The sequence below is a fragment of the Gracilinanus agilis genome, chromosome 4, assembly GCF_016433145.1.
Source record: "Gracilinanus agilis isolate LMUSP501 chromosome 4, AgileGrace, whole genome shotgun sequence".
NCBI classification, from domain to species: Eukaryota; Metazoa; Chordata; class Mammalia; order Didelphimorphia; family Didelphidae; genus Gracilinanus; species Gracilinanus agilis.
Window position 1 is genome coordinate 60,818,742 of NC_058133.1, and position 141,977 is coordinate 60,960,718.

The 141,977-nt window shown below is 36.8% G+C and overlaps 1 protein-coding gene across 1 annotated transcript; it reads left to right on the forward strand.

Annotated features, from left to right (window-relative positions):
- Positions 1-3,266: 3,266 nt before the first annotated feature.
- On the forward strand, positions 3,267-118,725 carry POU2F1 (POU class 2 homeobox 1). The gene is made up of 16 exons (XM_044676367.1): positions 3,267-3,294; positions 7,134-7,199; positions 42,296-42,396; positions 61,518-61,571; positions 64,150-64,269; positions 65,997-66,176; positions 68,162-68,288; positions 78,905-78,999; positions 86,429-86,602; positions 91,243-91,384; positions 94,438-94,583; positions 98,304-98,483; positions 101,302-101,407; positions 112,227-112,569; positions 113,525-113,613; positions 118,052-118,725. Exons 1-16 carry the CDS (start codon positions 3,267-3,269, stop codon positions 118,363-118,365), a joined length of 2,265 nt encoding a protein of 754 aa, XP_044532302.1. The 3' UTR covers positions 118,366-118,725.
- Positions 118,726-141,977: the final 23,252 nt, after the last annotated feature.

The window sequence follows — 141,977 nt, forward strand, 5'->3', positions numbered from 1 at the left end:
GGGGCTGCATTCTGAACTTATCCATCATGGTTCCTCTCTTTTCAGCTTCCTTCTAAATATTGTCTTCTTCCATTAAAATGAGGGCAGGAACTATTTCTTTTTGGCTTTACTTGTATTCCTAATGTTTAGCACTGTGTCTGGCACATAGTTATAGTAACAACTTAATATGTTTGTTGACTGACATATAGTAAATGCTATTAAATATTTGCTTGCCTGCTTGATTATAACTTGGATAGTCTTTCTACAGATAGTGACTACTTTACAAAAATTCATTTAAAGATGTTTAAGTCTCTAAAGCAGGGGTTGGCAACGTATGGCTCTTTCTTCAGGAGCCATAAAGTCAATTTTTTTTTCAGGCACTGTTACAGAAGCGCACACTGTGAGCACTGTATGGCTCTCACGAAAGACATTCAAGACAATATAGGCAAAGCACCACACTTAAAAATTAGGAGGCTTCAGTTCTGTTGTCAGAGCACTGATTTAGAATGTTGTACAAGTTCTCTGTCTTTCCTTCACTTTTACCCTTCTTGGTTTCCTAGTACAGAGCATGGGCTCTTATTATTGATTGCCTGACTTTTCTTTTGGGGGCTATTGAGATCAAATATAAAATTATACTGCCATATGTGAAAAATCTTGAAAATTTGATAGTAAGTAAAGTCAGTATTGTATGGGGAAAATATCATATTCTTAAGATCGTGATAAGGCTCTTGTCATTTTCTCCCTCTCTCCATCTCCTCAAACTTTCTTTATTTTCAACTTTTCACTCTTGCTTCAAACTTGGATAAGGCCAAGCTCATTCATACTTTCCATGCATATTTACAATCTTTTTCCACCTCTCACACACATACCTACCCTGTTATATATGGAGCATGTATGTACACATTCTCTCTCTCTCTCTCTCTCTCTCTCTCTCCTTCAAATTCTACATGAAGTTGTCTCTATATTATAAAAACAGCCCTCACTACTTTAGGCCTTGATCTTTCTTCTCCAAATACAAAGAAATAACATTTATAATTTATTACCTACTCTTTTACATTTTATGTCATCTTCTTTGCTATTTCATGTCTCATTTTCTCCTTATCTGAACTGTAAAGTTCTTATGGACAAGAAACTCTGTACTTTACTACTTCCATATCTATCCTTGCTAGCAGAATATACTATAGGTGCTCCATAAACATTTGGTAATTTGTATTAAGTAATTGGGGGAGAAAAATTTATATTTTATGGAAAGAGCATAGACATTTAGTTTAGTAAAACAGCTGACCATTTCTTATTGTTAATCATTTGGTGATGTGGTATAAAGTGTGCTTGTGAATGGCAGACATATCAAGCTGAAATTCTTGGTTTCCTTGACATACAGTAAATGAGATTTTATTGTGAGAGGACATTTCCAAGGATTGTTTATCCTTACATTTAATTGAATCTATGTACCATGGAAGTGATCTATGTAAAACACTGTCAGCCTTAAAATGCTATATAAATGAAATCTCTTTTTGTATTCTTTTGCCTTTCTCAAGAACAAACTTATCTCTGTAGGAGTATGAAAGACAGTTTTGTTTTCAGGAAAATCTTTTTATTTTAGCAGTAATAATCTCCTTGGTGACAGAGAAAGTGAGATACCAGGTGGTAAATATTTTGATTATAGCCAAAACCTGTTTTCAAAAAGAAGATTAGTTTTTTTCTCTCAGATTTATAGGTAAAGATTTAATGACTAGGACAGTTAGATGGGCTCAGTGGATTGAAAGGCAAACCTAGAGAAAGGAGGTCCTGAGTTCAAATTTGACCTCATATATGTCTTACCTATGTGACCCTAGACAAATCAGTTAATTCCCATTGCATAGCCCTTACGATTCTTATGCCTTAATATTAATTATAAAATATATTTTAATACTAATAAATATAAATAATAATAAAATATAAAACAATATTAATGGAAGGTAAGGGTTTCAAGAAAAAATTCAGAGACCATCTATTTTGTATCAATAATCCCTAAACAATTATGATATGGATTTATAGCTTTTAACTCAAAATTGGTGTGACCTACCTAGTTAAGTATTTTTATATAAATTCATGTTCTCTTAATGAAGATGATCGGAAAATGTTAGATGGCTCTGCAGTTGGCATTTCCTGATTTTTTTTTTATTATTTGCTAGAGTCTTACCTATTAAACTTTTCCAATCTACATATCAGTGGGATTGATTTTTTTTTTTTAAATAGCGAATAATAGTTAGTACTCCCTTGCTGTTAACCTGGTAGTATGAGGAGATTAAGCGATAATGAAGTGCCAGGAACATGTAGATAATTTTTATGGGACCTGGTCTGCTTCCAAGTTCCTAATGTTGCCCTGCTCTTAAGTGGAACCGCTCCTGACAGTTCATGTTAACATTTAGGAAATTCCGTAGAGATGGGCTAGTACTATCCTGACAGCCCATGGTTCCACATCTACCTTCCTAATTGTTTCCTTGGGATTATGTGGATGGTTTAGAAAGCTTTTGGCAAATCCCCTTTATTATTGAAGTCATTGTTGCCAGCCAGAATAAGATTAAAGGTGCTTAAGTCTGTAGAGTTGTTTCTAATTTGTACGTGTCATTTCAGTGGCATTTTAACAGAATTCTGTCTTTTCCCCCTCCTTCTCCCCTTGGTACTGTGCTGAGGTAGGTCTGAAAAGCCAAGCCATTGGAAGAAATCTCATTTTGTTCTCCTAATTATTATGCTGGCACTCAGGAGATAATTTTTCCCTTCTTGCACTGCCAATTAATATGCAAATGAGCTGATAAATATTTATGCGGTGATTTAAATTATGCAGGGAGTGCTTTCAGTGTACTCTGCAAATGAATTGTTCCTGGACTTCAAAGTGCTGGCTGCTGTGCTAACGAGAGGAGATTTGCATAAGGCCCTAATCATGCGCATACTGATTAAGCTTCATTATGGAAACTGCCAGCTGCAATCTTTGTTTCTATTTTATTACAAAAAGGGGAACTTTTCATGCTTCAGTTGCCTTGACAATGTCAGTCCTAGCTAGTAGGAGAGCCTAAAACTCCCCAGAGCAACTGAAGTTTCCTTATTCAGTTGAAGATTGCTATGGTGTAACTGAAGTTGTGTATTTTGCTTCTCCCTGTCCCCTTTCCACCCCTAACCCCCATCCCTTTCTCATTCTGTTTTAGAGTTGTAGTATAGATTTGTGAATACTATCCATCCTTTTCCCCAACTTCTTTGCTTTTTCTTCCTTCCTTTGGATTTTCTAACCTGTAGAGGATTTCTGAGCAATGCTGGACTGCAATGACTATGTTCTAGGTGGGTACCCACTCACTTCTTTTTTTTTTTTTATAAGCTTAATATGGAAATGGAGGGGGGTTGACTTATGCATAAATACTTAATCACATATGCAATCACTTTTGAGGGGGGGAATAGAAGAAGGGGGAAGGAAAGCTTTTGCAAAGCTAAAGCTTATTCATATCTGTAGCTAGGTCCCTTTCTGAGAATTACTCCCCCCCCCCCCCTTTTTGGTTCAGAGGACATTTTCAAGAAATATCTTGCATTTTTGTATAAGATTTCTGCTTTGTGATTTTTCCCCCCCTGAAATTGACTTACCATGGAAACTTGTCTCACCTTACCAAGTCTCTTGGTTTTTAGAAACATACTCCAAACCCTATGTAGACTATCATAAACATTTTGAAAATGTGATCTACATAACAATCAAAAATAAAGTGGATAATTGTTTCCTCTGATGCTACAATGCAAGCTGTGATTGCACTTTTTTTTAAAAGTCAATTTGTATTTACTTTCCTTTGTACCAAATAATTATATGTAGTTCTTGAAAACGATTTTTTTTAGAGCTCTGAAGCCTTATTTTTAGGATCTGCAAAGTACAACTTATTGTGGAAAGCTGGAACATTTCTTTGGGGGTTTTGGCTTTGCACATTTGAATGGTCAATATTTTACTGCGAATACCTAAGACACTTTGGTTTTCAGATATACTGTCATTTTCATAATAACAGAGAAAACTATTAATGAACTGTTGGAGAACTATTTTATGGATAGTGTGATTTGTCATCATAGTCATAGGCTTTAAAGTTCATAGGATCAGGCTAGTCAGTAAGCATTTATTATGGATCAAAAGTTGGAAGGAACCTCAGAGATCCTAGTTGTAATAATGGCAATGACAAGCCCTTAACTTTTTTATACCTGTTTCTTCATTATAATTATGTGTCCTCCTCAAAGGAGTGTTGACAAAATGAAAGGTTTGTTAGAAAAAAGTCATTTTAGTCCTTGTAGAAAAGGAGCGTTTTATAAACCTGAAGTGTTGATTAAATTGTATAATAAAACTCCTAACATCTGGAACTTAACTTAGATGCCTTTTTAGAGGAAAAAGAGGATTTTAAAAGATCATATGAGACATTTATTAAAAATAGCAACTTTTAGGTTATGCCTTGGGCATAGCCCCGCTATCATTTCCAATTCTTTGATTCTCTGTCTTCAATATTACATACTGAGAAATTATTCTTAGAACAATGTCTTAGGGACCCTATAAATTCCTTAACCCTCAAAAGAAAGTATTGTATTTACTCAGAAACTAAAAATAATATAATTTAGAGTAATTTTAAATAATAAAGGTCAAAACCAAAAAGGGTTTTCTTTAGAATCCTCAGGAAGTTAGAATAAATTAATCAAAATTCCCCAAAACTTCTTTCCTAATTACTCAGTCTCCCTCTGGATTTCCAGGATATTTTCAGGAGATCCCTATTGGCTACTTGTAACATAAATTAAAGATTGTCATTGTTATCTAGGATGATATTTCACAGTTAATATTTAGATGCTACTGCTTCCTAATCCAAGCTTATTGGTTGCCCAGATCATTCTACTCCTACTTGTGAAGTCTTTTTTTCATTTGAACTATTTTCAAACTTTAATGCTAGTTCATCATCTTTCCAATTATTCTTCCAAATTTATTCTGTACATGACGCTGAGCAGTAGCTGTTTACCCTTCCTATTGCATTTGTTTTTCTACATTGTCTCATAAAAGTTTAGTTAAGAATTATACAGAAAGCCAGATTTTAGTCAGAGGGTCAAGCACCTGCTGCTTTCAGTCCTAACACTTCATGCTTTCAGTTAATATTTAGTGTCATTTTCTGAAAAGATTTTGCTTTAATGTCAAGTGACTTGAGGGATAGAAGGCCATCCCTTCCAACTAATCAGGTGTTGTCCTCTTAAGTTTCCAAAGAGAATGATACTATGTGACTTCTTATATGTACGAGATAATAGCTTGTGTCACAGAAATCACTATTATTTTTTTTCATTGGAAATGGAATTTATATTTGAAAAATCTTTGCTATTCTTATCATTCATACTTGGAATTAAAAGTTTCCTGATAATGAGGATGACAGATGTCCCAGCAACTAGGGACAGATATATTAGAATCATAGGATTAGACAGGTCATTTAGTCTCAGCCCTTTATTTTACTGATGAGGAAACTGATGTCTGGAGAAGTGAAGAAACTTGCCTAAAATTATGCAACTGCTATGCCCCAGAGCTGGGAATTTAAGATGAACTGCCCTGACTGAAATCCAGTGCCTAAGCTTTGCTACAATATTTAAATTTTCATTACCTGTCAGAGCCCTTCATTAGGTACTATGCACCCAATGAGTATTTATCAATTTATCAATTTGATTTCCTAGTTGGATGTTTTGACAAATAGGTTAAAAACACTTAAAATTTTCTATTTTCACAAAACATTGTCTATTGATAATTACTAACTAGTTATTCTTAGTAGGAAAAGGGCAACTTGTTTGAGAATGAGTGTGCTGAGTTTCCAGTAGACATATAGAATAAAGATTCTTTTTGCTTCTTGACACTTTAGAAGATAGAAATAGGAGAATATTCTCACATTGTATTACAATAGGCCTATTACTTCTATCACTTCTTTAAAAAATCCTCTGGAACAATATTAATTTTAAATATATATGCCTAAGTTAATGAGTTTATCAAAAATTCATTAAGGGCATATAACAGAATTTTGTTATCACTGCAGATCAAAAATTTGTTCATTTTTGAAATTATCCCAACTAAAATAAAATTTCCTAATGATACCAGTATTTGTGTAATTCGACATTTCTTTTCAAAACAGAAGGAAAGGTTGTTATTTGAAGTGGTCACTGGAGGTAGCTTTGGTTCCTTTACATTTTATCTTTTGAGATTAATGTGTATCCATATTTGTCCTGACTCTGAAATAAGCTTTTGTATGCCAGTGTTAGCATATTGGCCCTTAATTTTCTATATTTGGTTAAATTGATGTCCTGTCTCAATTAGAGAGACATTTACCGATGTACTCCTTTTCTGGTGAATGAATATCAAGCTATGTTGGGAGCATCTTTTACTCACAGAGGTCAATTGTCACCACAAGTTTATTTCTTTTAGCAAAGTATCATGGTTCATAATAGAAATTTTATTCCTAATACATGTCATTCCTCTAGCCTCACAATAGACATTTGATTTGTATTTATTAAGTTTCCCTTGCTCACTTTGTCCAACATGGTTTTGGTATACGTATTTTTTAACTTGTGAAACATCAAAGGGTAAAGACTAGCATAGAAATTCTTCATTATAAATTGTTTCCCTTAACAAATAAATTTCCTATTTTCTCTCTACCATCACTGTTTATTTAGTTGACTTTTCTCTGTACAATACAACATAATATAATATACATTTATTAAGTAACTACAGTATGCCAGACACTGTATTAAGTGCTGAGCATAAAAAATGAGAAAAGGAGAGAGATTCCCTGCCCTCAAGGAGCTTACACACAAAAGGAAGCTAACAGCTGGAGGGATGAAGAAAGGTACACTGTGTGAGGAGCATGTTGATGATTGGTGGAGTTGAATCCAAAGAGTGCAGCTGATAGGAAATGAAGTAGAAAACACAACACACAGAAATATCTTTGTTTGCCTCAGTTTCCTCAACTATAAAATAAGGATAATAGCACCTTTCTTTCAGGGTTGTGAGGATTAAGCAAAGTAACATTCATTCACACACACACACACACACACACACACACACACGCTACCTGGTACATAGTAAGTGTTCATTAAATGGTTATTTCCTTCTCTCCTTTAACTTCATCTCTGTTTTAATGTAGACTCAAGAATGAACAATCCGTCAGAAACGAGTAAACCATCAATGGAAAGTGGAGATGCCAATACAGGTAAGAGAAATGTCTTCAGATCTAGCTTTCCTATCAGATTGAGAAAGAAAAGGGAATTTGTCACTTAAATGTAGCCTTGCTATGCCAAATATTTTGCATATCAAAAAACTGTTAGTAGCATTGAGTTATCTTAAATATTATGAGCATAATTTGGAACTGTGCAGGACAGAATTGAGAGCTATCAGAAGTTGCATTGACAGATTTCAGTGGATTCAAGAAAATTCCCAACACCTATTTAAAGTGAAATGGACTTCCCCAGGCAAATTAGGTATTCTTCATTGCTGTTGATATTCAGAGAACAAATGACCACTTTTGGTCAGTTGTTTCAGGTACTGGTTGAACTAGAAAACTTCTAAGCTTCCATCTAACTCTGAGATTCTGTGATTCTGTGTAATTATTTGGGCTTGGGGGAGCTATGTTTGTTATTGTGGGCATATACAGAGAGTTACCCTCTACCAATGTTACTTTTTATCCTCGTCCACATATTCTTAACAAGACTTAAAACCTTCTAACAGCATTCAAGTTACTATTATCCATTAATAACCTTATGACAAAAAAATGCCTCTTAAAATGTGTGTAGGTTCTTCCACTTGATTATGCAGGCCTCATTTTCTTATGTAAAATGAACTTAGGAGGTTAGTGTATGATTCTAGCCCCCTTTTTAATCTCATGTTACTTCTGAATTTGAGACAAATCAACCATTCTTCTGCTGATAAGTCTGCTCAGAGGGTAAGGGAAGACCTAATCTTTCCAAAATCTTACTTGACCACAGACTTACCATACTGTAATCATAACCCCTATTTTCACTTCACTAGCACTTTCTATAAGTCTCCTTCCTTCTCATTCAATCCCTAATTGATAAAGAAATTTTATTTATCTTTGATTTGACTCCCAAGGATAGATAGAGCCCATTGTCTTTTTGTCACCTACTTCTGTGGGAGGAGGGAAAAAGAAATGTTTTGTACACGCATATGTACAATTTAAGTATATACTTTCAGATGTGTTCAGGTGCAGAAATTAACTCTGTAACTGACCAAAGAAATAGAACATAGGAAGAATATTTGTATAAAGATCAAAGGAAAACTTGTTGAGCTACATTTCTTTTAGAAATAAAATTTCCAAAATTTTCAAAGTGTAGGGGGACTTAAGATGAAGTAAGCATTTTCTTTAGGAAAAAATTAGAAAAATCAAAATATAATTTCGTGCTCAAGTAACTTAAAATGTTGTAGCATGTATATTATGTATGACTGCTCATAAAATTATGATTGTAATATTAAGGGCAAAATGGTGGACTAGTAGGTAATTTGTTTAATCAACTTTAGAAACTTTAAAAAAATATATCTTTTCCAGCAATACACTTCTTTAACTTAAAATTAAAACTTGACAAGAAAAAAAACATCAACTTTATAGGAAAAGAAATGCATATGTTTCTGGAACTAATGCCTTTCACAAAAGAGTTTTCCATTTGTTAAGATTTTTTTTCCCCCCCAGAAAATTTTGTATTTTTACATTTCTATAAAAATCTTGAATGAAATCCTTAGATAAATGTTCCATATGTGACTACTTGGCTTCAGCACATATAAGAAAAATGTTTAAAACTTCATAGTGTATAAATTGTTTTAGTATAAATTCATACATGTAAAATGAGCTGGAGAAGGGGATGACAAAACACTTTCTTTGCCAAGATAAACCCAAATGGTGTCATGAGGAATTGGACATGACTAAAAATGACTGAACACAGTAACACAAATTTACAATTATTACATCTGAATGAAGGTACTTTTGTTAGAAATCCCTTACTGCTTTAGTCATTCAACAAATATTTACTAAATATTAGGTGTTCTTGGAAATAAAAAGATAAATAAGGAACATAGTATTTGCCATCAGGCAACTTTCAGTTTTGTAGAGAGATGAGAAAAGTTCACAAATAACTCTAACAACAAGACAAAATATATTAAGTAACAGCTGAAGCATAAACATAATGGGATGGGAGAGAGGAGCTATTTAGGAAAAAAAAAAACTTAACTAGAAATAAGGAGGCTTGGGTAGAACTTCAGAAAATAACTTGGGAATTGCAACTATGAAAATCATTAGAATTTGAGCAAATAGATATGGATAAGCGAAGGGTATCCAAGGAGAAGAACATGGAATGGTCAATCAATAAACAATATTTTATTAAGCACCTACTATGCCAGGCACTCTGCCAAGTGGTGGGGACCCAGAGAAAGGTAAAGACAATCTTTTCTCTCAAGGAGCATCACAGTCTTATGAGGAAGACAGCTTGCAGACAAATACATATAAATAAGATAGATACAGGATAAATTGATATTAAGGAGAATCAGGAAACAATTCTTATAAAAGGAATGATTTTAGCTGGGATTTGAAGGAAGCCAGGAGATAGCAATGAAGGAGGACAGAATTCCAGGCATGAAAATGCATAGACTCAGGAGTAGGAAGGAGAAAGGTTATGAAGGTCTTTGAACATAGAACAGAGTATTTTATATTTGATCCTTGAGGTAATAAAGGATCTCTGGAGCTTATTGAGTAGAGGTGTGGGGGAAGATAGGGCATAGTCAGACCTGTTCTTGGAAAAAAGTCATTTTGATAGCTGAATGGAGAGAAACTCAAGGCAGAGTCTTGTAACTCAAGCATGAGGGAAGAAGGCCTGGACTGGAATGGTATATGACACTATTAGAGAAAGAAGAGTATCAGAGAAGTGTTAGAAAGAAAAACTCAATAAGCCTTGGCAACAAATTGGATGGGAGAGAAAGGAAATGATGGAATAGAATTAGAAAATGAAGGTGACAGTCTAGGTTTCATGCCTGAGTTAGCAGTGTCAGAAGCTTTGTTAGAGCCAAGGTGGATGAACACAGAAAAAAGCTATTCTTAGATGACTAAAGTCATTAGAAACATTAAAAGAAGCCATTGTATTATAATTTCGGTATTTGAGAGTCTACTTACCAAGGTACACAGAGGAACTATATTACAGCAGCTATAAAACACCTATAGAAATAAGGACATCTAAGTAGTTGGAGAAATATTAATTTCTCATAGATATGTTGAACCAATATAATAAAAATGGCAATAGCACCCAAATTCAGTTATTCAGTGCCATGCAAATCAAAGTACCAAAGGATATCAGGAAGGTATGTAACCATGTATGTCTTTATACACCCACCTCCCCCAAATATTTATAATCCCACTTTTTGTAGTAGCAAAGGAGGAACAAAGTACATGATTATTGATTGGAGCATGGCTAATGTAATACAATTTTACTTGCCCTAAAAAACAATGAACATGAAGAATATGGAAAAGGATAAAAAAGTATTAATTGATGCAAAGTATGTAGAACCAGTAAATAATATATACACTGGTTACAACAATTTATATCAGGCCCTGATTACTGTGAATAATGACTAGTAAAGTGGTTGTACTATTCAGGGTGATGATAATATACTCAAAGTTTGGTCTTTGGTTCTAGCCCAATAAATGTGCAGTGTGAAGTTGAGTTTGAGAGAAATTCATTACTAATTATTTATACTATTTGGAACCAGGCTATGAATGGAAACTGAAGGCTTTTAAAACTATAATGAGCAAGCTTGTGCTAAAAAAATACATAAAGATGAATCTAGAAGATGTATCTTTCTCCCTTCTTTGCAGATACAGGGAACCATATATGTTGAGCATTAAAGGTTAATTTGGCTAAAATGGGGTTTTTTACCTCTTTTTTGGTACTCTTTATCATAAGGGAGAAAGATACAGAATAAGACATACGTTTTGGGACTTCTAAACATGGCCAATGTGGGAATTTGTTTTTGTATATTTGTGATAAAGTTTTATTTTTTCTCTTTTCAAGTTGGAGGTAGGTGTGACAAAAAAAAAAAAGCATTTGGGGATAAGATAGCCAAAATAAAAAGAAAGATTACAAAAAGAACAAAACAAGATCATTGAAGCATTTGTTTAAAAAGTCATAAAAGAAAACAGAAAGAATGCCAAAATCACACACCAAGGCAACTTTGGAACTTAATTGTATTCACTATATAATTTATAGGGAAAGCCAGCTATAGGCAATAAAAGTTAGCCACCTCATGTAGTCTTTCATTTTGTATATTGAAATACTAATTTTATTTGGCTTTAAGTTCAGAATTTTTTAAAAGTAAGGGAACAAATATTTAATTGAAGGTTGATAGAGCCAGGAGATAATTATTAATGGAAAAAGTGGCTGAGAGGGAAATCAAGAGTAAAGTGGGGGAGGACATTTGAAAAGGAAGAGCAACATATCTTAATTCAGAAAAGGGGATGAAAGAAAAGAGCATATGGAACAGGTTCAGTAGGAATGAAGAAGTAGGAGCAATAAAAGGTAAAGAAAAGGGACTTTGAGAATTCGTTTTACAGGTAATAGATTTTTGAATAATTGGATGCAAGGTATGGCACTATGGTTGGGTCACTGTAGTTAATTTTGAAAGGAAGAACTGTGAGACCAGAGAGTTCACTATTGATGACTTACCTTGAGTCATGGAGAATAGAAATAAGAGATGAGAGAAAGGAAAATAATGAATACTATTGAAAGTCATTGATAGAAGTGGGAGAGTGCCCTGGGGAAGAGGTTGTTGATGGTAAAGATAGGAAGAAGAGTATAATCAGATATCATGGAGTTTAGGCAGAAATTATAAGCTGTGGAATCAAAAATGGAAGAGACCTTTTGTGACCATAAACTCCCAGCCTCTTAATTTTACAAGTGGTAAAAATAAAGTCCAAAAAAGTTAAATGATCTACTCAGATCCTTACATCTAGTTGGTGGCATAGGTGGGACCATGGATCTGTGATAATGGTTTGGGAACAACATTTGGGAGCTAGGAACATTCTGTTCCATTGGAGGGAAAAATGGAATAGTAAGAAACAGTATTATCAATCTATTGGTAAGGTCTTTTTGACTCTAATATCCTATGAGAATATTTTGAAATCGTGAGGGGGTAGTCATATTCCATCACTGTCATATACTACAGTTTGTTCAGCCATTTCCCAATCGAGGGACACCTCCTCATTTTTCCAATTTTTTGCCACCACTAAGAGTGTGGCTATAAATATTTTTGTACAAACTTTTTTTTAAATCTCTTTTGGGTACAAACATAGTAGTGGTATTGCTGGATTAAAGGGCATACATTCTTTTAAAGGCCTTTGAACATAATTCCAAATTAAGGCTACTACTTTCACCATATTTACAAGGCAGATGATTTCTTTAGTACTTAATTTTTTAAAGGTACTTAAAATGTTATGGAATATAAAGTATATTTGGGTATTTGATTTATGAATATAAACTGAAATTCAACCAAATGTAGCCCTCTTATGGCCTATTACTTTTGTTTCTTGCCTAGTTTGGATACTTTAATTTTCTATAATACATAAAAGAAATGAGTTTATATTAGGAAATATATTAATATATTATATCAACAAATAAATTAAAATGCAGATTGAGTGAAGGAAAATAACCTTAAGGTCATTTAATCCAATTAATTCATTTAATGGTTGAGAAAACCAAGGCCTCCAGAAAAGTTAAATGAAATCATTTAACACAAGAGTACATAGGTGGTAGGTGGCATAGCCAAGATGTAAACCAAAAAGCCTAGGTCTTAATAGTTGCTTGACTTACCCTAGCAATAATTCTATCCTTCAAAAGTTGGAGGAACCAAATAAGGAGAAGTTCTCTTTTGGATGTCATTTTTACTAATGGGAAAGAATTGGTTACTGGAGTGTAAGTGATAGGAACCTTAGAGAAAATATGTCCATTCACTCCTGGAGTCAGAATTCAGTTATTGGAGAGGATCCAGTTATCTGAAATGTATGCGAAAAATTTTTGGAAAAGCAAATTTCAAAGGGTTCAGAGTCAAGTTTTAGGTATGAGTCTAATGACTAAAATTGCCCAGAAGGGATGGAAGATGTTTTAGAATAAAGTATTGACAACAGAAAGGGAAACAGTTTTAGTCAGGAGGAAAATGAGATTTGTCTGAAGAGACTGATATAGATGGTCAAATCACAAAACTACTTATATTGAAGAGAAATGTACAAAAGATGGAAGCAAGATCAAATAGCAGAGAATGTATGTCATGGTATGGTACACTACTGTAAAAAAATGTATCAGGAATGCTAACTCTGGCATGAGCTAAAGCTGGTAAGGAAGCTAAAGACAAAAGGGGAGGGGATTTGTTGGGGTGTTTTTTCTTCTATGTTGGGAGTAAAAGAAGATGGGATAGTACCTTTGCTTGGTGTCAATGGGAGACTGCTAACTGACAACGAAGAGAAATCAGAACTGCTCGGTTTATAAGTTGCTTCTTTTTACTCAACCAGGGAAAACAAACTTTAGGAGGAGTTGACAGAACCACAATGATTAACAAAGGGTTGATATCCAAAATCAGTAAAAAGATAGTAAGAATATCTGGCTTCTCTTGATCAGTCAGTCAATACACATTTATTAATGCTACTATGTGCCAGGCACTGTTCTAAGCACTGAGGATGTAGAGAAAGGCAAAGGAGATCTTCTGCTCTCAAAAAGCTGACCACATGCAAATGACAACATACAAACTATGGATAAATTGGAAATAATCTACAATAAGGAAAGGATAAAATTATGAAGGACTAGGAAAGGTTTTCTATAGAAAGTGTTATTTTAGATAGGTCTTGAAAGTCAGAGAAGTCAAGAGGAGCAAGAAAATGCCAGACATGGATGACAGTCCATGAAAATTCCAGGTACCAGGTGATGAAGTGCCTTGTTTGAGAAACAACAAGAAAGACTACAGAGTTGGGGAATCTAAGAGTATGAAGGACTGAGGAGGGAGGTGGAAAGTGAATTATTTATGGAAAAGTAGAAACATTGCTTTATCAGTGAGGACTTTATTGAGGTTATGTGGCATAAATTTGTAATGGACCCAGTCAGCATGGGGTCATGATTTTTTCCAGCTTCTTTTAGCAGCATATGTTTAGGAAAGATTGGTAGGAATGATCCAAGCCTGAGGCTTGCCAAGGTAAAATGACAATAAGAGGGCAGGGACTCAGGGGCAAAGGGACAGTGTAGAATTGAATTGGTCTCTCTAGGGGTCAGGATAAAGAGGTGGTAGATAGGGAGATGAGATTGTCTGTTCATGTTTGTTATCCTTTGTTCTCAAAGAGAACCAGTGACTTCAGGAGGTGATGTCTTGATTTGCATATGAATTGGATTCAAGTGAGGCAGAGTTGCACAAAGTCATCAGCCTCACTCTTCCAGTCATCAAAGTCTAGTGGCCAGACAAAAATCAGTATGACTGGTGATGATTTGGGATACAGTGGATGGCCATGACATCTTTGATGTCTGACTAAGCTCTAAATGCTCAACAACACCTGCTTGAGCTGCCTTCATGGTTGTTGGAATAAATTGTTCTTATCCACCTATTCTACCTGGGGAAGACTTCAAGTGGTTTAGGTGGACATTCCCTCCTGACAGATTTGAGGCCTTTTAATTACTCTCAACCTGATGTAGCCCATTTTCTGAGATAGTTTTACTGGGGTGTGACTATTGCACATGCCATAACGTCTTAGAGCCACAGGTGGGAGTTAGGTGAGATATGGACATCAAAAGTGGATGAGCAGCGCTGAAAAAGGGACTGAAAAGCCCTTGTACCACAGGAGATGGCTATGGGGAACAAAAAGTATTCCATCTCCCCCCACCTAATGAAAACAAGTATAGCCATTGTTGGGAAAGGAAGGCCAAGAAGGCTGTTCATCAGAAGGGAGCCAGGCCTCGGCAATAGCCAAACGATGGAAGGAGTAGGAAAGAAAAAGATTTAAGATGAAAGGAAGTTTTTTACCTGAAACAGACTTTCTAGAAAGCATATTGGAAGAGTTGTGTAGATTTAAAGAAGCTGGATTGAGATAAAGTAGGTAAGTTGAAGCAAATGGCAACAAGGGATTGGGTACTAGGGGACCAAGATTGGAGTTTGAATATTTCCAGGAGATTCATAATTACTAGAATGAGGAAGGTTTGACCAGAGGAGGTTTATTAATCATCAAGGAATGAATTCAAGCAGATTTTCATTCTGTATGGGGATTTGGTCTCAATTTGGAGTTCTCTCAGGGTCCTATATGCTAGTTGCTGAAGAAATTGTATTATTTCCTCCCACGCCCCCCCCCCCCCCCAATACCCCAAAACAGACCATTCTCCTTTTGGATAACTCGAACTGTTAGAAAGTTTTTCATTATATCAATTTTACATTTACATCTTTATATCTGCACATGTTGATCCTAGTTTAAGATCTGTAAACTTTTTTAATGTTCTTCATGAAAACCTTTACTTTTGTAGACAAATATCTCCAGTTGCTTCTGTTTTTCTTCACATAGCATAAATTCCAGACCTTTTATTCTCAGATCACTGTCTTCTAGGCACATTCTAACTTGTCAGTTTGGTCCAGGCTTATAATATTGTCAATATTGGGAATTGCCAATGTGAAAACTCCCTCTATCAGTGAAGGTTGGCATCTTTGTAAAGAATCAACTGAGGTATTGATAGACCAAATCCCTTTCCTGTGGTCACATAAGCTAAAGGGTGTCAGTGGCAGGCCCGCGAGCCAGGCCTTCCTAACTAGAAGGCAGGCATTCTCTCTATCTATGTTAAATTGCCATTTACTTTATCCGTATCCTTCCTAAAATATGACACTTAGATTATTTCATATGTGATCTTAATAATATATAGTCAGACTCCATAGAAAAATTAATTCTATCAATCCAGACAGTGTAATTATAGAATGATATGATTATCATTTTGCTGGAGTTGGAAGGGGCTTTAGAGGTCATCTAGTCCTCCCGTTCTTTCCCCCACCCATGCCTACACCTAGTGTTCCTACACCAGAAGCATGAATTCTATCTACTACTCTGATAGGTGGTTGTCATCTTCTATAGAATGTAAATTCATTTCCTGCAGGTCCTAGTTCATTTTTATCTTTGTATGCTAGCACCTCACATATAGTAGGCATTTGATAAAACATTTGCTGATTGATTGATCCAGCTTTTGTATAAAGACCTCTAATTATGGGGAATTTACTGCCTCCCAGGGAAGGCCATTCTGCTTTTGTGTAGTCTTTTCATTTCCCACCCACTGGGACTTCTTTTGGACTTTACCATCCTGCCCCAGGAATCTCCTTAGCCTACAAAAATCCTGTGGGTTTTGCTACTCATTCCTTTCTTTTCAACACCCTTGGCCCTTGAGGCTCCTTTCCCTCTGATTGGAGAGTACAGACTTCTCTCCCCAGAATCTCCATTTAGGGGAGGGATCAGCCATCTCTTAATTTCCTATCCTGCTGTATTCCTGTCTCCACTTCTCTAATTCTTAGTATGTTGGTTTCCCATCTTGGGCTGTGAGCTTCCTGAAGGTAGGCACTGTTTTTGCCTTTCTTTGGATTTCCAGTGCTTAGCACAGTCCCTGGCACATAGTAGGTGCTTAATATATGCTTATTAACAGACAAATGTTTAAGAAGTTCTTTTATTGAGTTTATACCTGCCTTTACTTTCTATCCATCTATTAATATTACTTGAGATATTATTAGGGTTGGGTTTTTTTTTTTCATCATAACACCACACCATTGGTTTGCTTTAAATTGATTTTGTGGTCAACTTAACCCTCTTAGGTCTTTTTCACTTGAATTTCTGTCAAGCTATCTCTCCCTAGTCCCTCATCCTTTATTTGTATGATAGATTTTCCAGCAGAAACTTTTCAGCAAAATCCACATTAAAATTTTTTCAGGCAAAAAGACCAATGAGAATTGATGCATGTAGTCTATTCTAAATTCATGAAAAAACATTTCAGCAACATTATCAATGGAATTTCCTAACTTAAAATGCTGTGGAGAACAAGATCATAGGAAACTTCTGTATCAAGAGATCATACTAGTAGAATATTCCATTCAAAATCAGTTTCTCTAGGTTGGTTGTGAAAGATCTTAAGCATACAGTATGCTTCTTAATTAAGAAGTTTTATGTCTTAAATTTGAAAAACAGAGTAAAATATCATTCTTATCAAAAGAACCTTAAGAAAGCCATAGCAGATGAATTAACTTCCATTGGTAAAATACATGTTAAATGAGTAAAACATCAAACCAGAGTAGAACAATTATAGTTCTGGTTTAGGAAAAAGGAACCAGTTATTTTTTTTCCTTTGAACTATTGTTTAACTATAACTGTTTCAAAGAACCTTATTGCTATTCACTTTTTTTTTTTAAACCCTTGTACTTTGGTGTATTGTCTCATAGGTGGAAGATTGGTAAGGGTGGGCAATGGGGGTCAAGTGACTTGCCCAGGGTCACACAGCTGGGAAGTGGCTGAGGCCGGGTTTGAACCTAGGACCTCCTGTCTCTAGGCCTGACTCTCACTCCACTGAGCTACCCAGCTGCCCTTGCTATTCACTTTTAATACTATTACACATTTAATTTATATAATTTATACTGTCTCTTAGTGATATTAAGAAATTTCACACATGGTACTAGACAGAATTACTTCTTCTATAACAAAAGTAATAATCACTATCAAAATTGCTTATGATATATTCACAATTAAGATTCAATTGCTCAGAGCTACCACTGCATCATTAAAATTGGTCAAGTCCCTTCCTTGGTAACATGAAACATGACTGAGTGACTGATGCTTTTTGGGTCTATTATAAATGAAAAGGAAAAAAATTTAAAAGACTGTACTTAAAGTATTTGTTTGGCAACGGTGGTCGAATATAAATCTTTCAGTATTCTGATCACTCTAATGAATTTGCTTGCCTTGTTGCAAATTGTTTTTTGTCTTAAAGCTGGAGTTTTCTTTAAAACATTCTGAATATAGGAATTTCTCACCTTACTTTAGAGCTAATGCTAATAAAGTTATTGAAATGAGAATCCTTTTATGTCTCCACAGTAATCAGTGAGTGCACACCTCCCATTTATTAAGCACCAACTGTGTTCCAAACACTATGCCCTAGGAATACAAAAAAAAGTAAAACAGTTCCTGCTAAAGTAATAGTGGAGGAAGTAACTCGGCAACTAGATAAAGAACTGGCATGTGTTAGGAAGACTGAAGTGACGCTGGAAAAGTCACCCAAGCCACATTAGAAGGTTGCAGAACAGTCACAGATGTCTTGATAGTGGAGATTTCCTACCTCAGAGTCATCCCTAGCCTCAACAAAAATGATAAGGATCAAAACATATTCATGCAGGACTGTCTTGAATAAGCTTAGAGAATTTATTGCTATAAGGCTGTTGCATTAAATTGGGATAAGAACTATATGATCAGAGATTTTCTATACTCCACCTTAGAAGACATTTGACAGTTCTTTGTGATTTGGACTCTTGTAACTGGAGAGGAAGGAGATTTTCTTCACTGTTTTAGAGAATGGTCCTTTCCATCCATGAGTATTCATACCACTTTGTTTGAATTAGATTTCACCACTCTTCATTTGAAATTATAGTACAGCCTCAGGAAGAAAAGGGCAGGTAAGAATTTCTCCATCATTAGGAGGAGGTTTCTTACTGGGAATCTGTATATTAATGAAATAACTGGTCTTAACCAGATTTTCATAGAGAATTTCAGCTTCATTTATGAATCCTTTCCTCTCTCCAACAAATATAAAAAGAAGTGAAATTATTTTTTTTGTTTTATTGATTTATTTTAAAAAATTTTAAACATTTTATTTATTTTTAAATGTTTTCCCATGGTTCCATGATTCATGTTTTCTCTCTCCCCTCTTCCCTCCCTCCTCCCAGAGCTGACAAGCAATTCCACTGGGTTATACATGTATTATCATTCAATACCTATTTATATATTATTCATTTTTATAATAGAGTAATCTTTTAAAAACAAAATTTTCTTGGTTTTATAGTTAAGTTATTTATTCCACTCTATGTCTAGAATGAATAACAAGTCATTTTTTTTTTAAACCCTTGTACTTCGGTGTATTGTCTCATAGGTGGAAGATTGGTACGGGTAGGCAATGGGGGTCAAGTGACTTGCCCAGGGTCACACAGCTGGGAAGTGGCTAAGGCCGGGTTTGAACCTAGGACCTCCTGTCTCTAGGCCTGACTCTCACTCCACTGAGCTACCCAGCTGCCCCCTATAACAAGTCATTTTTAAAGTACTTGCTATGTGCCAAGCACAATAAGTGCTGGGGATACACAGAAAGGCAGAAACATGGCCCCTGCCCTCAGTGAGATCATATTCTAATGGTGGAGACAACAAGAAAACCACTCTATAGATAAAGGATATATACAGATTAAGTGAAATTTAATCTTAAGGAAGACACTAGCAGTATTGAGAACAAGAGGGAGGTAGGATAGAATGGAAGGAGAAGAGACAACAGAAAAGGCCTCCTGAAGAAAGAGATTTTTGAGCTGTATCTTTGAAGGAAGCCAAAGACAGAGGGGAAGAGAAGAACCTTTCAAGGCTGGGGCACAGCCATTGAAAAAGCTTGGAGTGAAAAGATGGAGTGTCTTAGGAGAACAGAAAGAAAGGCAGATGTTGCTGCATTGTAAAGTATGTGGAATGTAGAAGACTAGAAATATAAGAAGGATCAAAGGTGTTAAATGTCACTCAGCACTTAGCACAATTCCTAACACATTGTTACTTAACAAATACTTAAGTCTTTCCTCTCCCGTTGATGACCTTGGTGAGAGCAGTTTCAGTCAAATGATGAAATGAAAGCCAGATTGTAGAGGGTTTAGAAGAGAGTGAGAAGAGAGGAAGGAGGCAGCCAATGCTAATGACTTCCTCCAGGAGTTGGGCTAAGGACAAAAGGAGAGATAAAAGACAATTGCCAACTGAAATGTTAGGCTTTACTGAGGGTTTGTTAAGGATTTGGGTAGATGTGGGCATGTTTGTAGGCTACAGGAAAAAGCTTCCAATAGTTAAGGAGAGATTGAACATGGGAGAGGGCAATACAGGAGTCAGTCTACTGGAGAAGGTGATATAGGATCATGGGAAACAGTGTGGGAAGATGTCTGAGTATGTTAGATAATAAGAGAGACAAGGGCCATTCAGTGAATGGCCTGAATTTTTTCAGTGAAATATAAGGTAAGACCCTTCATTCAGAGTGCTTTGGCTGTGAAGAAAGGGAAGAATAGGATTGCCTAATGACAGTTGAAAGCCATTTGTACAACATAAATTTGTAAGACACGCAGAATGGTTGTATGGTTTTCTCTACCTTCATTTATCAGCAAATGTGTAGGAGCAAAGGTGATAGATGATAGATGTCATCCAGGGCTGAGGCTTGGCAGAGCACAATCAGAATATCAGGGAGCTAGCTAGGGACTCAAGAAGATACCAGAGCTAAACTGGTTTGTCAAGGGATCAAGTTAGAGAAAAGAGGAAATAGTGATTATTGCAGAAATGATACCCTGGGAAAGAACTGAAGAGTCAGTGTAGTAGATAGAGATCATGATGTAGATAAAGAATAGGGTTTGATATGAAAAGGCACAGGGAAAGATGGAATGCCAATAGATTGTGGTTAGGTAGGGAAACCTAGGAGTCATGAGGAGAACTACTAAAGCCAAGCACTGAGCTCACTGAGTATAGTCAGGAAGCAAGAGCCAGAAGTTTATGGTCTTTAAAACCTTCAAAATTTAGATTTAATTATTTAGAGCCACCTCTGGTTGTTAAAATTGGTCAGATCTCTTATTCATTAACATAAAAATGGCTAAGGGGATGACTGTGTCCTTAGTGATATTTTATTTTTTTTCCTAGTGATGTTTTTTTTAAACATTTATTAATATTCATTTTTAACATGGTTACATGATTCATGCCCCTACTTTCCCCTTCACCCCCCGTTCTTCTCCCACCCATGGCCGACACACATTTCCACTGGTTGTAACGTGTGTCCTTGTTCAGGGCCTATTTCCATATTGTTGTTAGTTGCATTGGTGTGGTAGTTTCAAGTCCACATCCCCAATCATGTCTGCCTCAACCCATGCATTCAAGCAATTGTTTATCTTCTATGTTTCCTCTCCTGCAGATCTTCCTCTGAATGTGGGTAGCGTCTTTACCATAAATCCCTCAGAGGTGTCCTGGGTCATTGCATTGCTGCTGGTGCAGAAGTCCATTACATTCGATTTTACCATAATATATCCGTCTCTGTGTACAATATTCTTCTGGCTCTGCTCCTTTCGCTCTGCATCAGTTCCCGGAGGTCTCTCCAGTTCGCCTGGAACTCCTCCAGTTTATTATTCCTTTTAGCACAATAGTATTCCATCACCCATATATACCACAGTTTGTTCAGCCATTCCCCAATTGAAGGGCATCCCCTCCTTTTCCAGTTTGTTGCCACCACAAAAAGCGCAGCTAAAATTATTTTTGTACAAGTCTTTTTATCTATGATCTCTTTGGGGTACAAACCCAACAATGGTATGGCTGGATCGAAGGGCAGGCATTCTTTTATAGCCCTTTGAGCATGATTCCAAATTGCCACCCAGAATGGCTGGATCAGTTCACAACTCCACCAGCAATGCATTAATGTCCCAATTTTGCCACATCCCCTCCAGCATTCATTACTCTCCCCTTCTTTTATTTTAGCCAATCTGCTAGGTGTGAGGTGATACCTCAGAGTTGTTTTGATTTGCATTTCTCTAATTATTAGAGATTTGGAACACTTTGTCATGTGTTTATTGATACTTTTGATTTCTTTACCTGAGAATTGCCTATTCATGTATCTTGCCCATTTTTCAATTGGGGAATGGCTTGATTTTTTATACAATTGCTTTAACTCCTTGTATATTTGAGTAATTAGACCCCTGTCAGAGTTTTTCGTTATAAAGATTTTTTCCCAATATGTTGTTTCCCTTCTGATTTTGACTACATTGTTTTTGTTTGTACAAAAGCTTTTTAGTTTAATATAATCAAAACCATTTAATTTACATTTTGTAATTTTCTCTAACTCTTGCTTGGTTTTAAAGTCTTTCCTTTCCCAGAGATCTGACAGATATACTATTTTGTGTTCACTTAACTTATTTATAGTTTCCCTCTTTATATTCAAGTCGTTCACCCATTCTGAATTTATCTTGGTGTCGGGTGTGAGATGTAGATCTAGACCTAATCTCTCCCATATTGTTTTCCAAATTTCCCAGCAGTTTTTGTCAAATAGTGGATTCATGTCCCAAAAGTTGGGCTCTTTGGGTTTATCATACACTGTCTTGCTGACGTCGTTAACCCCAAGTCTATTCCACTGATCCTCCCTTCTATCTCTTAGCCAGTACCATATTGCTTTTGATGGCAGCTGTGGAACTTAAGTTCAAAGTAACTACTATTATTCCAGCATACATCTTTCTCAGATTAGAAATTAAGATATACACTAAAATCATATGTATGAATTAATGAAAAGGCTGAATTTGGTATTAAAGTAAAGCAATTTTATTGTTTTCAGGTACTCTACATATTAGATGTTAAGTTTATTAGGAGAGAAAAAAACTTGTATGATTGGCACCTAGTACTTTGTAATGTATAGTGAACATAAAAGCCCACGGTCATGCCACTAATTTTAAACTTATGACATTTAAATTATCATAAATTCCAGATTAGTGAAATCCTATTCTAGTTAGCTTTACACTTGGTATATGAGTGGATCTAATTAGTATTCATTAATTTGGGAACATGACCAACTGGAGAACTTTTAATATTAAAGTAAGACTTTTGGGGTTCTTTTACTCCATGGGCTACCCTTTGAAATACAGAAATACAAAAATATATTAACACACGAGTCTTGTCAATGACCACTGGTTGATTCATTTCATCAATGAATGATTCTAGGCCTTCTTGGCCTAGAAGTTTCATGGGAATTCAGTTTAGTTAAGTGCCTTCCATATACTAGCCACAAAGACCAAAAGAGGGAAAAAAAATCTTGCTCTCAAGGCACTTACATCCTACAAGGGGATTACAACATTTATCCATGTAAGTAAATACAAAAATTATGCAAAGTAACTTGAGGCTGCAAAGGAGACCAGTCATGTCTGGGCTGGCCTCTTGTAGGAGATAGCACATGCAATTAGAATCAGTAAGTTGGGAAGATTTAAAGGGAATACTTGGGAGAACACAATAGCTTTCTCCCGTTAAGTATTTGTGAAAGAGGAATTAAATTAATTATGTTAAACCTCACAGATCAGAAGAGTCAGATTTAGTCTTGGTGTTAGCAAAAGTTTCCTCACAATCAGAACTGTCTAAAAGTGGAATGGGCTGCTTTGGGAGGCACTGAGCACCCTCTTTGAGGGTTCTGTCTTCAAAAAAAGGCTGGATAACTTTTTGGGAGTTTGCTATATAGAGGATTCTTGTTCAGAATTCTTGTTCTATGATTTGGACTAGATGGTCTGTGAATTTCCTTCTAAAGCTGCAGCTCTCAGATTGAATCAAGCTGGTTTTATAGATCAGATAGAGGAGAAAGAGAAGTAGAATAGGGGACTCTGGCCAGGAGATCTGCAGCAAAATGTCAGAATCTGAGTGAGAGAAGCAGCAGAGAAAGAGAGCTTGCTGTTGAATGAACAATTTTCCTTTTTCATTGTTTCCTATGAAGGCAGAGCGGCTTCCAACTTTGGTTTGGTTCTCAGCTAAATAGAACTATTTGACTATGATAGGGAATGCAAGAGTCAATCATGATAGTGTCTGACAAACACATTTGCCAAGTTCTTTTTTAGTAATGTCTAATGTGACTTGAGAGCAAAAGCTTACTATAGGTATTTTTGTTTTCAGAATAGTCTCCTATAAATAGAATTTTCAAACAGTATGAAGTTGTTTTTATCTCTGGGTAGGAAGAGATATGCCATCATTCTCATTATTCAAGAGTAAGATAAATAAAAATCCATTTTTATATCATCTCCATGCCAGAGGATTTAATAATTTTATAAAAACCAACTATAGAAATCAGGTCATGCACCACTGAGATTTAGTCATCTACATATTGAAGTATATAAGCACACATGTACACATATGTACATACATGTATTTAAGGAATAAAGCATAAATAACTCAGGAAGTGGAAAGTATTCAGGTTAATAGAAGTGGAAAGTTTTAGCAGTTACAAAAAATCATGACCAGCCTTACAAGTGAGGTCTGTCATCAATTTTTTCTATTTATTTCTAAATTCCACATCTTCTTGATAGCTATGAATGATCTTAACTCCAGATTTGTTGTTTTATCCATAATTACAATAACCTGAGACACTTCATGGTATATTGTCTATTATGAAAGTAAGGCCCTACTGAAAAATTGTGGAGTTTTGGAACAATAGTAAATTATACTTATTTCTATGCTTGCTGATGAAGTTAATTATGTTTTATTTTGTAAATTACCAGTTAACAAGCATTTATTTTCTCTATCCACCTATTTCCCAGTTGTGGGTGGGGCAGGTAAACACTTGTAACAAATATGTATAAACTGTCAAAATAGATTCCCACATTAGCCATGTCCAAAAAAATGTTTTATCCTACATCATATATCCATCACCTTCCTGTCGAGAAGTGGGTCAAATTATTCATTATCAAACTTCTAGAATTGTGATTGGTACTTCATTGATCAGAGTTCTTAAATCTTTTGAAGTTGTTTGCCTTTATCTTGTTGTTGTTATAACTTAGTCTCCTTGTTCTGCTCTCTTCAGTATGCATCAGTTCATCTAGGTCTTTCCAAGTTTATCTGTAACTATCCCTTATGTCTTTTTTTATAAATGCTATAATAGTATTCCTTTACATTCTTATACTATAATTTGTTCAGCCTTTTCTTCTTAGTTGCCATTTCTTTGCTGCTAGCAAAAATTTTCCCCATATATATGGATCTTTTTTTCCTTCTCTGATCACTTTAGGAAATAAATATTTAGTAGTAATATCTGTGGGACAAACAGTTTAATAACTTTATAGGCCTGGTTCCAAGTTGCTTTCCAGAATAGCCATACCAGGTTGGCACTCCCCTCCTAATTTCTTTAGAATGCTTGTTGTCTTGCAACTTCTCCAATCTAACATTTTCCATTGCCATCACAATGGAGGTATTTTAATTTGCATTTCTCTAATAATGATTTGAAGCATTTTTATAAGGCTATTGATAGCTTGAATTTCTTCCTTTTAAATCTTCCTCTTCCTATTCTTTTACTATTTACTAATTGAAAAATGGAATTTATTGCAATAAATTTGAATCAGTTCTTTATATATCTATTTATATATCTATTAGAGAAACTAGCTGCAAATATTCTTTTCACAGTTAACTTTCCCTTTCAATTTTAGCCTTATTGGATTTGTTTATGTTATATAATCAATTGTGCATTTTGTCTTCTCTATCATCCTCTCTATTCTTTATTTGGTAATGGACTTTTCCACTATTCATAAATCTGAAAGGCAATTTCTACATTGCCCTTTTAATTTCCTTTTGGTATGATCTTTTGTATATGAACCATATATCTAGTTGGAGCTCATCTAATAATATAAATATTTCTTCCTCATCAAGGAGATTAGGGGCATGGCTCCATCACATTCTAGAAAACCTGTGTAACTTTTCTAGCTTGAATCTTTTTTTCTTTTATAGAGTATTTATTATACCTTATTATAAAATTTGGGTTAAATATTTGGTCATACCAAATATTTTGCTGAAATATTTGGTCATACCAAATATTTTGCTGAAGTTGGTAATTGTTTCAGTTAATTTTTAGATAAGCAACTGTTTTCTTTCTATGCTTATTACTGCAATTTCTTTATGAAATTGCTAGTATTTCTAACACTGTTAATAAATGTTAGTATGTGTATATACACATACATACTCTTGTGTTTAGATAGATTTTACTTATATTTAGAAAAAAATTGTTCCTATGTATTTTGAGTATGCTTAAAAATTTAATTAATTAAATTAATTAATTTAGAATATTTTCCCATGGTTATATGATTTATGTTCTTTCACCAGTGAGCAATTCTACTAGGCTTTACATGTATCTTTGTTCAGACTCTATTTCCATATTATTACTATTTGCAATACTGTGATCATTTAGAGTCTACATCCCCAGTCATATCCTCATTGAACCATGTGATCAAGAAAATGTTTTTCTTCTGTGCTTCTACTCCTACAGTTCTTCCTGTGAAATGTGGATAGCATTCTTTCTCATAAGTCCCTCAGAATTGTCCTGGATCATTGCATTGCTGCTAGTAGAGAAGTCCATTACATTTGATTGTGCCACAGTGTATCTATCTCTGTGTACAGTGTTCTCCTGGTTCTGCTCCTTTCACTCTGCATCACTTCCTGGAGGTCATTCCATTTCACATGGAATTCCTCCAGTTCATTATTCCTTTCAGCACAATAGTATTCCATCACCATCAGATAACACAATTTGTTCAGCCATTCCCCAATCGGTGGACACCTCCTCATTTTCCAATTTTTTGCCACCACAAAGAGCATAGCTATAAATATTTTTGTATACATATTTTTCCTTATTATCTCTTTGGGGTACAAACCCAGCAGTGGTATGGCTGGATCACAGGGTAGGCAGCCTTTTAAAGCCTTTTGGGCAAAGTTCCAAATTGCCTTCCAGAATGGTTGGATCAATTTACAACTCCACCAGCAATGCATTAGTGTCTCAATTTTGCCACATTCCCTCCAACATTTATTACTTTCCTTTGCGTAGAACACTTACCCCAAATCTATTCCATTGATTCTTCCTTCTGTCTCTTAGACAGTACCATATTGTTTTCAAGACCATTGCTTTATATAGTACAGTTTTAAGATCTGGTATTGCTAGGCCCCCATCCTTCATATTTTTTTTTAGTTCCTTTGAAATTCTTGATCTTTTATTCTTCCAAATAAACTTTGTTATAATTTTTTCTAATTCAATAAAAACGTTTCTTGGTAGTTTGATAGGTATGGCACTGAATAAGTAAATTACTTTGTGTAGGATTGTCATTTTTATTATATTAGCTCATCCTACCCAGGAGCAATTAATGTTTTTCCAATTGTTTAGATCTAGTTTTAATCGTGTGAAATGTATTTTGTAGTTGTATTCATATAATTCCTGTGTTTGTCTTTGCAAATAGAGTGTTACATATTTTATATTGTGTAAGGTGATTTTAAATGGAATTTCTCTTAAGTCTTGCTGCTGGGATGCGTTGGAAATATATAGAAATGCTGATGATTTATGTGGGTTTATTTTGTATCCTGCAACTTTGCTAAAGTTGTTGATTATTTCCGCTAGCATTTTGGTTGATTCTCTAGGATTCTTTAAGTAAACCATCATATCATCTGCAAAGAGTGATAGTTTAGTCTCCTCATTGTCTATTTTAATCCCTTTAATTTCTTTTTCTTCTCTAATTGCTATTGCAAGTGTTTCTAGTACCATATTAAATAATAGAGGTGATAAATGGGCATCCTTGTTTCACGCCTGATCTTATTGGGAAGGCTTCTAACTTATCCCTATTACAGATAATATTTGCAATAATAATAATAATAATAATAATAATGCTTATTATACATTCCTATACTTTCTAATGTTTTCAATAGGTATGAGTGTTGTATTTTGTCTGCATCTATTGAGATAATCATGTGATTTCTGTTGGTTTGGTTGCCAATATGTTCAATTATATGAATGGTTTTCCTAAAGTTAAACCATGCTTGCATTCCTGGTATAAATCCCACCTGATCATAGTGAATAATCCTCATGAACACTTGCCTAGAGTCTTTTTGCTATTATTCTATTTAATTTTTTTGCATCTGTTTTCATTAGGGAGATTGTTTGGTAGTTTTCTTTCTCTGTTTTTGGTCTGCCTGGCTTTGGAATCAGTAACATATTTGTGTCATATAAGGAATTTGGTAAAACTCCTTTTTTGCTTATTTTGTCAAATGGTTTATATAGTCTTGAGATGAATTGTTCTTTAAATGTTTGATAGAATTCACTTGTGAATCCATCTGGCCCTAGGGATTTTTTTCCTTAAGACCTCCTTGATGGCTTGTTCAATTTTGTTTTCTGAGATGGGATTGTTTATGTATTCTATTTCCTCTTTTGCTAATCTAAGCAATTTATATTTTTGTAAATATTCACCCATTTCACCTAGACTGTCATGTTAAGTGGATATAATTGGGCAAAATAGTTGTTAATAATTACTGTAATTTCCTTATCATTAGAGATGAGATCACCCCTTTCTTCTTTGATACTGTTAATAATTCAATAGTTTTTTTACTTTCAATTTTATTAATTTCTCCTTTGATTTTTTTGCATTTCCTATTCAGTTTTTATCTGGGGATTTTTAATTTGTTCTCTTTCTAGTTTTTTTAAGTTGTATGCCCACTTCTATGACCTCTTCCTTCTCTGCTATATGTTGTACTCAGGGATATAAATTTTCCCCTGAGTACTGTTTTTCGCTGTCTCCCATAGATTTTGATATGTTGTTTCCCCATTGTCATTTTGTTCAATGAAATCATGAATTGTTTCTATGATTTGTTCTTTAACCAAACAATTTTGGAGAATATATTTAATTTACAATTAATTTTTTATTTGACTCTCCATGTGCCCTTACTAATTATTATTTTTTATTGCATTGTGATCTGAATAAGTTGTATTTAATATTTCTGCTTTTTTGGATTTGTTTGCACTATTTTTTATGCCCTAATACATTGGTTCCCAAACTTTTGGCCTCCTGCCCCCTTTCCAGAAAAAATATTACTTAGTCCCCTGGATATTAGTTTTTTTAAATTTTAATAGCGATTAATAGGAAAGATAAATACACCTGTGGCCATCACCACCGCCCCCTTGGATCGCTGCAGCACCCACCAGGGGAAGATAGTGCCTACTTTGGGAATCACTGCCCTAATACATGGTCAATCTTTGTGAATGTACTATGTGCTGCTGAGGAGAAGGTATGTTCCATTTTGTCCCTATTTATTTTTCTCCATATGTCTATTAATTCTGTTTTTTTTTTTTTGTTTGTTTGTTTTAACCCTTGCCTTCTGACTTAGAATCAATACTGGGTATAGAGACCTCCTGTCTCTAAGCCTGGCTCTCAATCTAGTTACCCAGCCTCCCCCATTAGCTCTATTTTTTTCTAAGATTTCATTCATACTTTGTCTTTATCAGATATCATGATTGTGATTCCTGCTTTCTTTTTCTCAGTTGATGCCTGATAGATTTTGCTCCAGCTTTTTACCTTTACCCCTTGTGTATCTACCTGCCTCATGTGTGTTTTTTGTAGACAGCATATGGTAGGATTTTGGTTTCTAATCCACTCTGCTATCTGCTTCCATTTTATGGGTAAGATCATCCTATTCACATTCAGAGTTATGATTGCCACCTATGTATTCCTCATCATTTTGATTTTCTCTTTTAGTCCAGCCTTTTCTTCTTTCGCTATTTCCTTCTACATGAGTGCTTTGCTTTTAATCAGTCCTCCTAATCCCACCCTTATTTTACTTTGCTTCCCACCTCCTCTCTTCTTATTCTCCTCTCATTTAATTGCACCCCCTTCTCCCTTTTAATATTTCCCCACTTCAGTCCTCCCTTTGTTTTTACCTCTCAACTTCCCTGTAGAGTAAGACAGAATACCCCAATAGATTTGCTCTTTCCTCTCAGAACTAATTCCACTGAGAGTAAGGTTTATGTATTATCTATTACCACTCTCTTCCTCTCCTTCTTATAATACTATTCTTCTCCGCCCCGCCCCTCCATGTACTTCTTTATGTGGTATAATATAATTTATTCTATTTTTCTTCTTCCTTCAAGTTTCTCTTAGTGCCATCCTCTATCCCCCCACCAACACTTTTTCTTACATATCATCTTAAACAACTTAATATCACAACCTCTGCCTATGAATAATTCTTCTATCTACTATGATAATAAAAATAATTTTAACAGTTATAGATATCATTTTTCCATGTAAAAATATAATCAATTTAACCTTATTGAAGCCCTTCAAATTTTCTACCATTCTTTCATGTTTACCTTTTTATAGTTCTTTTGAATTTTGTATTTGGACATCAAATTTCCCATTTAGTTCTGGTCTTTTCTTTACGAATGCTTGGAAATCTTCTATTTTGTTAAATGTCCATATGTTCCCCTTAAAGTATGTAGTCATTTTTGATGGATTGGTGACTTTTGCTTGTAGACCTAATTCTCTTGCCTTCCTGAATATTATGAATTGTCTCTCTGGCTGGTTGCAATATTTTCTCCTTGACTTGGAAACTCTTGAATTTGGCTATTATATTCCTCGGGGTTGTCTCGAGTATTTAATGTACAGGGTGATCTATGGACTCTTTCAGTGTCTTATTTTGCCCTCTTGTTCAAGAATATCAGGATAGTTTCTTGTAATATGATGTCAAGGCTTTTATTTTTTTCCAGGCTTTCAGGTCGACCAATAATTTTCATAGTGTGTCTCCTAGATCTTTTTTCTAGGTCAGTTATCTTTTCAATGAGATAGTTCATGTTTCTTTCTATTTTTTCATTCTTTTGGCTTTGCTGTATTAATTCTTCCTATATCATGAGATCATTAGCTTCTGTTTGCTCAATTCTAGTCTTTAAAGCCTGGTTTTCAGCTATGATCTTATAATTTTCCTTTTCAGTTTGATCCTTCTTTTCATGGCTTCCAGCAGGTCAATTCTGGTCTCCAATTTGCTTATAACTTCATTTGATTTCTGTGCCTCTTTTTCCATTTGGGCAATTTTGTTTTTTAAGATGTTGTTTTTCTTTTTGAATTATTTTCATTTCTTTTCCCCACTTTTCTTCCCTTTTTCTTCTATCTTTCTTACTTGGTTCTTGAAATTTTTAAGTTCCTTGAGAGCTTATTACCAATTTCCATTTTGGGGGGGGGTAGTTTAGATGTATTTGCATTTTTGTCAGTCTCCGTTACTGCCTCTGAGTTTTGTACTTTTTCTCCATAGAAATTATCCAGGATCAAAACCTTCCCCCCCCCCCCCCCCCCACTAGTGAATTTAAGATCCTTCATGTTGACGCATTGCTTTCTTAGCTTCTGTGTCATGGGGCTTTGCCTTAGTAGTATATTCCAGGCAGTTCTTTGTGTAGTGTACTTTACAGTGTTTTGCCCTGAGGCTATTTTTCTAATCCCTGCTGCCAATGCTCTGGCCCAGGCCCACTTCTGCCGAATTTCAGGGTTTTTGCTGTCCAGGGTCTGTGCTCTTTAGCCTCAGTCTTAGGTCTTGCACTGCCCACAGGGGTTATTCTCAGCCAGTTTCAGTGAATTTAGAGATTGCTGGAACCTCACTCTGACTCTGGCATGATAGAGGTGGTGTGGGGGAGGGGCAATCAGTTCACACTTTGATAAGTATAGTTCCCTCCCCACCCCTCAATATAGTGTGGAAATTTCCAAACACTGTCTACCTTTAAGACTTCATCCCATGGGAGAACCCCTTTACTTGTCTGATTATGATTTCTGACCTTTTGAGAAGCTTTGTATTGCTCAGTTGGAAGGAGATTCAGAAAGTTTCAGCTACTCCATAGCTATCTTAGCTCTGCCCTTCCTATTTGAGTATTTTTTAACAGAAATAGATATTTTAAGCATTTTCTATATATGTTTGCATACCCTTGTTTTTTTTTTTTTTGTTCTTGTTATTAAGGTTTTTTAGTTCGTTAAAATAACTACTCAAAGTTTTAAACATATATGTAGTTATTTATTCTCTATAGCATTTTTAAAATATAAGATCATTTTTGGTAAATCTTACCATAACCGTATATATTAAGCTAACTTCAGAAGTTTGACTTTGATGGACTTTAAAACTTGCAGATTTTCTCTCACCAATCTCAGGGGGTAGTACTGTTTGAAATAGCATGTCTAGGATGAAACATTTGCTGTAGTGTAGTGTAGACACTCTGTTGTGGAGGTCTATAGGCCAAAACAACAGAACTCCGGCACAGAGCATCTAGTTCTACAACTTCTGGGCCGTGAGAGGACCTTTGACCTCACTTCTGGCCAGTGGAACAGGGAGCAGAGGAATGCTGTGGGGGATGCCTGTCTGGGGGCCCTGTGATTGCCATTGCCAGTAACCACATAACCACAGCAACTATCATCCAGTCTACTGTTCTGGGGTTTCGTGGATTTCTAATTGACCATCATTACTGAGATAAGTGAGGGGGAGGCTGGGAGACGCGAGGGCCTGTGCAATGGGTGCGATTTCCCACTGTTAGAAATAGTGGCAGCCATCTTAATTTACATAAGGAATGCCATCTTACAGCATAGTGCAGACTCCATTTCATCACTATTACTGTTGTGCATCTTTATTAACCCTGCCCTTTCCTAAAAGACAGTTACATGTGCCATCTTGTGGTCAGTTAGCCTAGTTAACCCCTAATTGCCTTCAGGGCTAACAGGCAATTTATAATTCTATCTTCTATCACTGCCTCCCTGATGGAGAACCCCCAAAATAAAAAAAAAAACCAAGGTTAAATAAAGGAAGTGGTAGTAACAGTAGCTGACCTTTTCAAGAGACATGGACTGAGACGTATGGCATTATAGAAAAAAATGGCAGATCATTTTGCATTCTACATACTGAAATGGTAGTAAGCAGAACATGGAATATAAATAGACATTTTGAAACTAATCATTCCCAGCTCTTGAAAAAAAAAAAGGAAGGATGAAAGGAAGGAATACATTTCCAGGCAGCAACACTTTTATAAGAGCCAATCTAATTCCATCCTTAAATTTGTAAAAGGTTCTACAAATTTAACATCTGCATGTTTGAGCATTGCTTACTCCATAGCTCAGCATGGAAAAGCACTCAGTGAGGGAAAATTTATTAAAGAAACTCTCCTAAGATGTGCACCAGTTTTTATTTCACAATATGCAGAATAAAGATGCAGTTATTAAGAGAATATCTGAGTTACCACTCAGTAGAAATATCATAAAAGACCAAATGAAACTAAACACAAATGTACAACATCAATTAAAGAGAGACATAAGTAATTGTAAATATTTTTCGATCTTTCTTGATAAAACTACTGATGTTACATCACATGCTCAGTTAGCCATTATTGGTCTATATTCTGATGGTCTCCCAAGGAGAGAAGAGTTGATAAAGTTAGTATCAGTGCCAACAAGTACATCAGGAAGCGAAATATGTAAAGTTGTTATACAAACATTCTGTGACTTAAGCATTGATATCTCTACAGTTGTGACAGTGAAGACAGATGGGGCACCAAACATGTTGGGGAAAAAAATTGAATTTGTCATAGTGTTTACAGAAGTTATGGGACATCTAATTGTGCCTTTTCATTATATTATCCATCAGGAGGCTTTATGTGCCAAGGCAAGAGTCACCGACTTAAATGACTTAATGTCAGTTGTTACAAAAATATTTAATTTAATAGCTGCTTGCCCCCTCCACAAGTGAGAATTTTTTGCACTTTTACTGGAGGTTGATTCCACTTACAGTGGACCGCTGATGTACAATAATGTAAGATGGTTGAGACAAGACAAAGTTCTTGAGCGCTTTGTGGAGTGCTTTGAAAAAATTAAGGTATTTCTTGAGGATAAGGATCTGGGAAACTTTCCTCAGCTCAATGATGATAACTGGGTCAACACCCTGATGTTTTTTTTACAGATTTCTCTGTTCATATTAATAAACCGAATTTAAAGTTACAAGGTTTTGGCAAAACTATTGATGTTATGTTTGGATACTTTTGAAAGTAAACTTAAAATTTTTAAGCAAGATGTAAAAACTAAAACTTAAAAGTATTTTCCTCAAGTAACAAAGTATTTTGAGAAAGCCAGTGCAACTGTACAAAATGAAATGGAACCCTTGCATATAAAATACCAGCATGTTTTAGACTAGTTACTTGACCAGTTCAGTGATGGATTTAATCAATTTAGAAGCCTAGAACAGACCATGAAAATAATTTATGTTTCCCGATATAGTAGTCTACAGTAGTTTGGAATTAAATGGTTTCCAATGGATGCAAATTGATGATTTGGAGATGGAATTTGCAGAATTTCAAGACAGCATCTAGACTCAGGTGTTTGTTGACTTGAGATCAGAGCTTAAGAATCTGGAAAGGTGCCTCTTGGAGAATCAAGAGGAGTGCCACTACAAACAGGAAATTTGGAATGCCTGTAACTGATTACCAGACACTTTTTGTACCCTGAAAAATATAGCAATGACTTTACTCACAATTTTTCTCTCTACATACTTTTGTGAGACCTTATTCTCAGTGTTAATATCAAAACCAACAAATGAAACATATTGACAGATGAAGTTAGTAGTGCTTGCTTTGGCTTGAAGTGTACAAAATACCAACCTTCAATTGAAGATTTAGAGGCTAAATGAATTTTCATTAGCCAATGAAATTCAGCAACAAAAAAGTCACTAAAAGGCAGGTTAGTTAAAGATTTCCCCCTCCCCTTCCCTTATCTTAGTTCTCTGCACCCCACACAAGTTAAATAATATCAAGACCAACAAAAGAAACTGACTGACAAATGAACAAAGAAGTCACTAAGCAGGTAAGTTAAATAATTAATTTTTGGTTTATTAAATACAGTTATATAATACAATTATACATTTTTGTTGTTTATAAATATTGCAAAATTATCGTGTTTTTTTCTCAAAGTGACACACCACCCGAGTTATGCTTGGTTTTTTGGTGAATTTTGACACACCAAGCTCAAAAGGTTACCCATCACTGCCATTTTTTTATGATATGGTCTTTAATATTCAGATTGTATATCCATTTTGATTTTATTGTGTACTATAGAGAGAGGATGTTGGTCTTTCTAAGTCCATTTCTTACTCTAACACTATTTCTTATATGTTCTCTTAAAAGTTCAAAATCTATCTGCCTTAGTTTCCATAGTTTAAAATTTTCCTGACATTTATTGCTTTTCATCCAAAGTCTAGCCAGATAGGAACTCATTAATCTTACTGGTGGAAATACATTGTGAAACACTTATTATTCTGGCTAGTTGATATGGCCAGATTTGTTTGTTATTTATAAGGTTCTTTTAAATTTTTTTGGATGTCAATGTGAATAGTATTTAAACCCCAGTATTATAAAATCAAGGTAGCCTGATACGAAAGTAATCATAAAGTGATAAGAGAGTGACCCAAGATCACAGCCAGTATAGTACAATACATGGTTTATGTATCTTAAGCTTTATGAATTATATAGCTTTTGAGTTAATTTGCATTTAACACCTACCTCACAGAGTTGTGAGCATCAAATGAGGCAATAATTGCAACATAATTAGCACATTATAACTGAACACTTTATTGTCATTATTGTTATCATGTATATGTTTTATGTATGTTATTAGTCAATCAACAAACATTTATTAGGAGTCTTCTCTGTGCCAGAATCTCGGGACCCAAAGATAAAAATATTTTATTCTCAGAGTTCTTATATTTGTTTTGGGAAAATAACATGTACACCTGTAAAGAAAATACAGATGAAGGGAGACACTAGCATTTGGACAGATAAGGAAATTCCTCATGTAAGATGTGATAGTTGAGCTAAGTGTTGAAAGAATCTAGGGTTTCTGAGACATATAAGTGATGGGCTCTCATGCCTTCAAAGCATAAAGATCAGGTTGGGAAGGAGAAAAAAGATAGGAAATTTAATGTTTTGGATGTGTTTTATTTTTCTTCAGTGACTTTCACTAATGAACAACTCATGCTTTGTTGATTTTAGGCAAATGCAATTTTCATAGTTCAATTCATTAATTAAGCATTCATTACATACAAGATGTGCACCTGCCATGACTTAAATGATTCTCCATCTGTACAGTCTGTCTCAGATATACCTACTTTGTATAGGCTCGAGTAGACAGTTCATAGAAATGTATGATAAAATTCTTCATCCATTTGGTTTTACCTGAATGGATGGAAAAGACAAATTCCTTTGAGTGATTAGAGATCTTAGGAGGTTCTATAGTGTCCCAAGGCTTAAAACAATCAACACAATGACTTCTACAAAGAGGAACATCTGGAGGGCTTTACAATATATCCTTTCTCAACTAAGTATAGATTGCAAAGCAGAAGAGCAGTAATGCCTGGGGAATTGGAGTTAGCTGTCCTATAACTATGTCTGAGGCCAGATTCAAACCCAGGACCTCTCATCTCTAGGCCTGGCTTTATATCCACTGAACTGCCTACCTACTTTTCCATTCAGACTTTTCTTCTCTTCAGTGGATTTTTGTGCTTCATTTACTAACTGACCTATTGTTGTTTTTTTTTTTAAATTTTCTTCAGTACTTTTTCTATGCGTCATTTACCAAGTTGTCATTTTTTTTCCCACAGTTTGCCAGTATCGCTCTCATTTCTTTTCATAATTTTTCTTCTCTTTCATGTGATTTTTAAAATCCTTTGTGAGCTCCTCCAGTAATTCTTTTTGGGCTTGAGACCAATTTATATTTTTCTTGGTGGCTTTAGTTTTTTTGTTTATTTGTTTTCCTTGCTATTTGCTCATTTCTAACCTTTTTCTCATTTTTTAACTTAAAAGCTATTGCTACTTTTTTGAAAATCATTATTTGAGTGATTTTTTTTATACCTTTCCTAACCCCCCCTCCCTTTTAATTCTCTACTTTGATGAGTTTTATCTCCAAAATTCTTATAGAAAAGTACATAATTCAGGGGCCTTGAACTATGCTGCAGTTTTGTCAGTTACTTGGATAAGGACATAAATGGAAGGCTTATCAGTTTGTAGATGAAACAAAATCCAAGAAAGCTAGGTAACAATACACGTGGATGACAGGATATACATAAGTTTCAAAATCCTGGCATTGAGCCATAAAAAATGAATTTAGTTAGGACAAACTTAAATTCTTACATGTGGGTTCAAAAAAATTAATTTCACAATGGACAGATCTTCTGCAAAAGATCGGGGCAGGATGGAGAGGTGTTGTAGTAGACCAAGAAGCTTGCTATAAGTCTACAACAAGATCTGACAGACAGAAAAACTGATACAATTTTAAGCTACATTAAGAGAGATATTATGAACAATCTACCCTACTCAGTTCAAGATACCACAGTTTAGGAAGCAAATAAGCATCATCCAGAAGAGAGATAGTTATGAAGAACCATGAGGTCCTGTCATATACCAGATGACATAAGATCTATAAAGCACTGAGCACTACTACCTGGTGGTGGTGCTAAGAAGAAGTAGATCTTCCCTTCCATATAATGAGCAGTTAAAAGGAAGGGAGGATGTTTACTTTTGAAAAGAGAAGACTTTTGAGAGGGACAGACTAGAAGGGAGAAACATGGTAGCTGTCTTTTAAGTGTCTGTATGTAAGGTAGACTGGTTCTTCTTGGCTGCAAAGGACAGAACTGGAAACACCAGTGTGAATTTAGATTTACTGGAAGGGGAAATATCTTAATACCTCCAAAAAGGAATGGGTCCCCTTCAGGTTAATACCAGATGCCCACTTACTGGTAATGTGATAGGAGATTCCCTTATTCAAGTAGAGAGACATGAGATCAGAGCACAAGTAACCTTTGGCAGAAAATATCACTTTTTCCATTATTAAGAGGTTTTCTCAGCATCAAGTCATTGCATAAATAGCAAACATTGGAACAACATAGGGAAATACAGTCAGAGGACTCTGTGCTGGTGAGTGGTATATTTTAGGGCTCAAGAATTTAAATGGAAATGCTTGTTTTCATAGTGGAAAGAATATTAGAATTTTCTCCCAAGCTAGATTTGAAATTTTTAAAATTAAGTTGTAACCAATTAGAAAATTGTGATGATAGTAAATTCTTGATGTTTTTTTCAGATGTTAATTTTCAGATGTCCAGTTAAAAATCTTCTGGATAAACTAAATGTCAAGTATGATAGGACTAGAGTTTTCAGTAACAATGCTTTGTCTTCTAAGACCACTGTTCTTCTCTCCTGATTTTAAGTTTTCTGATCATCTTCCCCTACTCTTGGAAAAATCATGGTCCCTATGGTATCAGATGCACATATATAAACTTCCTGACTCAAGCTGAAAATCCCATTGGAGTCCCCTTAAATAATATGTGTTTGTATCCTTCCACTCCCACATGCACCCAATTCTTCCCCACTGATATCAAGTCAGCTACTGAGTATTTCTGGAAGCCTCCTCCTTTATTCTATTCCCACAGCCGTAGACATGCTAACTGAATGATACCTAGGGACAGTAATAGCACCTATCTCGCAGGGATGTTGTGAGAATAAAAATGAGAAAATATTTGTAAACTGCTTTGCAAACCTTGAAGTATCGTGTAAAAAATACCATGTGTTATTATTGGCAATAAAAATTATTACAAGGAATAACTGCTTAGAGTAGAAGGGAAATAGAAATGTGTACATATATGTTTGTGTGCAAATTTGAGTAATATAACAAATAAAAATAAGATTAAAAAAAACACAGAGATAAACTGGTCCTGAAATGGGATTTTGAGTTGTAAACACATTAGGAAGAATTAGCAATCTAAAACTGTCTCCCTAGATTGGTCAGCTGCTAGCGTCCTGCCCGCCTAGGGAAAGATGATGAACACCAACCCCCTGGCAAGTGTCTAACACATGACAATAATATTCACTCCCAAACATTGTTCCAGTTACATCACCAACTTCTTAGCCTGTTGTGGATCCTAGTTAATTCTTTGTAACAGATTTAAAGCCACAAAAGTAATTTTGCATCCACATCCTTTTAATTGTTGAAGTCGTCCACCGACTCCACGAAGATTCCTAGTGGGTTGGACACTCAGAAAGGGGAACCAAGGACTGAGTGAAAATGGGTTACGGGTTAAGGACTAATGGAAAGAGAACATAAGGCGAGAACAAAGACACGCAGACACAGAAAGTTTTGGCTGTAATGTTCTACAACCTTCTCTTAATAGCCTCTTCAGGTCTTTAAACTTATGATGATTCTCTTCTTTGGCGCATTCTGAAATATCATAGATTGCCATTCACTTCACAAGTACATAAAGTTAAAATTAATTTTTATGTATTTGTTTCTGTTCTGTTTTTATCTTGTTTATCTTAGTTCTTCTTTAAAAACTGAAATAAAGCACCCATGTTCTTCCTAAACTCATGCTCATACTATAGTTATTGCATTGAATCTTACTGATAAATATCTCATACTTCATTGATTTTAGGCAGCTTTTAGAGCTCACTTTGAAGACTACAGTATAAATCTTCTTTCTCATCTCTTCTTTACCCTGCAGTCTGATATCTATTCTTATATCCCACGGGATTCTGTCTTCAGACCTCTTCTCCCTCTGCATTATTTCACTTGGTGATCTCACTAGCTCCCATGCAGTCAGTTATCATCTTAATGCTAAAGACTCTCAAATCTACCTATGCAGCCCTAAATGTCGATCTCCATTTTTTTACATCTCCAACTGCCAATATTTCGAACTAAATTTCCTATATTCCTATACTTGATCTAGATTTCTTTAGACTCAACACTGAACTCATATTCTTTCCCTTCAATACTTCTTCCCTTCCAAACATCCATATTGCTGTCAAGAGCAAGTAACTGCCTTAGGGACAGAATACTAGGCTTGGAGTCAGAAAGACCCGAGTTCAAATCTAGCCTTGGGTACTTCCTAGCTATAGGACCCTGGGCAATTCATTTAACCCTCAGTTTAATTGCCTCAGTTTCCCCATCTATGAAATGGGGATGCTATTAATAATACCTACTTTCCACAGTTGTGAGGATCAAAGGTGTGGGGCCAAACACTCTCTCTCTCTCTCTTTCTCTTCCCCACCTCCCGCCCTCCCCCTGTTCTTCTGACTTCCTGATTTGGCTTAGCATAATTTAGCTAGGTGAACCAGATACTAAAAGGATCAAGGAAAGACCAGAAAAATGACCTGGAAGCTGCTCTGGCATAGATTACTTAAATGAGTAAATCTTAAGAGAGAAACTAATGAATGATTGATCCTCTTTTGAGTAAAATAAGGGATCCTTCAACTTCATTGCTCTTTTGGTGAGAATTTTTTCCCTAGCATTCAAAACAAACTTAATTAAAAGGTATACTGCTGCATTTTCAGAGTTACAAGGATTTTCATAGTTTAAATTCTATTCCCCCACATCTTTTTTTTTTTTTTTAAGCCACAATATAGAGGGGGAAAGAACGGAAAAGCAAGGTACCCAGTTTAATGAGATTGTACTCTTTTCTTTTATTTTTTAAATGGATATTTTATTTTATTTTTTACTACTTTTAATTTTTATTTTTTAGAAAATTTTTTCATGGTTACATGATTCATGTTCTTAATCTCTCCTCCACCCCCTACCCTCCTCCACCCCCTCACCCCCATGTAGCCAACGTGCATTTCCACTGGTTTCTTCATATGTCATCGATCAAGACCTTTTTCATATTATTGATAATTGTTCTAGGGTGTGGATGTTTAGAGTCTACATCCCAGATCATGTCCGCATCAACCCATGTGTTCAAGCAGTTCTTCCTCTGAATGTGGGTAGTATTCTTTTCCATAAATCCCTCAGAATTGTCCTGGGTCGTTGCATTGCTGCTAGTACAGAAGTCCGTTACTTTCAATTTTACCACAGTTTTTCCCTCTCTGTGTATAATGTTCTCCTGGTTCTGCTCCTTTCACTTTACATCAGTTCCTGGAGGACATTCCAGTTCACATGGAATTCCTCCAATTTATTATTCCTTTGAGCACAATAATATTCCATCACCAGCATATGTCACAGTTTGTTCAGCCATTCCCCAATTGACCCTCATTTTCCAGTTTTTTGACACCACAAAGAGCAGGCTATAAATATTTTTATACATGTCTTTTTCCCTATGATCTCTTTGGGGTACAAACCCAGCAATGGAATGGCTGGATCAAAGGGCAGGCAGTCTTTTAGACTTTAGTCTAAAGTCTAAAGTCTAGACTTAGTCTTTGGGCATAGTTCCAAATTGCCATCCAGAATAGTTGGATCAATTCACAACTCCACCAGCAGTGCATTAATGTCCCAATTTTGCCCTATCCCCTCCAACATTCATTACTCTCCCTTGCTATCATTTTAGCCAATCTGCTGGGTGAGAGGTGATACCTCAGAGTTGTTTTGATTTGCATTTCTCTAATTATTAGAGATTTAGTCTGTATTGCTTAATGTGCCCTGAGGCTAAAACCTCAAGAGGAAAAAAAAGAAGTCAGGGGACAAGATGGAGTTTTTTCCGCTGAGCTGTCCAGTGGTAGGGTCCTCCTGCTCTGTCCTACTGTTTGATCTGGTTTTCTTTCCTCTTGAAACCCTTTGTTCTCTATCTTGGTGTGATGAAGCCAGGCAGTCTGAGGTTTGCTCCATCTAAGCTGCCATATTTCGAGGGTTTTTGCTGTGTTTCTCTGGCTTTCTCCTCCAGTCACCTTCCTGGGCCTGTGTTCAATTCCCAAGTTCAGCACCAGCAAGGCCCTCTCTCTAGACCAGTGCGCCTGCCTGCCCTGAGATTTCAGGGGCCACTGGAGACTCTGCACAGCACATGGGGGAGAGGTCCTGGGATTCCTTTTCTATACCCTCAGACCCAACAGTTCAAGAATTCAAGCCTTTTTCTTGGCTGTACCTCTTGAGCTGTCCAACAGTAGAATTCCCCCTGCTCTGTCCTGTTGTTAGATTTAGTCCTCTTTCTTCTCAAAGCTCATTGTTTTCTATATCTGTGTGGAAGAGTGGAAGTTTTAAGATTTGTTCGGCCTAAGCCGCCATCTTCCCAGAATCTCCTGTATTCTTTTATAAGATCTGGATAAAGATGGGAAAGAAGTTGACCTCCTAAAAGAGAGATTCATTGTTTTGTGTAACTTCCATTGATTTACATATATCCCTTCTTTGATTTACATTGGGAGCTACAGTACCATAAGTATTACAGGAATGTTGCATCCTGGTATGATGCTGCTGATTCACTGAAAAATTCATTTCTGTTGCTCAGGGAAATAAATTCATAAGGACAGTCATGATGTGGCAGTGAGAAGTGCATCTACTCCTCTAGTATAGAGAGGTTTGAAAGAAATAAGATGTACTAGTTAAGGATGATCACAGATGTAGCATCTTCTATAAGGGAACCCAATTTCTGTTGATATCAGAAGGTGGGAAGAATTTGAAGTAGTGATATCTAAGAGGCAAAGGTATTTGCTGAAGTACATTGAGAGTATAAGGATTCCAGAAGGAAAGGAAATAGATATAATTACTTTTCTTTGTTTCTAGGTACACAAACGAATGGCCTGGACTTCCAGAAGCAGCCTGTTCCTGTTGGAGGAGCAATCTCTGCAGCTCAGGCTCAGGCCTTCCTTGGACACCTCCATCAGGTAAAACATTCTTCTTAAATGGGAAAAATTCAAGATAAAACTGGGAGTATAGCAACATTAATACATAAGGAAGACATTTAAGAATTTTGAATTTTCCTTTTTCAAAAGTATAATATGAAGCATGTGTTTTAAAATTGATGTGACTGTGTTGGTAGCTATAATTTAGTAAGTTCTTTAGGCCACAGATCTCACAGCTGCAGGCAAAAAATTCTCTTGCTTTGAGTATATATATATGTGACCTCAGATGTTGATATTCATTTGCCAACATTATGGTAACAAACAAGATGAGCTAAAGATCCTTTTACATGGAGGTATGTATCACATTATATGCATCTCTGAATCTTATTGGAGAGAGACTTGTGCCTAGAATAAGGCAGTTCAGGGATAAATCTTACTTAAGAATAGGGAAAGGGAGATCAGCAGTATATATTTAAAAGACATTTCATAATGCAATAAAAATGGAAAATAATACAGGGAAAAGATATAGACCTGAATGAAAACTGAATTATGAATGGATCAAAATGCAAGTCATAGAAATAACAAACATCAATATTTCTGTGATACAGCTAAATCATACCTTAGAGAAAAAATTATAATAGAAGTAAAATTAGTGAACTGAATAAGTATTTTTAAAATAAAAAAATTAACAAATAAGCTTGAAATTAATGCAGATAAGGAATTATTTAGAAGAGAAATAGATAAATTGGAAAACACTATAGAATTGATTAAAAACTAAAAGCTTATTGTTTGAAAATCTAACAAATATAGACATCTTTAGCCAATATGATCAAAAAATGAGAAAAAATAGAATAACTAAAAATAATAAACTGAATATAACAATAAACTGAATTCACTATAAACAAAAAAGGAATAAAAAATTTATAGCCCATGGACCCAATTTCATTCAAATGAAATTAAGAATTTCAAAAGAAATAGAGTGCTATGTATGAAAGTATTAAATACAGAAAGTAACAGATCTTGAAATAGGGATTTTAATCCCTTTGTAGCAAATTAATTTTACTGTTTAAGAATTATCCAAAAAAAGGGAGGGGGAGGGATATCAATAGCTTTAGGAGTGAATGTTATCAAGTATACAATGTAACTATTTAACAAAAGTGAAAATATTGAAGGATCAATATTCAAGGTATCTGAATCTGGTAAGGGAATGGAAAAATCTTGGACCTTATTAATAACAAAATAATGTGACAAAGAAAATATCAACAACTATAGACAGACTCCTGTATATGTCTACTCTCTAATCTATACAAAAATTTTATGAGTCATCTAAACATGAACTGAGAATATCCTGGATGAGACCACTAGAGAAAATAAGCAGGCTTTCACAAATGTCAGCAGTGTTCCACATCTGTACCTTAGGAGAATTGTATGAAAGATGGAAAGAATATCAGATCTCACTATTCCTTTTGTTTTTTTATTATGAAAAAGTATTAATAATAACTAACATAATGTTTGCAAAGTACTTTACATGTTATCTCAGTTGATCTTTACCACACTGTGAAGGCTGTTATTCCTCTTCTACAGATGAAGTAAGTGAGGCAGAGGGAGATTAAATGACATGCCCAAAGGTCACCTAGCTAGTATAAGTGTCTGAATCAGGATTTGAACTCAAGACTTCCTGAATCCAAATCCAATACTTTTATCACTGTACTATCTAGCTGCTTAGATTTGAGTTATTTTTAGTATCTCCCATCCTTGCTTCAAAATTTCTTAAAAGTTAAAACAACAGCAGTAAACATGCTTAACCTTCTTATCACAAATACCAAGCCTTTGAAAATGAGAAAGAAATGCTTGGCAAAGGGACTTGGAGGAAATTGAGCATAGAGCCCAAGTGAGAGAGAATCTTTGTAGATGATGAGGTCCTCCAGATGCTATTAGGTAATACTGTGATGGTCACATGAAGCCCTTCATCATTTCATAACTTCCTAGAAGCCATCTATAAACATTCAAAAGAGTTTGTCCTGGCTTTCCACAGAGAAAAGATCAAGGGAATAAAGAGTTGCCCAGATTATTTCATTTATTTTGTTGGACAGCCTATGAAACATGTCCAATAGTATGTATATCTAGAACACGTAGTGTAGATGAGCAATAAGTTAGGCCAGGAGTTAAGAGGAGCAGTATAGGATCAAATATTAAGAATTGAAGTTCTAGTCTGGACTTAGAATTAATCTCTTTGAACCTCCTCAGAAAAACCGACTGAATTGTCTTTGGGAATTACATGTCAACATTAATAACAGCATGTTTCCCAAGGAAAAAAAGACTGATTTTAATACCACTATTTTACTGCTATTTTTGCTGTATAGCAGTGAGACATGAAATTCAGCAGCCTCCAAAGACTGGGATTCTTTGAGATCCAGCCCCCAGGGAAGACACATCAAAGGGTGGGGAGGCAGAAAGCAATAGGGAAAAATAAGGAAAAAAGACTGAAATTATCAGTGATCTCAAGAGGAATAAAATTCAAAGACCTTGAGCATAAACAGATAAACCAACAGGGAAGATATCAGTAGCAGAAGGAAATATGGCCTTCAGACTAAGTAAAAGAATTCAGGCATCTATGAATAAGCATTTTAAAAAAAAAAGGAAAATGAATTAACACCTGCTGAGACAGAGGAACCTATGGATTCCCTAAGGGAACATGGAAACACACACCAAGATGTTCCTAAATGTCTTAAAAGAGAAATGAGAATTGTAAGAGTAGAATTTATGGCTCATACAGCAAAATAATTGGCAGAATAGAAAAACTTGAATTCACAGTGGCAAGTTTCACCAAAGAAACAAAGAGAGGATAACTGATTTGGAATGCAAATACAAAGAAGTTAAGGATAGTCTAAAAGAAGATAAGCAAAAATTAGTAATGTTAAAAGAAAATATAGTCTCTTTATAAGTGAAGTATGCTGATCTCAAAAACAAAATGCTCTGTAGAAACAACTTAAAGATTATAGGTATGTGTTCAAGAAGAAAATGACAGGTCAAAAATACTTGAACGTCATAATGTAAGAAATAATATTTAAAATTGCCCAGAACCTCCTCCAAATATAGACAACAAAGTAGACATTTTTAAAATACATAGATTGCCTCCAGGAAAACAAAAAACAAAAAAATAAACCTCTAGTCTACAAACTCCAAGACACATAGTAGTTGAGTTTTAAGAGTTCCATGGAAAGACATAAAATTTTTTCAACCCACCATGAGAAAAATCTTCAAATATGAAGTACAGGAAATTCAAATAATACAAGACTATGAGGCATCCTCAAAAAGTCACAGGAAGGAATTGAAGAATTGTGTTCTGCAGATTAAAGAAGAGCTCAAAATACAGCCCAGAGTGACCTAGCCTGCAAATTTGATCTTAACCATGAATGCAAAAGAATTGCTTTTTTTTAAATGGATGCTTAATTTATTTTTTCTCTTTTTTAAAAAGTTTAATTAATTTAGAATATTTTTCCATGATTCCATGATTCATGTTCTTTCTCTCCTCTCCTCCCACCCCCACCCCCATAGCCAATGAGCAATTCCACTGGGCTTTACATATGTCATTTGATCAAGATCTATTTCCATATTATTCATATTTGTACTAGGGTGATCATTTAGAGTCAACGTCTCCATTGAACCATATGATCAAGCGAATGTTTTTCTTCTGTGTTTCTACTCCCACAGTTCTTTCTCTGGATGTGGATAGCGTTATAGGTCCCTCTGAATTGTCCTAGATCCATTGCATTGCTGCTAGTAGAGAAGTCCATTACATTTTATTGTAGCACAGTGTATCTGTCTCTGTGTACAATGTTCTCCTGGTTCTGCTCCTTTCATTCTGCATCAATTCCTGGAGGTCATTCCAGTTCACATGGAATTCCTCCAGTTCATTATTCCTTTGAGCACAATAATATTCCATCACCAACAGATACCACAGTTTGTTCAGCCATACCCTGATTGATGTACACTCCCTCATTTTCCAATTTTTTGCCACCACAAAGAGCGTGGCTATAAATATCATTGTACGAGTCTTTTTCCTTATTGTCTCTTTGGGGTATAAACCCAGCAGTGGTTTGGCTGGATCAAAGGGCAGGCAGTCTTTTAAAGCCCTTTGGGCATAGTTCCAAATTGCCTTCTAGAATGTTTGGATCAATTTACAACTCCACCAGCAATGCATTAGTGTCTCAATTTTGGATGCTTAATTAAAAAAACAAACAGCATTCCAAATATTCTTTAAAGGAAAGCTAGACTAGAGAAAATTATTTGTTTCTCGGTCACTGCAAACAACAGAAATAGCAAAAGGATTAACAAATATAACCACCAAAAACAACACAAACAACAAAAATAGAGAGACCACTTAGATATTTCTTTCTAAATGGAAATGAGAAGATAAGTGAAAGCAAAAGTCAAATAAAATTGATGGAGAAACAGGCCTCACCCATCAGGGACTAAACTTCACAACAACTTGCCTTTGGGTGTTTTTTGGAAGGACTAAAGCACAGAATGTAAAGGCACATGGAGGGGTGGGAATAAGTTAGAAGAGAATTTATAATAGAGTCTTAATGAAATCAGAGGCTAACAATAAAGAGAAAATCACTCCTGTAGTCTGCCAGGAAAAAGGAAACCTATATGGTCATGGACAAATAGGCAAAAAGAAGGATTAAAAAAGGAATGGAAATCTTTTTTTGGTGGAATTGGGGAAATGGGACCACTAACATACTTCTATAGGAATAAAGAGATTCTTTTATTGGGAGATGAGGACTTTATTGTGGGAATCTGTAGGAATTTGATTCTTAGAAAAACCACTCATCTTGCCATAGCTTCTTAGGACAATTGGCAACCAGACGAGTGGGAAGGTATGGACCCAGGTCAGAGATTTTGAAATAAATGGAGGGAAATTACCTAGGAGAGGTCAATGGTAAAACTTATGAAAGCACCTAAACAAGAATCTCAAAGATGTGCACACATAGGTGGGTTGTAATCTGCATTATTGGAGGGAATGCCCATATTGATGAGAGTATAGATCTGTTTGCATATTTAAATTAGTTTTACAGAAATTATTTTCAATACCTAAAAAGTAAGACATTGTATCTGTCTCTTTTTAAAAAATATTATACCTAATAACCTAAATTAAGCAAGATAAGGATAAGATAAATAATTGTGCTCTAACATTATGAGCAATTACAATTGAATCAAAAATGTTTAAATATTTGTAAAAGCATTGCATCCCTATGTTGAAAAGAAATTATTGCTTATTACAGGAGATTCACAGATGTTTCAAATTGATGGAATAAATGTAATCATATTAGAATCTGAGAGAGCATATGACAATCAATTATTGTCCCATCTCCCTGCCCCCACCCCCAAAAAAAACCAACAACAACCTATTCTTTGACAAGAAATAGCAGTCATTTGTACTAAAAACCCTGCAAACATAGGCATAGAAGAACCATTTCTTGGAAAGACTCAACATAAGAGTCACAGAGCCAACATCCCAGTGTAGTCAGCATCAGTGGCAGTGCCTACATTCTGGAAACATTGGTTGAACTATGGCAACATTGCTGAGTTCTTACCTTATCTCATCTTGCAATTTCTGGTGAGCTGTGGCAGTGCAGAATGCTGACTGCAATGGAGGATTGGGGTTTTACCTTAAATTAGAAAGGCTGAAATCTTTTTTCTTCTCTTTCTCTCTCTTTACTAATAAATGCTTATAAATCTCATAATAAACCTCCAAGAATAATTTTTATTTACAAGCTTTACATAGAAGGTAGAATTTTATCAGAGACCTGAAGAAAGCCAGAGGAACCCAGAAGCATGAACACTCTAGGAATGAGTGATAGCCAGTGAAAATGTGCAGTTTGGAAGATAGAAGAGCCAGTGTCACCATATTATGGAATGTGGGGAGGGGGAGTAAAGTGTAAGACTAGAAAGGTAGGAAGGGGCCAGGTTATGAAGGAATTTAAAAGCCAAACAGGACTCTTTATTCAACCTTGGAAAAGACAGTAATAATAATGAATAATAAAATCATTTACATGGTGCCTGCTATGTGCTAGGCACTTTACAAATATTATCTCATTTGATCTTCAGAACTCTGGGAGGAGTTGAGGAAACTGAGACAAAGATTATATGAATTACCCTAGGTCACATAGCTAGTGCCTGAAGCTCAATTTGAATTCAGGTCTTCCTGACTCTAGACAGATGCAACCCTCTGTCCACTCTACCTCCTCACTACCAAGGTAATGGGAACTTTCAGAGTTTATTGGATAGGGGCATGACATGATCAGACCTGCGCCTTAAAGAAAATCACTTTCATTACTGACTGGAGAGAAACTTGTGGCAGGGGAACCAACCAGCATCCTATTGAAATAGCTCAGGCATGAGATGATGCAGGCATGTCCTAGATAGTGGCAGTGTCAGGTGAGAAGGCTATATCTGAAAGTCGTTGGGAAGACAAAATCAAAAGTATATAACAGATGAGATATGAGAGGGTGAGGTGGCCAGGGTGACCAGGGAGCGTAGTTGTAGGGAAGTAGGAAGAAGAGAGATTTAGGGGTAAGAGATGTTAGTTTTGGACATGTTGCTATTAAGATGTCTACAGAATATCCAATTCAGGATATAAACAGTTGGAGATATGAAACTATCAGCCATCGGAGAGGTTAGGTTTGAATAAGTAGATGCTACTGAAGACACAGAAAAGAAAGTTCTTTGCAGTATCAGATGACTTAGCATCAGAAACCATTGATTTTATCATTGGAAATAACATTAAAGGAGAGTTGTTAATATCTACTTTACCCACTGCACTTTGGACTATGAGACCTTTCAATTTGACTTTCTACTGAAACCTTCTAAATATATCATCTCTACCATTAAAATGTGAACTCACTGACAACTAGGACTATCTTTATATCCCCAGCACTTATCACAGCACTTTCTATACAGTGTGTTTAATCAGTGTTTTATTCAAAGTTCCTGTAGAAAATCCAAGATAGTCAAGTATAGAAAGCTGGTCTCTTCCAATGTTCCCTTTCATACAACTTTAACCCTTCAAATCAAAATCTGGAATGGCAAAATCAAGGAAAAGTCAAGGTGAGATTTTTTTCCCACACCAACACAATTTAGGAGATTGGGTTGGAAGAGATGTGTGACATGGGTTTGGAAGCTAGCTTGTAGTCCACATGGATGCAACAACAATGGTGGTACTAGTTGCTGGTAACAGAAGCAGCAGCAACCTCAGGAGCTCTCAGGCAATAAGGGGATGTGAAAACTGGTCAGAAAGAGATTGCATGTATCCTCTGCTAGCACTGGACAAAGGACCAGATGCTGTTTGGCAACTCAATTGCCTATACCCACTTCTGGGTCATAATTAGGAACAGAGAACAGCATTTTTGGTCATGAGGGATCAAGGGCCCTGAAAAGTGGTGTCACTTCCAGTCTCAAGGATAATTACAGTTGAGATTAGAGACTTTTCCTAAGTAAGGACAGAGTTCAGACAAGGAGAGCAGTCACCACACCTCTCCCTAAATCACTTTAAACATTGACAACTTCAGAACTAAACCCTCAAAACTAGCTCTAAAAGCAGCAATGCTAAAAACAAACAAGCAATCATCATGTACCACAACTTGTTCAGCCATTTACCAATTAATGGACATCTCTTCAATTTCTAATTTGCCACCAAAAAAAAGAACTGCTATAAATATTTTTGTTCTTATAAGTCCTCCTCTTTTTCTTTAATCTTTCTGGGATACAGAACTCGTAATGGTATTGCTAAGTCAAAGGCAATACATGTTTTATAATATTTTGGACATAGCTCCAAATTTTTCTCTAGAATTATTGGATCAGTTCATAGCTCCCCCAACAGTACGTTAGTATCCCTATTTTCCCACATCTCCAATATTTGTCATTTGCCTCTTGTCATATGACAGATAGGTAGTATCTTAGATTTATCTTAATTAATGATTTAGAGTATTTTTACATGACTATAGATAGAAAACTGCCTCTTCATATCCTTTCATGATTTATAATTTGGAGAATGGCTTGTATTTTTATACATTTAATTCAATTCTTAGATATTTGAGAAATGAGACCTTTGTCAGAGAAATTTGCTGTAAATATTTTTTCAATTATGATTACTATTAATTTCCCTCCATCCTATTCTCCCCCCTCATTTATCCTTCTTTCCTTTCACTCTGTCCCTTAAAAGTGTTTTGCTTGAGGCAGTTGGGTGGCTTAGTGGATTGAGAGCCACGTCTATAGATGGAAGGTCCTAGGTTCAAATATGAACTCAGATATTTCCTAGCTGTGTGACCCTTGGCAAATCACTTAACCCCCATTGCCTAGTCTTTACTGCTCTTCTGTCTTGGAACTAATACACAATATTGATTGGAAGGTTGTTGGTTTTTTAAAAGTGTTTTGCTTCTGACCACCACCTTCCCCTGTATCGGTTTCCCATTTCACCTATCCTTTTCTCTTCCCACTGTGACTTCCTTGAAGGCTAAGAGATTTCTATTCCCAACAGAATATCTATGTTATATGCATTTTGAGCCAATTCTGATGAAAGTAAGGTTAAAGCATTGCCTGCCACATTCCATTTCCCCCCTATTCTATGAAAGCTCTTTCGTACCACTTTTTTTTGAGATGATTTACCCCATTCTACCTCTTTCTGTTCTTCTACCCATTAATTTTATTTTTTTCACTTAATTTTATTTTTTTAGATACCACCCTATTATAATCATCCCTTTTTCTCCTTAATTTTCTTTTTTTAAGATACCCCATCATAGTCAATTCTCATCCATGCCTTCATTCTATGAATATACCTTCTAATTTCCCTAATAATGATAAATTTCCCAGGAATTAGAAATATCATGTTTCCATGAAGGAATTTAAACAGCTTAACCACATTATATATGTTATATTTTCTTTTTTCCTTATATAACTTTTTATACTTCTCTTGAGTCTGGCATTTTAAAGTCAAATTTTCTACTTAGCACTTGCCTTTCTATGAGAAATGCTTGAAAGTCTATTTCATTAAGTATTTTTTCTTCTGGAGTATATTCAGTTTTGCTTGGGTAGGTCATCTTGGTTGTAATCCTAACTCCTTTGCCTTCTAGAATACAAACTCTTTGTTCCTTAAGATAGAAACCATTACATTCTGTGTTATTTTCCAAAATATGGCTCCACAGTATTTGAATAATTTCTTTCTGGCAGCTTAAAATATTTTCTCCTTGCCCTGGAAGCTCTGGCTGTAATATTCCTGGATGTTTTCATTTTAGGATCTCTTTAAGGAAGTGATCAGCGGATTCATTTTTTCTATTTCTATTTTGCCCTCTGCTTCTAGAATATCAGGACAGTTTTCCTTAAAATATTACATTTTGACTCTTTTTTTTGATCATTGTTTTCAGGTACTCTAATAATTCTTAAATCTTTTCTCTCCAATCTATTTTCCAGATCATTTGGTTTTCCAATGAATCATTTTAATTTTTCTCATATTTTTCCCATATATTCTTTCTAGACATCTTATGACGTTGTTAGCTTTTCACTTCCCCAAATCTAGTTTTTAGGGGATATTTTTTCCTCAGGGCTTTTGTACATCCTTTTCCATTTGGCCAATTCTATTTTTTGGTAAGCATTTGTTTTATTTTTTATTTATAACATCATGTAACATAATTGTATTGTAACAGTACTGAATATGTAATTTGTTATAAATATGTAATACATTATAATAAATATATGTATTTAAGAAAAATAAATTCTCCTATTAGCTATGTTCAGAAATCTTTATTTTGTTCTTTTTCTCCCCCCTCTCTCCCTCCTCTCCCCTCTCCTAAAGAAGGCTGGTAATATGATATAGATTGTACATATATTATTACATAATACATATTTCCCTGTTTATTATGTTGTTTAAAAAAAGACATTGCTGCATACACTAGAAAAAAGTTCATTGAGGAAATAAAATGAATAATGCTGTGTTGCAATCTTCATTTAGACTGTTCTTACTGTGGTGGTTATCTCATCATGAATTATTTGTAGTTGTTTTAGATCCTTGTCTTATTGATAAAAGTTAGGTCATTCACAATTGATCATCATGGATTATTATTGTTACTGTGTACAACATTCTCCTGGTTCTGCTTACTTCAGTTCGCATCACTTCATATAAGTCTTTCCAGGTATTTTTTGTGATCATCTTGTTTGTCATTTCTTATGCCACCAATAAGTACTCCATTACAATCATATACCACAACTTATCTAGCCATTCCCAATTGATAGACATCCCTTCAACGTCCAGTTCCAATTCTACTCTTTATGGCAGTGATGGGCAACCTTTTGATCTTGGTGTGTCAGGTGAGAAGGCTATAATTCGCCAGAAAACGGAGCATAACTCAGGTGATGTGTCACTTCGAGAAAAAAACCATAATTTCACAATATTTAAAGTTTTAAGTAACCAAAATGTATAATCGTAATATATAACTTTTTAATAAACCAAAATAGGTAAATTAATATAGGTAGAATTGTCTTCTATAGTGCACAGAGTGTCTACACTACACTACAGCAAATATTTCATCCTTGGCATACTGACATGTTTGCCATTACCACTTTATGGACTTGTTTTTTTCCAGTGGATTTTCTGCTTTAATATTTTTTAGTGTTTCCATTATCAAGCTGATGACTCTTTTTTCATGATTTTCTTCCATCATTTTTGTTTCTTTTCCCAATTTTTCCTGTATCTCTCTTATTTTTAAAACTTTGTGAGCTTTTCCAGAGGTTGAGACCAATTCATATATTTCTTTGAGACTTTGGATGACGTTATTCGAATCTTGATTGTCTTTTGAGTTCGTATTTTGATTTTTTTGTCACCATAATCACCTTCTATGACCAGCTTCTTTTGTTGTTGTTTGCTCATGTTTCCAGCCTGTTGTTTTTTTTTTTTATCTTAAAGTTGGGCTCTACTTCTGGGGTGAATGAAGAAAGCACTGTCTCAAACTTCATATTTTTTGTGCTGATATTTTCAGAGTTAGTTCTAGGGGTCTGTACATTTTCAGTTCTTCCAAGGTGGTATGATCTAAGTATGGTCATTGCTCTCTTGGCCTATACTCTGGTCCATTAGCATCCACAAACATCCTTCTCCACTCTGGAACTGTGACCAGAATGCTCACTCTTGCCAGTGCCCTTCCTCTCCCTGAGACTACAATCCAGAATGTCATATGGGCAATGCAATAGAATCCTATACCCAGTGCCAGTGAAGTGTCCCCTGTAATCTCCTTTTGACCAGTTATCACACTTTCTTACTGACTGAGAGCTCTGGAAGCCACTTCTGCCAATTTAGTCTCCCCCCAGAGCCTGATGCTAGCTTGCTGTTTTGTGACCTGAGCTGGCATGACCTGCCCTTTACTGCTCTCCACTCTCATCCAGTGACACAGATCTTTCACACCAACCTTCTAAGTTGCTATTTCTTGAGGCATTTCCTGGAGTTCTTTCTTTCCAAAAGCAAAACAACTTATAATTTCTTGACTTTAAGTAAATAATAATTGCATCCTTTAAAAGTTAGAGGTTCCAGGAAGAGAAACTTCTGCGTTAGAACTAATTTTGTCCAACAATGAGGAGCTAGTTGCTAAATTGGATATCATGGAAACATGAGGAATAAATAGCTGCTCATTAGAATTTTTATTTGACAAAAGGAAAAAAAAGTTTGGTATAGTCTGACATATAAGCCTTTATTTTTGGATATTGGATTTCAAAGGATTCAGAGACAAATAGGTAGTGTTCCTATGCTCTAATTATAAAGGATGTCAGATTAGGAAAATGGGAAATTTTTAAGAATGAAAATTTAAAGACACAAAAACAGTTCTGAGAAGGAGAGAGAGGAGTTGTCTACAGTAAAAAGTTTGTCCCAACTTTTTCTAGAGGCTAGTTTGAATTCAGAGGCGATTCATTAACCAACTTAGATTTTAAAATTTCCTATGCAAAAGATGGAAATGAGGGGGGGCCAGGTAAAGGAGACCCAGAAGAGTATCAAGAACACACAAAGCTAATAAATTAACTGAGACTGTAGAGAAACACAATAAAGGACAATAAAAAGTTGGAGTTTTATTAGCTTTTTTTTAAGTTAGGGAAAAGATAATGAAAAAAGAAATACTGTACAGAGTAGATGAGATTCCTAGAAAAATCTTTTATCCCATTGTTTCTGTTTCCTTCTCAGTTCTCAAATCTCTATGCTCTGCCTTTCAAATATATCAATTGCAACTGGTCTCTCCAAATTTTTTAATATAATTTCCCAGTATCCCTCCCTTTCCCCAATCTAAGAGAACCTTCCTTTAAAACAATAAAAAAGTAGGGGAAAAAACAGTTCAGAAAAACTAATACATTAATATAGCCTGATAGTCTATCCCATAGCCTGATAGTCTATCCCAGTGATGGCAAACCTTTTAGAAATGGAGTGTCTCCCCTCCCCCCAGACCGCATGCCATGCTCCTCCCCACCATCAAGTGCTAGGTGCCCCCCACCCCTTTTACCCTACACAGGGGAGGGAGGAAGTACTCCTATTGTTCTGCTGGGCAAGAGGGGTAGGAATGTCCTCAACAAGTGTAGAGAGAGGGAGGAGAGCAGCTCTGCCTCAAGTCCCTCTCCCTTTTCTAGTAACAAATTGGGGTGGGGGACATCCCCACAGAGAGGGCTCTGCATGCCATCTTTGGCACCTGTGCCATAGATTCACCATATCTGGTTTATGTAGTATTCTATAACCATAGTCTACTGTCTTCAAAGAAGGAGGGGAAATACATCCTTAGATTTCTTCTTTCAGATCAAACTTGGCCATTATCATTTCACAGTATTCAGTTTCTTTTTGTGTGTACTGGTTACTTTTCAATTTACATTGTTTTTCTGGTTCTGCTTACTCTACTCTCCATCAGTTTATATATCTTCCCATGCTTCTCAGCAGTTTTCATATTCATCTTTTACAGTATATTAATATTCTATTATAGTTCAATGTCCCTATTCAATTAGCTATTCTCTGGTCTGTGGACATCTGGTTTTCGTTTCCTTGCTACCACAGAAAGGCCATGGTATAAGTTTTTTGCTGTATGTGGAACCTTTCTGACTTCCATCTCCTTCGGATTTGTGCCTAGCAGATGACCTCAGCAACAAAGGGTATGGATACTTTAGATAATTCTTTTTTAAAATTTAACTTAAATTTTAAAAAATTATTTAAAAATATTCTTCCATGGTTTCATGATTCATGTTCTCTCCCTCCCCTCTTTGTTCCCCCCTTCTGGAGCTGACAAGCAATTCCACAGGGTTATACATACTTTATCACTTGATACCTATTTCCATATTATTCCTTTTTGTAATAGAGAAATCTTTTAAAACCAAATTCTTTACTCATATAAACAGGTGATAAATCAATCATATGTTTTTCTTTTGCATTTCTACTCCTACTATTCTTTCTCTTGATGTGGATAGCATTCTTTCCCATAAGTCCCTCAGGATTGTCCTGGATCATTGCATTGCTACTAGAAGCATAGACTTTAGACATTTCTTAACATATTTCCAAATTGATTTTATCAGTCAAAATTACATGCCTTGCCAAAAATATTAGATTGTCTTTTCTTCCCGTTATCCATCTGTGACTATTTCCGTCTTTTCCAATTTGCTTTGTATGGTAGAAATCTGAGTATTTTTTATTTGTATTTCACTGTTACTAATTTGGAATAATCCTTCTGTTAATACTTTTGGAGAACTGTTGATTCATATCTTTTGATAATTTATCCATTAAGATATGAGTTTGGGTTGTTGGGGTTTTTTAGTCTTTTATAGATTTTAGATACTAAAATCTGTAATATAGTGTAAATATTTTTCCTAATTAAATACTTCCTTATTCTAGTTGATATCTATTTTGATTTTACAAAACCTTTTCAATTTTGTTAAATTTATTTTTCTTTTTCTGATCATTTCAAACCTCATACAAGGGCATTTGGACTAATCAACAATGAGAGGTGATTTTTAGTGAATTTTCTTTAAATTGGTTATAAAATTATTGATAGCTAGCTCCCCCCCCTCCCCCCCCCCCCCGTAAGAGTTAAAAACTAGATATTTAAGGTATGGTCCCCAGAAATCGATTAACGTGATTTCAAATTAAAATTGACCCAAATCAGGGTGACTTTTATGGTAGTTTATTTACAATTAGGGAGGTTGAAGATAGGGAAGTTGAGAGAGAGAAACTCTGGCCTGGACCAAAGGCCCGGACCAGGTAAGAATTTAGAGGCCCCAGCAGAGGGGCACAGAGGTTAATTAAACAAGGCTTCTAGCCACAAGGCCTCCTCCAATAAGAGAGGCCTCCCTAAGGTAGAGCCTCCAGAAATGCCAAGGGAAGAGAGAGAGAGAGAGAGTCAGCCTAACTTACCCACATGACAATTCAAAGGGAAGCCATCTGAGGTCTCACCAGAGATCCTTCTACACCAAGTACAAAGCGCCAACTGCCTCCACAGGAAGTTACCATCATATTTAAACGATAGCATCTTTTGTCACTTCCTGTATCCACCTCCAATTTCAAGTGGACAAATGGCAGCCTCCACACTGTGGGCAGTCCCTTGTTTTTGATTTGTTACTTACTATCATGTGTGGTTAACAGACCTTCCCCTCCCCACTTAATTCTAAGTTGGATGGGGTGACATTATTTCTGATGGCTAGAGTCTAAACAGTGAATGAGGATGAGCTAATTTCATTTACACAATCCCCCCTGGTGATTCTTGGGTGCCTAGTCACCCCAAGTGATCACTTAACATAATCATCTTGTACCCACAAAGGTCTTCTAACTACAATAGTTAGAGATAAGAGGGGAATGGAAGAGAGAGAATGCAAAACCAATGTTTTGCTAGGCGCATTCACAAAAAACCAATTGGGGGCAGTCCCCTATTGGCATAAAATGTACATTCAAAGTAATTGTTCAAACCTCATCAGTTTAATCAATTGTACCCCAAAGTTCATTCTGGATCTCTTGATACAATGTAGATTCTTCAGGCATTTTTCTGCAAACTTCATTCTCTGGATTAAGGAGTCAGCAAGCTTCTTTCCCTGAGAATTTTTCTCGAACAAAAAATTAAATCTTGGATTTTACAAAAATACAATCCACCCTGAAGAGAGTATTTAAAAAAGAAATACCCAGATTATTAGCTCAGGATACATGGTTGAGTTACGGGGTTGTATGAGTCAATTCAAAAGAAAAAAAAAACATAAAATGAAAAGCAAATAGAAGAAAACAAAAATAAATTCATAACAGACCCTTGTATTAGGGTCCAATTAATATAATTTCTATCCTACTAGTCTGTAGAACAAAATGCAGTAATACTGCACTTATCCATTGGCAGCCAAGACTACAGGAAGTTGCCGTTCTATAAGAGAGAAAAAGGACCAGATTTATGTGCAAGGGAAGTGTCTGTCATTCCCTGGTCTGATTTACCTTCACTTTCAGGAATATATGGGTGAGCCAGAATCATGGCCAACCTTCCGTACCTAATTGGCAGTGTAGTTCGAAGAGTCCTACTTCTTAACATATATTAAGCGTCACAGCTTCAAGTCTTACACTGAGTTCAAGTCCTTAGTATTGACGTGGGAATTCTTCAATCCCACCTGTATTTGTATGGCCTTTTTGACCTTGTGCTCCTTGGCACTGTGCAGTTTTTCTCATCAGTCCCATTGGGATTGGTTGGTCGGTCTCCATGACCTTGTGCCTTCTTAGCATTTTTTAACAGCCATTACTGTTACGATTAAAATGGATAAAAATGGATATAGATAAAAGTATTAATATTTTATTTTAAAGCCATATTGGTAAATTTAAGAAAAGGCCACGCACCTGCTAAGATCTAATTCAAATCGTCTGCCATTACCTTCTCCCATCTGGCTGCCTCAGACCAAAGAGAGGGCATCTCCTCTCACCTCAGGAGTCTTATACTGTTGTCTACATAATCACACTTCCTGTCTACCTGTATTACAAGAGGAATCATGGGAAATGTAGTTTCCAAGTCCCCTAAACATCCACAGGAAGGCTATATCATATGTCTAAATATTTAAAACTTAATGAACCCCAAATTTCCAATATCACATCCCTGCTCAGTGGGCAGTCTGTCCTAGAACTTTTAAACAAGCAGAGTGTTGTTAGTCATTAAATTTCTATTTGACCTTGACTTGGTCATTGATAGGGTCTAAGGAAGAATGACATCAGTGGAAGGAAAGTTGAGGCATGACTAATGATATAATTTGGTTTAACTGAAACTTCTAATTGACTGGGATTCTTTCTGTTATTATACTGAGAAGATGATAAAAAATAAGGCAAAATCTTTTCCAAAATAAGAAGTCCGTTCTAGTCTCAGAATTAGTCCAGGCTCATATATCTTCTAAATCAACAATATGATCCTTTAATGGATCTAAGGGAAAATGATGGAAACTTATTTTCAGCCTACTATATTACAAAATCTGGAATTATGAATGAAAAATCATTTGTTAAAAGCAATGTGCCACTGCTGAACACTGTAGATAGAAGTTAAAAAGCAAGACAATCCTTGCTCTCAAATCTCTTCCATTCTAATTTAGCTGCAGGGCACATGAAAAAATTCTGTTTGGATATAAAAATAGGGCCAATGAGAATACCTAGTGGGCCAGATAGCACAGGGCCATGAAAGATAGTAAAGCCTAACAGCGTTTAAGGCACAGTAGTAGTAGATCAGATAGTAGGGTTCTGGAGTCCTCCATCTCATTCACTACTCATCAAAGTAGTGTGAGTGGCCATTTCCACCCTATAGCCAAGGATCTAGAGCAAGAAAGACCTATGACAATTGAGGGAAAGAGAGTGAGCCCAAGAATATGAATGAATCATTGGGACCACCCTCCCACAGGATTGGGCATCAGACAGAGGGGAGCTGCAGGAGAGGGGAGCATTGGCAGGAAGGTTGGAGGGTAAAGGGAGTTTCAGTGGGCTCTGGATAGAGGCAGGCAAGGGTATAGAAAGAACATTTCCTATCCTGTTTGTCCAGATTTCCAATAGGAAGTAGACATATTTTAGAAGAATTTCTCAATATACAAGCTTAAACAAAAAGGAATTTCTAGTTAACCTTTTATTCAACAAAGTATTTGCTTTTATACACACCGTCCCCTATGTAAAAAGCACTTCCTCCTGACTTCCAGCTCTCAGAATCCCAGGCTTCCTTTAAGATTCAACTTCTAGGCCATATTTTATCAGAAGCTTTTCTTGATCCACTAATTGTTACTTGTTCACTTACTTCTTAGGTTATGCTTAACTGTTTATGTGTTGTGTTCCTCCTGTAGAATTTAAAGTTCTTGGATGGTAGGCATTTTGATATGGTATCCTTATCACTTAGCATGGGAGAGTACCTTTCACCTGGAAGACATTTAATACATACTTATTGGATTGAATTGGATGGCACTGGATACTATACTCCATTCTACAGCTCTTCCAGTAGAAAAGGATCACCAAGAAACTTGCTTTCTAGAACAAGCTTTATTAACTGACTCACTGTCATCTTTCCCCTCAGGCTAGTAAATTAATACCTATGACCTGCTGTTTACTCATCTGTAAATAAAGAACTTAAATTATTTCTAAGTTCTCTTCCACTTTTGAAAGTCTAGTTTTCAAAATAGAAATTTTAATGTTTATTGTTAAATATATCTTATGGAATGTAAAGCAGGACTCTTAGCTAAGGCAGTGGAGTATATGGCGTGGTTGTTTGGAACAAATATCAACTAGATTGGTTATCCATATTATCTGCAAACTAACGATAATGTTTTTCTCAGTTGATTCAGTCTTTTATGGGACTTCCTTATATGTAACACTGGCTGGTAGAATATCTTTAGTCCTGTTGTTTGATCTGCCTCTAGTTTGTAAAAGGGAAAAAATATGCCCATAGAAATGGTACACAATATTCTCTTCTTTATCAGCCAATTTAACTTTTAATTGTCTTAATCATCATTTCTTAAAAAAGTAAATCTTTTTAGTGCTTATCCCACCATTTTTCATAACCATTTCTGCAAAAGAGAATTCAATCATGAGATAGAAATTTTTTACTTTTAGTTTTGTATGTTAATTTGAGATATAAGAGCTAACCTTAGAGTCAAGATGACCTGATGTCACAACCCCTGAGTGCCCTATGCAACTTTCTAAGTTTAGTTGTTACAGATAAAGTGCAGTTCTGCCTAAGTTAGAGGGAAAAGAGTTTCAAACCAAAATCAAAAATGCTTTTTTGGCTTGACCTTGGTTTATGTGTATTGTTTGATAAATGTGAGACTGTGAAGTAATGAGATTCATTGTTAATGTGTGCTTATGGAAGAGGCACATTGCTTGGTTGTTTGTAGCTCATTTATGTCTAAAAAATGTAATTATGAATTTGAATATAAAAATATGGCACTTTGGTGTAAATAGATATTTTGACAAGAATGTCACTATAATTCTGATTATATAACATAAAGTGGTATATTCAGGTGATGTGCTTTTATATATTTCTTTATGTATAATGTGGAAGATAGATATTTGTATGCTAGAATAAATAGGATACAATATAAGGCCCTCCTCAATACAACTATAAACTCTTTATAAGAATAATTTTAGTAATATCCAGAGATGATGAGCTGAATAATTGCCTTCAAAAAAGAAATGGGAGAGATAATATTGTGCAAAGACTATATGAAACTACTCTCTTAAACTTTTTGCCTTTCTATAGTAGGGGAAGCTATGTGGTACACTGTATAGAGTGTTGACCCTGAAAACAGGAAGACTTGAGTTCAAATGCAGCCTCAGACATACTTCCTAGCTGTATGATCTTAGGCAAGTCACTTGATCCCTATTTGCCTCTGTTTTCTCATCTGTCAAATGAGCTAGAGAAGGAAATGGTAAACCACTCCATTACATTTGCAAGAAAATCCAACTGGGGTCAGACATAACTGAAATGACTGAATACCAAAATGACTCATGATTTCATATCCCTAATTCTTAATACTGCAGCTTACATATGATAGGCTTTAAGTATTTTCTGAGAATGGTGACTTCTTGTTATTCCAGGATATGTGAGATTTAGTCATATTGCATGCAGCCTTTTTTCCATACTCACCTTATTAAAATTAATTATATTCTATTGTAGGTCCAACTCGCTGGAACAAGTTTACAGGCTGCTGCTCAGTCCTTAAATGTACAGGTAAGGATTATCCTGTCACTGAAATTCAGAATCCCACATATGTCCCTCATTTCCATTATTAAAGTTCATAATAATATCTGCCACAGTTGTGGAATACAAATGGACCATAAAATTACATGTATCTAGAAGTATTAGTTATAATTTGTAAAATTATGGCAAGTGCCTAAATAAAAACCAAATGACCTCTTAATGCACACCAGTTTCAGAATGCATTTTGCATGTTTTATTTATTGTCTTTGCTAAATTTTACTAAAACTGGAAGTCAAGCAACAAGCTTTTATTAAATATTGACTGTGCTCCAGATTCTGCATTAGGTGCTAAGGATCCAAATACAAATGATGCAACAATCCTCCTGGTAATGAATTTATATTCTAATGGGAAAGATGAGTACCTATAAAAATGTTCAGTATAAAGTTAACAAACACAAATATATACAGAGTAGTTAAGTACAAGGTAGTTTGGGAGGGAAAGCACTAAGGGAAGTCTGGAAGGGGTTCATGAAAAAGATGGTGTTTGAACTGTGTCTTAAAGGGAGAAAGGGGCTTTAAGAGGTTTGAAGGTCAGGAGAAAGTATAGTTTGAGCATGTGAAATGGCCAGTGCCATGGCCTGGAGATTGGACCTAGAGTGTTATACACAAAGAAAATAGAGGACCTCCTTTACCAGATCTCAGAGTACGGGAGGGGGAATTATACCTAGTAAAGCTAAAAAGGAAAGTTTGGCACCAGGTATATAGGGCTTTAAAAGCTACCCAGAGTAGTTTCTATTTTTTATCATAGAAGCATTAAGCCACTGAAGTTGACTGAGTCAGAGAGTAAAATGGTAAGATCAGTGTTTAAGGGAAATTATTTTTGCAATAATGAACAGGAGGGACTGATGAGAGAGACTCGAGCTTAGGGAGACCAGTTAAACTATTGTGATAGGTGATAAAGGCCTGAACTAAGTAGCTGTGTGAGTATAGACATTATGAAGCTAAAACAAGATTTTTTACTCATTGGTTATGTGACTGAGAGAGAGTAAAGAATCAACAATTGAGCCAGGGTTATGAACTTGGGAGAGTTGAAAGGTACCTTCATCATAAACATAGGAGAAGGTTGAGGGGGAAAGATAAAGATGTCTCTGGAATATCCACTTTGAAATGTCCAAAAATAAAAACCAGAAGAGAGACCAAGTTGATGAGGTTGCTTGAGAGAATACAGAAGAAGAATAGAAGAGCCTAGGGCAGAACTTTGGGGAATACTAGCCAACACTCAGGTAGAGGGCTAAATCATATCTGCACATGCATGTGCACACATGCACATTGTTTATTTATTGAACAAAATTACATTTGGACTTTGAGTTCTACAAGGGGCTCTGTAGGATTTCATCCAAGATGCTGCTTCCTTTCACTGTGATGCTTGAGCAACAAAAATAAAAATTAGTGTTACTGGAGATGAGTTTAGTATTGCTGAATGCTAAAGAACTTGCATTCAGCAAACCACGGATCCTAACAGAATAGGGGCCTAGTAACAGAGGGAAACAGCCCTGAAGAAGGGAAAAGAAGATAGTGAGTGGCCTTCCTTTCTGAGGGAGAGGAGGCAGAAAATTGCCTTGGTTGCCATGGTAAACTTTCATCCCTGAGAGAGATGTTGGCAAACAGGCTGTATCTCCAATGCAGGATGTTTACAGTCCTGTTCGGTAATTATCTCTCAATGACTGGCAGAATTAATCAGAGCCTTTATGTTAATTAGCCTGTTCTGCAGTCCCTGAAACAGGTGGTGGGAAATATGCAAATCTATGCAGAATTTTAATGCTCTGCATAACCAGTTTTAATTACCATAGAATCTTCTCTCAGTACCCCTTTAGGGAGTGTGCTCTCCCTCTTGAATGCAGTATTTTCTCTTTAAACTTTTTTTTTACTTGATTGGAAATGCTGAATCTAAACTACTTTGAAAGCATCATTTAGAGATCCTGGAGGTCAGGTGAGTCATCTCCAAATTGACATTTGAAGACATTTCAAACTGACCACCAGGTAAATTTCAAAGTGATGACAATAGAGGGTTTTATGCAGTGGTAAATTAAATATATATGTATATAATCTTGCACATTTCTGTAGTTCAGAATTTTAAGTTTTGAATAATTTCATTTATTTTTTATTCTGAAAATTAGAATCATATATTTGTTGACATTGGAACAAAAGAATGAAAATTCAGATATCTAAAATATAGATTCAAAGGATTTAGAAAAAACAGAGACTTAAATTTCCTTAGTTATAATGTTTTTCCTAACAGACCTAACTCCAGATTTTAAAATCAACCTCTTTAGCAAGCATTAACAGAAAGTGAGGTTCTCACTTGATGCTAGAGCTATAGAGACAAAAGTACATTAGGTCTTTCAGAGTTTTCATTGTCATGGAAATAACATGCATGTAAAGTAACATGTAAGTTTATCATAAGGTGAATTTTGGCAGATGCTCTAGCAAGTGGGATCAAAAAAGGCTGAATGAAACCATGTTCTTTAAAAATTGGGAGCTACCGACTCTTAAAACTATTATAGAGTTGTAGTGTGTGTGTGTGTGTATGTTTGTGGTTTTTTCCCTAGTCTAAATCTAATGAAGAATCTGGGGATTCCCAGCAGCCAAGCCAGCCTTCCCAGCAGCCTTCAGTGCAGGCACCCATCCCCCAAACTCAGCTCATGCTGGCTGGAGGACAAATAACAGGGGTAAGTTGTTTTTTTTTTTTCTTTCAAGAATTTTAGTAAACTCACTTATAAAGCTGCCATTGGTCACTGTCTAATGAGACTTGTCTCCCATCAGTAATATGGCTATGCCTGACACTATTATATCCTGAAAAAAGAACTATCACACTGGAAGAGCAAGTCATCTTTGTCAAAAGCGTTCAGTGCATCGCTTGTTACAATAGCAGATGTTTGGGGTAAAATAAGGGTTTTCTCACCCCCATTTTAGTTGGCTTTTACCATGCAATGGAATCATTATTCAATAGTGTTGAAGCAACTGTGTTAGAGAAATAATTGACATTGTCAATCTAGCATTATGACTTCAAACACTACTATTTTGGGGAGTTGTTTTCATATTAACTGTGATCATTATTAGGTATATTGATATTATGTTGGACTCATTATTTTGCCACCATTTTGGTATACTGAAATATTTTCTAATATTAGAATTTATATTTAAGAAATTATTTTTCTTTATTTTTGGTCCCACTGAACTTACCCATTCCATTTCCACTTTTCATTTCAATAAAATTTGTGTTGGAAACAAGAAATTTGTTTTTAAAGGATTTTGTGGAGAGATAAGATTCAGTTTTGAGTCTTAAATATTTTATGTACAATTTAGTGTTGAACTAAATAAGAAAAAGGTGATTCCTCTAACTTGCTAGACTCTGCACTTCAGAATAAGAAATGGAAATGACATCTTCTGGTTGAATGACCCTTACAGATCTTTTTTCCATTTCACTTATTATGGAAACTTCAGTAAGGGGAATATAGCTTGATAAATTTAAGTAAACATACTGATTTAATTTTACTTTTTTTAAGGTATACTTTAAATAAGTTACATTATGAAAGCAGGTTTTGAATTTGCTCTAACCAGGTTTCTTTATCATCATCGTTGTTGTTGTTGTTATTATTATTATTATTATTATTACATGCGGTTTGTTTTGCATAATGATTTCTGCCATGGCAAGAGGCACTTAGGATCCCAGGTCTATGTAGTTGGGGATTCTATTAAACCTGAGCATTAGGATTCATTTGCATGTAAAGATACAGGCCTTTACCACCTGTTTCACAGAGATAATGTATGTTTGGAAAAAGGATGTAAAGTTGGAGACAATCCTTTCAACAGCAGAAAAGATTGTATTGGGGTAGAAGCTGGAGGGAGAGTTGGAGAGGAAACAAATAGAGCTCATGTTCTTTAGTCATATCTTTAGATATAATGGGAATGATGGAATATGGCAGGGATTCATGCTAATGTGGAGCAGCTGGGGCCTTATCACTTCTTTCCGTGACCATATCCAGCATTCCCATTTCTCATTCATCTGACTAATCACTTGCTGTTCTGTTGAGTATAAATTTCTTTTTGTATTCTGTCAGCACTGATTTTTTAATTTAAAAAAAAATTTTGGGGGCTTGCCAGTTAATTAGCTTTCTGTATAAACCCCAGAGCCTTGGAAAAGCTTGGGTGATTCTTTAAATCCTACGTGTAGCTTGATGGCCGACTCCAAGTTGAAATGATCTTGGAACTGCAAGCTTAGCTGCTTGGATAACCTCAGCACTTGGTTCTGGTTGATGCCACCATCAGGTTCGGTAGTGAGTAGGAAGGCTAGACTTCAGAGACCCTAAGTTCCTCCTCCCTAGTTCTTTGTGAGTCAGTAAGACCAGGAGGGCCTTCTCCTCTGGCCACTGACCACTGTTTGCTCTGTCTTTAGCTTGCCCTGACACCGGCCCAGCAGCAATTACTGCTACAGCAGGCCCAGGCCCAGCTGCTGGCAGCCGCAGTTCAGCATTCAGCCAGCCAGCAGCACAGTGCCGCAGGCGCCACCATCTCGGCCTCCGCTGCAACACCGATGACGCAGATCCCCCTGTCGCAGCCCATACAGATTGCACAGGTGAGTGCCCAGGAGAGCTGGCATGGACATTCTCCAGACCCTTGTCTACCTTCTGGAGGTACAGAGGAAGGAGCCAAGTTATATCCAGCCTTTTTTCCTTGTTACACTGCTATAAATTAATACTATTACAAACATAGTAATATATCTGTTTGACTCTGTATTGTAAACACCAAGCTGATTACCTAATAACTGACTGTTTATCTAAGTGACAGTTATTGAATAATTAATTGGCATTTCTCTACAGCAGAGGGATTACTATATTTATTTTAATTAGTCAATTGTAGCAGACATGGATTACTTAATGTGTTCAGCAGTTAGGGTAAGACACCTCATCTGTTTGCAAGAGACAGGAAGTAGTCACTGAGCTTTATGGTCTCTGGTATTATTCAGGCACACAGAGCAGTTTAGTTTGAGTTTTCACATTTTAAATTCAAAATGAGGGAAATCCATAGAATACTAATCAGAATTATTTAGAGGAGTGAAAACAATTTATCAAAAATAGTTAATGAAGTTGTTTAGATTGAGAAAAAAGTCAAGATTATGGTGTGCCAGTCTTATGTATATGAAAAACATATGAAAGGCTATTTTTTAAAATGATACTGAGCAGAAGTTTTCTACCAAGGACAAAATAAAAGATTTCAATATAATGCCAAGTCTGATTAGATTGAAAAAAGAAATTATGATTATTAATGGTGTTTAGATAATGGAAGTATTGAAATATCTTCGTATCTAAGATAAAAATAAACTTCTAGATAAAAATAAGCCTATTATTTTTAAAATCCTATTTCAATCTGTTAAGATTTTTCATAGCTTGAATAGTATTAATAAGAAATTCTAAAAAAGAAACAGATTTGTTCTGTATATTTATAGAAAGGATTCTGACACGGGGAGGGACAGTGGGGAGCAACAGACAGAAACTATATTTAGCTGAACATATGCTTTATTATTTGCCAGTGCCAGTTTGTATGTTTTTGTCATTGAATATGATAGACCTGTTGAAAAAACTCCTGTCAGAGTGGAAAAGTCACTGGACTTGGATTCAGAAGGTCCAGCTCAACCACTTATAAGGTGTGTGACCTTGGGCGACTCTACCTCTCTAATAGACAGTGTTTCATGAGAAAAAAATCCAAGGATTTGTAACTGTCCCTCCTTATAAATTATTTAGTACAACATAATGCCCCCCGCCAAATACTAATCTAGTCTTAGACTATTTTGAAAGGACATGGTTTTCAGTATCAGACAATAGCTCTACATGTGTCTAGCCTCTGATGAGGCCATATCTAGAAAACTATGTTCACTTGTTTTTAGGAAAGAAATTGAATGGTCATACGTCATCCAGAGAAAGGTGAGAAGCCACAAGCCCATTCCATGTGAAAATCTGGGAAAAACTAGAGGTTTTTAGCCTAAAGAACCAGAAAGGGACAAGGAGTGCAGGAAAAAGGGAAAAAATGGGACAGCTGACTCCCAGTGTGGGAGGCTCAACAGCCATATGCAAAAAGAATGAAGCTTTTACTGTTTACCTCCAGCGGACAGGACTGGGAGCACTGGAGGGAAGTTGCAGAGACACTTTGGGGTTCACTTAGGAAAAAATACCACTTAGAGCTGCCAATAAGCAGAATAAGCTGCCCCTAGAGGCTGCGTGACCTCTTTATTAGAGGTCTTCAAGTAAACACTGATCTTGAACAGATACTGGTAGAGGGAATTCTTGTTCTTATATGGCTTTGACTAGGTGGCCTTTGGTATTCTTTCCTCTTCTGAAGCTTTGCGCCTCAGTTTACTCAGCTAGGGATAATAATATTTACATTACCACAAGAGCAAAGAAGGCTCTTTGTCAATTGGTGAAGTGCACACATTGCTATGAAGATGTTAATGAATTTGTAATATTGTCTATCTTATTTTCCCTTTGTGGAATTAATTAGTTAGCATGGACCTAGTTAAACTTTCCTCTCAACATCTCAGATACAGATTTTATTTCATTTTTTCAGGATCTGCAGCAGTTACAACAGCTACAACAGCAGAATCTCAACCTGCAACAGTTTGTGTTGGTGCATCCAACCACCAACTTGCAACCAGCACAGTTTATCATCTCACAGACGCCACAGGGGCAGCAGGGTGAGTCCACCTGAAAGCTATAATTTAGAGTAGTCTTTACTTGTTTCACAGTGGTCTTGGAGACAGTTTTCCATTTCCTGCCTTTTAGCACAGTTATTTAATTTAAATGGCACTGTCCAAAATATTCTTGTTTGATGTCAATTTCAAAGTAACTTCAAATTAATATCTCTTACCCTGTACATGAAGGAAAATGTTAACTCTCAAATGTGTGTCTACTACCCAGGGTCCTCCATTGCTATTTTGCCCATTTACTATCAAACTCTTAAGGGCCAGCCATGAAAATTACCACAAGAAATTGTGCATCCAACTTAATCTTTTGCCTTTTAATTAAGCTTCTAAAGGAAGGACTAACCAGATAAAGGTGGAGATAGTAGAGAGCCTTTGAATTTACTAGATATTAATAGAGATCTCACATCCATTTCATTGCCAAGTCTGATTGGTTTTTCTTTAAAATGTGCCTTAACTTAATGCTTTCCTTTCTGTGCCCATATTTCCCAACCTCTGAGCCTCCTTTCAATCTGCTTGCCTCTGTCAGATTAACCTTCCTTAAAATTCCATCATTATCATATTTCTCCACTGTTAGAAAGCCTAAAGTAATTTCTTACTGCCTGAACTCCTTTCCTTTCCTTTTAACCTCTTCAGTAATCTTTGCATGGCATATATCTCTAATTTGATCTCTTCACTGTTGTCTCATATCTCATACTTGTTTTTGCCACTTTGGCTTTCCAATGATGATGGTAGTGATGAAGATAATGATACCTACCATTCATAAAGCACTTACTTTGTGTCAAGACACTGTGTGCTAACTGCTTCACAGTTATTATCTCATTTGATCCTCACAACTCTACAGAGTGGGTTCTGTTATTATCCTCATTTTACAGAAGAAGAAACTGGGGCAGAAATTAAACGACTTTCCCATGGTCACACAGCGAATAAGTGTTTGAGTCTGGATATGAACTCAAGTTTTTCTGTCACCAGTCCCAATATGCTTTCCAATTTGCCATCTAGCTTACTTGAAATGCCTTCTTTAGTTTTCCACTTAGCAAGACTATAAATCTCTTCTTTTAAAAGCTCCATTCAAGTCTTGCCTTCTTTGTCAAGTTTCTTATTTCTGTTACGGAAATATTTCTTAATACTGTTACAGAAACAGAGCATTATAATGATTTTTATACTCATAGCTTATTAAGGAAGTCCCCATCTTAAAAATGAGCTATCTTCAAAGCTTTTTTGTAATATGTTAGCTGTTTAGAACTCAGAATTAATTTTTTCATAATAATATATTACAAATAATTTTTAGATTCTCAATCTAGCCATGAATATCTGTTTAACTCATACATCAGGACTCGAAGATCATTTATCAGTGAGTGTACTTATTCTATAGATAAGTAAATGGATGGAAAGAAGGGAGGGAAGATAAGACAGGACCTCTTCATAGGTTAGTAAATGGTTTAATTAGTGCTGAGTCTTTCTGAACATAACTATTCTGGTTATCAAATGTCATTTGTTTGTTCTCTCACTTAAAAAAATAAGTGCAGGGGCAGCTGGGTAGCTCAGTGGATTGAGAACCAGGCCTAGAGACGGGAGGTCCTAGGTTCAAATCCGGCCTCAGACACTTCCCAGCTGTGTGACCCTGGGCAAGTCACTTGACCCCCATTGCCTACCCTTACCACTCTTCCACCTATAAGTCAATACACAGAAGTTAAGGGCTTAAAATAAAATAATAAATGAATAAATAAATAAGTGCATGTAAGTGCAATAACTTGCATTACCTACCTTATAGAGTCTTTTATAAACCTAAAATCTTTATGTAAATACAAACCCTCATTTTAAGTCCCAGATGTAGCTAATTTGAAGCAAAAAATAATCGAGAACAATATTATTGTGGCTGAAATAATTTTTAAAATTAGAATAGTAAATAACTTGTACAAACTTTTTTATGTTATCTAATAATGCTTGAGCAAACTAAATTAAATGAAAAATGAGATAATTAGGAGATTTTTATAGAGCCATTGCCTCCTATGTGAATAGATTCTCTGTAAGTATTTATAGGTGCTCAATAAGTAGGATGCATAAATGAAGCCTCCTAAAAATTGGAGACAGATAATCATGAGAAGAGATTTGGGGTGAAGTGTTCCTTGTCCCACATCAGCCACCCAAAACAATTTAGTTGCTGTGTGGAGTGAGTTGCTGTAGGTTTATAAATGGCGAGTGAGAAGGTAACCAAGAGACTTAGCTAGTCAAGTGCCTGCATTCCAAAAGAAGAAAGTGATCCCTAGGGTAGTTAAGCGCCTGCCTTCCTCTATCTTCATCTTTCTGGGCCTCTTCCCAGCCAATGTCAGCCACCATCTTCTGAATAGTCTCCTCTCTGGGTTGTGGTAACACTGATCTCTCCTGGTTCTTTTCTTACCTGTCTAAACAAGTCCTCAGTGACCTTTTCAAGATCATGTTCCAAACCCCTGCACGTGGCTGCTGTAGCGATCATCTTTATGTATATAAATTCCTCAGTCTACAAAACTAGCATCTATCTATCGCTCCTGAGTTCTAGTTTTATATCTCTTAACTACTTGCTAGGTAGCTCTACCTGGATGTTCCATAAACATCTCACTGACTGGAGGAAAGGTCTGTGTATAGCCCCACCCTTATCCCCTGGTCATTGCTAAGGGATAGTCATAAAAAAGTATTTATAACTCAAAAATACCTGGTCTTTTTTCCTGCCTTGCTGACTGGCCATTTTGAAAATGTCTTTGGTGATCAGAAACAGTTGATATGAATAGTACAGTGTCTTCACTGATGATCAAATATTTACAATGGTCAAAATAAGAAAAAAGTTAAATCCAAACTATCTGCCTTTGCACCTCCAACAAATTGAAAGAGTGCAACTTTAACTTTTCAAAAGCTCATGTTATGAATAGTAAAGGAACATGTTTAAATTAAGGTGATTAAAATAGAGAACTGATAACTTTGTGAGTTTTTTGTCTGCTTTCAGACTCCTTTGGATGCTTCTAGTTTCTTTCAGATTTTTTTAGGAGAATTAATTAGACTACTTCATTGATAACCAGAGCTTAATAAAAGTATTACAGCAACATATCTTACAGAAAGGGAGTGTTTTTTATCTGAACTTAGAAAAACAGCTTGGAAGACAGGCATATTTCATTTGTGTGATATTGAAGTATCATAATCATTAGGTTAATAATCAGCTGCCCTAAAATAGATTTTATAAGATAATTGAGCCTATGTGACAGAATATTCCTATAGAAATACCCTAAAATGTTTGTAGGTATGTTGGTAATTATGATTAATCCAAACAACATGAAACTAATAACTGCAGTTTTTACATTATCAATTTGGCCAAGGAATGAACTTCTTAGAAAAACAATAATCAAAGCTAGAATATTCATATTGCCTCAAGGTATACAAGGTGTTCTCCACACTTTGATTCAACAAATGGTATATATCTGTTTTTACATTTTTATATGAAGCCCTCTGATGTCTCATTGTGGTTTGAAGGAAACTTGTATTCTCAAAGGCCCTTTTTTAGTTGAGTGTAGATTATATCATATTGAAAAGATTTCTTTGAGTATTATATTTGGTAGTAGACTGTCTTATTTCTGAACCCCAGACCAGCCTTATCCCTAATAGGCTTATGCCAACCCCTGAAACAAAGAAAAATACCAAATAGGCCTCATTCTTGTGCAATTTCTTCTTCTGCAAGGAGAGTAAGAGAAAAGAAGGCAGAGGATGATAAGAGTCATAGTTTTTAGACAAAAATATAAACATTAATTTAATGGTTGGTAATTGAAATATGAACTCCTTATCCAAGGTCCAGTGAGTGGACATATTATGTAAGGAACCAAATCATCAACATTGATAGCTTCCCTTTAAGTTAAACCAGAAGAAAGAAGCAGAAGGCTGGCTCAACAGACTTTACCTGAAGAATCTCATAAAAATTGGAAGAGTTGGCTTTGTTGTGCATCCAAAAGCAACAAGAAACATCTTGGAACACTCAGTTATTTATGTACTTGATTTGGAAAACAATCATAAAAATGATGGTTCATGTTCCAACATTTGTTGCATATCATAAGGAGTTAAGAGAAATTCTGCAACAAACTGAATAAAACCTCCCCCCCAAAAAAATTAAATCAATATAATCCTTATTCTCTGAAATCATTATGAAGGTAGAAATTAGGAAAATGCCAAAGTAATTTGGCTGTGGATCAAAAAATTAAGAAGGGCGAAGACTTGTAGACTACAGAGAAACCCCACGAATACACAAGCACATGTGTGGCATGCATATACACGCTGCAGGTAAAATTGTTGATCCCAGAACAAACCAGTACTAGAATAAAAAATTCAGGAACCAGAAAATAATTTATAGCTGCATTAAGAGAGATTCCTTAAAGAACAAAAGGACAAAGTTTTATATAGGTTTCAATTTAGGGAAGAGGTAAATTGGGTATAGGATTCCTTAGGATTGAACAGGGATTGTGCTTGGGGGCTTTCAGGGTAGGAATAGGAGATGTGGTAATCCTTGATTAGACAGGGCCTAATGTAAGGTCCTATAACCTCACCCTAATAGATAGATTATGTAAGGATGGGATTTGTGCAAGGGGGATGAGACTAAAGGAGCCAGAGAAGACAGTTGCTGACAGTTGCTGACAGTTGAGACCAGAGAGGATTCTGGGAATTTCTCCAAAGAAGAGAGGAGAGTTGAGGAGAAGTCTTTGGGTGAAGGACTGGGAGGAGAGAGGAAGAGGACATCCTAGCTCAGATCCAGTCCTCAGGGCTTCCTGATGATCTTTCTTTTGGAAATTGAAACCCTGATTCCCTGATCAAAGCCATTCCATCACATCTCACCCATCTAGACTTCAGCCATTGACAGCTAAGTTTTTGGACTCCATTTTTTTTTTTTTAAACCCTTGTACTTCCGTGTATTGTCTCATAGGTGGAAGATTGGTAAGGGTGGGCAATGGGGGTCAAGTGACTTGCCCAGGGTCACACAGCTGGGAAGTGTCTGAGGCCAGATTTGAACCTAGGATCTCCTGTCTCTAGGCTTGGCTCTCAATCCACTGAGCTACCCAGCTGCCCCCTTGGACTCCATTTTGGGAGCAATCTCTTAGTCTCCTTCACCCATTACCCAGCCTTCCTGAGAGATTCCTTTCAGTCAAAACTTACAATTATAGAAAAGAATAGAAACAGAAAAATAGTAATAGAAGGAGAAGAGATGAGGGGAGAAGCTTAGGAGTGGGAACCACTAAGATACCCACCTAAGTGACAGACCCCATAGGAATAGCAAAGAGGGGACCCCAAAATCCCTCTGCTCTTCACTCCTTTCCCCCATCCCTGATTTGCATATAATAAAAAGCAATTCAACAATCAGATAGCATTCTAGAATGCCTGAGAGACAACGAGGGAGAGGGGAACCACAGCTTGGTCTGGCTGCCTCCATCTTGAAGCGGGACTACCTGCTGTGTATTTAACTGATTGGGAGGAGGTTTGAGTGAACCCTGTCCTTATTCAGGATCAGATTGGGGTACCACATACCTCCTCTTATAGGGAAGCCTCGCCCCCTGACTCCTGTGGGGAGGCACAACCATCCAGGTCACCCAGTTTTAGGGTGATACCCCCTTAAAATCTCCCAGTGAATATTCGGCCCCAGGGGAATGCTGGAAGAGAGACTCACCACATAGACTTTTTCTGTCTCCCTTCTTTGAAACATCCATTACTTGCCTTTTTAATTGTTACAACTATCCTTGCTATTTCATCAGAAAAGAATCTCTAAGATAGTTTAGAAGCTGCAGTACAAACAGGATCAAGGACAAATGGAGGAATTGCAGACAAAATGGGGTTGTTTTCGTTTTCTTAGCAACCCACAAAATGTGTTTGTAGGTATATGTGTGTGTATATAAAATATATATGTTTGTATGTATATATTACCACATACATATATGCCTATATATGTATATGAATTCTTTCCTCATAAAGTACTAGACTTTAAGCACCAAACAACATAACAGAAACTTAAACTATTATATTTCGACACAAAAACGATTGATTGATTGCTAGTAGGGGAATTATTTCTACATTGTCTGGCTGTTATAAATTGTTGTAAATTGACTTATTGAAAAAAATTAAAATCCAACATTAAATTGGAGGGTAGGAGTGTGTGTGTGTGTGTGTGTGTGTGTGTGTGTGTGTGTGTGTGTGTGTGTGTTCACAACAGCTCTCTAACTTGACCTATTTGAAGAAGCTTTGATTAAGAAAAATTAGAAGTGGATAAAGGGATATATGACAGACTGGAAATTTTACACAAAGCAATCATCAGAACAAGTAGACCAAAAGATCCTAGAAAACCACTTCAGCTAGCAAATGATCTCTGTCAGACAAAAGGTTGTAATAGCCAAAGGCGATGACATTTTAAAGTATAAACACATTTGTAAAATCTTACAAAGGTGTATAGTAGAAGATTATGAGCAAATATTAGCTTAGGTTTCTTTAACAAATTATCTTCCATGGTCGAGAGAAAAAAAATTATTAAAGAAAATCAAGAGAGTTCTTTTCCATTTTTCTCTTGTTTGTTTTCTTCCTTCTAGTTTTATTCAGAAGTGCCCTTAAGGTGATCTGGGCTCAGATTGGGTCCTATGTCAAGCTTTATGCAAATTAATTTTTCTCTCCATTGTTTATTGTTATTTTATGAAGCAATATTTCTTACAACCTTCTATTGTGCCATGTATCTGGACTGAAAATGTAGCTTGAGTACAAATTCAACTTGAATTTCTAGAAGATATAAAGCAAGAGTTTTAAAAAGGTTTAAAATGATATTATCAATAAAATGAGAATGTTAGAGGAAAAAATTGGAAAAGAAATGAGAACCATGGAAGAAAGAATTTTGGAAAGGCAATTAACAACTTGGCAAAAGACATATAAAACCTTGCCCAGAAAACAAACCCCCTGAAAATTAGAAAGACCTAAATAAAAGCTAATAACTCAACAGACTTCTGGGTCATGTGATCAATAAGACCAAGGACCAGATTTTTTTTCTAATTCCCTCAATCTCTGAAACCTCTCCAAAACAGAAATTATGCATCAAAAACTAAGCAACTTTAGGTATCTCCATGTCAGAGTTATTGTAGCCTGTAGCTGGAACCAAATTAAAATATAATTGGGAAATATTTAACAAAATTAGTAAAAAGTACAATAGAACATTAATAATGTTATATATGGTTTTCCAAGTCAACATGCAGCCCATAGGAATTCTTATGTATGGTTTAGTGGCCTCCATTTCTTTCTTTTTCTTTTTTTTTTCTTTTAAACCCTTACCTTCCATCTTAAAATCAGTACTACATATTGGTTCCAAGACAGAAAACAGGTAAGAACTAGGCAGTGAGAGGTTAAATGATTTTCCCAGAGTCATTCAGCTAAGTAGTATATGAGGTCAGATTTGAAGCCAAATCCTCCTGACTCTAGATCTGGCTGTCAGGCACTGAGCCACCAAACTGCCCCCACAGCAACCATTTCTGTTAGAATTTTACCAGGTCTAGGATAACAGAAACCAAAAAAAAAAATTTTTTTTTCCTTGAAAAATCATGAATTGCCATACTCTAAACTCACACAGTACTCTTCTCATATTGTCCACCACAGTCCTGACAACAAGGCTATATACTTGCACCCAATACCCTGTTCCCTCCCTCCTTCCTCTTTTCAGTACCATGAAGATCTGATATCCAAAATGCAAAAATTTACTGAGGCTATATAGTAGATAGTGCCCTTGCCCCCAGAGAATGCTCTGTTGAAAAGATTTCTGCAGACGGATGAAGGAAAAGAGGGAAAAGGGCAAGACACATACCTACGCTTGGCATACAGATCAACCTCACCCACCCTTCCTAAGAGCCTTGAACTCCCAAATGACAAAATTGACCTCTTTCCCCCCCTCCCCGCCCCAAGTTACTATGGCAGCAACATGGTAGGCCAGAGAACTGAGAAACAGAAGTGGAGCTATGAGACCCTCTACTAAGCTTGATGGAAAGAGCCTAACATTCAGCTGGAGCCAGTTCTACCACCCAAAAAATCACTTGGAGCAAAGACTTAGGCTGGTTAATCATGAATTCCCCAACATGGAAGGAGGCTGAAATCTCTTTGAATTTGAAGATCCAGTCTCTAAGGAAACCATTGTCAGAGGGCAGGGAGTCAGGAAGTGAACAATGAGAGAAATACAGGGGAAAAGAGACTGAAATTACCAAAGATCTTAGGAAAATGGAGGAAATAGCAGAGGGAAATATGGCCTCTAAATCTAGGAAAAATGTTCAGACAACCATGAATAAGTATTGCAAAATGAAGGAAAACAATCAAACATTTGAAACAGATGACCCTGTGAAATTTGAGGACATGGAACCACAATATACTATATCTGAATGGCTTTTAAAAAATTATGACAAGAGAATTTATGGTTCGCCCAGCAAAAAAATTGGAAGAATGGAAAAACTTGAATCTGTGATGACAAGTCTTACCAAAGAAACAAATGAGAGAACAATGGATTGGGAATGTAAATGCACAGAATTGAATGATGATCTAAAAGAAGAGATGCAAAAAATAATAATTTTTAAAAGAAACTATGCTCTATATCTAAGCAAGATATTCTGATCTTGAAGACAATGCACAGACAACCTAAGGATTATAAAATCTTACAGAAAAACATGATAAGTCGAAAAACTGAACACCATAATGTAAGAAATAATATTTAAAAACTGTCTAGAACTTCCAAACATAGAAAATGAAATACCAATCGAATGAATTCATATATTGCTTCCAGAAATAAAAAAGATCAAGGCTGAAAATTCCAAAATGGTTAAATTTAACAGCTCAACACAAAAAAACAAATTCTTCAAGTGGCCTGAAAAAAAACCTTTAAATACAAAGGAAAGAAAATTTGAATAACACAGGACTATCCACCAGAAAACTCTGGAGGAAATGGAATAGTGTGTGCCAGAGCAATGGAACTCAGGATGCAGTCCAGGGTGACTTAGCCTGCAAATCTGAGCTTAACTTTAAAGGAAAAAAAGTTGAACATTCAGTAATAATTTTTTAAAAAACTGTCCAAATCTCTTAGAACCTGAGGATAAGATAAAGCTAGAAAGAATTGACTTCCTACTTCCTAAAAGAAACACTAAAATGCAAACTTTCAGGATCATTACAGACAAGATTGTGAGATTCTTGGTTTTTTAAAAAAATATACTGCAAGTAGCCAGAAAGAATTTAAGTATCTAAAAGCTAAGATCAGGATCACATAAGATTTAGCAACCATCACTTCAAAGGAATGGAGGGCTTGGAATATTATATTCCAGAAGAAAAGAAAGATATGGACTTGCAAACCAAGAATAGCTTAACCAGCAAAACTGAGCATAATTCTACAGGGGAGGAGAGGAAAGAAGGAATCAACTTCAATGAATTAGGGAATTTCTAAGAATGTCTGAAATAAAAAAAGACCAGAACTGTGTAGAGATTTAGAACTTCAAACATAAGAATTTAGAGAAATATAAAAAGATAAACAAATGAATACTCATAAGGAATTAAACAAGAATAACCTGCTACATTAAAGTATATGGAGGTGATACCTATGTCCTTTCTAAACTCTTATCATTATCGAGGATCATAGAGGAAATAGAATTATAGAAAGCCTGTTGAGAATGGGAAAAATGGGAAAAAATATGTAGGGACTAAGGAGATTAGAGAAAGACAGGTTAAGGAAAATTGTCTTCACATAATCAAGATACACAAGTAGACATCTGTGCAAATAAAGAGGAGGGAGTGAAAAGACACTTGGACCTCATTCTTATCTGAATTGGTCAAAGGAAGGAAGAATACATATAGAATTGATTGTAAAAATACTTTTCACTCAACAAAGAAATAGAAGGAAAACGGGAAGGAGATGAGGGAGAATTAGAGGTAAAGTAGATTTGGGGTGGATTAGTCATAAGCAAAACAAACTCTGTTAGGTTATGCAAAAATAGAACTCTTTGAGGTGGCAAAGGATGGAAACCTGAGGAAGGTGAACATAAATTTGAGAATAGCTAAGTTATAGTATATAAATATGATGAAATACTATTATGGTGTAATGAGAGGTTATTCCTGACACTCCTATGTTCCTGACTTGGTGACTATGTAAAATAATACCATTTTGTATACTTTAAACATGGAAGTGTATTCTTTTAAATTCCTATTAATAAATTTGGTTATAATTTTATTTTATAATACACAGTTCATGCCCCCCTCTTTTTCCCCCAAAAACATCAAACCTGGATTCCTGAATTGTCCTTAGATTTTGTCCACAATATCATCTGTCAGTTGGTGCAATGCTGAATTATTAAAAAGAAGAATTCCTTGTAAAAATAAGCCTAAAATATTCATTTTCTTATGGTTCTCTTATTACAATTTATTGCATAAATGACATTTAATTTGATTGAGCCTTGAATAAATTATAAAGAATTTAAGATGATATTACCAGGAAATGGGGTTTGATTTTGGGGTTGGTTGGGGGATGTTTCTTTCCTACCACTCGTTCTTTCTGCCAGTGTTCAATACCAGTATTAATATTTCAGGAACAAAACTTTTGCATTTTCCAGGCCTCTTACAAGCGCAAAATCTTTTAACACAACTACCTCAGCAAAGCCAAGCCAACCTCCTGCAGTCTCAGCCAAGCATCACCCTCACCTCACAGGTCAGTTTTCTTTCACAGATATTACAGTCCCTGATTATTTTGTTTTATTGGGCTATCGGACTTGGTTGGTTGTTGGGATGGTTTGTATAATGATATAGAAAAAAATAAAGTATAATAATAAAATGAATCCTAGAAGTTCTGGGAATCCAAAGAAAATAGTCTCATCTCATAAAGGAATGTTGAGAAGTGGATATGGGTTATGAAACCTTAAAAAAAATTTTTTTCATATTTATAAAAGGGAATTGTACTTTGATTTTAATGTAGTGCTTTAAGGTTTCTAAAGTGCTTTCTAGCTAATTCCTTAGTTAAGTCTCACACTTCCATCTGAGGTACAGTGATAAAATGCATGTTGTATACAGAGAAAGCAGATGAAGAAAAGGGGGCTAAAATACAATGTGATTCCATTAATCTCATAACAAGTGTGAGTCAGGGGAATGCAGACCCTGAACTTTGTCAGCTGTGCCATTAATTAGACTTCTCATTGGCAACAACTCAACCTTCAAAGAAATCTCTTTTTTTTAAAAAAAAGTATCATACAGAGATATGGGGCTTAATTGGTTTCTTATAGGTTGACCATAGAGAAAAATATAATTTAATTAGATCTGGCCATTTCCTCTATACTGATAAGTAATAAAGATCTTAAAAATAATGACTAATTTAACCATAAGGCAAAGGGAGAGAAAATAGGGAAGGAAATAAGCATTTCTATAGAGCCTGCTTTGTGCCATTGGCTGTGTTAAGCAAATATTACCTTATTTGATCCTCACAACAACATGGGAGGCTGGTGCTATGAATCTCCCCATTTTATAGTTAAAGAAACTGAGGTTATCACAGGTGAAGAGACTTGTCCAGGTTTTCACAGCTAGTGTTTGAGGTCATATTTGAACTCAAATCATCCTAACTCCAGACCCAGTGCTTTGTGCACTATATGGCACCCTGTAGCTCCTTATGAGAAAACTTAGGCAATATGAAGTTTTCTTTAATAGGCATTGATCCTCAATTCCCTACCATCACAAGCATTGGTTATTTTGTGAAAAGCCACACATAAACTAAGACATTGAGAAAATATGAACTAAAAGGTATTATTATCAGCAATAGGGATTACAAATTGAATCAGAAAACTCATGTCACAGTTGATGCTCATCATTGGCCTTGGTCCTTTGTTGGAAATCTGTTATCTATCCCTCCTTCCTTTCTGGCTTATCTTTAGTCACTCTAGCAGCTTGTTATAGTAGAAAAGCAGGCCTGGGATTCAGGAGCCCTATGTCTAGTTAACTAGCTTTATGTTTACCAGCCTTATGAGTTTGAAGAAATTCTTTAACCTCCGTGCCTCAGTTTCTTCCTTTTTCTTATATAAAACAAGGAATTGAATTCAGTTATTTCAATAGGCCCTTCAGCCCTCATCTTCTGTATATAGAAACTGCTACCCTCCTACAAGAGAGTACTGTTGACCTCCATTTGGCCTTCTACTTATCGAACCCAGGGCTAGACTGTTCAGAATCCCAAGGCAGCTTAGAATTAAGGGACATGAATCCTGCTTATTTAATGACACTACACCATTTTGGGACTTGTCCAGCTTCAGGCTAGACTCCTGGGTCTACAGTGTCCTGGTTGCTACCTCTATCAAAACATGGACTAACCCTTTGTTGTTTGGAATTGGAACCTGGCCAAAAGCTGGAAGAGGTGAAATGGAGGCCTATAAGTAGGAATCACTTCCATTTTTCATTCCATCTTTAATTGCAAAGAGAGTACAGAGCAGACAATGGCAGGAGATAAACTGTCTATTTCTCCAGATGTGGTCAGAGAAGGTTTTTTGTTCCAAAATATGGTTATACAAGAGAGCCTAAACTGTGCTTACTTCACTGGAGTGGGATGGTGACCAGAACAGGCTAACAGTTAGTCCTCAGTTATTATCTGTGTTACCCTATTCTTTGGATAGGAAGGCCATTTCATCCATTTGAATCTGTTGCTGAGACTCAGGTCAAAGAAGTTTGATCCTTCAAGCTGTAGTTCATTTAAAAAGGAAACGAATTCACAGCAATAGATTCCATCTTTAACCACAGCATATATTTGAGATTATTCACAAGTGAAAAGAAGTGAAAGAAATTATGAGGCTCACAGTAATTCAGTAGTACTTATGTTAAAAATAACTCTGAAGCAATAGTTCTAAGTGGGCATTTGCATCATCACTGTGTTAGGATTAAGATTCTCTGGAGACTGTATGTAAATTTATAGTTATTTATTAGATAATAAAGGTTGGAGTTGGAGAGAAAGAGAGAGAAATAGTTGCATAATAACTGGGCTAATCTTCTTTGCTTCCTGTACCTTGTGTCTCTATTTGCTGACCAAGAGTAGCCAAGCCAGGGAATATCAAAAGGACCTCATGCCCACATGTGAGCTGCCCTACCAGGCAAGACCTCTCTTCACATCAAGAGAGCCTCCTGCTTCCTCAGAGCCCTCACTTGTAACTGCTAGTGATGTCACTCCTTCTGGGTCTCTCCAGATGGATAGACGTGACCTCAGTCTGAGTCAGAGGCCAGTCTTCCAGATGCCAAGAGTTACAGGGAACAAGAGGCAAGCATCTTCCAGGAATCCAGGGAGTTACAAGGCCTCTAGTGTCTTCCCATAGAACACATGCATGCCCAATCAAATGATGAGGCTGTTACAAAACTTTCCTTTATAAAAGGAAAGAGGGGTATCATTTATATTACATTCACACAGTCCTCCCTCTGATTCTTTGGAGATGAACATGTTAGTCTTCCTAATGAATCTCCCCATATATAATATCTATACATTTCAGGATTGTGTCGCCAGGATATGTAAGGAACCAAAAATATTATACATTTCATGGAGGGTCTAACTACATTTGAGTGTTTCTTAACATATTTAAAAAATGATTGATAGGTGCATTGACAAGGAGACATCAAGGAACATCCCTTCTTTTTTGGCACATGGATTTTACAATCAAGATAAAATAATGGCACATTGAAAGAATCAACCCCTTTACAGTTCAGTTCATTATATCCAAAGGTTTTCTCAGAGTCTCATTATGTTGTGCTTGATTTCTGGGAATATCTATTGCTGTCATCTTTTTAGCCCATCTGGAATCATGATAGTCCTTACAGCATCTTCTCCAGGAGGTCTGCTTTCCTAGTCCAGGTTATTGGTAATATCTTTCCCTAAAATTGCTTGTAAAAGATCTTAGTCTATGTATCTTTAGCATAACTTCATAATCTACCACCCCACCTCAGGAGGATGAGGTACTGCCCAGGATCTCACTCTACATACAAGCACATACATAACCTGATGGTAACAAAAAATAATGTTCCAGCAACTGGTTTTTAAGGTTATTTGAGAAGTTAATGTATATGATTTCTTGTTAAGGAAAAAATGAAACTATAATTAAAAGTATATTGAATGTTTCATGATCACTAAATAAATATCTTTAATAAATTTAAAGATTATATTGAAGAAGTATAAATAAATAGCATGTTACAAATTTTAGAACTATTGGGTGATATTAAGTGTCCTATATCTTGAGTCCTCTAATCAACCAATCAGAAAAAATGTATTAAGCACATAATTATTATGTGCCAAGCTCTGGTGACAAGAGGTAAAAATTAAACAAACCCTGCTATTTTACTTTACATTCTTTTGGAAGAGACAACATAACTATATAGGGGGATATACAAAATAAATTCAGGGTAATTTGCAAGGAAAAAAGATATTAGCACCTGAAAAAAATCATGAGAGGCTGCATGTTGGAGGTGATGTTGAGTTGATCTTTGAAGAGGCAGATTTGAGAAGGAAGAGCATTCTAGGTATGGAGGACGGGAAGCCTATGTAAAGGTACAGAGTCAAAAGATGACACATTATATGCACAGAGAAAGCAAGAAGGCCCATTGACTTGAAGGTAGCGTGTACAAAAGAAAGGGATGTTTGAAGAGGTAGTAAAGACACATCACAACCAAGTATGCAAAGGACATCGGTGCCCAACAGGAGCTTCAGTTTGATCCTTGAGGCAGTATAGGGAACCCTTAGGTAAGGCAGTGGTGTGGCCAACGAACACTGAAGGAAAATCACAGGAGGCAGGTTTTGTGGAGTGTGGTTTGAAGAAAAAGACTTGGAAAAGGTAGCCCAAATTAGAGAATTAATATAGTCACTCAGGTGAGAAAGGATAAAAACATGAACCAGAGTCCTACCTAATGTAAGTAGAAAGGAGCAGACAGATGCTTTGGAGATAGCATGGAAAGCTTATTCTGAAGTGGCAAATCTGGAGGACCAGAAATGAGGGAGTTTTGAAAAGGAAGAAAGATTGAGCCTGTTTAGACATTTTAAGTTTGAGATGCCTTTGGGAAATCCAGTCAAAAATGTATTCTGGCCAGTTGATGATACAGTGGGGGTGGGGGGAATGGAGCTGAGGTAGAAGGCTAAGACTCTAGTCTTAGTCAGTTCTGCTATAATTTATCATATGCTTTGCTAATAATCACTACACCATTCAAAACTGCATGATAAAAAAAATATAGCACTTATGGGGAAACTGAAATTTAGTGGCATAACATTCAAAACCTTCATCAGTTATACAAAAAAAGATACAAGCCTAACAAAATAATTTTTTTAAACTCTTACTTTCTGTCTTAGAATCAATACTATGTATTGGTTCTAACAGAATAGCGGTAAGGGCTAGGCAACAGAAATTAAGTGACTTGCCCAGGGTCACACAGCTAGGAAGTGTCTGAGGCCCTAATAAAATAAATCTTAAAAATAAAGCACACAGGGGGCAGCTGGGTAGCTCAGTGGAGTGAGAGTCAGGCCTAGAGACAGGAGGTCCCAGGTTCAAACCCGGCCTCAGCCACTTCCCAGCTGTGTGACCCTGGGCAAGTCACTTGACCCCCCATTGCCCACCCTTACCAATCTTCCACCTATGAGACAATACACCGAAGTACAAGGGCTTAAAAAAAATATTAATAAATGTTTAAAAAAAAAAATAAAGCACACAGTGCTTTGGCACATAGTAGGCACTTAATAAATGTATATCATTGCTTAGAAAATAGTAGCATAGTTTTATGCACATGTTAAATGGCTAAGAAATACATAAATACTGCAGTAAATAATGGTGGCATCTGCAATCTCAAATTGCTTCTCAGCCTTCCCCCTGGTGCCAAGCAAAGACTACCTAACAGTAAGAGAGCAACCTTATACAAGTGCAGACATGGTAGTGATGAAAGGGAGGGAAAAGACATATGGCTACTGAACAGCCCTCCTCTAGCTATAGCTCCTAGTGCATCAACAATTAAATAATAAGGCAACACTTCACCTTGAAAAAGAATTGAAGTTTATGGGAGTTAGAAGAGTTGTAGCTTATGCATTATTATGAAGTAGGATAATTTTCTGTCTCACAACATAAGCAGATGCAGAATTTTATTCATACTCAGATTGTTTGCTAATATATTAATCATGTTAGAACAAATTCAAGTTTGTTTTAAGTCTTGTTGCAGAACTAACTTGTATACAAGACTGCAGTCATTAACAGAGAAATAATTAAGCCTCTGAGAGACAGGGATGGTCACCAAGATAAAGCTGAAAGAGAAAAAAGGAATAGGGCCTAAGACTTAGAGTCTTGGGGTAATACATGTTCAAGGGGTAACAATTCATGTGATTGTCTAGCAGAGGAGTCCCAGAAGGAGTTGTCAGATTGGCAAGAGAGTGCAGTGTTTTGAAAACCCAGAGAGAAGAAGAAAGCAATCAGCAGTGGAGATTGACACAGAGAGACTAGAAGGATAAAGCCTGAAAAAAAAATCCTCTGAGTTTGGCAATAATGAGGTCACTAGTAACTTTGAAGAAAATGGTTTCAGTGAGAAGCAAGCCTGCAAAAGACAAAGAGAGTATGAGAATGGGAAGCAACAAAGGTAGACAGATTTTTTTTAGGCATTTGAGAGGAGGGATATGGGATGATAGCCTATGGGGATGATAGGAGTTGGGGGGCTTGGGGGGAGGGGGAAGACAGTTATATTTGTTGTCAGTAGGAAGAAAGAGGAAAGGGAAGGCAATATGCATTTAGTAAGAGCCTACTGTGTGCTAGACACTGTGCTATCTCAAAACAGCCCTGAGATGTCAGTGCTGTTTTAATTCCCATTTTACAATTGAGAAAACCGAAGCAAACAGGCTAAGTAATTTGCCCAGTGTTACAGAGCCTAGTAAGTGTGTGAGGTGAACTTAAACTCATATGTTCTTGACTCTAGGCCTAGCACTCTGCTGCCCCATAAATGTTAGAGGCAGAGGGAGTAGAGAATGATTGTGGGAACAGTTCACAGAAGAAGGCAACTGGGATCGACCCTGATAAGGGAAGAGCCACCTTTTTATCAGAGACCGAAGCAAAGGACAAGAGAATCTAGAAGATTGTGTTAGGAGGTTTTATCATGTAGAGAAAAGGAACAAAGGAAACTCATAATAATGTCTTCTTTTTTTTCTCAGTAAAGTATAAGGGAGAGGACCTCTAGTGGGGGAAGCTTGAGAGCAAGGAAAGTTTGGACCATTACTGGGAAGGATGGTAAACTATCAGTTAGACGAGAATCCAAAGGACTACCTTGCTGCAGAGAGAGCCCAACCAAGGTGAAAGAGTCTCCTTAATATAATTCTGGGGCTTTCCAGCTCTACCTAGCCAGCAACTTATGAGTAGAAACAGAGGGAGCAGATGGTGGAAGTCATCCACCTATTGGAACTTGGCAAGGCATGAACAGTGAAGAAACAATGGAGCAGAGACTTCAAAGTAGAAGACAGCGTGATGTTGAATGGGCTAATGACTGAGATATGGCTGGAGAAGGAAGAAAAGTGAAGATAAAACAAAAATTAAAATCATGGAGAGTACAGAGAAGTCAGGGGATTAAAGGTCATTTTAAGGACAAAATATAGACTGAAGGAGGAAAAAGCCAGAGAGAGAGTATGATAGCCAATTATGGTCAGATAAATAATTTCAGTTTTCTTGATTGTGGAAAAGGATAATGGCATGATCAGGGTTATATTTTTTCCTGTGGATCTAAGACAGTACAAAGGAGGAAGCCTTGAGATTGAGTTTGGAATTGGGAAGCTTGGTTTCTTGTTGGAATGTTAACATGTATATATTGACATTGCCTACAGTAAAAATAAAAACTAATATATGACATTTAAGGTTTAAAGAGCACTTAAACATACATTATCATTTGGTATAAGAACAAAATGTAGGGAGAAAAGAAAGACTGGTATCCAGATACTGAAATACATGAGAAAGGAGAAGGAATGACCTGAAAACTGACAGTTATTACCACTGGGATCCAGATCTGGATCTCTTAAGAGTATTGATATTTCTAAAGTAGTTTCATTCTTCATTGTGTAATAGTAAACTTGAAGGTCTATGTCTGTCTGTGTATTTTTTCGGTCCCTTGTCTAACAGCCAGCAACCCCAACACGCACAATAGCAGCAACCCCAATTCAGACACTCCCACAGAGCCAGTCAACACCAAAGCGAATTGATACGCCCAGCTTGGAGGAGCCCAGTGACCTTGAGGAGCTTGAGCAGTTTGCCAAGACTTTCAAACAAAGACGGATCAAACTTGGATTCACTCAGGTATGGTAAAACTTCCCTTCTGAGTGTCTTTTCCCTTACATCTTTTTAAGTCACTAGATAACTTCTAAGGAACCGTAGAACTCTTATTTTTTGCTCTGGCACCTCACTAGTGTTAAATGATATCCTTCTCAATTTTGGCTTTATTTTCTAACTAAAGTTAACAGACCAAAGTCCCTAAGATTTTCCTCAAGACTATAGCTGGTGAAATAAATATCATTATCTTAGTAGGTTGTATTTAAGATTATAATAAATGATGCAGAGCTATAGAAGTGTTCTGAGAGTTTTGCTACTTGAAGTTCATCTTCTTTAAGACCATTGTACTGTGTATAAGAGATTAGGACACTGATGATTTCAGGTATCCCTTAGAAGACCTTATAAGGGAATAGAAATACCCAAATTTCAATCAAAACATCAAATAAAGATTATTTCTAATAAGATTAAATTGGATTTAACAATTTAATAAGATTTTTTCCCTTCAAATATTATATGATTCTTAAAAGGAAATCTGAGTTTTCTTACAGCACCAAAACTAATTTCTTACATACTTTGACTAAGGTATCATTATAATGTAGTTGAAACAGGAGAAGAAATGAACTACATGGACATTCATGTGAAATAATAAGGAATCCTTTTATAAAAATCAATTAGAATAAAAAGGAAATGAATTTGCACTACATCAGGTAATCACAAAAAAGTTGATATTTATTGTGAAAGGAAAAAAACTCACCAAAGATTAAAAGCCCCCCTTAAGATATCAAAGGTGGAGTCAGAGAGGGAGACAGAGACAGAGACAGAGACTTAAAATAAACTGCATTGGCATCTAAAACTAGAGGAAATTATGTAGTAGAAGATAAGGGATATGGCTGAGAAGTTGAGTCCATAGTTCAGAAAGATTATAATGGACTTGTTCAAAGTGTCTAGACAAGCTAGTTTGCTTTTAGGATAGCTGAGCAATTTAAGAGCTTGCTATAAGTAATTAAGTACATATGAGATGATCCTAATAAGTGAAACTTGTATTAATTACTCATGTCTGTGAGCATTTCACATTTTTTAAGAGTTAACAATGGTCTAGTGTATTAGAATGTACATTTCCAAAGTGCTACATTCCGAATTGAGAGAATTCATTTAATATACTTATAACAGTGTTTAACTTTTGCCCAGAGTAGTTTGCTGTTCTGGTGGCAGTGATGGGCTTTTCTTTTTCTTTTCATGTAAAGGAGTTTCCTTACAGTGGTGATTTTAAGTGCTCTCATGTCCACAGCTGCAAAGACCAATATATTTAGATTGCATATTAATACTTAGGCCTTATCTGCATCAGGAGAAGAAAGCACAATTGACAAAGGATTGGAAAAGCAACCTCGCTCTTAGGTTATAGGCTTCAGTTTTAGATAATCAAAGGTAGTGTTGTTATGTATTTACTTTTTGTTTTACTTGAAATTCACTATAAAAAATTAAGTATGCATATTATTCACTTGATCAAAGCATCAAATGCAAATATTTTCTGAGCAAATTCACATATAATTAGGTAGTTTTGATGGTAGTTATCTAATTACATAATTGGATATTAAGATTTATTATGACTTCATTTTCAACATTTTAGAACTAGAATACAAGGCTTAGTATATAACACAACCATCTCATGGAACAGCAGATAATTTCCAAACTCAGGCTTTGTCTTTTTCCTGTTTCCTTTTTTTTCTTTTTCCCAGATTGCCAGATGTCTAATGAAGTTCAGGTTATGCATGAACCAATGGGGAAAAGCAATTTATGAGGAACTGAATTCTGAGTTAGAAAAATATCAAAATAATAATGAATTAAGCTGATTTTAAAATGTATCTCTTATCAGAGTTTTAATTAGGTGATCACATAGCTTTGTTCACTATTATACCACTGTCCTACATGCATTTCGATAAGTGTTTTACTTGTCTTTTTTGTCAAAATTGTTATTGTTTTTAAGTATACCTTAAAAGAATTTTGTAAAGATTTTTTAAGTAATGCTTGCAAAGTGCTTAAAGAGGTGATACAGCTAAAATATTATCAGAACCACTGATTAAGCATCTAATTGGTATGCCAAGAAATGTGCTAAAAGATTTATAAAACCTAGTTTTTGCCTTCTATAATTATCTAACGATATACATGTATGCAGTAAAGCAGGACAGAAATATTTAAATAAGTGGATAGGTCTGGTACCTTTTAGTAATGGCTTTTTAAATTGAAAGGCAATCAGTTATGTGTAGATATTTTATATCTGACTGCTCCCCAAGCATTTTTTTAATCTTGTAGCTTCAATATTGTGCCTCTCTGTTTATTTAAGATTATTAGTAAATGCAAAAAAGGAATTATTTTAGTTTTTTCTTCTTCCAGATACCCCCATCCTTATCTCCCCTGCTATATAGCTGCTAATAAATAATGTAATGTCTAAAGTGCAGCAAGTAGGCAGGGATAAGCAAAGGCAAAAGACTTGAAAAATAAACAAAAATTTAAATTTTTGGTCCCTGTTATTTGGAAATTTACAAAACTATAATAGAGTTCATTTTATTATGCTTCATATCAGAAATATGGCTGCTTTCTGCAGGGCCAGCTTTGTGATGAGTCATTTAAACTGCTTGAGTCTTAGTTTTCCCCAGTGTTTAAAAATTTTCTTTTACCCTATATATCACAAGGGATATAGAGCCCCGGTATATAAAAATTAAAGCCTAAGGTCTATCTGTAAGCTTACGGACAGATCTTTTATAATATATTCAGAAAACTGTTTGGTGTTTTTTTTTTGTCAGAAGGTTAGCAAGTTTACTAGTTCTGTGAAAGTATAACTAAATGGGTCAAAACTCTACTGTGAGTTCTTGAATATATTCTTTTAATGGTCAAAGAAGCAATCTCTTCAATTATATGCTTTTAGGGATCAACTTTGAAATCCACACGTAGTGATTAAAAAAAAAAGATATAGGGGGCAGCTGGGTAGCTCAGTGGAGTGAGAGTCAGGCCTAGAGACAGGAGGTCCTAGGTTCAAACCCGGCCTCAGCCACTTCCCAGCTGTGTGACCCTGGGCAGGTCACTTGACCCCCATTGCCCACCCTTACCACTCTTCCACCTATGAGACAATACACCGAAGTACAAGGGTTTAAAAAAAAAAAGATATATTCATTGTTACCAGCAATAATATTAAGAAAAGAAAAGAACAATAACCTGACTATAGGGGCAGCTTCATAGAGTGGAGAAAGCACAACATTTGGAGAGAATCAAGTCCTGGCCCTGCCACTTACTCTTTGACCTCATTGTCCCTAGTTTCCTCATCTGTAAGATGAAGGATTTGGAATCAGTGATCTAAGATGCATTTTAGTTCCAACATTCTGTTATTCTTTAAAGGACAATGTTATATTGGAAATTTGTTTAGGAAAAAAATACATAAAATGATCTTGAAGCTTACATCTTTATTTTATTTATTTATTTTCTTGGATTCGGAGATTTCTATTTAATTAATTAATTTAGAGTATTTTTACATGGTTACAATATTCATGTTCTTTCCCTCTCCTTCCCCCTACCCCCTCCTGTAGACGACATGCAATTCCACTGGGTTTTACATGTGTCATTGGTCAAGACCAATTTCCATATTATTGATATTTGCACTAGGGTGCTCACTTAGAGTCAGAATCCCCAATCATATCTCCATCAACCCATGTGATGAGGCAGTTGTTTTTCTTCTGTGTTTCTACTCCCAGAGTTCTTGAAATTTACATTTTTAATCAGTCTTAAGAACAAAATAAAAGTTACAGTAATATAAATTAATTGCCTTAGTGTGTTACCCATGTTAAGTTAAAACATGTGGAATGCCTTTTAGATATCCACTTAAAAAGGTTTAGATTCACATTTATGATATTGAAAGTAGCAAAAGGGAAATTCAGAGAAGGAACAGATTTAGTGGTACACACGTCTGTAATCCCTGCATCGAGGGAAGCTGAGACAGATAGATTTGTTGAGCTCAGGAATTCTGAATTGTAATAATTTTAAAACTGATCAAGTAACTGTGCTACGTCCTTTCCCCATGGTGGTGAGTCTCCAGGACCAGAGAACCACCATCAGGCTGCCTAAGGATGAGGAAAAACCAGCTCAGGTTGGAAATAGGATAGTAGGTCAAAGCTTTCAGGCTAAAAAGCAGTGGGATAGGTCCCTTGAGTGGCCCCTGCCCTTGGCAAGATAAGGAGACACCCTGCTCCATTCTGGCCCCCCAGTCCAGAAAGAGAGGGAAGGAAGGAAGGAATCAAGGGATACAGATTTTAAAATATAACAGTTCTGATAAAATAGTGTTGATGAGCTGTTTTGTTTTGTTTTTGTTTTACATACAGGTGAGCTACATATAGGGACTTTATTGTAAAGAACACATATTTCTACTGGCCGCCATGATGAGAATCTTCCTAATACTGAGTAACAAGCTTGACTTGTAATTGGCTTAGACATCTAAATTTGTAACCAATCTAATAGAATGCTTTTTCATCTAGAGCAAATATAGGAGAAAACTCTCAGTGTTACAGATATAATGTTAGTAAAAGCTCCCTCTTTCTCTCTTTTTCTCTTTGTCTTTCTCTGTTTCTCTCTTCCTTCACCAACCCCTGTCTTTGTCATTTTGCCTCTATCTCATTGTGCAGGGTGATGTTGGGCTCGCTATGGGCAAACTCTATGGAAATGACTTCAGCCAAACTACCATCTCTCGCTTTGAAGCCTTGAACCTCAGCTTTAAGAACATGTGCAAGTTAAAGCCCCTTCTAGAGAAGTGGCTCAATGACGCAGGTGGGTGACTGCATCACAAAGGGGAGCTACCATGGGGTGCTATTGGTTTGGAATCTTCTATGTTGTTCATTGCATTGCCAGTATCACAAAGCCCACAACCACAGTAATCCAGGGAGAGAAGTGGCATATGACATCTTGACTTTACCATTAGTCAATAAAAATGACTTCACACATTCCATAATTTGGTATTTAAGTGTTTTGTGGGAATTCTGGCAGTGCAAGTGGATAAAATCTCTACCTCCCACGGTAGCCCCATTATACTTTTAATCACTCCTAGGTATTAGGAAGATTTTCCTTAGATCAAGTCAAAATATAAATTCCATGCAGCCATCTACCTATTGGTCCTAGACTTATCCTTTTAGACCAAGGAAAACAATTCTAATATTTTGGCTAGATGATAGCCATTCAGATAATTATTTACAATTAAAATTGGTGTGTGATAATATCCTCATCTATTCAAATCTTCTTTAGCCCAGATGCCCCAGATTCTCATCTTATGGTTTTATATGCCTTCATTACATCTTCTAGCTGACCTCAAATTGGTCAATGTTTCAAAAATATGATGCTCAGAAATGAAGACATAACCAAGTATGATGTGACCAGAACCCAGTAGAATAATCAGCACTACTTTCATGTTAAGGCAGCTACTGATGACATTTGCTTTTTTGACAATATGGCACAGTGTTGGCTCATTGAATCAAAGAGTACCCTGAAGATGCTCAATCTTTTTTTTTTAATTTGTTCTAAACTTTCTAGCTATCTATACCTAAGTCTTCACATAAATTGTTGTTTAGCCATGCTACTCCAGCATCATTTGTGTGCTTTTAGTTTTAAGTGAAGTCCTAGATTTTACATGTATTCCTTTTAAATTTTGTTTATAAGTTTTATAGTCCATTATTCTAACTTGCAGAATCTTTGTAAACCTTGCAATACTGTATAAACCTGAGTTGTTATTAATTTGTGATCCTGACACATGAGATACACAAGCTTCATTTCATCTTCAGGTTTAATAATCCTTTGACCTCTGCCTTCAGCCACATTATTGAAAAAATTGTTGGACAAAACAGAGCCAAGTTGATTACAAGCTGGAAAAAACTACTCTTAGGTGTATTTGCAAATGGTTAAACAACTGGAATTAATCTACCATCATCCAGCCCATATCTCTACATCTTGTCTACAATGATATTGTGAAAGACTTTTCAGATACCTTCTTGAAATCCAAAAATTCTGTGACTGTAGCATTCTTGTGCTCTAGTAATTTAGTAAGTCTGTCCAAAAAAGCAAGTGAGTTGATTAACAAACATTTATTAAACTCTTATGTACCAGACAATATAGGCAACAAATACAAAAAGAGGAGGCTTTGTATTTGTATCCTCGATGTCTGGTACATAATTCCTTTTTGGAAATCAGGATCTTGCCCTTCTCTTGGTACGTGACACTTTCCCCAGTTCTATATGATATTTTCAAAAAATCTCTTAATGACTATTTAGCAAACACATCTACAAATTATGACATGTAGTTTGTCTGGTTCTGTGTGCGTCTACTTTTTGTTACATAGTTTCCTCAATCTAAAGATTATTAACCAGGTGTAATATCCCACCCATTTGAGCTGAGGTTTTTTGATCTTCCTTCTAACCCCACCACAATCCCCACCAAAAGCTTTTTGTTGTTCTAGCATCTGTTAACCTTAGCTTTAGTGTTCCTAGTTATATTCTTTAAGGACCCCAGCTCTCTTTTGTATTTATCCTATTAAATTGCCTTAGGTTTCGTTTTCCTCTAAATAACTTATTTAACTCTAAATTGGTTGATGAATTCCCTATGCAAGCCTATTGGTCTATTTAGATAATTCTTCCTTTTCTTAGATCATTGGAATCAATTGTATTTGTTTTTTATATTTTTCCTTGAAATTTTTAGAACAGACTTCTTACTTTGTATGATTTTACTCTAAAGGAACCCTTCTTTATTATCTGAATTAGTGGACAGGAATATAAAGAGTAATGCCAAACAATGATAATGCCATATTCTTTACTCTTTTACGCCTTAGAGAGAGATCAAGTAGGTGAGAGATGGGAAGAGGTCAAACTTAGGAAAGGATGATGGGTTGCAGATGATTGTTACTGTCTACCCAAGATACCAAATCTTGACCCACAGACAGAAAATAAAGTAAATCAAAACAGTGGTAATAATGATTTAAGAAAGGAGCAGCTAGATGACTCAGTGGATACACTGGACCTGGAGTTGAGAGGACTTGGGTTCAAAACTGACTTCATACACGTCCTAGTTTTATAACCCTGGGCAAGTCACTTAGCCCCATTTGCCTAGCCCTTGCCCTTCTCTCTTAAGAGTTGTTACTAGACCAGAAAGAATAGTTTTAAAAAATAATGAATTAAGAATAATGATAGTATTATATAAATCAGCAGTGCTCTCTGATGTAAGCTACCTTTATGATTTTCAATTTACTTTACATTATTTCATTTGATTCTCAACAAACATGTGGCAGGTTATATAGTAACGATTCCCATTTTACAGCTAAGGAAACCCTGACTCGTAGAGGTCAGGGGATTTGATCATGGCCACAGAATAAGCAAATGCAAGGATAGAAATCTGAGCATAGATCTTTCCTGATCCTAAGTCCAGGACCTTCCAGATTGCTACTTCCCCTAGTGAATTTATCAGTGACCATCCATGAACGACATAAAAAGGAATGTATGGGAGCACCCACCGTCCTTTCGGAAACAACAAAGGAGCAGAGCCCACCAGGGAAAGGCTTTAGATATCAAGGATGGCTAAGAATTAAGTTTTTGAGTACTTTACTTCTGCTAGATCCCATAGATTAAAGTGTGGAAGGCTGATTTGTCTTTTCCATTCACAGAATTCTGTAGGAATATAGTGTCCAACTCAGTCTAGAAGTGTATTTTAAAGATTTGTCCTATTTTAACTCAGCTTAGGATACTTGATTATTTTTCCATGTACTTTTTAAATTTTCTTGCTGATAAGTACCAAGAGCTTGAGATATTGAGCTAAGCCAATTGCTCCTATTTGTTTTCATACAGAGAACCTCTCATCTGATTCAGCACTCTCTAGCCCAAATGCCCTGAATTCTCCAGGGCCGGGGATCGAGGGTTTGAACCGCAGGAGGAAGAAACGCACCAGCATAGAGACCAACATTCGTGTGGCCTTAGAGAAGAGTTTCCTGGAGGTTGGTTTTTACTCTGCAGATAGGGAAATACGTCTGAAATATTAATCATCACTTTATTGAAGAGTGAATTTTGAGCCTCTGCTTTGAACAAAACGCTATGTTTGATGCTTCGGACATACAAAGATGAATCAGACACTTCCACTAACCTTAGGGGGATAATCACAGTAGATAAAGGAAGGAAGTTGGCAGGGATTGTAATTTTAAAAAACACAGTGTGTTAAATTCCATAATCACAAGTCCAAGGTGACATGGAAGCTAGAGGAAAGAGAAACTCTAGTTGAGGGCATCAGGGAAGGCTTTTGGAGACTACTTAGTAACATTTGAGTTGGGCCTTGGAGGTATAGTGGCTTTCAGTAGGTATGGGTATGGGCATTCAGATGGGGGGAGGGGGAAGCAGAAAATGTTATGACATATGTGGGGAGTAATGAAAAGGCCAATTTGCCTGGAATGGATTATGATAGGACTTTCTCTGCTCTCTCTCTTATCCCTTCACTTGTAGCAGGTAACTTGGCTTTCTACTTTATTAAAAAGATTAAAGATGTGATTTTTCTCTACCATCTCCCCCTTTCTTCATATTATTCTCCTTCCCTGTGAACTTTTCACCACTCTTCACTAAAGTTTAACACTCCCGTATTTGTATTCTTGATACTATTCTCTCCTTTTTCTTCTGAGACCTTTCTTAACTTACCATCCCTTTTTCCTCAAACATCTTCATGTTCTCCTGTATGTGGACTACTTATCGTCTTTCTCCCAACATGCCCGGGTCCCCTTTAAAAGAACAAAACTTCCTTGGCCCTTCTTACCATCTCATCTGTTTCCTCAGCCGCTGCCACACAGATTGGAAAAAGTTGTCTACACCTGATGCTTCTCCTTTCCTCACTGTTCCCCAGCTCCTCATTCTTTATTGTCAGGTCTCAGCCTCCATCATTCTACCAGGTGCATTCTCATATTGCCAGTGTCCCCCTAAGTACTAAATCCAAGGACCATTTTTTTAGTTCTTATTCTCCTTTACCTCTTTCCTGCTTTTGACAGTTGACCATTCCCTTGTATTGGACATCTTCTCTTTGCTTGACTTCAAACTATACATACACTCCTCCCGTTTCCTTCTCTGTCTCCTTTCTTGGCTCTTTCTCGTCCTGACATTAATGCGGCTATTTTTCAAGAGATTCTCCTCAGCCCCACTTCTCTTTCTTAACTCTTTTCCCCTTAGTAATTATGTTAACTCCTTTGACTTCGTCTACTACCTCTATGTAGAAGATATACAAATCTCTTCCTCTAGCCCTAAATGTTTTCCTGCAATGCACTCATACCAACATCTCAAATTTATCAAGTCCTAATCCATAATAAGCCTTTCCAGATTTCAGTATTTCTGCCAGATTTATTACTGTCCACCCATTCTTCCTTGCTCACAACCTTAGTTATTTTTTGCTCTGACCTCTACCTCATCACTCATATGCAGTCAATTCCAAGTCCTTTCAATTTCACCAGTGAACCATCTCACACATTTCTCTACTTCATTGCTGCTTCCCATTATACTTCTTTCCTACACTATCGTAATAGTGTTTTCTATTATCTAGAATTTATCTATACACACATATATATATACATAAGTATATAGATATAATCTATTATCTACAATCTAGAATTATTCTGTTATCAAGAAAGCAGTTTTCAGATAGGTTTTCCTGGCTTTCTTCCTTTTGACCCATCCTTTCAGAAGAATTTTCATTTCAAATTTATCTGATCTTACCACTTTTCTGCTCAGTAATCTGTTGCTTCCTGAGTAAAGTACAAGCCTTACACGATTTTGACACAACATCCTACTCTTCAGCTTTGTCCACATACTCAGTGCTATAGACAAACTGGTTTATTCTGTCTCTAGAATGCACTGTGTATATATATATATATATATACATATATATGTATATATGTACACACACACACACACACACACACACACACACACACACACACACACTTCTCTGTCTTTACTCATGCCAGAAATCGCTATACCTCGACTAACTTCTCATCCTTTCCCCAGGCTTAAATGAATTACTACATGTCCTTTGAAGCCTAATTCAGCTGTCTTTTCTTCCATGAAGCCTCCATTGAACCACCAAAGTCCATAATGACTTCCCTTTTTGAACTAGCAGAGCAACTCCCTAATGAATTTCTAATTCATTGTTATTATCTTTTACTAACTATGTCTCAAATCCATTTATTATATCCTGATGCCTATCCAGTGTTCTGTATTTAATGAGGCCTAAGAAGTTTAGGCTTAATTTATTGTAGTGAGGATCCATTTAATGTTTTTAGCAGGATAATGACATGCTCAGAGCTGCAATTTCAACAATATTTTGACCTTTTCTTATTTTTATTGTCTTTTCCAATATGGCTCCATTAAAACCTCATTATATTTCTTCTTTTGGATTATAGAAATAAAGCTTTGGAATATAGTATATTTCATTACATAAATATTGGAAAATACATTATTCCAGATTAAGAAATATGTCCATCAAAATTTCTGTAAATTTGAAATGCATCAGTATTTTTCTCAAATGCTTAAAATACCACAATCCCATAATAAGTTGTGAGTTTAGTTCATGGATCTGCCATAGATTTAATTGTATAGCATTGGGCTAATAACTTAATAACTCTGTGCCTTGTCTTTTTTATGTTAGTTTCCAATTTCTTATTTTCATTTCATATCTATATTTTTTCTATAAACTTCATTTTTTTAAAGTTTTTATTTTGAATATTTTCCCGTAGTTACATATTTCATGTTCTTTCCCTCTCCCCCAAACCTCCCAACTCTCCTTAGCCAATGAGCAATTTAACTGGGTTTTACATGTATCATTGATCAAGACCTAATTCCATATTATTGATACTTGGATTAGAGTTATTGTTTAGTGTCTACATCCCCAATAATATCCCCATCGGCCCATGTGCTCATGCAGTTGTTTTTCTTCTGTATTTCTCCTCCCACAGTTCTTCCTCTGACTATGGTTAGTTTTCTTTCTCATAAGTCCCTCAGCCTTGCTCTGGATCCTTGCATTGCTGCTAGTAGAGAACTCCGTTATGTTCGATTGTGCACAGTGTATCTATCTCTGTGTATAATGTTCTCCTGGTTCTGCTCCTTTCACTCTGCATCACTTCCTGGAGGTCATTCCAGTTCACATGGAATTCCTCCAGTTCTTTATTCCTTTGAGCACAATAGTTATTCCATCACCAACAGATACCACAATTTGTTCAGCCATTCCCCAATCAAAGGAGAGTCTCTCATTTTTCAATTTTTTGCTACCACAAAGAGCGCAGCTATAAATATTTTTGTACAAGTCTTTTTCCTTATTATCTCTTTGGGGTATAACCCAAGGAGTGCTATGGCTGGATCAAAAGGCAGAGATAGTCTTTTAAAGCCCTTTGGGCATAATTCCAAATTGCCATCCAGAATGGTTGGATCAGTTCACAACTCCACCAGCAATGCATTAATGACCAATTTTGCCACATCCCCTCCAACATTCATTACTCTCCCCTGTTGTCATTTTAGCCAATCTGCTAGGTGTGAGGTATATCTATATTTTAAAATGTGCACTCTATTTAAAAAAGGAAAAAGAAACATTAATCACAGGCAATCTTAGTCCTTTGCTTTTTGTTCATTAAATACTATCATACCATGTGGGTTATAGTTATTTATTTCTTTTCCACACTTCCTCCTTTAAGAATCAAAAGCCTACCTCGGAAGAAATCACCATGATTGCTGATCAACTGAATATGGAAAAGGAGGTGATCCGTGTTTGGTTTTGTAATCGCCGCCAGAAGGAGAAAAGGATCAATCCACCTAGCAGTGGTGGGACCAGCAGCTCACCTATAAAAGCAATTTTCCCTAGTCCAACCTCACTGGTAAGAATCAAGAAAAGGACACTACAACCTTATTACATTAGTAAATCTTAAATGTCTAAATGTCAGTTAATCCTGTTTTTATTATTGTTACTTGAATTTAATTCATAAATTTAAGCGTTATCAAGCTAATGTTCTTAGATCTACAATTGTAGCTATCGCCTTATTCTTTCTGACTTTCCTAGTTAAAAGTAAATGATTTTGCTTTTTCCCCATTTCATATTCACTCCACTTGACCTCTTCTTCCTTTATTTTAGTCATTTAATCATCTAAATTAAGAAAATAATATTTGTATGATTCCAAAGGTCTCCAGCAAAACATTATTACTACTTACTTTGTATTGGGCAAAAGATGTTTCCCAAATAAACAAGAAATGCAAACTCTTCATTTTTACCTATTTCATAAACTAAAATTTACATTGCTTCATTGATAATAAAAAATGCACATATGTATATTTTAGGTTGTTGAAAGCTATCACAGACCATATTGTAAAGATTCAGTGGCATCTGCATTAAGTACCTTTTGAAATTCTGGAGTTCTAAAAGAAAGTGAATATTATGAGAAACTATGACACTACTTGTACACTTGGCTTCTTAAAAAGTGTATCACAAATTCAACACACCCTTTCCAAATCGGCCCTGCTTTTTTCTCCCACTAGACCTCCTTTCTGTTTACTTATATGTATTTTTTCAAATGTTCCATTGATACTCTTTTCTTCTTGTTTTCTTTTGGCACCATTATCCCTTATTCCCCCTCTCATTCCTACCAAAGAATTTAAAACTACCTTGTAACAAATAAAAATAGATAGTAAAACAGCTACAGAAGCTGGCAGTTCTGAAAATGTGTGTCCTGTCTAATTCTGTAGTTCAAGTCCATCTCTGCCAAAAAGTGTGTGTCATTAGCCAGCCTCTCAAGACATAGTTTATTGTTGTTTGGATTTCTTTTCTCTTTTCTTATATAGAATGTCATCATATGAATAAGCTATTATATAAATTGTTCTTCTTCTGCTCCTTTCACTTTATATTATTTCATATGTAGCTTCCTAAGTTTCTCATAATCAATCCCTTTCCTAATTTCTTAAGGCTTAATAGAATTCTATTACATTCATATACTAGATTCCATAAATTGTTTTGTCATCCTGCCATGATTTATAGACACTACTGCAGTTTACAGTTCTTTGCTATAACAAAGCTACTACTGTGATTGTTTTTGTACATGCATTCCTTCTTTCTTTGAGGTATATACCTAGTACTGATATTGCTACATCAAAAGGTAAACACAGCTTAGTGACTTTTCGTGTACAGTTCCAAATTGATTTCCGGAATGGCTAGGCTAATTCATAAGCCAACCACCAGTGCATTAGTAGTGTGTCTGTCTTTCTATTTTCCCTTCAACAGTTGTCATTTCCCTTTTTTGACACTTTTGTCAGTCTGTTGGGTATGAGGTGGAACCTGGGGTGATTTTAATTTGCATGTCTTCCAGTAACTCCTTAAAGTGTAACGAGCAGCCCATCATGACCTCTTAATAAAAGGATATAGTACTATCTTGAACTTTGTCAGATATATAGTAATTTTAATTATCTTGGGTATTGTTAAATGCAAATGTGGTTCTGATAGTACATAATTGAAAACTATTTTCCTAAAACTTAGAAGACTATGTAACTTGCATTTCTCTACTTTTGTTTCTTTTTTAAAGGTTTGTAATGAATCTTTTGGACTTGGGGGTTTTATAAACCAAAATCACACTAAGTTTTTATTTGTTGATTTGATAAAGGTAATTTCAGACTATTAGACAATATTAGACTGTAATTATTAAATAGAGGAGCCAATTAGCTATAAAGAAAAAACTTCATTTTGTACAGATTAATGATCCTACCAGAAGAAATATACAGCATTTATTATAAAACAATAGCATTTTTTGCTGTTTGTCTTCTCTTTTTAAAAAATACTTCTTAATACAATGAATTTTCATATCCTGAATTCACATTCATTCTCAGATTTGTATGCCAGTCTCAGATGCTGATTGTAATTCTTGAGTTTATAGATCATTCTTTGTCTTAAGTGATGCTTTAGTGCACAATATGGGGGGGGGGGGAAGGGAACAGTTTTTTTCTGCTGTTATTTCACGTGTGAGAAGCCTAGGATACCAGTAAATATTTTGCCCATCCTTGACATAGTTAGGCAAATAAGAGAACAGAAGTCTAGATTTCCCTGACTCCTTTCTCTATAAGAGTTTAATAAATGCTTATTGATTTGTTAGACATTCCAATAATTGGTATCATATCTTTTACTGACTTGGGAAAGCTGAAAAAAAGGGGACTTAAATTCCTATAATTTCACCTGTTTTTCAATCAAGGCTGTCAAATTCAGTGAGATTGTTGGTGTTAGGTTGGAGGAAAAAGGAATATCCAGAAAAACAAGAGACATCCATAAAACTTATCCTTTAAAAACTGATAAAATGAAGCTATATTGATACTTGAGTAGAACTGTATCTATCCATCATAGCAAAGTTCAGTTACCTAACACCAATATCATTATATTTCAATGATAGTGCTCAAGATTGCATGTAAAATAAATTTTTGTTATAGTTTTCTTATTTTGTAACTAGAATTTAAAAAAAAAACAACATTCTAATGTATGTCTTAAAATAAATCCTCCCTTGAGTTGTGTGTTGGGGGCAAAAAGTATCAGGTTACTAAGTTATTCTGTTGGGCCCTCCCCAGCCTCCAATGTGTCCATGAACATTCATTTCCTGAAGGGGTCCCAACTACTGCCTTTCAGGTATAAGCCTTTTTACTTATATTTCACCTTCTCACCTCTAGGTGGCAACCACACCAAGCCTTGTGACAAGCAGTGCGGCCACTACCCTGACTGTCAATCCTGTACTCCCTCTAACCAGCGCTGCAGTAACTAATCTCTCTGTTACAGGTAAGAGGCAGGGATAAAGCAGGAGCTGTAGTGACATATGAAGGCTTCAAACTGTGCAACAAGTTGCACACATTCAAATAAGGCAGAGGGTCACTGACAAATACTGCTATAAAATCAGAGAGATCCCCTTAGAAATGCCCCTCTTCTAAATCAGAGAAATATCCCAGAAGAAATGTTGCTCTGTTCTAAGTCAGTCAGCATTGATAAAGCACCTACTATGGGCCTGGCTCCAAGCTAAGCACTGTAGATACAAAGAAAACAGAAAAAGATAGTTTCTGCCCTCCAGGAGCTCCCAGTCCAATGGGAGAGAACCTGAAAGCAGCTATGAACAAACCAACAATACACAAGATAAAGTGGAAATGATCGATACAAGGAAGGCACTGGATGGAATTAAGGGGTGTTGGGGAAGGAGTCGTATAGATGGCATTTTCACTGTGACTTGAAGGAAATCGGGAGTTAGAGAGAGGGAAGGAGAGAATTCCAGATATGAAAGACACCTAATGAAAATGTCTAGAGTCTGGAGAATGGAGGAATAGCTAGAAGGTTGGTATCACTGGATCACAGTATATGTGGGGGCTAAGGGGTCAGGGATAGGGGAAAAGAAGACTGGAAAGATAGGAGGGGGCCAGGATGTCAAAGGCTTTAAATGCCAAAAAGGGGATTTTATATGTGGTCTAGAAGGTACTAGGAAACCAATGGAGTTTATCGAATAGGAAAATGATGGGTCAGATCTGTGCTTATGGAAGATGAATTTGGCAACTAAGTGAAGGCTAGACTAAAGAGAGATGTTAGCCAGCAGACCAACCACCAGGCTATTGCAACAGTCTAAACAAGATGAGATCATGTGGAGAGAAGGGAGCATATATGAAAGATGTTAGGAAGGTAAAATTGACAGGCCTCAGCAACAGATGAGGTATGGGGAGGGGAGGAGAAGGGGGAAATCAAGTATGATACCTAGGATTCAAACCTGTCTCTCAGTTTCCACTTTTGGGTAACTGGGAAGATGGTGGTACTCTAAATAGTAATAGGGAAGTTAGGAAAGGTGGAGGGCTTTGCAGGAAAGTTAATGAGTTCAGTTTTGGACATGTTGAGTTTAATATGTCTTTGGGATATAAGTTTGATATATCTAATGGGCCATGGGAGATGCAAATCTATAGGAGAAAGGTTAGGGATAGAGATAAGTAGGTCTGAAAATCATTAGCATGGAAATGGTAATTGAATCCATGGGAGCTTACAAGATCACCAAGTGAAATAATGTCATGAGAAACAAGAAGAGGGCCTAAGACTGCCCTTTAAGAGAAAGTAGTCAGGCAGGAAGGAAAAGCAAGCACCAGGATAGAGTAGTATCAGGGCAACTTAAAATTGAGATTATCAACAAGTAGAGAGTAATCTACAGTTTCAGATGCTGCAGAGGAGTCAAGAAAGATGAGGATTGAAAAAAAGCCAATCAATTTGGCAATTAAAAGAAATAATTGGTAACTTTGGAGAAAGAATTTCAGTTGAATGATGAGGTCAGACTGTAGAATTGAAAAGAGTAAGAGGAAAGGAAATGGAGGCATTGATTATTGACAGCCTTCTCAAGGAAGTTAACTTGAAAAGAGAAAAGAGATCTGGGCCAGTAGATAGTAGGACTGAATGGATCAAGTGAGAGCTTTTTTTGAAGACATGTGAGATGTGAGCATTAGGGAATCAGCCAATAGAGAAGGAAAAGTTGGAGATGACGATGGAGGGAACAAACTGATCGAGAAGATGGGGTGGAATGGTGTCACTTATAGAGAGGGATTTGCCTTGTCATAAAAAAGCCATCTCCCCATGTAAGACAGGGATGAAAGAGGAAATAGTGACAGAAGGAACCTGGATGATGTGAGACACTGTAAACGGCCTTGGTTTTTACAGAAAGGTTCTCAGCTGAGAGAGTGGGAATTGGGGGGGGAGGGGCATGGAGCCTTGGAAGGTTTGAAATGTTTAGATCCATCCCCATGATGAGTAAATTAGGGAGGGAATTGAATTTGGGGTTGCAAGGCTGAGGGAGAAGTAGAATAACAATAAATTGTGATCTGATGAAGAAATTTCAGTGTTCATGAACATGAAAGTGGTAAACATAGCAAGATCAAGAGTGACTCTCTTTGAGTTGAGAGTGGGGCTAGGAATTTATGATATAAAAGGAAAACAATAGATTGTTAAAACTGTGCAAATTTTTTCCTAAAAATTACTTAGTCTACCTCTTTTCAGTTCTTTAAATAAATGTTTATTAGACCCAAAGACTACTGCACTGCTTTTCTAGATTAGTCCCCCTCAGGCATATCATATATGACCACTAACCTATCAAGTAACTACACAATAAGGAATTTTTCTCTGGGATAACCTCATATAAACACTGGCCCAAGTTCCAAGACTCTCTATATAAGAATAATTAGTCCTAATAGAAATTGAACAAGGCTAATAAAGATAGGTTTCTTCCTTTCTACCTTTTTGTGTGTCCTGTGATTTTTGAACTGAAGAAGTAGAAGTTACACTGAAGAAAACAAAAATAGGAAAAGAGCTGAAGTAGCCCCAATATGCACATGGGAGTTTTATGTTGTAGACAACTTAATTTTGAAGTGCATTGATAAATTGGTTTTCAAGGTTGTTAAAAGAGAAGCAAATGCAAAAGGATGAGAAAAAAAAATCTCAGATCTTTTTATCTCCCCAAAAAGTAACTGGAGAAATATCAAAGGCTGTCTATCCAAATGTATGGTTTCTCATAAATTTTTATGAGAATAGTATCAAAGTTGTTAATGAAGAAATGAAGAGGAAATGAACAGCTTTTAGAAATGATGTTCTAAACAGACCACCTCTATAATCACACAATTTAATTCAAGTCATAGACAGTATGAAGTATCACTGTACATTATTGTTTAACACTAAAAAGTAATTAATTCAGTGCATCCTATGGCTATGAGAGTTTGTACAAGATTCCTTTTTATAATAATAGGGATGGTTTGGATTTAATCTTTTTTAAATATTAAGGAAGGTGTTTCTTTAATACAGAGTCTCATATTTTTATCACTGTCACGGAGCATGTTCATTGCATAGTTTACAAGGAAGGGAGGATTCTCCTAGATGTTGGAATTCTCCAGATGTGCCTGTTTGTAGATAATGTTGTGCCAATTGTGTCAACATCCAGATCATTACTGAGCCTCTAAAATAAAATACACTCTGACCAAGAGTTAAACCTCACTCTATATATGAAAGTCCAGACAAATGAATAAAGTTTACTGTCCAGACTGTGATATGCTGTTGAATAGACAATTCAATAGAACAGGTCCATCAGTATGTGAGTTTGTAGTCTAAAACAGTGTTGCTTTTAACAGCCATTTTTCTGATATCAGCAGACAGTTGCTTGCTGACTAAGACATTTTCTTGGCTCTTTCAATCTCATTTTTTTTGCAGCCTAACATTGGTTAAATTTCTATATAAAATTATTTTATTTGGAGTCAGTGTCATTTTTTTGTCCTCTTCCCTTTTTTAATTGTTAAGAGTTTAGGTGTCCCCCATACTCTGCCTGGACTCTCTTCTCTTTTTTTCTACATACTCTCTTCATCTCCTCTCCCTTAGCTTCAATTATCATCTGTATACAAATGTTACCAGATCTTTTTATCCAGTCCTAGTCTCTCCTGAATTCTAACCCATATCATCAATTGGCTGTTGGATATTTTAAACTAGATATCCTGTAGGACATCTCAGACTTAATATATCCAAAAGAAAATACAGATAGATATTGACACATATACATTCATATGCTTATGAATCTATAGATATATATAGATATATGTTTGTGTGTGTTTATAGGTATATTGCTTCTCTGCTTTACAAGGCAATTCATATTATTTATACATGCATGCATATATACGTGTATATATATGTGTGTGTAAATACATTTACACCCATAGTCTCATAAATAAAAGAAACAAGAATAAAAGTTTTGAGAAAGCATGGCAAAGTGCCCAACTAAATGAAATTCCAAGAGAATTTAAGGATGAAAATAGAAGGTTTGGGAAAAAAAAAACTAGAAGAAAAACTAAAGATTTGTAATTTTAAAATAACACCCTGCAGATTTTTTTTTTTATCATGGTGTTTCCTATCCACACATCAAAAATCATTCAAGATTTCTTCAGAAATATAACAATTGTTTTCTCTATCAAGGACAGTAATACCACCACACTTGTACCTAAAATCACAGTCATAGGTATATACTTATTGGATAAGATGAAATGGCACTAAAGAGAATAAAAACAGGAGCAAGATTAGACCAGATAGATAACGAGGAAATCTGTACTGGAAGCAGACACAGTTTTGAGAGTATAGAGGAAACACTACAAATTTTCTGAAGACAAGGGTGTATAAGATACCAAAAAAGGCTTAGTGGGAAAAACGCCTCAAGCTTTACTAATACCAATAAACATGCCCAAAAGAATACTACATAAATACGGACAGTTAGGTGGCTCAGTGGATAGAGAACCAGGCCTTAAGATAGGAGATCTTAGGTTTAAATCTGATCTCAGATATGTCCTAGCTATGTGACCCTGCACAAGTCACTTTTCCCCCATTGCCTATCCCAGTGATTCCCAAAGTAGACACCACTGCCCCCTGATGGGTGCTACAGCGATCCAAGGGAGCAGTGATGGCTACAGATTCATTTGGGGGCGGTGAATAACTGTAAGGGGGCAGTAATAGTATGTGACAGGGGGCGCTAAGTAATATTTTTTTCTGCAAAGGGGGCGGTAGGCCAAAAAAGTTTGGGAACCACTGGCCGATTATCCCTTACTGATGCTTAGTATTAATTCTAAGATGGAAGATAAAGGCATTTAAAAAAAAAACAAACAACTTTCTTATCTCCCATCTGTACAATATCTCTCATCTATACAAATTCTATATTAAAGGTGCTTTTCCTACAAGATACATCCCTCCAGCCCCCCTCCCCCCCCCCAACTCAGTGTATATATCAGAATCATTCAAGAATTCTTGAAGGATTCAGCAACAGGCATAACCAGTTGAACAACTCTCTGATCATAAACATCAAGGAAAACATAAAATAGAGAGCTGTATGCTCATTAAAGTTTTCACCACTATGGTGGGAATAATATAGTGCAGACTCCAAGTAAAGGAATAATTCTTTGATATCTAAGAAAACAAATGTAATCTTAGTTGCATTAAGAAAGCAAAGAATTCAGAATCAGTAAGCTGATTGTGTTGTTGATTTCTGCCATCATCAAACTGCCTGGAGTATTTTGTTTGGTAATAGGCCCCACATTTCATGAAGGGAATGGGTAAATGATAAAGTTTCCAAGGGAATGCAACCAGGATAGCAGAGGGCCCCTAATATCATTCTTTATGAAGGTAGGTCAAGGGAATTGGGAGCCTGGAGAAGAGAAGACTAGAGGGGACTAATCATTTTCTTCATGTATTTGAAGGCCTCTTATATGGAAGTCAATTGACCTCTTCTGCTTAGCCTTAGAACACAGAATTGCAACAAGTGGATATTGTTATAAAGAGGAAAAACTAAAGCAGATATTGGGAAGATGGAACAACAATAACAACATAAGGAAAGAATAGTAGACAATGGTCTCTAATTGATCAGGAACAGAATATTTAAAAGACTCTCTTCACCTATATACTATGTTACTGTTAAAAACTCTAGGTTCTTAATTCCCATAGAGTTTATTAATATTACTTGAAATTGAGAACATAGAGATAGAGGGAGATTAAAGCCTATTTCTGATCTAACCACATGACTCTCTACATGACTGTCTCTCAGCCATGGTCCTCCACCACCACTGACCAGGGAAATAGAGCACCCTAATGTTAACTTTAATTTCTAAGGCCTTTTTAGTGCCAGGGTTCTGTGACTTTTCTCTGACCAAATAAGTGGACTTGTCCATTATATTCCCTATTCTGTCAAAAGATTGTTTTCATGTCTTTCTTTGGTACTCATATCCCTAGCACTTAGTATAATACCTGGCACATAGTAGGTAAATAAAAGTAGTAAATATTGTAAGAGTAAATAATTCTTTAGGTATTCTTTCAATGACATACTTTTAAAGATGTAATTTCTACACTGAAATTTTTGTGTTGATAGGCCATATTTATTGATATTATTATAACCTAATCACTATATGATATCCTAGACATTCAGGTTCTGGAGCCTGAAAAAATAATGCTGCTTAGTTACCCTTATTAAGAGTGATTAGTTAAATCCTAAAAGACAAACTTAATTTTTAAAAGATTTTGTTGATATTTTTTGTTTTCACATAATCTAGATTTCCCTCATGTCAGGCCACTCCCTATAAACAGAGTTTTTCAAAAAAGTAAAATTCAGAAAATCCAATTCAATTTGTTGAAAAATGTATTGGTGGAAAAAATATTTTGCACCCATGGCTAACTCCTCTCTGCAAAGGATTGAATGAGGCTTCTTCTCGTATCCCTTTTTGGGGACCCAAGTTTGTTCTTTATTATTTTGCAATATTCCTTCAGTTATTTTGTGGTGTTGGTTCTTTCCCATCACTTTTGTCATTTGGTATGTTGTTTTTCTATTTCTGCTGATTTCACTTGGCATTAGTTCATGTAAGGTTTCATAGAATTAATTTAATTAAAGTAAAATCTGCTTGATGTTAGTAGTTTTCATATAGTAGTTCTAGATAGTCATCATTGATATTGGTGACACAAAGACCTCCTCTCTTTTCTACTTAGAGTTTAGTGGCTTAATATTACTGGAGTTATAAATCAGCAGGAGGAATTGGCTTCCTCTTCCCTCCCAAGATAATTTATGCTTTTGACATTAAGTGGACAGAGAGAGAGAGAGAAATACAACAGACACACATAGATAGACAGACAGACACACACACACACACAAACACACACACACACACACATAAAGCAGTATATCAAAACTTTCTAGAAACTTGCAGGCATTTCTACCAACTTAAAGCATTTTGATGGATTGGTTTTTTAATCTTAGAAGTTCTCATGACATGTCATTTCTGTTTAGATATTGGTTATTCTTCTTTTTTCCCCATAATATATTTCTGTATTATATCCTTGTATATTTTATTTTTTAATTTTTATTTAATTTATTAATTTATAACATTTCTCCATGGTTATAGGATTCATGTTTTATCCTTCCCCACCTCCACCCCCCTCCCATATCCCACACACAATTCCACTGGGTTTTACATGCGTCATTGATCAAGACCAATTTCCATATTATTGATATTTGCATTAGGTTGTTCATTTTGAGTCAGTATCTCTAATTATATCCCCATCGAACCATGTGATCAGGCAGTTGTTTTTCTTCTGTGTCTCTACTCCCACAGTTCTTCCTCTGAATGTGGATAGGGTTCTTTCTCATAATTCCCTCAGAATTGTCCTGGATCATTGCATTATTGCTAGTAGAGAAGTCCATTACATTCAATTTTACCACAGTGTATCAGTCTCTGTGCACAATATTCTCCTGCTTCTGCTCCTTTCTCTCTGCATCAATTCCTGGAGGTCATTCCAGTTCACATGGAATTCCTCCAGTTCATTATTCCTTTCAGCACAATAGTATTCCATCACCGACAGATATTACAGTTTGTTCAGCCATTCCCCAATTTAATGACATCTCCTTGTTTTCCAGTTTTTTTCCACCACAAAGAGCACAGCTATAAATATTTTTGTACTAGTCTTTTTCCTTATGATCTCTTTGGGGTATAAACCCAGCTGTGGCATGGCTCTGGATCAAAGCTGGTCATTCTTCTTACCCCCTATAGTGTTCTTGGGACCTTGGTTTTGTACCCGCACCCTAAATAGTAACTTCACAGCTCACCTGTTTATGACATCAGTGTCAGACTTAGGAAGGTCTGTTGTCTCAATAATAAGCAGGTGTAAAGCTCCAAATACTTCCTGAGTGAAAAGAAGATATTTAAGTGGCCAACTGAGATTGTTTGCATTTATTCCCCCCCTCGCCCCCCAAAAAAAACATCTTTGGGTTCATTTTGTTCTCTATTCAAACCTCTAAAGAAATCTTAGGGTTCCTGGTGGAGATGAAACACTTCAGAAATGCTAAGTTTGCATGGGGAAGTGGGAAGGGGGTTCTAGGAACTTCTTTTTCCAGGACAGTTGCTAGCCTCATTCTAAGATGATCTCCATGATATTCTGTTTTTGTTCCTAAGTATGAAGCTAATACTGAATTCTTTCTATTCTGTATTTCTTCATTTTCTTTTATTTGTCTTTTCATCTTAAAGATTCAAAACTATATTTCTTTTGTTAAGTTTATTTAATTAATTAAGGCTATTTTTCCATGGTTACATGATTCATGTTCTTTCCCTCCCTTCTCCCACCTCCCTCCTGTAGCCAACAAACAATTCCACTGAGTTTTACATGTCATTGATCAAGACCTATTTCCATATTATTAAAATTTGCACTAGAGTGATCGTTTAGACTAGAGTCTACATTCTCAATCATATCCCCATCAAATCATGTTGATCAAGTAGTTGTTTTTCTTCTGTGTTTCTGCTCCCACAGTTCTTTCTCTCCATATAGATAACATTTTTTCTCATAAGTCCCTCAGAGTTGTCCTGGATCATTGCATCGATGCTAGTAGAGAAGTCCATTACATTCATTTGTACCACAGTGTATCCATCTCTTTGTATAATGCTCTGGTTCTGCTCCTTTCACTCTGCATCAATTCCTGGAGGTCTTTCCAGTTCACATGGAATTCCTACAGTTCTAAAAGTATTCCATTACCAACAGGTACCACAATTTGTTCAGCCATTCCCCAATCAAAGGGCATCCCTCGTTTTCCAATTTTTTGGCCACCACAAAGAGCAAGACTATAAATATTTTTGTACACATATTTTTCCCTGTTATCTCTTTGGGGTATAAACCAAGGAGTGCTATGGCTGGATCAAAGGGCAGGCAGTCTTTTAAAGCCCTTTGGGCATAATTCCAAATTGCCTTCCAGAATGGTTGAATCAATTCACAACTCCACCAACAATGCATTAGTGTCCCAATTTTGCCACATTCCCTCCAACATTGATTGCTTTCCTTATGTGCTATGTGTGAGGTGGTACCTCAGAGTTGTTTTGATTTGCATTTCTCTAATTATAAAAGATTTAGAACACTTTTTCATGTGCTTATTGATAGTTTTGATTTCTTTATCTGAAAATTGCCTATTCTTGTCCCTTGCCCATTTATCGGTTGGGGAATGGCTTGCTTTTTTTTTTTTTGTGCAAGTTATTTAGCTCCTTATAAATTTGAGTAATTAGGCCTTTGTCAGAGGTTTTTGTTATAAAGATTTTTTCCCCCAATTTGTTGCTTCCCTTCTAATTCTGGTTGCATTGGTTTTGTTTGTACAAAACCTTTTTAATTTAATGTAATCAAAATTATTCATTTTACATTTTGTAATATTCTCTGTCTCTTGATTGGTCTTAAAATCTTTCCCACAGATCTTACAGGTAGAATATTTTTATTATTATTAATTAATAAATTCACCTAATTTACTTATAGTATCCTTTTTATTTAAGTCATTCACCCATTCTGAATTTATCTTGATGTAGGTTGTAAGCCATTGATCTAAACCTAATCTCTCCCATATTGTTTTCTAAATTTCCCAGCAGTTTTTGTCAAATAGTGCGTTTTTGTCCCAGAAGCTGGCATCTTTGGGTTTATCGTACACTGTCTTGCTGAGGTCTTTTACCCCAAGTCTATTCCACTGATCCTCCCTTCTGTCTCTTAGCCAGTACCATGTTTTTTTGATGACTACTGCTTTATAGTACAATTTAAGATCTGATACTGCTAGGCCTTCATCCTTCACATTTTTTTCAGTTTCCCTTGATATTCTTGATCTTTTGTTCTTCCAAATGAACTTTGTTATAATTTTTTCTAATTCAGTAAAAAAGTTTCTTGGTAGTTTGATAGGTATGGTACTGAATAAGTAAATTATTTTGGGTTGTCAGTTTTGTTATGTTAGCTAGTCCTACCCATGAGCAATTAATGTTTTTCCAGTTGTTTAGATCTAGTTCAAAACTCTATTTCTAATATGTTTTTATTTAAGGTTCTTTTACCAAAATTATTTTTTATAGTTACAACTAAATCAAGTTAGGAGAAGACATAAAGAAATAGCTATAGAGAAAAAAGCCAAATAAAACAGGAATGGTAGTAAATTAGTGATACAATTATGCTATAGGCTTTGAGAAAAGCAACTCTTCTAAGAGTTCCTCACCTTTAAGCATATTCATGGAGTTCAAAGATAGAACCAAAATACTCACTCTTTTTTTTTTTTTGTATCAAAGAATTGGAAATAAAGTATATTCCCAATTGATTGGAAAATAGGTAAACAAATTGTGATGCATGAATGAAGTCCAATTTTACTGTGCCATAAAATATGGTAAATATTACAGAATTTAGAAAAAGCTGAAGACGTATAAACTGATACAAAATGAAGTAAGCAGAATAAGGAAAGCAATAGATAATTTTGGGAATGTAAGTGAAAAGAACAATTAAATGAAATTGAAAGGTATCTGATTAAAATGGCCAAGAAGTTCAGCCCAGGAGAAGAGGTGAGGAAATGTGTTTTCCTTGTCCCTCTCTCATTATATCTCATTTGGAGTTTCAGCTGTACTGGATGTGTTGTTTTTGCTGAACTGTTTGTTTGGTTTTTTTCTTTTCTAACAAGAAGATTCACTGAGTAGGAACCAAGAGGGGTAGATGGTGTAAAAACATGGTATAAAAAAAGCCATTTTTATTTAAGAAGGATTTTCAAATTAAAGATCACACTTTCTAATCCAGCTCTTCCTTACAGGAACTACAGAAACAACCTCCAACAACACGGCAACTGTGATTTCCACAGCACCTCCAGCTTCCTCTGCAGTGACACCCCCCTCTCTGAGCCCCTCCCCTTCTGCCTCCGTCTCTGCCTCAGAGGCGTCCAGTGCCAGTGAGACCAGCACAACACAGACCACCTCTGCCCCTCTGTCCTCCCCTCTTGGGACCAGCCAGGTGATGGTGACAGCATCCGGGTTGCAGACAGCAGCTGCTGCCCTCCAAGGAGCTGCCCAGCTGCCTGCAAATGCCAGTCTTGCTGCAATGGCTGCTGCAGCAGGACTAAGTCCAGGGCTGATGGCACCCTCACAGTTTGCAGCTGGGTAAGGAGCTGCCTTTCCTCAGGCCTTCTCATGAAAGAGGTGAAGGAGGGAGGGGTTCCTTTTATTGTAGAGCAGTCTTCACCACCCTCTCTTCTTAATCAAAATGTTCCTGCTTTTAAGCCTTCCTAATTAACTGTTCTAGAACCATACTTTCAAGAAACTCACAGTGCCTTAGGTAGATTTAAATAAGGAGGTGACCAATATCTTAATACTGCAAAAGTATACTTTGAAGTACAGAGTCAAGAAGCAATATATATCTCTAGTTACAAGACCAAAAACTGGGCATATGAGCCCTCATAAGATGGAATTCTCTCAAAATATCCCAATTATATTGTCAGTTAGAGTATACATCCTTATGTAAAAAATTTCCAAGTGATGGAATCAGAAAGTAAATATAAGTCATTCTGATCGCTACCCAGATCGATCCGCTTTTTTCTATTAACTACATCAACTACTTCTTTCTAACTCTTGAGATGCAAAGGCACTGTCTTTTTCCAGCCATGCTTTTTCCTGATCTGTTCTCTAAGGTTGTAAAGACAGCCATTTATGCAATTCAAATTTTATATTGTTATTGTAGGAAAAGAGAAATTTCATGGAAATTTAAGTTTGGGGCTGAAGCTTTTTTCTTTTGAAAAAGAAGAGGGGATAAACATTTAAATTCACTAAAATAAAAATTTAAGGTTTATGTAAAATGGCAATGACCTCAGCCAGCAGTTTTGCTTTAATAAAATGAAGGAAAACAGCACTCAGAAGCACTATTCCATCATACTGTGTGGTACAAGGATAATCAAATGTTCTAGGAAAAGCTATGGGAGTCTTCTTCTAGTTCTGTCTACATTTGCCCCAATTGAATTTTCCTTTCTTTTCTCTGAGTGGCTAATTTTCAGACTGATGATAAGTTTTACTGGAAAGTAACTATTTCTCCCTGTCTTTGTTCCCTCCCTTGGAACTACAGAGGTGCCTTACTCAGTCTCAACCCAGGGACACTGGGCAGTGCTCTTAGCCCAGCTCTGATGAGCAACAGTACACTCGCAACAATTCAAGGTCAGTTACATTTTTCCCATCATTGACCATTCCTTTTTTGGAATGGGGTGGGAGGGTGAGAGAAGATTGTTGGTTATTTATACTATTGAGGACAAAGACAGCACTGAAAGAAGCTTTGCAGGACTTGGGTGGTTGTTATTTGGGAATTCAGAACAAAAAAATAACACATTTTGGTTTAAGGTTGGAAAGAAGCTGGTGGAATAGGTAAGTAAATTAAGAAACCCAACATTTCGTACTGCTTATATTTATGGCTGGCATGGAATCTCATAGGAATAGCTTGTAAAATTTATAAATATGCTTCCTTTGTTGTCATAAATTTAAGAGATACTGTAGTTGAGATATTTTTACCCTTGCCTTTCAAAGAGAAACTTTTTTCCTTAATCTAGATTTCTTGTTTCCTCATCAAAGAATTGTCCCAAATAAAATATTGAATAAGGTAGAGGGATTTTGTTTGGTTTCTGCAATGTAACAGTTCCCATTCCTTTGCACAACTGTTACCTTCATAAGTAACAATTTAAGGAAGGTCTAATAGTGTAACAGCTCATCTGAAAAAGATTTGCTGGTTTTAGTTAGTGGCACTCAAGTGACTGAAAGCCAACCTTGTCATCTGGCAGTCAGAACAGTGCATCTCATCCAAGGCTGTATGAGAAGAGGCAGAGAGGGAATATTCCCATTGTATTCTGTTCTGGTCAAAGCAAAGCTAGAGTCAGGTAGTCAGTTTTGAGTGCTTCCTTTTCAGAAAGACTGACAAGCTAGAGAGCATCCTCAGCAGGGCATCCAGAACAATGAAAGAAATTAAGATCATGCTTTAGGACAGTGATGGGCAAACTATTCTAGGGGGCCAGATCCAGGCCTAGTTTGCCCATCACTGCCTTAAACAATTCCCTAATCACATAGCTTAAGGCAGTGATGGGCAAACTAGGCCTGGATCTGGCCCCCTGGAATAGTTTGCCCATCACTGCTTTAGGAAAATCAAGGAAGGAAGACCTTCAGTTTGAAAGAGAAGTTGTATGGAGAGGTAAAAGGCAAGGCTGCTGAGGAAGAGGTAACAGGATCCCTGACTCCCAGCAGTTTGCCAGCTTTTCCTGTGGAAGAACTGGGAATGCTTGGTGGGAGATGGAGGGATGGCAGATTTCAATTTACTATGAGACAAAATGTCATAATAATTAGGACTATCCAAAGTGAAAGGACCTATAACATGATAAGCATATCAAAAAGATTTTTTTTTTAAAAGAAGATTTTAGCCTGCTGGACCATGCTCTCCTAGTCAGAACTTTCCCCTAAAAGTATAAAGAGCCTGAGGATAGAACCAACTGTATTCAAACATTTAACAAGACCTTTGTCTCCTTAATATCATTGTGTTTGTTAAAACTGCTATGTTTGATGAATTTCCTTGAAAGTGAACTTTGCTGTGGCAAAACCATTCCTACCATTCTGTAGGTAACTCCTCCTTGGGTTCTTGTAGCTCTCTAGTGAGAACACTCTGACCAAAAATCTGCTTGATGCTGTCTGAAGGAGCATACCTGTTCAAAATGAAATAATTTCCTCAGCAGATTGGCTACTGCAGGTGCCCATCACATACAATTTATCAAAAACTTCTTAAGCTCCTGTTATGTGAAGTTATGCTATGAGCTTGAGTACATAGAATCATGGTCATTGTCCCCAGGGAGCTCAGAGTCTAGAAAAGGAATGAGATGCCAACTCAGCAGGAATTTATAATGATTTCTAATAAATACATTTTTAAATACTATTTAAGTGCAAAACAAAGGGCATAAGGTGGTCAAAAACCTAATTGATTTAATTACTGTGAAATCTTTGTTTTGGAAAATTAGTTGTTGGATTTGAAGAAAGATAATTAAGTAATAGCTCTTAAACAGAGAAATGTCCTTTAGTTTTTTCTTTTATAGTTAATATGGATTATGACCAAATTAGAGCCCTTAGTCAAATCCGGAGGCCTGGGTGTGGGAGGCCAATAAGAGGAATAGCCTCAAATAGATAAAAATCTGAGACTCCTCTTTTGACCCCTTTTATGATCCACACCTTTTCTTATTGAAAAAAACATTATAGTCTCATTGGAAAGCTTTAAGTTCTTAGCAAACCAGCAGTTACAGATTTAACAATTTCTCTCCAAGAAAATTAAGGGGCCTGAACTTCTAATATTAGATAGCCAAGGCCAGAACCAGACAAAGCTAGACAAGACTTCATCCACCCAGGTGCAGTCCTCCAGATAAAAAGTACAAGACTCAATTCATTTTTGATATCTATAGAATATAGTTACTATTTCTGGAATTGGCTTACTGATATCCAGGCAGCTAAAATCCGGCATTGGCCCCCGTTCTATCTCTACTTTAAAGCCTCAAAGGGTTTTCTTTTGTATACTTTGTAACCTCTACATAGCAGTAAAGTTTTCTTTGTGTTCTTTGTGTGAAAATAGTATATAATAAACTTGTGACTTGATGGCACTTGGGAGAAGCAGCTATGAGTTAACAGTCAAGATCGTCTCCTGTTACTTTCTTATCAACTAAGCCATCCTTATCAGATTATCTGGAGATGTTGGATACCTTTCAACACCTGGACCCAGATCTTGACTGGACACTTAACCAGAGTCTGAGGTCTGTGACCCTGAATTGGTGTAGGGGGGGTGACCCCAGCCAATCAGTCAGCCTTCTGGAGTTAACCTACTTAACCATGTGACCTAGAAGAGTTTGAATAATGAAGCTGTTGTACCAGTTGATCTCCAGTGTTTCTTCCAACTCAAACCCTGTCTCGTGTTTTTTGGAAGAAAAGTCTCTGTGAACCTTAAAGTTTAGTGTTATTATTAGAGACAAAACAAGCAGTGGGGCAGCTAGAACTAAATACTGAGGGTCCTGGAGCTGCTTTTTTTTTTTTTCATATGCAGGCCTCTTCAGTAATGATAATATTATACATGAAATACATTGCTACTAAGCAGGAATGCTAGAACTATCAGTAAGATAAGAGAAAAAATAGAAAAAAAGAAATAGAAAAAAACAGTAGCTGAAGTGTCCCTATTTGCTTATGAGATAATGGTTTTAGAAAGTTCCACAGCATCAGCAGAGATTGAGACCAATTATTAACTTCAGTAAAGTAATATGGTAAAAAAATCAACACCGTATCTGTGTAGCAACAACAAAATACAAGAGGAAATGATAAAGGAGACCTATTCAAAAATAATTAGAAAATGCACGAACTATCTAGAAGCCACACTTACCATGGCACACTCAAAACTCTCATAACAATTACAACACATGGTCTGAATTATTTTGTTCTATAAGAATTTTGACATATTACATGAAACCAGTTGCCAAGAGTGGGAAGTCTTTTCTTATAGAGACAATTTTGCTGGAGTAAGATTTGACCTTTTTTTTTTTTTTTTTTTTAAACAATCAGTTAACTTCTAATTTGGGGACATTTATAATACATGTCAGTGACCTTATTCTAGAGCTATCAGGAACCTGATCTATACCAAAAAACTTACTATATATCCTTAGGGCATGGGTGGGGCAGAGGTGGACCCAGAAGTAGATCTTCATCCCCAGACCAGGAATCATGCACAATCAAAGGCCATAGGCCCCACATTTCAACTGTACTCTACTGTTACTCAGTAATGGACCACAGTCTGGCAGTCATTCTGGACCACATAATATATATACACTTATGAAAACAGTGAACTCTTTTTTATGCTTAAAAAAAAAGACACATTTGTATTTTTTTACTCCTTACATACAGTAAATCGTATACCTTTTCTGAGAGAGCTAAAAATATTTTCTCGTATCAGGTCCAAGGGAAGGATGTTGAAAGATGGAAATGCCTAGTTTTACTACACAAAATTTTGGTAGTACCTTTCTGATTGAACTAAGAATGTATACACACATATCCTGGCTTCTTTGAGGAGTCTTTCCTAATTTTGGTCAGTTCACCTAGGGTTGCTTAGGTCACTAGTATTCCTTCTAGCTTTCTAGGAAATAGTTTAAGAGACTCTTTTCTTTTGCAGAAAATACACGAAAGTTAGGTTGTGCTTAAGAATATTCCACATTCCTTCTAAGCAAGTAGATACTTCATTTAATAATTATATCCTTTAACTTAGTTAAGAACTAGTGAAAGCTTTATTTAAAACATGTTTCATTCTATAATAAATCATTCTGAAACTCAGCAAGATATAAAACCGTGTAAACCCTTGAAAGCTAGCCCACAAGAGTCTTAGGATATTAGAAAAACAAGACCGTTGGATTGCTTAGAATTTGGGGCTTTGTAGAACCATTTGCTCCATTTGGGATTTATAAATATAATTTATTTTGTGGCATAAGCCTTTATTTTTCTAGCCATGGGAAATAATAAAAGCCTTTTTTGTAAATCATCTTCCTTCTGCTTCTCCTATTAACACTCTCATCCTTACCCATATTTGGGTTTTGTTCTTTAGCTCTTGCATCTGGTGGATCTCTTCCAATAACATCTCTAGACGCAACTGGGAACCTGGTATTTGCCAATGCAGGAGGAACTCCTAACATCGTGACTGCCCCGCTGTTCCTGAATCCTCAGAACCTCTCTCTGCTCACCAGCAACCCCGTTAGCCTGGTCTCTGCAGCTGCAGCCTCCTCCGCAGGGACCTCTGGTCCAGTCGCTGGCCTTCATGCCCCTTCCACCTCAGCTGAGTCCATCCAGAACTCTCTCTTCACTGTGGCCTCTGCTAGTGGGGCTGCTTCCACCACCACCACTGCCTCTAAGGCACAGTGAGCTGGGTTCAGCTGGGCTGCCACCAGCCTTCTTCATTTTGCAGGGTGATTTGGCTGCTGGCTAGGTTTAAAACTGAAAATATGATTGGCTTCCTCTCACCATATTGCTGGGGACAAGGGAGAGAAGGAAAACAAAGAGAAACAGGAAGGATGGAAAGATGGGACAGACATTTGCCTAATTTTGTAATAAACACTGTCTTTTCAGGATTGCTTCATGGATTGGAGAACTTTCTAACCAAAAATGTAAAAAAAAAAAAAAAAATTAAGTAAAAGGACTACTTATCATTTCCAGCAGTCACGATGACAAGTTAAGGTGGGTTATCAATTCCAACATAGGAAGGGGATTTCTTGTTTGTCTAAATATCTTTTTCTTTTTTAAAAAAAATCATTTTTATGGGTCTGTTGTACAGGCCATTATGTCATAACAAGGTGTTTATAATCGTATCAATTGTGTTGGGGGTTCCTTTCTTAACTGGTACAATTTAGGCAGGCCTGTATTACTGTATCTCTTTATTATTATTGTTGTTGTTGCTATTATTATTTTTTTGTATCCATATATATCCATACATACATATACAAGTGTATATATATATGTATGTGTGTATATATATATGTATATGCATATATATGTGTATATATATATATGTATATATATAGTTTGGACATGTTTGTCTCTTGCTCCTGGATCCTTTTTCAGTGAGCTCCCGTGCTGTGGGGAGAGGAGTATTGGGGGCAACAAGGGAAGAGTGTATGTTCTTCACTTTGGGGAATGTTCTTGCTGGTTTCCTCATCCTTGATGACTCTTACAGAGGTGCTAGAAAATCATTTTCTTTGGCCACTTATGCAAGAGGCTTGATGCAGAAGCTGAAGGAGGGCAGTGTGTGCAAGCCCCACCCTACCCCCATCAGGCGGTGCCTTTAGAGCACTTTTGTGTGGGAAGAAATTCCTGCTGAACTGTAGCTCTCATTCACCCCAACCCATTGGATAACCCACCCTCAGATCCAGATCCCAGGGTGCCCTTGTGCTCTCTCTTACTTTGCAGAGAAGATGGATGTGTTGCAGGACAGGGTTTGGTTCTAAAGAGCGATGACTACTGCAAACCCTGACTTGGTGGTTCTCCTCTACTCTTATTTCATGGAAAGATGATTTCATGTAGTAGAGAGGAGGCTTATATCACGATATTCAGGTTTCTCTCACCCAACTTAACTGGGCAAAGTACAAATCAACTTTAAGATGATGACAACCTTTCTACCATGTAGTTTTTTTTGGGGGGGGTTGTGTGTGTGTGTGTGTGTGTGTGTGTGTGTGTGTGTGTGTGTATGTTTAAGAAATTGTACTGGATGGTTGTCCACTGATTTATTCTGTTTCTCCAGAGAGAAGGGCTTTGAGAACGTAGCTTATTGGTATTCTTGAATACAGGAGGCCTTAGCCCTCCAGTGGAGCTACATAACCTGTGAGAGAGCCGTGTCCTTTGAACAGATGCAGGGACTTTGCACACACCTGAAGGGTCTTCGTGGTTTGCTAGCAATGCTGCTGCTAAAAGAAATCCGAATAGCGATGGGCATCTCTTCTCAGACTGCAGGTAGCAGTCAGCTTCTGAAGGTGTTTTCAGGGTCATTTCTAGTCCATGTAAATGAGCCAGTTGAAAAGGAAAAGTTCAAGAGGATGGATGAGGATGGATGAGGAGAGATGAGGGGTAATTCAGAGGCTAGATCTGTTGTTTTGTATTTCTTTCCTTTAATGCACCATTAGAGGATCTGAACCAAAAAATGTCCAAAAAGAGACTGACTGGATCGCTGCAATGCAGGTCATCTTGAGCTTGCCCCCAGCCCATTGGAGCTAAAGGTTTCCTTCCATTTTGTGTCTGTGTGTGCTTGCTTTCATCTTGGGTGAGCCCAAGAATGCACTTTTGTAGGGGGTGGGGTGCTAGGGGTTCAGAAAACGCTTGCACGCAGTTTTCTTTCAAATAACTTCTCGGTTTTGCTTAGGTCCATAAGGGATCTAGGATTCTGTGTATTTGTATCTCTCTTTACCTGCGATCAAAAAAAAAAAAACAATAATGCAGACACAAGTGTGCACTGTTACTTGTGATTCATGTATATGGAATTCACATGAACACTGAAGTGTCAGAAACCTTTCTCCTCTCCTTTACTCTGTTTCTTCCTCTAGCTTTTTACTGCTTTTTCCCAGAGTATTTAATTACCACCCTAAATTACCTTCCTCTTCTCACTCTTTTTCCCTCCCCGACGAAAACCCTTCAAAACTAGTGAACTGCAAGCAGGGAAGCTAACAAATGTCCGTCCACCTTTTTTTATGTGTGGTTTTTTTATGTTTTTTTTTTAAACTAAGCTTGAACCAAAGTCAATTTTTAGCAAGCTGCTGTACTAATGGACTAGTTTGTATAAGTGCAGTTCAGACATAGTGAGGAGATAGATGCTACTGACAATTTCTTTTTCATTTGTCCTTTATTAATTTTATATAAAAGTTGCTGCTTGTTTTTAATCTTTTTTTGTTGGTAATTTGTATGATCCTTGGGGCAAACTCTAACTTGATTATAAATAGGTCTTTGGGTTTGTTTTTTTTTTTTTTAAGTTTGGTGTGTAAATAGAAATGGCAGCATGATTACTAATTTTCCTCCTCTTCCTCCCATTATTCCTCTGATGTGGATAAATTTAATATTCTATTGAGATTTAACATCTATGGTTTTAGTCTGTGCAGATGTTTTTAGGGCTCTGAACACTGTAGTTTCCCACAGTAATAATGGGGCCTCTCCTTTGGGAGTGGCAAGAATGAGGAGGGAAGGATTCAGGGAGGATGATGCTGAATTCCTCACCATATTGGTTTAGAGGTTACAGCATTAGTTTTCCATAGTTGTTACCAAAGGAGATAAGTCCCCAGGGACTCAAGTTCAGTGAATTAAGAGGAAAGAAAAAGGTAGGGATTTTTTTGCTTTGTATTTGAGTCTCAAAAAATGCCCTTCTCCCAAATAAGATTCACCAATAGATTATTATTGAAGAAAATGCTAAGCTTTAAGTACCTGGTATGATGGTCTTTTCTCTCCTATACTACCAGTGCCCTCATTATTCTAATTTGGGATAAAGGGATATTCTGTTTTTTATTTTAGGAACCACTAATAACATAGGCCTTAAGCCAACATAAGGAATCTCTATGGTTTTAAAGGACTATATCATTGACTACAAAGATAACTTTCAAAAATTTCTTCTTTGTTTGTTTCAATGTTATAAGAGGGAAAGTAGCTTGATAAATAATATGTCTAGAACACTAATATAGCTTGTTGGATGTTTATTTTGAATTCCATTTCCTTGTGCATTCCCACATACACAGACATACATGTGCACTTACACACTTTTTGCTTTAAAAAAAATTAGCTGATCCAGTTTAGGCTTTTTTCATACCAGGATGTTTTTCAAATTGGATACAATATCCCCTAAACAATATTTTTTGCCTTTTATAGGAGATCTAAAAGTTAAAAGGAGCTGCCTATGCAGTGTTAGATGCCTAGTGTATTTGTGTCTACTTCCACTACCAGAAAAGTGATTGCAATTAGGAATAAAATTAGTTCTTTAGGCCTCAACTGGGTTATCTTTTCTTCCTTCCCTTACTATTTACAAAACTTTTGCTTGAACTCCTACTATTTAATTTGTCTAACATATCGTAAGCTTGTCTCTTGTTCTTACATGCCCATATCCATCAGTAGGCTTGGACTCCTTCTACCAGAAGTAAAATTTGATCATGAATTTTGTTCACCTTCAGTGTCAGTCTAAAAGTATAACAGAAGGGCTCAGAGAAGGGACAGCGGGACAGTGTAAAATATTAAATTCACAATTGCCCTTTTAACTTAAATATGTCAATGTGGGGTCTTAAAAAAAGATGAGAAAATTCAAAGGCAACCCTGTTATGAATGGATTTTAAAAAATTGAGGTTTTGGCATGAGTCAAAACTTAGAAGAAATACTATTTTTAACAAGTAAGAAAAAAACAAAGATTGCTGAGGGCATGACTTCACATGGAAGGGTCACTTTCTAGATTGAAAAATTGTTTCCTGTTTCCTTTAATGCCCAAGGCTGATTTAATATATTTTTTCTTGGAAAAAAAATTATTAATTGTACAGATTCCCCAGCATCTACTATTGCTACCTGGGTCAGGTTCTTTTCTCTTTAATTTGATGACAAACAGCAGTACTTTATGTTTTAGTTGAGCTCCCACTTTTCATACTGCAGAACTGGAATTAATTTATTTATATCCTATTATATCCTCTGAAAATATTCTGGCTTCTTAAAATAGAGGAAATAAAACATGACAGAAAATTGCTGCCTGGATATATCCATTTGTTCAGAATTAGGTTGTTTTGTTTGTTTTTATTATTGCTTCTTAACATCTCTGAATATAATTAGAGTATAAAGAAAGGAAAGAGTCGAAACCCATTTCAGCATGGAAAAGATAGGCCAAATTACCAACTTTCAGGCTTAGTGAACTATTGTAATTTTTAAAAGTCTTCTTTGGGAGAGAAGGATTGAATGGGTTTAATAGAAACTTTGTAGGCCCTATAAAGTTAATTTCGGGTAGAATTTTAGAGGGGATATTTATGACTGATTCCAGCAAAGCAAATCTCTCAGGGTATATTCATTTTTGGTTTTATGGAACAGAGATGGAAATCCTCTTCACATAACATATAAAAAACTCTTTGGGTTTGTAACATTAATATTAGGAATGAGTATCAAGCATAACAGATAATTTCATAAAATGCTTGGTTGTTTTGATTTTGCTAAAAAATATAATCAAGTGCCCAATATTCAAATAATTCTGGCTGGAAAAGCATCAAATAGCTAACTCATTTGCCTTCGTAGCCAGTTGGATGAATCTTTCTAAACATTAACAGACTGAGATGTGCAACATTGACTTTTCTTCATAGTACGTTTGGTTCCTGACACAAAATATGCACAGGTTTAGTTAGAATTCATGATGCCTTGAATTCATTGAGTGAACAAGCTATACAGGTATTGGTAAGAATTTTCAGTACTGTATACGTTAGGCCCTTGAAATTTGGAGTGGCATATAACCTAATAGAATAATCATATTTGAGATTTGCAACTGAATGAAAAGAGCCCAAATTGATAATAATTGACCATTATCATTGCTTGTACTTGGTATTGTGGATAACACACATGATATACACAGAACAGTATATCAAATGTAATTGATTTTTATAGAAAGGAATGGATGACCTCTTGATGGACTTTTTCTGGAAAAGTTCAGCTAATTAATTCCAAACTCTTTTTGCAAGAGTCACATGTTTTGAGCAGCCCCTAAAACCCTTTGTTGTATTTACATCACCACTTCAAGTGAAGTGTTCTTTGATCTGCACACTTTGACCTCAAGTTTTAACCTCATTAAAATGAACTTTTAAGAGTCTCTAAATATACCACATTAACTTTTCCTTTATATCCACTAAAGTGTAATGGTAGCCTAGGAATTTTATTACGCCATTCCTGTGCTTAATGTTTTTATTAACATAATTTCTGAAATTAAATTGGTTGATTATGAAGAGTACTCACTTGCATATTTCTTCCACTTGAACATTCCACTTTTTCAGGATAATATTTGTGAAGAAAGGGGAGAAATTATGAAAATTTTAAATTTATTGTTCCCATTTGGAACTGTAACTTTATAAAAGAGTTTAAAAACAAAATAAGACATATCCCCTTCTTTTCTGTTAATTCTTTGCTTCTAAATATTCTAAATTATTGGTTTGATTTCTAGACTTCTATAATTTTCCCCTTGAAAGGCTATCTTTAATTTATCTTAATTAACTGTTCATTTGGTATTCAGGATCGAAGCCATTTACTGTTCACATAGAGGTAAACTATGAATGGTTTGATTCTTAAACCATTACTGTTACTGGATTCTGTTAGTTGAAAATATATTGTTGAAAATTCATTTACCTGATAAGAGTGTTCTCTGTGGATCAAATCCATTTGCTCATCTTATCCCTGAAAGAATACCTCTAAAAGAATTTATCTCTAATATGTGTTATGGGCTTGCCTATGTGGAGTGTATGTACTGTACATCTTTAAAAATTGCTTTTCCTAAGAAGAAAATAATTTTTAACTGACAAATATTTCTAGTGAGATTATCTAGCATAACTGTAAAAATTGGGCTTCACTGATCATTGTTAAAAATAATTTAACAATTTAATGAAAATGATACCTATTTAAACAAGTATAATTATGCATTCTTATTTTGGAAAAATATCTATGGCACAGTGAGCCTTAGACTGTGCTCAAAGAATATGTGTGGTCAATAACTTCTGTATTTTTAGAAATCTAGACAAAGTTATTCAAGAAAAATAGAGAAAGGCCTAGATCTGAATTTCCCAGAACCATAGAAAACTAATTCAGTTTTTAGGTTAGGGTCTGATACTTAACTTCAAAATTGCCATTTAATCTACTGGTTAAAACCATATACATTTGCAAAACTAGAAAACAGTATTGTAAGCTTTTTTGAATTCTTAGGCCTCATTGGAATCATTTCTGTACAGTAAAAATAATAATACCAACAGATGAAACTATTTGCTGATCAAAATTAAGTACAATTCCCCACTTGTTTCACCCTCACAGGACTTTAAAAAAAAAAAAAGGAAAATCTTAAATTTATAGGAATTTTTTTTTTTTCTAAGAAGGGAGATGACTGACTGGGAGGATGAGCAAAAAAAAAAAACCAGATAAGAGGAAATTATTAGGAAAAGAGGGGTTGCTGTTAGGCTCTTCTGATCTCTGTAAACCACTAAGAACCTTCCAAGATTAATCTTTACTTTAGGAAATAGTTTAGAAAGAGTTCTAAAGAATTAAGTAGATTAATCAAAGTTCTCAGAGTCAGTCTCTGAAATTAACGTATTTCAACTTTATTTCTCTCATCCAAAGTGTAAAAGGAACAGACACATAAAGCAAATTTGACAAAAGGCAAGGAAAGCTGATGAAATGGGGGGGGAAAGAAAAAAACTTGAAAATGAATTACTTAATCAGAGATGAATTCACTCTATAGTAATTTAATTGCAATTTAGCCATTTGAGGAAAATACTGAAATCTTACATTTCTAAGGGAAATGTCTTTGTCTAGTCATTTTGTAAACATTTCCCTCCGGTTCAATCCTGTAAAACCTGGAGAATAGAATATTCACTTTCATGGAAAAGGAAGGATTCACTTGTTTTATACCATCCTCTTTCTCACTATTCAGTCATAACAAAGACCAGGCACCATGTATCTATCCTTTGTCTAGGTAAGGCACACGGAATTCCTATTTCCAGTGTAATCTTGAGCAGGCATGGAATAAATCAGTGCATGACTCAGTTGCAGACTTATTGATCTGGCTCCTTTTGTTAGGCAGAAGAGACCACATTGGACTAGCCTGTGATTTCACCTAGAGGAATTTGGAAAGATGTATTGCAATTATAAAGCTAATACATAAGAAGAAAGGATCTAGCATTTCTTAATGGGCTGGTTTAGATCCAGATTGCTTTTTAATACATGACCTGTTGCTTTCCTCCAACTATTCCTATTCAGGCAGCATCTCATAGCTTTAGCCCCTATGTTTTTGGTCACCACTTGAAACAATAATCTTAGGTGAATCTTCTTGTATGATATTTTATAACTGATTGGAGAATCCCTGATTTAATTGGCCTTGGGCTCCCTTTTCTCCCATTCTTTTATCCCTCTTCTCTATGAATGATAGTACTATAGGGCTGTGAGGATAATGCTTATGGGTAGCAGCTAGTTTCTGGCACCTTCATTAAATACCTCAACATAGCTTAGCATTGTTGCAGAACTGATTTTAAACAGAAAATAAGTCAGAAAAAGAATAAATCAAACTTTATAAGTAAATAGTGGAAATAATTCTAGCTGTAGAGTTTAGTTGAACTGAGGTTTATTATGATTGATAAACATGATTATGCTGTATGTATTTTGGATCCTGTTTATAGGTTACAACTTTATAGGGTTGGGGAGGGGAGAGCTGGGGAGAGTATGAGAAAGAGAGTTGATTATGTTAGAAGGAAAATGTTGCTCATGATTTTTTTTTCTGTCTTGCCAAAGGAAACTATCACTCCTGTGATTGAAATTAGGTTGGTTTATCTGTGGCTTTAAACTGCAGCATAGCACATAATGTGGGACACAGGTTGATAGAGTGTGTTACATGGGTTCAGAGTCCAGCAGAGGTGCATACACACTCCTCTCTTTCCCTTTTGACTTTCTCTTTTCTTCCTGCCCCTCCAAATGAATCGTTTTCTCTGTAAGGATCTAAGGCTTAGGCAGCAGAGAGTGAATGTATGAATGAAGTATGTATGTGTGTAAATGTTTGGGCAATTGGAAAATGGAAAGAAGAATAGGGATATATTGTTTAATTGTTAAGTGACTGAATGATTGTGTCTTAGCCTAAATGGGGAGCTGAAAGTAAAACAGATTCCTTTTACCCTTTTTTGTCCTGATACTGAATGTAGTCCTTGTAGAGCAGATAGGTGGAACACTTTTTAAAACTATATTTCCTTTTCTAATAGCAGTGCTAATTATTTCTAGACCAAAAATACAAACAAAAGAAAAATCAAATGTAAGAAGTGAAAGCTAACCTGCACCCCACACCTGAACCTACCCAACTGGCGTACCCAAAGGAAACTAGCTACTGTGAAATATCACCTTTAAGAAACTTAACTAGTTGGGCTGCAAGAGGGGTGGTTTTTATTATAGAAGACATTTATTGTTGTGGCATTCTCTTGGCATGAAGTAGGATATTTAGAGGAGGGTATGATGCTTATTTGGGAAGAATTAAGATATTTTCCATATTCACTACAGTGCACCTCATCTGGGGGCCCTGAGTTATGTATGTGCCTAGAAAGGCCAAGTTCTAGAGAAAATCCGTCTCAGTTTGGTTGGAGGATAAGTTTTCAATAGGCCAGTGATGGCTCTGCTATTTTATTTTTTCAGCATTGGGTAGATTAGGAAAGAGGGGAAAGCTTTGTTTCTATCTCCCTCCCTTAGCTCACTACTATTCACCATTTTCCCCCCTTACGGAAGCCTTGTGAATTTCTCCTGGCTTTAGGGAAAAGTTTTTTGTGGTTCAGTCTGGCCCAGTGAAGACAAACTAGAATTGCTTAGTGTCACAATGGTGGTCTTGGAATTGCTAGGAAACTTGGTCAATCTAACACTCGGTGAGTGTAATAAAACCAGCGCAACGTGTTAAGAGTTCATATAGCATTCATATATTCTTGTTGCATTTTATAATTACATAGCATAGAATGGTGAAGACTGTCTGAGAACTAGAAAACTATTCTAATATGTAGCAATTTGCTTAGGAAAAAAGTTCTCTGCAGATGACTATTGGAGTTGAGTGGTTCATTTATCAGGTGTCCTGTTGTGGCCTAGAGGAGGAGGAGGAGAGAGGGTAAAGAAATGTACTTTCCATCAGAAAATGACCGAGTGATTCAAAGACTTACTCTTCTGACATTATGTAAAAGTGGCATTAATGTTGTGTGACTTTGCAGAGAGCTAGGTAGGGTTATCGATAGGCATTAGGGATTTCAAATAAATGACTTCTCAAAGATAAGAGCACTTGAAACAAAAAATATAGAAAAAAACAAAGTGTGCTTTACAGAAAACAAATCTGAGGAAGGAAATGAAGCTTACCTGTCAGTAAGGGTGAAAGGGGGGTATGGTTGAATATTCATGTCCTTGGATCTGCCCACTTCCCACAGGGCACACTATCTCTTTTTACCTAAACAGGACACTGTCATAGGTTTCAGATCTTAAAACTAACTTACCTGAAAAATTATTAAAATCTGCTGTAAAGTCCGCCCCCCTTTTTTCCCCTGTATTTACTTGTATATCCTTTTTAAGACCACCATGGGAACAGTTGAGGGTCTCTTCAGCTAACTTGGCAATGGCATTTGGTCCTCTAACATGTATGTCTTGAGCTCTTTGGTTGAATATTGTGCTGTCAGAAGCCAGACTATGAAGTGAGCATCCCATCCCTATGGTTTCCTTGAGTTGGGATGTCTTTCAGGTGGAAATGGACAGAGCTAAGCATAGGACATGATGAATTACTTCCTTCCCACCCTTGCCATCCCACTCCCTGTCCCTTTATTAGGAAAGAGGGAAACAAGGGAGGTGCGCGCCATCATTCAGATGGAAGGGCCGTCTGTTTGAGCAGAGGGCCCTGCCACTGGTACCCCTTCTCGGAGGAGGAGGCAGAAGGAAGTAAAGTGGACTGCGCTGACCTAGTTGGACTTAGGACATCGATGGTAGCTTTGAAAAAGGAGCAGACTGTAGTCGTGTCCTAGTCGGTATGCGGCGAGTGTCGCCTCTTCAGGTAGATGGAGAAAAGCTCTGGCTCTGCCTGAGTGGGCAGCGGGGTAGGGAACCCCATGTCCTGCTCTCGGAAGAATGACCCTCCCAGCACTGACCCCCGTAGGGAGTTCCATTTCTCGTCTGTGGTAGTGGCCAGAGGAGGAGAGGTGACTCGGGGTGGCCGATGTCTGCGCCCGCACAGAAGCTCTTATTGTATACCTCATTTCTAACTCGTGACTGAGTAACTAGCTTTAACTTTCTCCAAACCCCACAGAGGTGCCAAGGACACCCTCCCTCCCTGGAGTTCTGCCGAACTCTGGCCTATAGCATCACATGACCTGCAGCCTGGGCTGGGACCCCCAAAGCCTCCGAATGTCGCTGCTTAAAAGCTACTGCAACTGAGGGCAAATTGCAATCTCGTACTACTTCCTTCCTTTGCTTCCCGGGGGTGTTCTCGGCCCTGTGTTGTCCTTTGCCATCCATCTCCCTCACCACCATGTGTCTCCAGCACTGCGCCAGCTCTTCCATCAAGTATACAATGCCTTTTCCCTGTGGGGATGGGGCTGTCCCCTTCCTCGGGAGGCCTCAGGGGTCCAAGAAAGGACATCAAAGACTCCTCCCAGCTGACTGCTGCATATACATTCCACTTTTTTTCTTTGACATGACCAAAAAAAATCCAAATATTTAATTTTATTATTATTAATATTAATATTATTATTATTATTATTATTTGACAATCTTCTATCCAACGGGCAGTCTAGAAGCTGCGTCCTCAGTCCTTTCACCTTTTCTTTGAATGTACGTTTCCCCCACCCCACCCCCAATGGAGAAAAAAGCTTTGCCAGGTCATGATACTGCTGCTATAAGCCAAGGAGGGTGGTTTCTTTGTTTTGTTTTGTTCTTTTAAAAATTTCCAGCCAAAACCAAAGATTTCTTAATGATTGTATAAACTCAAAACAAACAAAAAAACCAAAGAAAAGGGGAGTCTTCAGCACTGTTCCAATCTGTGATGCGGTCTGGCATTTGAGGGAGCTGGTGGGGAGGAAGGCAGAGGGGCTCCTAGCTGACTCAGAAAAAAATAAATAAAAAGATTTTAAAAAAACAACAAAAAACCAAAAGAATCCTTTCCATAGGCTAACGGTTGTTCAGCAGTTTTCCAGGGCATAGTTGATACAAAGCCAGTTGGGTCTGTCCCACCTTGCTGGCTTTCCTCTACTCTGAGGGAAATGTGCTGCTCCCAGTCTTGAAAAACCGACAAAATCCAACAGAAACTGCCCTCCAGCAACCAGGGTTCAGCCACAGAGGCCGGGGGAGGAATGGAGGGATGAGGGCAGCCACTAGGGGCTGCTCCACAGATTGGTGAAGAGGCTGGAGCACCCAGGCAGGCTTGACGGCTCTGGCACCGGGTGCTTCCGCCTCAGGACTGGGTGATGATTGATAGACGCTGAGGTGCACTTCTGAGGGCTCGTTTGGTTGTGTTCTTTAATTTCTTTCCTGCAACTGCTTGGAAGCGGCTGCCCTGTTTGTGAGAAATCACGATGAAAGATGATCAGAGCTTCTCGTTTCTTTGGTTTTTTCCTCCCCCCCCTCTCTCTTTTTTGCAGCCCTACTGTGCAACTATGCATTGTATTTCTCAACCTTTTGTGCTAGGTAGATGCCTGTGACTTTTTAACTTCGGGGGGTGGGGGGATTGCAAATGAAGGAACTTTTTACATGGATCTTTTTAATCTCAGTTGATTGGGGGTTGGGGGGTGTTTGGTTCTAGGGTCATACAAGCTCTATCCCAAAGCAAAATCCAAATGTTAATAATATTAGCCTGATGCAGATACCAAAGATAATTTCTTTCCTGCAGAACCTTAGACTCGTGTATTAAGTACGATTACCCAGCACTTGCATTAGTCTAACCTCAGTAATTCCAAAGCTTAGATGTATATTTTGGTATATTTCTGGGATATTAAAAAAATTGTCGTTTAAAATTCTTGTTTGTTTCAGTGTAATGCTCTTAAAGTCATAGCATGGAAATAACTGAACTGTCCTATTCTTAGTAGTTTGAAATAATAGTATTTTTGTATGTTTGGGGTGTGTCTATGTATGTATTAACATAACAGTTTTCACTGCCTAGGTGTTCATAATAAAAAAAGAAAATTAAAAAGTTCTAAGTGTACATAATATTCAGTAATGAACTTCAACCAGACTCTTGATTTGGATTACGTTTTCACTAATTGTTGTTGTTCCCAGCTGGGATTTTTTTTTTTTAAGAGACAGTGACTTTGTTTTTCTAAAAATGTTTTCTTTTTTTTCTTCTTTTTTAAATGAAGATTGATTCAGGGGTGTTTTTCCACTGTTGTAAATGGCGGGCCTCAAGTGGCCATAAGTGCCCTTGCCCCCCCAGAGTTTTTTGGTTTTGTGTACTTTACTTTTAAAATGTGAGTTTGTGTTCCTCTTTGTGGAAACTGAGATGGGGTGTAAATGATTCCTTCCCAAATTGTCCAATAGCTTTAACAAGGCAATGACAATTCCCATTTGGTTTATTGGGAGTCCTCTTACATTTCTCCTTAGATAAATTTGCAATCTAGGTGGCTATTGTATAGCCCCCTGTCCCAGACTGCCTGGTCAGCCACTTCTCCTTCTGACATAAATACTTTTAAGAGAATCAGCTAAAAACTTAGAGGCTTAGGTCTTGTTCTCTGTACCCGTACGAAAACACAGCTTTTCTTGGTTTTGAAAACCTGAAACGCACAAGGCCTAAAGTTTAGGAAATTAGCTGATGTCTCCTGAGGCTGGGAGGTGGGGGGAGAGGGGGGACACTGGTGGTGCTTTCTCTTTAAAAGTACCCTTCCTGTCCCCCCTCTTCCCACCCTCCAACCCCACCGGGGCCACCTATAGGGGACTGTAGGCCTGGAGAGATTGTGTAGATGACAGTGAATCAGAATGAAATGGTAGATTTTGTGTAGATGCATTTGTCTGCTGTAATTTTTATATATAAAACTTACTGTAACTGTACAGTTCATTTCTGTTGTAAACATCATTAAATCATTTTCCAAGTGTTTTAACATTGTATGAATTCTTTGAAGTTTGTTGGTTTTTTGTCAATATCTTAGACTTTATGACAATATCCCAAGTGAGAGAGAAAAGGGGGAAGGGGAGAGTCAGAGACAAGAGACCGTGTTCCTTCTCATCTTTTCTTTAGCTGCCACATCTGCTCTGAGTCTTCCTCCACCACATAGTGACCTCTGTCAGATGTGTTTGATGGTCAGAGCTGTCACCCTCCTTTCCCAGGCCCCTGAAGGGATTAGTGAGCCACCAAGCTGAGATGCAATCTCCCTTAGATCTGCCATGCTTTTGGTGATCAGACAGACAGGACCCTGGTTGATCGTCCAAGAGAGGATCCCTCCAAGAGAACTCTTCAAAGTTCCCATGTGCCCATTTCTCTTTTACTCAGAAGGTGGAGTATTTGAGTTAACTCTTCTGAATTCAGTGCCACCTCCAGGACCATATACTGAATTTTCAGTATTCTTAGAGAAATCCTCTCAGAAATCAGAGTCTAGATTTTTTAACATCTTACTCTTTAATAGAAGGAACACAACTGATAACTAGGATTATTCTCTTTTAGGACAGTTTGGTGGCTCAGAGAATAAAATCAGGCCTGGAGATTAGAGATCGTGGGTTCATATCTGGCCTCAGACACTTCCTTGTTGGGTGACCCTGGGCAAGTCACTTGACCCCCATTGCCTAGCCCTTACCACTCTTCTGTCTTAGAACCAATACATAGTATTAATTCTAAGATAGAAAGTGAGAGGTTTAAAAAAAAATAGATTATTCTCTCTCATATCTGACATGTTATTTGGTTGGCAAAATTGAGAAGGAAATAGAAAATCTTGATAGAACTTAAATTTGAACAAATATTAAACAGCAATCCTGCCATGATGCTCCACAGGTGAGTTATCTTCTTCGGTGTCCTTTTCCCTTCATATGCTGGGGTGAAATGGCTGAACTGATCCCATGTGAATTTACACTGATCTATGGAGATCCTACACCAGGCATTTACCAACTCAGACCCAAATTCTCCACCAAAGCCTCTGAGGTTCTCAGCTTTTTGGGGATACTTGCCCCAACATCAGGTGGCACTTCTCCAGGCCCGTGGCTAGGAGATGTTCTATGACATTAGTACCACCTGCTCCTATCCCTGTGATGCAGAGAGCATCTCCTCTGCTGACATCTTATCTCTCTCTAGCCCAATCTTTTTTACCTCTGCTTTATCCTGCCTTGGACACGAGCTTGGGAACCCTGAGTGACTCTGAATTTTTGTTTTCTCCTCTGTAAAATGGGGATGATAGTAGCACTCATCTCATAAAACTTGCTTTACGGAACAAATAAAGTAAAATATGATGCAAAAAAAAATGTAAAACACTATACAAATCTTAAAGTGCTATATAATTTAAGCTGTTGTTATTATTAATATCTCCCTCCACCACCTTAGCGAAGAGGTTTCTTTTTGCACTATTTCTGTCTTCTGGAATATCTCAGACTGGATGTACCATCTCAAATTCAATATGTCCCAAACAAAATTGATTGTTGTTCAGTCATGTTTGACTCTTCATGATTGACTTTGTTTGGGGTTTTCTTGACAAAAATACTGGAGTGGTTTGCCATTTCCTTCTCTGCTTTGTTTTACAGATGAGAAAACTAAGGGCAAATGAGGCTGAATTACTTGACTGAATTTACACAACTAGTAAGCATCTGAGGCTAGATTTGAACTTGGGTCTTCCTGATTCCAGCCCTCATTCTCTATTCTCTGTGCTACCCCAAAACCATACCTTCTCCATCTTTTCTATGACCATCAAAGGCACTACCATCATCCCGCGGTCTCTCTGACTGTGTCATCTTCAACTTCTCAGACCCACACATTCAGTGGTCAAGTCTTGTGTTTTCTACTTCAAAATATGCCTTGTATAAGTCTCTTCTCCCAACTCCTCAAGCCTAGACTATATGGGTTCAGGCACTCATCACCTCTTAATTGTATTATCGCTGTAGGTTCCTAATTGGTCCCCAGGCTTCAAGTCTCTCCCCACCGCATCCTCCACTCAGTTGCCAAAGTGATTTTCTTAAAGTATAGATAGGGTCCTATCCCTTCCCTATCTAGGAAACTCTAGTAGCTCCCTCTGACCTCCATCATCCAATATAAAACTCTTTCTTTGGCATCTGAATCTCTTTGGAACCCGACCCTTTCCTACCTCTCCAGTGTTGTCACTCTTCACTCTCCTGTACGCTATGGTCAGCCACAACATCCATGATGTTGGTCATCCGTGATGGAGCCATCTCTTGGCTCCATTCGTACGCACTGGCTGCCTCCCTCCACGTAATCCCTCCTCACCTCCATCCCTGGCTTCGTTTAAGACCCAATCCAACTATTTCTGCAGGTAGTTGATAAAAATCTCTGTCAAAGGCTTTCCCCAGCCCCCTCCCCTTCCCTCTGAGATCTCTTCCATCCACATAGTCATTTATATGTTGCCCCTGTTAGGCTGTGAACTCCTGGACAGAATTACTTCCTTCCCATCCTCCCTGCTGAGCACAGTACCTGGCATGTAATAGATAACTTATTAAATGCTTTTGATTGATTCACTGATTGAAACTTGTCGGAAATACATTTCCTATTTGCATAGCCTATTCCAATGCTAGTTGCTTCCTATTTTCATCTCCTGGCCAGGAAGAGTTGACCTAAAAAAAACTCAGATCACCATTGTCATTTCCCAGCCTCTCCTTCTCCATCACTTACCAGCTGCTCCTATGGACCAGCTACACATTCAATTTCTGAAGAAGCTCTTTGCCCAGCTCTTAACCATCCTCATCACCCTTACGTGTGCCCAGGGTGCACAGAATGACCCTTGAACCACCCTGACTTCCCCATTCATCACCCTTCTGAATGTCTGTAGTCTCCATCTCAACTCGGAGACCCACAAATGGTCATACGTAGATCTCACCGTCGCCCATAACAACCATCTCAATGATTTTGAACTCTTAAAAAATGGCCTTTCCTTAACAAAAATTAATTAATCTTGTTCTTTTATCTCTCTTTTCTTCACTCCTTAATATAACCTCACAGCAACTTCTGTCCCACAAGTCCCCCCTATCTTCACCACCATCACCCCTCTCCTGCCCCAGTCAATCTGTGGTTTGGCTTCATTTAACCTCCCTTCAAAGCCTTTACCCTTATCTTTACCAGTTCAAATTAAACACCTATACACTCTCCCCAGGCTTTGCCCACAGCTCCCTTATTCCCTTTCCTGCCAATCTGAGGCAGTGAGCTGGCACCTTAATGCACTAGGTCTGGAGTCGAGGCAACCCGAGTTCAAATCTAACCTCAGACACTTAGCTAAGTCACAACCCTTGTTTGCCTCAGTTTCTTCAACTCTAAAATGGAGATAATAACAATAATCCTCCCAGAATTATTGTGAGTCTCAAATGAGATCACGTTTGTTAGAAAATACAGCACAAATTTTTCTTTAAAAAAATATTTAAATAAATAAAATAAATCCTACCTTGGTAACCCAAGGCAAATTAAAAAAAAATGCAGCACAAATTTTTCTAAAAAAAAAAACATATATATATATGTATATATAATAAATAAGTCCTGCTTGGCACAAGGTAGGTACTTTATAAATGGCTTTTTTTTTCCCTCAATCATACCCTCCCTGCCTGCTCTCAGTCCTGGAGATCAAAAGGCCCTCCACCATTTTCTTCCCCATCATCTCCTAAGGAGGAAGAAGTATCTGAGAAAGGCCAGCCCTTCCATGTGTCCTCTGCATCCTATCTCCCCTTGACTCAGTCCTTCCTTCTCTCTCACCATTGCCAGTCTCTCCTTTTCCTCTGCCTACAAACACAGATCTGACTCCCTATAGCCTCTGACAACAAATATTAATCATCTATCAAGCAAAACGCTGCTTTTCTAGGGGAACAAAGGTCAAAAAAAAAGTTTCTTACCTCGAGGCATTTAGATTTTACTGGGGGAACACACATGTGCACCAGTGAGTTAATACAAAATAATTTCAGGAGAGGAGGAGTGGTCACATGAGCGTAGGCATCCCATCAGGCTTCTAGGAAAATTCTATGAGCGAGAAGCAAAGAGGGGGCCATGTTGCAGCCATGGGGGGACCCCACACACACACACAGGCAAAGGCATGAGCTAAAAGATGGAACAACTAAGCATCAAGGCCTCTGACCAGAATAGAGCCATAGTCACTGGAAGCTGGATGGCAGAAAGGTTGAAGAAGGAAGACGAGGCAAGGTGACCCACCTACTGCTAAGGCTGTACCCCAAATGAGGTGCAAGGAGAGCCTGGATTAGGGTAGGTTTGATGTGAAAGGAGAGAAGGAGATGCAAGAGATGGTGGGGAGGAAGAACGGACAAGATTCAGTCATTGGTTGTCTTCGAGGGTTAAAGGAAAGAGGCAAGGATGATCTACAATGTGGGTGGCCCAAGGATGGTGATGCTGCAACAAAAACAGGGAGGTTGGCAGCAGGGATGGGTCTGCTGGAAAATAAGTTCTGTGGACCAGTGGAGATGGCCACCATAGGAAATCCATGTAGACACATCCATCAGGCACATTAGTAATACCAGAATGGAGCTCGGGGGAGAAACTTAGGCAAGTCATTGGGCATTTTATTAAGTGCCTAATCTTTGCTTGGCATTGTGCCCAGCACGGGGGATGTAAAGTATCTGAATATTTTATTTATGTGTATTATACTGAGCCCTGGGGACATACATAAAAGTAGACAGTGCCTGTCCTCGAGGAACTTAAAATCTGATGTGGAAGACGACACAGAAGGAGGCTAAAAGGCAAGTGGTGGCGAGGGGGGAAGATATTCCTGTTGGGGCACAGTAGATAGAGAAAACCCAGAGACAGGAGAGAAGCCTGGAGAATAAGCACAACAGGACTGGCCTGAGGGATTTCCCTAAAAAGGCAAGTCTAGGAGGAAACGGCCAAACAGAGGATGGACCCACAGGGGCAGAGGATTACTTCTATGTGAGAAATCCAGATTTCACCTCATTAAGTATGGGCAAAAAATGGGCAAGTTGGCTACTGTTTGCCTTAGTTTCCTCATCTGGAATAAAATATGAATAAAATAAAATGAGAATAATAGTAGCACCTACCTGGCAGAGTTGTTGTCAGAGTGATCATCATAAAATGCTTAGCACAGGGTCATAGCTATATAAATTTTAACAATGATGATGATGATGATGATGATGATGATGATGATAGCGATAGTGATCCACCACGGACAATGGAGGTTATTATAAGAGATTAGTGTAAATGAATAAAAGCTAGCAGGAGGGGAGAATGTCGTGGTTTTTTTCACTGGGTAGGAACAGCCTAAATGAATGAATTCACCCTCTATTCACACTCCTAGACAAATGAGACAAATACCCCAAAAAAGGAGAAGATCACACAGAACATAGAATGTCCCCAGAGTCACCCAGCACTGGGTTTGAAATCAGGAAGACTCATCTTCCTGAGTTCAAATCTGGCCTCAGACACTTCCTAGCTGCATGACCCTACTCAAGTCACTTAACCTTGTTTCCTCATCTGTAAAATGAGCTGGAAAAAGAAAATGGCAAATCGCTGCAGCGTCTCTGCCAAGAAAACCCCAGAAAGCATCACAGGGAGTTAAGAGAAAGGACAGAAAGGACTCAACAGCAAAGACAACAGCCTCTGGTGTGGTGGGGGTGGTTGTCAGCCTCGATCCTTACTGTTGAATGGGAAAGGTCAAGCCCCACCTCCTCCCTAACCACCCCACCTCCATGCCATGGTAGTTAAAATAAGCAATGTTTCTATTATTAAGTTTAAAGGGAATACAGTATTTATCTCAAGCTTTCTGGCTTTTAATTTCCTAATCCTTAATGGGCTTCTCAGTGTCTTTTCCCCCTTTCATCCTCCCTTTTTAATTCTTTTAGTTTTCAAAGAGCTTGAGACCAAGCTACATCTTTTTCCAAGCTCCCTATCTCCTTGATGCATGTGGGCAGAGCTAGGCTGTGTTCCATCTGGGCATCTGGAGATGCTGGGATCATTCCAGGCAATCCTAGGACTCCAGATGGAAATCCAGGAATTACCCAACTGTCCTCCAGGGCAGTCCCTCCCCAACCCCCCAAAACAGCCTGCCAATTCGTCAGTGACTGAGCCACCCGTTCCTCTATGACTAACAAAGTGACCTTTTAATTATTTTAAACATAAAACAGCATTCTCATTGAAGCATTTATTTGGGGGAAAATCACATGGATTCAGCAAACAAGTATAAATAAAAACCAGAAGGCCAAATGTCAGATTTCCCGTCTGTGCCGTGTCCTTTTACATTCATTCCAGTTGGTTTCCCCTCTCCCCCACCCTCAGAGTTGCACCACCATCAAATTTCATCTCGATGAGTCTGTGAGGTGTTGGATTATCTGTGGATGCCTTCATGACAATCATGGCCACGTGCCCCATCACCATTCCTGTAGGGTTCTGCCTAAGCTACTCTACCTTCTTCTCCCAGCTCCCCATCCTGTTTTATCCTCTGCCTCCACTTTCCTCGTCCTATTGAGACGCCACCCTATTGGCATGAACCTGATCTACGCCATCCCCAACTCGCTCCCAAACAGAGACCTTTCACAGGAAATCTTGGGAGACCCGAGTGTGAATCTTGAATCTGCAGTTGACTCCCTAGATGACACCGGGCAACTCACTTGACTCAATTTCTTCATTTTGTAAAATGAAGGGGTCCAACCGGATGCCCTTTAGAAAATTAGGTGGAACCAATGTGGATGACCAGTAAGGTCCCTTCCAATTCTAGCTCTTAGACTTTAGGATGGATGAGTCACTTTAAAATGGGATGGGGGAGGCAAAAACAAAACAAAACAAAACAAAAAAACAAATTGAATGGGGGCAGCAAAGCAGGGAAGCTAAATTCAGAGCAAGAACCAAGCCAAGGGGAGAGAAATCCTAACGGGGGAGTCAGTACAGACTGAACAACAGCAAACACCTGCAGCGGCTTGAAGGCTCTAAGGCAGAAGCTCTGAGTTGGGACATCCATCCACCGCACAGCTCTGAGCGTTGAGTCTCGAGAAAAACATGGGCAGAAGGAGGAGAAGACCAGAGACAGAATCCTCCAGAAGTCTTCTCCTAGCCCAGCAGGCTCACTAGCTGATGCTTTGGCCAGGAGGCACTTCATAAATGAGGATCGATGGACTGATTGGCTACGTTGGAACTAAGGATGCCTGAACCACGAATGGTGGACTGGAGAAGAGGGTTTTGGCTGGGGATCCTTCTGGGGAAATATTATTCTCTTACTATTGTTACTAAAAAAAAAAAAAAAATCATAATCCCTGAGGTTGGAAATCCCCAGCAAGATTCAAAGTCAAGTTCTCTGAAGTCAGGAGTTTGACAGGACCAAACATTAACTTGAGATTCATCCCAGGAGTCAGAAGAGGCTGCTTTTGGTTGCTGGGAAATGAGGGGTTTTTCTTCTCGCTGGGGCCAGGTGTAAGGTCCCTGCAGACCTGTCCCTGTGCTGGGTGCCAGGAGACTCCTGTTAACGGGGAGGCAGAGGCTGCATGTGGAGGGCATCATAGGTGTCCTTGGTGGCCGGGCTGAGGCCCTGAGGAAAGCAGAAAGAGACCGTGAGAAGGGCTGGATTCGCTGGATTCCTTTACCCACAACCAGCGGCCGCCACACTCTGGACACCAGTTAGCCAAGAGCGCCGCTCAAGTCTTCTCAGTGGGAAAGAACAAAATTCCAGAAACATTTACAAATCACCTGCTGTGTACAGAACACTGACACAGGGACAGGAGGGGGTGCAAAGTTTGGAAAAGAAACTGGAAAATTAAAAAAAAATTCTGGCTTCATGAGTGTCGAAGATGAGGTCTGTAATGCCATTGGCATAGGGAACTCCCTGGTGAGGAAATTCCTTCTAGCATTACTGGTCGGCACCTTCTTTGCAAAATATAGTTTTAGAAAATTAAGTGGTACAAAAGTAGATGATATGCAAGGTTCCTTCCGACTCTAGCTCTTAGACTTTAGAACGGACAAGTCACTTTAAAACAGGATGAGGGAGCCGAAAAAAACACAAAACACAAATTGAGTGGGGGCAACAAAGCAGGGAAGCTAAATTTAGGTCGTTAAGTGACTTGACCTCCCAGACAGGCGGGGTTTGGAGGCAGGACTTGAACTCAGCTCCAAAATCAGCTCCCTCTCCAATGCTTTATTTATTTAATTTTTTGTTATTCGGTCATTTTTTGAATTGTGTCCACCTTTTTGTGACTCCACTTGGGATTTTCTTGGCAAGGATACTGGAGCAGTTTGCCATTTCCTTCTCTAGTTCATTCTTCATATGGGGAAACTGAGGCAAACAGGGTTAAGTGTCTTGCCCCAAGGTCACACACCTACTAAGTGTTCAAGGTCAGATTTGAACTCTCGAAGATGAGTCTTCCTGACTCCGACCCTGCGCTCTCTGCACTGTGGCACCACTTAGCTGCCAAAACACAGGTAACTTTCTTGTCTACACCACAAGGGTGAAGAAGCTTCTGGCCATTCTGTCTGGACCTTTGGGGTTAGTCAGATCCCCCCCATCGCTTACCACCTCTTCATCCTGTTGCTGCTGAGCACGTCACAGGATTCGTGAGCCGCTGAAGGCTTTTGTCCTGTTGGACTTGATCAGAGACTATGGAGTAAGGGTGGAGGCGACCAGTTTAAAGGGGGCAGCTAGGTGGTGCCGTGGTGAGAGCCCTGGACCCGGGGTCAGGAAGACCCGAGTTCAAATTCAGCCTCAGACACCTGGACTTCACAGCAGACTGGGCTCAAAACCAGACCTCTTGGAGGATCAAATAAGGGGAAGCTCAAACATTAACTAAGCACGACCCAGTTTAGATAAGACAGTCCTGGCCCCCGTAGAGGTTCTAGTTCTAGTCCAGGAGGACAGTTTGCTCCTCACTGCCTCTAAGTTAGTTGAATACAAATGGCAGGCATTTATGCAGCACTACCAAGATTCTCACTGGATCCTTACAACAGCCCACCGACAGAAGGGATTTCATCTGTTTTACAGACAAGGAAACCGTCACAGAGGCTAAATGACTTTTACAGGGTCACACAATTCAGAGTTCAGAGAAGGCAGGAAAATGTTGTTCTTGCTGACCCCAAGTCCATCGTTCTGTCCGCTAAATCTACCTGGCATTGACTTATTATTCATGATTAACTAGGTGCTGGGGAGAAGGCGTTACTGGCTGTGCTGGGGGCTAGAGATGTTCTCTTGTTCAGCCCTGACCCTACTTGGGTCTTTCTTGGCAAAAATACCAGAGTGGTTTGTCATTTCCTTTTCTAACTCATTTTACAGATGAGGAAACTGAGGCAAACAAGGTTAAATGACTTGCCCAGGGTCACACAGCTAAAGCATTTGAGGTGATCTATCCACTGTGCCACCTCGCTGCCCTGCTGGAGAGACAGAAACTAAACCAAAAAAGTCACTAAAGGGGACTTTATTCTCCTGGGCAGGAGGCGGGGTGTTGAGCAGGGGAAGAGCATAGAGACTTGGAGGAAGAGGAACCATCACTCATTCCATAAACTGCCCCTCTCACCACAAGATAAGTTATTAGAATATCTGCCAGGGCTGGGGTACATTTGGTTGGGAATACTCATTTCCTCCATGCTGCCCCCTCCTAAATATCAAAATCCTTCCCAAAGGTGACAAGCAATAGGGGATGTGAGATAGGTAGATATATATTAGTATAAAATATTTTAATAAAAATAAAATTTAGAAACAAATTATTTAAAATTAATATATAAAATATTTTAAATAATGCCTATATAATATATAAAATGATAATATATAATATAAAAATTAATCACATATTATATAAATAAAATATTTTAAAATACTGTCTATATGCTGTATAATATAATAATACATAAAAATTAATAATAGAATAAAATATTTAAATAATGTCTATATAATGCATAATATAATGCATAATATAAAAATAAAATATTTTAAGTAATGTATATGTGATTTATAATATATAATATAAAATTTAATAATATAATAGATAAAATATTTTAAATAATGTCTATATAATGTATAATGTAATAATATAATATAAATAATATAAAATATTTTAAATGCTGTATAACATATAATATAAAAATTAATAACATGATAGATAAAAATATTTTAAATAATGTATATAATGTATAATATAATATAAAATTAATAATATAGATAAAATATTTTAAACAATGT

Coding starts and splice junctions, on each gene's coding strand:
- POU2F1 (XM_044676367.1), top strand. CDS start 3,267: ATGCTGGACTGCAATGACTATGTTCTAG. Junction 86,603..91,242: donor TCAAACTTGGATTCACTCAG/GTATGGTAAAAC, acceptor CTCATTGTGCAG/GGTGATGTTGGGCTCGCTAT. Junction 94,584..98,303: donor TAGAGAAGAGTTTCCTGGAG/GTTGGTTTTTAC, acceptor TCCTCCTTTAAG/AATCAAAAGCCTACCTCGGA.